At 39.0% G+C, this 103,850-nt stretch overlaps 1 protein-coding gene and 1 pseudogene across 2 annotated transcripts; both read right to left on the reverse strand.

Annotated features, from left to right (window-relative positions):
• Nucleotides 1-24,369: 24,369 nt before the first annotated feature.
• Nucleotides 24,370-33,084, reverse strand: RNF7 (ring finger protein 7). 2 transcript variants are annotated; one of them, XM_043997225.1, is made up of 3 exons: nucleotides 32,719-33,063; nucleotides 27,861-27,908; nucleotides 24,370-25,534 (listed from the first exon to the last, which is right to left on the reverse strand). In XM_043997225.1, exons 1-3 carry the CDS (start codon nucleotides 32,891-32,893, stop codon nucleotides 25,416-25,418), a joined length of 342 nt encoding a protein of 113 aa, XP_043853160.1. In that variant the 5' UTR covers nucleotides 32,894-33,063; the 3' UTR covers nucleotides 24,370-25,415. The 2 variants fall into 2 exon arrangements, with proteins under 2 accessions (XP_043853160.1, XP_043853161.1); XM_043997226.1 differs by having other exon boundaries at nucleotides 25,478-25,534; nucleotides 32,726-33,084.
• A 312-nt stretch (nucleotides 33,085-33,396) lies between these two features.
• Nucleotides 33,397-100,380, reverse strand: LOC122747130 (annotated as a pseudogene).
• Nucleotides 100,381-103,850: the final 3,470 nt, after the last annotated feature.

Consider the following 103,850-nt stretch of genomic DNA (forward strand, 5'->3'; position numbering starts at 1 on the left):
CATCAAACTGAATCCTTAGTTTGTTTGGCTCATCGCCTTCCCCACTGTGAAGTGACTGAACTACTGACCTATCTATCAAAAGGTAGTCTCCTGGTCCCTATCCCTAAAGTTAGGAGGAGCACCTGCTCTTTTAAGAAAGGATAATATAAATATTGATCTGCAGGGAGGTCCATTTGTTTACTCCAGTAGAACACTGGAGAGAAGTGGTCGACAAAGGGTCTGATGAGTGATTAATTTTTTGGAACGTTAACACAAAAATGTATATAACATATGATCTTCTCATTGTTCAAGATTCCTCATGTATGAGAGCATGTGGAAACTATTCCTGTTTGGACATGGCTCTCTCTTTAGGCTAGAAAAGCTTAGATGATAATGTTAAAGTATTAAAGATTATTTCTGGCAGATTTGTGCTTGAAATGAAGAGTACAGTAGTAGTTTATCTTTTTCAAACTTTGAGTGTTCCCCAAGGCTCCACACTGTCCCTCTTCTCTTCTTACACTTTCCCCTTTGCATTTCACGCACTCCACAACTTCAGTGACTAATGCTAACACATGGTTGCTACATCTATGTATCTAGTCTCAGTCTTGCCCTTGAATTCCAGTCCTGTATCTCCGTCTGTTCAGAGTCTCTTCCTAGACATCCCCAGAATATTGCAAATGCAACATATCTAAGAGTGAACTTATCATCTCCCTTTCCAAGCCTTTTCTTACACCTAATTTCTTCCCTGTTCCTGCTGCTGAGATCATCTTCCTTTCAGTCAGATTGGGACATTATGGGCAGCCTTTCTTCCTATGTCCAATCAGTTACAAATCCAGTGAGTTTCCTCTCCCATATGCACCTCCTCTTCTTCTCACACTGCCACCAACTTAGTTCAGGTCCTCAACATCCCATTCTAAGCTTTAGGATTCATCTCCCTACTTCTGTCCCCTGCCTGCTCCAACCATAATCCTTTTTCACACAGCTGCTAAAATAGATTTAAAATGCATTGGTTGGGGGCAGCTAGGTGGTGCAGTGGATAAAGCACCAGCCCTGGATTCAGGAGGATCTGAGTTCAAATCCGACCTCAGACACTTGACACTTACTAGCTGTGTGACCCTGGGCAAGTCACTTAACCCTCATTACCCTGCAAAAACAAAAACAAAAAAATGCATTGGTTGAGCAGTGTCACTCTCCTGCTGAAAACCTTTCAATGGCTCCCTACTGCTCACAGGAAAGAATACAAATGACACAGCCTAGCATTTCAGAGATTCCACAATTTCACTCCAACCTACCTTTGCCAAGAATGTCTACCCTCAACAAAAGGTCTTTCCCAGTGACTTAATCTTTCCCAGACTTTCCCAGGCTTAATTTCAGTGACTCCTCTCTGAAGTTTGTCCCGTATATATCATTTGCACAGTTGTTTGCATTGTTGTCTCCCCCACTCGACTTTGAGCTCCTTGAGGGGAGGGACCATCTTCTGTCCTTCTTGGTATCCCCAGTGCTTGGCACATAGTAGGCACCCAATACTTCCTTGCTGACTGATTTTCTAGCTTTATCCCATGCAATTCCCCTTCATGTCCTTTATGTTCCACACAAATTAAGACTACTGGCTGTCCCCCAATCTTGCCTCACATTCTCCTGCATCTATACCTTTGCATGGACCAGACTCTATCCCTGTAAAGCCATTACCTCTTCATCTCTGCCGTCAAAGGCCAGTTTAGGTGCTTCCTCCTTCATGAAACCTTCCTCATTTCCTCAGCTTAACACAGTCTCTCCCTACTTAAATTTTCCTAGAGCACTTTGTTTCCTTCTCCCCTTTTTTCTGATCACCCCTTGTCTTGTACCATAATTTGTGTAAATGTTGTGTTTCCACACCCAACCACCCCTCATCTTGTCTTACATTTGAAGTTTCTTGAAGCCAGGCTCTAGTTTTCATCTTTGTATCTTCAATGCCCAGCAGAGTACCTTGCATAGAGTAAACGCTTAATGTCTATTGATTCAAACCCAAAGATATGGCACTTAAGAATACCTTTGGAAGCAGGAAAGATGGCAAACAAATGAAAATATTTGTGAGGGAAGGGTGAGGGAAGTCAGGCTGAAATGTGTAACAAAAACAATGGAACCCCTATGTAAGCCTGTTGCCTCAGGGTAATTGTATGGCCTATGCTATAATGCTATGTTCAAGGGTTCATAGACTTAGAGCTGGAAGTGACCGCAGAGGCCATCTCTAGTGATGGAACTCTTAGCCTTCATCTTACAGATGAAGAAACTGAGGCCTAAAGAAGTGACTTGCCTAAGTTCACACAAGGTGGCATGTGTAATCTGGTGTCATGCTTTTAGGAATAAGATTTGATTAGCGGCGTGTATACCTAAATCTGAGGAATAAGGAACCACTGTGTTACAGGACAGTAACGTTTTGAGTTATGATCGACCTAAATTTTCTAATTGTCTACTGGGTATGGTCATTCCACATTCTCCATCCCCTCCCTTTTCTAACTACAAGTTCTCTCAGGAACACGCTACTTTCTGCTGTCACAGACTGCTAGCTACCATTTAGGGAACAGAAATAGGTTTAGGCAAAGATCAAGCTTATCACTGTCATTCCAAAAGCAATGACCCTCATTTTACAAGTAAATGGTCTGTTGGCTTCCTGCCCCCCACCACCTTAGGAAAGGCAAGAACTTCTATTACCTGAACAAAAATGTAGAGACAGTAAAAAGAATAAATACGACTTATTTGTGTACCTAAATGTCCACTTTCTGGTGATTTTCAGCAAAGTAGCATTATCTTTTTTTTTTTTTTGGTGAGGCAATTGGGGTTAAGTGACTTGCCCAGGGTCACACAACTAGTAAGTGTTAAGTGTCTGAGGCCGGATTTGAACTCAGGTACTCCTGAATCCAGGGCCAGTGCTCTATTCACTGTGCCACCTAGCTACCCCAAAGTAGCATTATCTTTAAGGCTATGTCTACATTGGCTAAAGTGGTCAACTTAGAAAAAGTGCACTTTACAGACTTGTCTGCAACATCTGGGGAGAGCCCTCCCTACCTCACCGTTTTTTTTTAAAAGTATATTTTAGTTGGAACACTAATGCATTGTTGGTGGACCCGTGAACTGATCCAACCATTCTGGAGAGCAATTTGGAATTATGCCCAAAGGGCTATAAAGTTGTGCATACCCTTTGATCCAGCAATACCACTATTGATTGGATCTATTTCCCCAAAGAGATCATAAAAAAGGGAAAAGGACCCACATACACAAAAATATTTATAGCTGCTCTTTTTGTGGTGGCAAGAAATTGGAAACTGAGGGGCTGCCTATCAATTGGGGAATGGCTAAACAAGTTGTGGTATATGAATGTAATGGAATTCTATTGTTTTGTGAGAAACAATGAGCAGGCAGATTTCAGAGAAACCTGGAAAGACTTGCATGAATTGATGATAAATGAGCAGAACCAGGAGAACATTGTACATAGTATCATCAACATTATGTGTTGATCAACTGTGATAGCCTTGATTCTTCTCAGCAATACAACAATACCAAGGGACAATACAACAATACCAAGGCTCTCCAAATCCAGGGGAAAAAAATCCATGGAATTTGGATGCAGATTGAACCATACCATTTCTTCTGTTTTTGGCGCTGCTGTTTTTCTTTTTTGAGGTTTTTCCTTTTTGCTCTGATTCTTCTCTTATAACATGACTAATATAGAAATATGTTCAATGTGATTGTACATATATAACCTATATCAGATTACTTGCTGTCTTGGGGAGGGGGGGAGGGAAAAAATTTGAAACTAGAAATCTCATAAAAACAAATGTTGAAAACTATCTCTACATGTAACTGGAAAATAATAAAATACTTTAATAATTTTCTTAAAAAGTATATTTTCGCACTTTAAAAAATTACAGTTAAATCTTTTAATTTCAAAGACATACTAAACATGCTATGCATCAAAGAACCAGATAATGTTATCCTGGAGATGGAGGAGATAAAGAATTCCTGCTTTTCAGACTTGGAAATTTTTTAAGTAATGTTTTAAAAATGAAATGTGATATAATTGGGGGAAATAAAATTCTAAATTAAAAAAACAAGAAACGTGACCCAAACAATTCACCCTGATGCCATCTGTGGGCAAGGGTGATGTTGGTGGAGGTGAGAAAGTTTGGTCTTCATTCTCCTTCTTAGCCACCAACAAAAACCAGCCAACAGACTATGTGTGCCCAGTTCATTCATCACGCTCATAAATGTTACATGAGAACCCAGTAGCAGAGAGAGGCTTAAAATACTCTGCCAGGAAAGAGCTGAAATTCATTTGTGTCATTTCATTACAAAAGAAAACACATTTCTAGATCATTAGCTTTAATTGGTCACAAAAAGCAGAAACAATTGCTTATTATGATGCTGTGACTATTCTGTGGCAGGGAAGTAGACATTTATACTCTACAGGTCTTCTGTTCTTGTGAAAAAATGAGCTTTAAAATGTGAATGTGCATCTTCTTAACTTCAAAATGTTCCACCATTATGGAACATTCAAACCCAAAGGGACCTGGAAAAGACTTGGCTGTTTCTTTAAGGATTTTTAGGATCCTAAGACAAAAGTCTGATGTTGTCACTCCCCTGCTCCAAAACCTTTAGTAGCTCCCTGTTGTCTCCAAGATAAATCAGCATTCAGCCCTTCATTGATGGTGCTCTAGTCTGGCCCTCTAAGTTTTTAGCTCAGCTGTACTCTTATGAGTTGTTTGCTGAACTGGACACTCCAGAGTCAGCTCAGACATCACCTCCTTCACTTATTCCAGGCTGCCCCCCCCCTTTACTGTGTATTTATTTACTTGTATCCTTCTAGAAGAATAAAAGCTCAAGGAGAGAAGAGGCAGATTAGCACAATATTTCAAAAACAGAAAGTGCTTAATAGATATTAAATTTATGAACTATAAAGTGAATGGTACGTATACTTAATTTTCCATTTAAAGAAGCCAAAATGTTTTACTTTAGGAGATATTTTTTTGCTTGTCCACTTAAAAATATTACATTTCCATTGGATTTAGAGCTGTACGGAACAGCTCCTTTATGTTACAGATGAGAAAACTGATACACAAAGAGTGTTATGAGACTTGCCAGTGGTCGCACAGGCTATCTAGTAAGAAAGCAGAACTGGGGCAGCTAGGTGGCACAGTGGATAAAGCACCAGCCCTGGATTCAGGAGGACCTGAGTTCCAATCTGGCCTCAGACACTTGACACTTACTAGCTGTGTGACCCTGGGCAAGTCACTTAACCCTCATCACCCCCCCCCCAAAAAGAAAAAAGAAAGCAGAATCAAGATTTGACTTTGTCTTTTGGCAGCTAGATGGTTCAGAGAGTATAAAGTGCTGGATCTGGAGTCAAACAATTGCTATATAGAAAAACAATTCATTCTTGTTTTGTTTTGGTGGGGCAATGAGGGTTAAGTGACTTGCCCAAGGTCACACAGTTAGTACTTGTCAAGTGTCTGAAGCTGCATTTGAACTCAGGTCCTCCTGAATCCAGGGCCGGTGCTTTATCCACCACGCCACCTAGCTGCCCCAAAACAATTCATTCTTCAACAGGAAATCTGACCTAAAAGCCAAATGATAAATAGGACCTAAGAATCCTGAATGTGACTCTACTTTAAATGTAAAAAATTACAACTTGAAATAATGATGCCTATATTCCATGTCAATGAAAAAAACTTCAATGTTTTCCCCTAGAGTTTCTAATATTTAAAAAATCAAATCAAATCAAATCATTAAGTATTGATCACCAAGACCAATGAGCATAGCATAAAAATCCTTCATTCCAAGGCAACTTTCAAAGAAGTAGCTTTAATCATGATTAGCAATTGTAATAAAAAACAGTGGATACTGTTTATGAATAATAAGACTGATGAGAAAGAAAGCTGAGCAATCTGTATATGTAAAAGAAGAAACTGACTTCAAATATTTACAAAATTAAAAAGAAAATTCAAAGTTCACACAATGAATCTTGAAAGCAAAAATAAATGACTCAAAAGAAAAGGGAAGTTGTTTTAAAAAAATAAACATACAACTAATTAACTTGAAGAAAAATTTAATAAAATTCCACGAAACAAAATATTTAATGGGTTACAATATCTGGGACCTGAATAGTCTGAAAAAGACCTTGGGGTAATTACTAAAAGCAGAATGGGGGTGGGTGGGAGTGGGGAGGAGTCACTGCTATTTTGGACTGAGCACAAAAGATTTTGTATCATGGAATGGGGAAATAATAGGTCCTTGCTACACAATTTTGGCAAAGCTTCCCCTGGAAAACTATTTTCAATTTTCACATTCAATGAAGAATAAAAATAATTAGGAGACCAAAGAAATGTGTGTAAGGATTAAGAACATTAAGTTTGTAGAATTTAGCCAAATGACCTTAAGGGGTAGGGTGGGGTTAATCTGAAAACAGTTTAAAGTAGGTAAACATTGAAAATAGGTGTTTAAAAGAAGGCAGTATCACTCAGACCATTTCTGCAACAGCAAACGAGACAGTGAATCCATACACCAATAAGAGACCATGCCCAGGAATTTGATGAGACAATTGTGCAAAGGCACGACCTGTACTGCTACATACTTGATGCCACCTTGCAGAAAGGGCCTTGAAACCTGAAAAGGCCTGTGACTCAGTGAAAGGGAGGTTTCTTCACTGGATAGATCTGGCACCCATCTTTTGGGGTGATTTCCTGTTGGACATGTGGAGTTTTAGCTCGGAACCCTGCTACTTACAATATAATCATCCTGACTTCTGGCAGAAACGGAAGCTGGGGGAACAGCTGGTGGTCACTTTCTACTCTGTTGCCAAAGAGATAATGTGCAAAGTGTGACTATGAAGGTGGTGGAAGAGAGAACACTGCAATCACAAAATTTACCAAATTCTAGCTGTTCAGGCAAAAGGAAAATTCATGGTACTAGGTGAAACAGGGAAATTAAAAAAAAAAAAAGCAAGATTCAAGCATAACAGAAAATATAAGCATATACTAGGAATTTAAAAGAAAATTCCATCATGGAAAACAATTGTGTTAAGCAACTGCCTTTCTTTAGAAATGGTAGCATATTCAAGACACCGCACATTTGAGATTTGGAATTTTCTAGAAGTAGTTATCCCTTCCATACTGTGACTTTCCCCACCGTGGCTTTGCTATATTGTGGGTTGGCGTAAGAAATTAAATGGGAATTTCGGGGGAGTTTTGCAGAAACAGCACATGACACAGGAAGGCCAGACAACTACAGAGCCTATGACCAAATACTTTTACCCAAATTTTACAGTAAAGTACTATAAACACTCCATAAACAATAGAAAAAAAATTAGACTACTTCTCTGGTACAAAGGGAGGACCAAAAATTTTACATGGATTTTCCAGATTTTGTGGGCACTGCACCTCCAACCCCTGTGATGTGGTAGGGATAGTTTATTAAAATGTGGGTCATGACCCCATATGGGGTCAAGAAAAATTTGGCACCAGTAAAAGGTTATGTACATGTACAAAAATATTTATAGCTGCTCTTTATGTGGTGGCAAGGAATTGGAAGTTGAGGGGATGCCCATCAATTGGGGAATGGCTGGACAAGTTGTGGTATATGAATACAATGGAATACTATTGTGCTGTAAGAAATGATGAGCAGGAGGAGTTCAGAGAAAGCTGGAGGGTCTTACATGAGCTGATAATGAGTGAGATGAGCAGAACCAGAACATTGTACACAGTATCATCAACATTGAGTGTTGATCTACTGTGATGGACTATATTCTTCTCACCAATGCAATGGTACGGAAGAGTTCCAGGGAACTCATGATAGAAGAGGATCTCCAAATCCAGGAAAAAAAAAAAAAAAGAACTGTGGAGTATAGATGCTGAATGAACCGTACTATTTCTTTTGTTTTTGGTGCTGATGTTTTTCTATTTTGAGGTTTTTCGTCATTGCTCTGATTTTTCTCTTATAACATGACTAATGCAGAAATATGTTTAATGTTATTATATGTGTGTTTATGTATGTATATATATACATACATATACATACACATGCATATACATACATACATACACACACACACACACACATATATATATATAAAACCTATATCAGATTACCTGCTGTCTAGGGGACGGGGGAGGGAGGGAGGGAGAAAAATCTGAAATTGGAATGCTTGTATAAACAAAAGTTAAGAACTACCTTTACATGAAATGGGAAAAAATACTTTATTTTTTTAAAAAGGTTATGTACACCCATTTTATATACCTGAAATCATGTAGAAATGTCTCTGGTGAAAAGAGGTCTTGAGTGGAAAAAGTTTAAGTAGCTAGAGTATCTGTGTTGATCTGAAAAGAAACCTAATCTTTCCAACTCAATTCAATCAACATCTCTATCACTCTTCTAAGCTCATTTTGGATCTTAGTAGTTTATTGCATTGAAAATGTTGAGCACAGAACTTTTATGTTTAAAATTGTTGAATGTAGGTGGGAGTCATTTATGACAAAATTTAATTTGAAAATCCTATTCTCACCACAGGGCTACTTTTTCTGTTAAGCATGCAGATGAGCGAGAACTACCAACCAGAGAAACTGCTTACGGTGAGCCCTTTTCAGGCGGTTTCAAAGCCAGTGCTTTGGAGAATGAAGTCTGAGGCTATCTAAAGCCTTTTTCCATGAAGGGTGTGGAGGTCAACAATGATAACTAATGGCAGGGCTGCTCAGTTGTTATTTTGCTTGTCTTCTCTGCCAAAAAGAGTAATCTTTTTTTTAAAGTGAGGCAATTGGGGTTAAGCAACTTGCCCAGGGTCACGCAGCTAGTATTAAGTGTCTGAGGCCGCATTTGAACTCATGTCCTCCTGAATCCAGGGCCAGTGCTCTATCCACTGCGCCATCTAGCTGCCCCAAGAGTAATCTTTGAACTGCCTCTCCTTGTATTTTCCAGTGCTGAGTATGGTGCTTGGTGATTTCACTGGAATGGACAGAATTTAATATAGAGTAGAGACCCAAGATAAGGAAGGTGATAATATCTAGCTGCTCTTGATAAGCTTTGGCCATCAGGCTCATGTCAACTTCATTCTTAGAACTTATGGATGTAAATTCTAATGCACTATCAGTAATATCTAAAAACAGTATCATCTAGTGTTTATATAGCACCAACTGTGCTAAGTACTTTAGAGATATTGTCTTATTTTATCCTCACAATCACCCTGAGAGGTAGGTGCTATTATCATCTATCTTTTACAGTTGAAGAAATCGAGGCAGACAGAGGTTAAATGACTTGCCCAGGAATCACACAAGTACTAAGTATCTCAGGCCATATTTAAGTGCAAATCCTATCCACTGTGCCACCTAGCTATTTCTAGGTAAAAAAAAAATCATGAAAACCGGAAATAGTATCAAAGGTTTAGAGAGGGCAAATGTTTATATATATTTGTTTGTTTTGGTGAGGCAGTTGGGGTTAAGTGACTTGCCCAGGGTCACACAGCTAGTAGGTGTCAAGTGTCTGAGGCAGGATTTGAACTCAGGTCCTCCTGAATCCATGGCCAATGCTCTATCCACTGCGCCACCTAGCTGCCCCGTTTTATATATATATATATATATATATACATACATATATATATATTTTTTTTTTTTTTAAAAGAAGGGGAGAGGTGTGGGGGTAAATGGATTCTCTAACTACAGGCCAATGAATATAATATTTTGGTAGAACTCCCTATTCAATAAATATTGAAAAGTAGCTCGGAAGAAATTTGAGTTAGACCAATATATTACAGTAGAAACTAAAATAAAATAAGCTAAAAATGAACAAACTTATTATAAAAGGTCACATCAGAGAGACATCAAACTCAACAGACAATTCTTGATTTTTCCACAAATTTTCATCCAAATTAGATTAAAATGCAACTAACAAAATAAGTAAAAATACAATACAGCTTGGGTAATGTTAAAGTATATTTTTCTAAGCTAATAAGAAGACATGGGGCTCAATTTCTATTTGAGTTTAACAACACTGGGCCACATCATTAAAAAAAGTTGATATGGGGCAGCTAGGTGGCGCAGTGGATAAAGCACTGGCCCTGGATTCAGGAGGACCTGAGTTCAAATCCGGCCTCAGACACTTGACACTTACTAGCTGTGTGACCCTGGGCAAGTCACTTAACTCCCATTGCCCCACACACAAAAAAAAAAGTTGATAAAAAAAATCAGAGGTAAGAGGGAAGGAAGTGCCTTTTAGATCTATAGTTTTGGAGAAAATTCATGACAAGGTAAAATAGCCAATTTTAATTATACAATTTAAAAGCCTTTGCAAGAATAAAACTGACATAACTGGAATTAGATACTAATGGTTGGGAGCTGGGGTACTGTGCATAAAAAATAACTGAAAAAGGCATGATATCTAACTCATACAAGCAATAAATAACAATATATGACTGATCACTACTACCCAATACATAAGTGGGCACAAATATGAAATTTTCAGAAGAAATGTAAGTGACCAACAACCAGATGAAAAATATACTACAAATCATTACAGAAATGCACATTTAAGTCTGGGTTTTGCCTAAGCCAGAGAATTGGCATGTCTGACAAAGATTATTTTAAAATAGTAGATGTTTCAGAGTAATTTAGAATTTTGAAAAAACGGACTATACTCTATCTCAGTAAGAGCATTATTGGGCACATACTCCAAGAACATGAAAGACAAAAGGTTCTACCTACAACAAGCCTGTTATAACTGCAGATACAACACCATGTTAATAATGGCTACAGAGTAAAGCTCAAATTCAGGAAGACCTAGATTCAAATCTGATACATTAGGCTGTATGATCATGGACAAAACTGGCTTTAGCTGAGATAATGGTGTGGTCTACAGAGGAGTGACTGACCAACTGCACAGAAGTTTCCATACCAAGAATTCCTTAAACAAAGGAAGGTGCAGAGGAGACAAAACCTTGAAGGACTTATGATTGTCTGAGCTATACTTCTTTGTTTGCGGATGACTCCATGGGTACAGGGAGGGGCAGTGGGAGTTTTACTGAGAAATGGTAATATTATTTTCTAAAGGAATCAATAAAATGTTATTTTGAAAACTAATTTTAGGACAATGAATTTGACTTTTATTCTTGGGGGAGAAACTAAAATATGTTCTAGAATGGTTAGTGAACAACCTAGAAGAATGGCAATCCCAAAGAGCCAGCAGCACAGCTTTATCAAGAAAAGGTCATGCGGGGCAGCTAGGTGGCACAGTGGATAGAGCACTGGCCCTGGATTCAGGAGGACCTGAGTTCAAATCTGGCCTCAGACACTTGACACTTATTAGCTGTGTGACCCTGGGCAAGTCACTTAACCCTCATTGCCCCACAAGAAAAAAAAAAAAAGACGGTCATGCCAGACACCCTAACTTCCTTTTCTGTTAAGGTTTCTTTTATTTATTTCTTTTTTTTTTAGTGAGGCAATTGGGGTCAAGTGACTTGCCCAGGGTCACACAGCTAGTAAGTGTTAAGTGTCTGAGGCCGGATTTGAACCCAGGTACTCCTGAATCCAGGGCCGGTGCTCTATCCACTGCACCACCTAGCTGCCCCTCTGTTAAGTTTTCTACATTGGTAGATCAGGGAGATACTATATAGCTTACCTAGATTTTTAACACAATATTGATAAACTCATGCCATTGTCATGGAAACAAGAGACAAGAGGTAGATGACAAAACAGTTAAAGGGGTGAACGGCTGAACCGATTGTTTGAGATCAATTTCAGTCAATGTCTTTAGTGAAGGGCCCCCAAATTTGTGCTTGGACACTTGCTGTTCACCTTTTAATAAATGATATGGATAAGGATAGAGATGCTCTAAGGAACAAATGACACAAAGCTTCAAAGGATACCTAACACACTGGATGACCACCAGTATTTTTAAAGATCAGTTTCACAAATGATATGGCAAGACAGCAGTTTGTCTGAAAAAACTGTACATATGCTACGACAGCCAAGAAAGTGAATGTGTTGTTAGGCTTTAGAAAGGCACCATTTTCAGGATTAAGTGACAGGCTTGTACTCTGCCCTAGTCACACCACATTTGGAATACTATGTTCAGTGCTGAGTACTCCATGCCAGGAAGGACATTTATAAGACTGTCCAGACAAGGGTTCCTCGGGTGAAGGGCCTTGAATCATATGAGGAACTGGAAATATTTTGCTTGAAGAAGACTTTGTAGAATAACAAGTGAATATTTGCTTTACAGGAGAAACTATACTGTATCAAAATGTTTTAAATTGTCTAACTTCTTCACATATAACTTCTCAAATTCTTTGCCTTAGAAACCTTAGCTCCTTTCAAAACCGAGCACAGGCGCCAGGTTCTTTAGAAAATGTTAATGTCTTCTTCTTCAAATTAACCCTCCATTTCCTTATCTGTGAGCACATGGTATTCTTCAGTAGAATGTAAGTTCCCTGAGGGGAACTTTTCATTTTTGTCGTTGTGTCCCCGATGATTTACACATCATAGGCACTTAAATGCTTGTGGGACTGGTGGTGTAGGTTTGAATCTGGGTTTGGCCACTATTTGTGAGACTCTGAGACAATTACTTAAATATCTCCCGGCCTCAGTTTCTTCAGCTATAAAAGAAGTCGAACGAGAAGTCACAGTGGGCCCCTTCCAGCTCCAAACCTATGACCCCAGCTTTTCTTCTGCGTTGTTTAGGACTCGTGAGTTGACCCGTGTGTGTGAATGTCCAGCTGTGTGAGAATCAGTCTGTCAAAGCGGAATGCTGCTCACTTTCCTTGGAAAGTTATTGGATTCCTAATGAAAAAAAAAGGAAAGTGGCCTAGCCACAGCAGATCTAAAACATTACAAAGTGGCAGTCACCAAAACTGTTTGGCGTTAGCTAGGAAAAAGAGCGGGGGATCAGTGGGATAGATCAGGCACAGCAATCTACTCCGATAAACCCAAAGACTCCGGCTTCTGGGGTAAGAACTCACCATTTGACAAAAACTACTGGGAAAACTGGAAGACAGTGAGGCAGAAACTGGGCATGGGCCAACATCTTACACCCCGTACCAAAATAAGGTCAAAATGGGTACGTGATTTAGACATAAAGGGTGATGCCTTAGGCAAGGAAGGTATAGTATACCTGTCAGATCTATGGAGAGGGGAAGAATTGATGAACAAATGTGAGAGAACATTATGAAATGCAAAACTGGATCATTTTGATTATATTAAGTGAAAAAGATTGTGCACAAACAAAACCAATGCAACCAAGACGAGAAGGCAAGCAGAAAGCAGGAAAACAATTTTTATAGCCAGTGCGTCTGATAAAGGCTTCATTTCTCAAATATACAGAGAACTGAATCAAATGTTATAAGAATACGAGTCATTCCCCAATGGAGAAATGCAGAGCAATTTGGAACTATGTCCAAAGGTTTCTAAAACTGCATACCCTTTGACCCAACAATACCACTACTAGGTCTGTATTATAAAAAAGGGAAGGAGCCACATGTGCAAAAATATTTATAGCAGCTCTTTTTCTGGTGGCAAAGAACTGGAAATTATAGGGATGCCCATCAACTGGGGAATGGCTGAAAAAGTTGATGGACATCCCTATATTTTGGGGAACTTATCTGGTAAAAATTAGTGTTTTAAGTGATGCTACACAGAATACTTTAAAAGCAGTTAAAACATGCATATATATATTTATTTAGCATTAATATAGTGCTTTAAGGTTTGCAAAGCATTTAAAAAATATAATCTCCTTTTATTTGAACAATCCTAGGAGGTAGGTACTATTATCTCCATTTTACAGATGAGGAAACTGAACAGACAGCAAGTGACAGGGTTCTACAGCTATTAATTATCTAAGGCTGGATCTGAACTTAGATCTTTCTGATTCTGGGTCCAGCACTATCCACTGTACCACCTAGCTGACTCTAACTTCAGCTGCCTCTCTCTAGCTTAACTAATAAGCTTAAAGATTCAAATAAAAACATTTAAAATGCAAAAATGGGGAAAATACTGAGAATACAAAATCTGATATAACACGTCCACAAGCCTTTCCAAAATGCTGAGATTCCAACTAAAATGACTTTGTATTCTTTTTCCTTCTAGAAGAACCATTTTTTTCTTTGTGCTTTTCCATAATAAAGTATAGAAGGATGGGATTTAATTAGTGGGGTTAGGTAGGTTCATCTATAGTAATATGAATGGGAAGTGAAATAAATTAGGAATACAGCATTTGAAAACAATGATATTCTTAAATTTCCCAAAGCCTGGTGGATTAATTCTTGCAAAGAAGTAACATTCCTTAAAGAAGTAAGGAGGCAGGTTGCAATTTTAATCCTTTAAAGAAGTCTCTCTGCTACCAAATGTCACTGGCTAGTAGGATGATCCTCACTTTTTGGGTGGGGGGGTGGGGGTGTGTGAGACAATTAGGGTTAAGTGACTTGCCCAGGGTCACAGCTAGTAAGTGCCAAGCATCTAACGCTGGATTTGAACTCAGGTGCTCCTGACTCCAGGGCCAGTGCTCTATCCACTGCGCCACCTAGCTGCCCCTGGGCCCCTGAGTTCAAATCCAGCCTCAGACAGGACACTTACTAGCTGTGTGACCCTGGGCAAGTCACTTAACCCCCATTGCCTCACTAAAAAAGAAATAATATTCTTCTAAAATATAATTAGGTTTATCTTATAATACAGAAAAAGCAGGCATTATAGGGGGATTTTGAGAAAATTATTAATAATAGGGTGTTTTGGGGATTCAGAGACCACCCACCCACCCACACGCACGCGCGCGCACACACGAACTTTGGTTGGTTTTGGTTTTGCAGTGCCAACCCAGAGTCAGGAGAACTTCAAAGGAAATATAGATCGACCTTCCTAACTAACTAAAGAAAGTTAACTAACTTAAGACCACCTTCAAGTCTTGTCAATCAATGGACTTGAATGTTACCAGCCCATTAGCTTGGATCAAGGTGGAGTGACCCACCTCTAACTGAGACAGATTAAAAACCTTGGAGTGGGTCTCTCGGCATGCTCTTCCCTCTCCCACACTGTTCTCTTCCCCTCTATCCTATGTATGTAGGGCTTCTCAACTTTTTGAGCCATGTGCTCTATCGCTTTACTAATATTTACTATACTTTAATAAATATATACTAATTAACTAAACAGGCAGCTAGGGGCCTCAGGCAATAATGACAGGCCTGTAGCTAGGAAAACCTGAGTTCAAATATGACCTCAGTCACTTACTAGCTCGGTGATCCTGGGCCAGTCACTCCAACACTGTCTCAGTTTCCTGATCTGTAGAATGGGTATAACATAACTTCCCAGGGTACTTACATGAGATATCTGTAGAGCACTTACTATAGTGTCTGGCACATAGTAAACATTACACAGAAGTTAGCTATATTTATTATTATTATTAAACCGTGAAGAGAATCTTGTTTTAGACTACTTTTTTTTTTTTTAGTGAGGCAATTGGGGTTAAGTGATTTGCCCAGGGTCACACAGCTAGTAAGTATCAAGTGTCTGAGGCCAGATTTGAACTCAGGTCCTCCTGACTCCAGGGCTGGTGCTCTACCCATTGCGCCACCTAGCTGCCCCAAGACTACATATTTTAATAGGAAAGTTATCAGTTAAAATTCAATCTCTGTACTATAACTAAAATTATGGAACAAAGAAAGTTTGGTTTGATCATAGCAGTAGATAACATTAAAGGAAGGTTCTCTTTCCCAACAACTAGCTTTGGAAGAGCAGGTCCCAATAACTGTTTATTTAATGAGGAGAAAGGATGATGTCCAAGCTGTGAATCCTGGTCTTGTTTTTATAACAGCCCAGAGTGGAAATTGAAGAGTACAGGTTGAGAAGAAAATTTCTAAACTATGCAATTAGAACTCTAAAATAAATTCAGCATATACATATATATGCACATACACATATGATATGATACCCTCTATATTCATATTGCAATATACCAATCATATACTACTCTACTGCAAAACTTTAAACTTGAAAAATGTGAATTAATTTATGGTCAGAATAAATGATGTGCAAATCAATTCAGTCCATTTTCCCCACTCACCAAAAAGTGTTGCTTAAATCAACAGAAAATATCTGAGCAATTTTTGGGGTCAGTAATTTTTTTTCTATAAATTACCTATTGAGAATGTTATTTCATGAGTTTTTCAATATTTTTAAAAGTTAGATTTCTAGTAAAGTGATAATGTAATGATTGGAATGACGCCACCTGCTGGATACTTACTGTAGAAGAGTTCTGCCCATGAAGCGAAGGTCTTTGAGGGCAAGACCAGGAGTCTTTTCTTTGGCGGGGAGGAAGTGACGCAGACTAGTGGGAGGAGGAAGGAAGAGACTGGCGCTGAGTCTCGGGCTCTTTCCTTTGGACTCTGGTGGAGAGCGGAGCTAGAAATGTGCTCTCCCTTTAATAGCTAGGAATTTAGGCCTTTTTCTCTCTCTTTACCAAATTCTTATTCTCCTTAATAAATGCTTAAAAGTCTAACTCTTGCTAAAGCTTATAATTTATTGGCGACCACTCATTAGATATTTTAGACAGTTTAGCTAGAATTTTAGCCCTTAACAGATGGCTGACCACGAAGAGGAAAGCTAACCCTCAGTCTTCTTCTGATCTGCTGGTTGGGTAAGAAATTTCCCCTCCCTCTCCCTTTAACTGCTAAGTACTGGTGTACTGGCTGTGTTTTTCCTTTGAATTTTTTCAAATGGACCTTTTAAACTCCCTAATTATCCTATTTTTGATTTTGGTCTGTTTAACCAGACAAATGGGAGATAAGATCATGTTAATGCTTTGTTTTTGTGGATTTTCTATTTTTCTTTTTATTTTTGTTAAAAGAGCCAGCAACTTACTCACACAAGGAAATATCTCTCCCTCTCCCAACCATGCTTTTTCAGAGAAACCTGAAGAGATTCCCGCAGCTTTTCCCAGTTCTAACACTAATTGTTGCTCTAATTTTGCATGCCTGGAAGCAATGACCCACCCTCTAGAAGCTTTTAATCCCCTAGCACCTGGAGGCAAAGTGGGGGAAGAGGAATCCAGGCCTGAGTTCAAAATCAAGTCTGATTCAAATTGCTCTGGTCCCTCCCCTCCTCTCCAGACCCCACCCTCTACTCCTCCTATGGCCAAGCCCTTTGCTTCCCCTGCCCGGGAAGTCCAAAGATCTAATGCGCATGCTCAACTTTCTCTAACTACATTTGCAGCTTCAGGCTCAGCCCTTCCCCAGCCTGGCTGTGCTTCTGAGACAACCTTAGAAAACCCTTTAAATTCCAGATATGCTCGTTTTGTTCATAATTTTGCTAACCTGCTTTTGTCTTTAATTAGTAATCTTATAAAGCATTTGTATGGTGAAAAGACTGACAGACAATATAGAGGGGTTAAAGAAGAAAAACTTAAGCTGAATAAGAATGACAATCAACATAGTTCAAGACTCCGCTTCTTTTGCCATGGAAGGGTACATATTTTACAGAAATGTAGAAGTAAGCAGCAAGGTATTGATATGAGTATTGGGGATTTTAGATATCGGAATCAAAGGTGTTCTGAATTCACTCAGAGTATTAATATCAGTTCAGAGGTTACATAGGATTTCTATGCTATTACATATACATTTTGAAATTAATGGTATGGGTTTATTTTCATAGAGATTTTCATGCTTTTGAGATTGTGTTTTATATTTAGTTTTTAAAACAAGGAGAATATTTGTAAGAGCTTTTTATAGTCATGTGATCAAGTTTATATTTTATAATACTCTTATTAATATTAAGTTCACATTCATTTAGACTTCCTTAGTTTGAATTTCATTGTCTTTTATTGTTCCATGTGTATTTTCTTCTATTCATTTGTCTATCTAATTTTGAAACATTGCAAGATGGTTTTGATTTTATTATACAATGTTAATTCTAGGAGTATTGTGCTCCCATATTCTGAGTTGTTTGTTTTTGTTATTTTTTCTCAACTGATTATTTGATCAAACTCTTTAAAGCATTTCCCTGGCAAATTGGTTGCCATGGCAAGTGTAAATTGATTCTAGAAGTATTATTTTTGATAAGCATATTCCAAAAAAAAAAAAAAAAAAGAGGGGAACATTTGTAAAAGTTGTCTTTGAGATTGTGTTGTGCTTTAACTTGTATTTAAATATGTTCAGATTTTTCACAAAAGTAATTGTATACTAAGTAAAAAAAAAGATATTATTTGAAATTGTTGCATAACTATATATTGTGTTCTGAGTCAAGATGTATTCACATTTTTTGCAATCATTTATTATCCTCAATTTTTAAATCCATATGAGACTTGGATTATGGGAACTTATCATTTAAGACACTAATTACCTTTATTCAGAGTTATCAGATGCCAGTTGGCCAAGATGCCATCCAATCACAAGAGGAATACATGCAAGAGCAGACACTGAACTGTCACATGAGGGGAGACATGCATGAAGTCAAGGTATGGCCGAGGGAACGGCTTTTGACAAATGTTGAGGTTGGATTCTCTTGGTTTAATATTTTATTTTATTTTTCCCCACAATATTGTACAGATGGCTGGAAGTATTGATCCCACCCATCTCACTTCTACACCTGGCTTCTATGCTCCCTCCTATATGCCTGATGCCATGGACATCTCAATCCCATGCATCTGATTAAGTCTGACTCAGTTTCCTCTAATATGTTCGGTGGCATGGACATATATTCCATCCACCTATTTTAAGCCTGGCATACTGCATGGGCAGTACATATTGCTCAAATGTGGGAATGCTCATATCCCATCATTTCTCTGTTCTTTTTTGGTAACCCCCATAATTATCTCAGGTGTCATGATAAATAACAGTGTTGAATTTGGCCTTGACATCTGTTACTAATTATATTAGATTTTAAAATTTCTCATAATGGCATGAGGATAATTAGGCAGATGATGCAAAAAGTGATGAAACAAAGATAAAAATTATTTTTAATAATTAATATCGCAGCAATTGTCTTCTCAATTACCCTCCATAAGGGGGGACTATAGTAAGATTATAATTTTAAAGAATGTTTCAATTTTTGTTTTATTATATGTTTCATGTGTAACAACTAAGATTCTGTATTCCCTTAGACATGTTTTTGAGAACTTTCATTGTTTGATTTGATTATTGACAAAGCTGTTTTAAAGTTGTGTTAAGCTCAATTTTGTAGGAAATTTTCCTGGCTGATTACCAGCATCCACACATCAACCCCTGAAAAGACTTCCATTCCACGACTACACCTAGAGGACATCTGAGAAAAGACTTTCAGAGACTTTAAATGAACAGTTTTGATTTGTTGTTTTTGTTGTTTTTTCTCTTTCTGTTATAATATACACCATCTGTAACATGTATTCTCTGCAGAGGCCCTCCCTTTGCAAGACTAATGTCAAAGCGTCGGTTCATGAGGACAAAAAAAAAAAATCGCCCCTCTGGACAAAACTTTCCTCTCTTCCTTTTCTATATTGTTGTTCACATATTATTAGTTAGCAATAGTTATTATATTGTTTTTACTGTTCCGTCAAGGAAACATTTTGTTTCTTGAGGAACAACAGGGGGGACTGTAATGATTGGAATGACGCCACCTGCTGGATACTTACTGTAGAAGAGTTCTGCCCATGAAGCGAAGGTCTTTGAGGGCAAGACCAGGAGTCTTTTCTTTGGCGGGGAGGAAGTGACGCAGACTAGTGGGAGGAGGAAGGAAGAGACTGGCGCTCGGTCTGGCTCTTCCTTTTGGACTCTGGCGGAGAGCGGAGCGAGAAATGTGCTCTCCCTTTAATAGATAGGAATCTAGGCCTTTCTTTCTCTTTACCAAATTCTTATTCTCCTTAATAAATGCTTAAAAGCCTAACTCTTGCTAAAGCTTATAATTTATTGGCGACCACTCATTAAATAGTTTAGACAGTTTAGCTAGAATTTTAACCCTTAACAATAAGAAACTAAAGATTTCAAAGTGTAGAGCCCAGAATTATTTTTCTAGTAAGATAATTTTTAGTATAAATATGATGACAACTAAAAAAAATATTAAAACCAGTCAAACATGATTGGGTAAACTGGCCCAGAGAGTTTAAGTGTCTTGTCCAGGGCATACAGCTAGATTCAAACCTAAGGTCTTCTGATACTAAGTAGCCTTTCTCTACACCTGGATGCCTCCATTGTGGAAGACAAAATGCTATATGCTAGATAGTCAAGAGAGAACCAAGTTTAAATTTTACCACTGATATTAATTGTGTGATTATGGTAAAATCATTTAACTTCTGAGCCTTAATTTCCTTCTGTAAAAAAAAAAGGGGGGGGGATAATAATGCCTACACCCCACATCATTGTTGTGAAGACCAAATGATGATTTCTTAAACCTTAAAATGCTGTCTTGTCAAAGGATACGAAGAAGTTTTCAAAAGAACAAATCTAAGTCATCAACAGCCATATGAAAAAATGCTCTAAATCATTAATAATTAGGGAACTGAAAATCAAAGCAACCTTGCAACGTTACCTCACACTGTCAGACCAGCAAAAGATGACAAAAGAAAAAAAATGACAAATGTTGAAGGGATTATGGGAAGCAGGAAAACTAGTGCACGGCTGGTGAAGCTGTGAATCAGTCCGGCCACTGTGGAACAATGCTTAGAAAGTTACAAAACTGTGTGCACCCTCTGACCCTGCTGTCCCACAACTTGATCTATATCCTACCCCAAAGAAATTAAACAAAGGAGGAAAAGATCTGTATGTACAAAAATATTAATAGCAGCTCCATTCATGGTAGGAAAAAAGGGAAACTAAAGAGCTGTCCTTTAAGGAAATGGCTAAAGAAATTGTACATGAATGCAATAGAACATCACTGTACTACAAGTAATGATGAAGGCAACTGGGAAGACCTTTATGAACTTATGGAAAGTGAAGTGAGCAGAACTAGAACAATTTCTACCACGAGAACAATATTACTGAGGAAGACAACTCTGAAAGACTTTAGAACTCTGAACAGTACAATGATAAAAGCTCAAGTTACAAAACGATGAAGTCACTCATTTGTTCAAAGAGAATTGATGAACTTTAAACGTAAAGAAACATACATTTTTAGGCATGGCTCATGGCTATGTAGATATGTATTGAGGGATTTATTTTGAATTTGCTTAATGAGATGGGTAGGCAAAAACATCAAATTAATGAAAAATACTTGCTACTTTAAAAGTAAAAAAAATAGTTAAAAGCATTTTTTAAAAAGCGTTATGTCTCCTATTATTGAACCATTTGAACATTCATACAAATTTATTAAAATTTTTCAAAAAACTTACATTTCATTCTAACTTTCCAAATTTGATAAGCACACCTTTACACAGAGGTTTGCAAAAATTGACACTGGGATTTTTTTAAACTTTCATTTTAGAAAGTTCAGAATATCATTTTTTAATGTTTATGAACCACCCCAAACCCTTGAATAATACATCAAAAGCACTTCAATATTTCTTACATATTTCACTTTCTTATAGTTGTATACCCTTAGTAAAGGAATACATTTTAATACTTTTTCTCATTTATATAACTGCTATATTAGGGTCCAATTAAGCTAATACAAGAACTCTTTGTTTTGTTTTGTTTTTGTTTGTTTTCGGGGCAATGGGGGTTAAGTGACTTCGCCTGGGTCACATAGCTAGTAAGTGTCAAGTGCCCGAGGCCAGATTTGAACTCAGGTCCTCCTGAATCCAGGGCTGGTGCTTTATCCACTGCACCACCTAGTTGCCCCTAATACAAGAACTCTTAAGCTGTATATTTTTCAGTTCCAAAAGTATCTCTTTATCAAGCAAGTATTTATTGAATGCCTAAATGCTTAGCAGAATGGAACAAATTTTCAAGTCAATGGTAGTTATCTGCACATAAAAATCACATCTGGCTTTTTCTAAGCATTCAAATGACAATATATGTGCTCTGGACCAAGTGAACAAACTTCTCACTGGGTGCGCTCTAGGGCAGGGCTTGTTAAACTTTTCCCACTCCCAACCCCTTTTAACCCAGGAAATTTTCACTCAACCTTTGGTATATAGGTATATAAAATAGGTACACAAATCAAACATTTACTGTCAAGTTTTACAGGTACACAAATCAAACATTTACTGTCAAGTTTTTCACAACCCCCACATCCAGTTACACGACCTAGAATTTAAGAAACTTTGCTCTAGGGAATTAAAACTGAGAGTTAATACACCTTCAAAGTGCTGTGACAATTGGAGTGACGCCACCTGCTGGAGAGTTACTGTAGGAAAGCTCCGCCATGAGAAGAAAGCGTCTGAGGGCAAACCATGAGGCTTGGAAGGTCAGTTCTTTGGAGTCAGGAAGTGACATTTGCTGGTGGGTACTGTCGATCAAAGCTATCAGCCAATTAACTTGGAGCTGTGTGTGGGTATAGGACGTTTCCAGTTTTCACAGGAGGCTTATGGGACGAAGAAGGGGTGGTTCTCTCTCTTTCCTCAGGACTCTCATGGAGAGTGGAGCAAAAATACTGGCTCCCTGAGATAGGCCTCTTTCTCTCTTCACCAAATTCTTATGCTCCTTAATAAATGCTTAAAAGTCTAAAACTCTTGCTAGAGCTTCTAATTTGATTTTTAGACAGTATAGCTAGATAGCAACTTTACAGTGCTTAATTTAAACCAAGAAAGACTAGCTTACCCACTGGCTTTGTGAGTCATATATCAGAACAGCAACTTTAAAATGAGAATTCCTTTAGGGAAGCATTAAAAGTTATTAATGTAAAACCAATCTTCAATAGAAAATTTTAGATTGTATTAGTTACATGGATACACTAAAAGTTATAACTACAGGAAAAATAATTAAAACTTTTAAAAAAGTTACATGCACATAAAGTTTTAAAAACTAAAGTTGAATTAAAATAACTTTCAAAATATATGATAATAAAATTCAACATTATTTTAACATTACTTTGGTCAGATGGGTGAAAAATATGTTCACTGTTTTACTTTTTGTGTGAGAATCTAACATTACTATCATACTATGTTCTTTTTGATTCAACAGCATGTACTCCACTTCCAGATGACTATGCAGATTGGCTGATATCAACCCAGGATGCATATGATCAATCTTGCTTTGTCTGATCTCCTCTCCTATCCTCAGATGCTCATATATAAATAGTGTATTGTTAGGTGGTTGGACTGCAATATCTTTTGCTATGGTAGTGCCATAGCAGCAGTCAATCAGCCAATTACCATCCTCCTCCACAATTCATTTACATACTGTTACTCCTTTGACTAAACTTAAAATTCTTACTATTTTCTCCCTTATTATAATGCCAAATACTTAGGTCAAATTTTAAGGACACAACCCTTTATGGGGGAAAAAAACCCGCTAAAAGTTTATGGATCAGTGGTTGAAAACACCCAAATTGTTAAAAATTGCCAAAGGATAGGACTGTTGTATTTTGAGCTGGAAGAGACCATACAAGGTTCATACAAACCAAATTCCTCACTCTGCAGAGAGATGACTTGTCTGGAGCCTCACAGGAGACAGATCAAAATAGCAAAGACAGAATACAAACACAGGCTCTCTGCCTCCAGTTTGGGTTCTTTTTGCTATACTGTGATGCTTGAATGTACTTGTATATTGAAAAGATACAGGAGTTACAGAAAGCAACTCTACATACAATAAAGCAGTCTGTTTATAGAGAAACCCGATAAAATCTTGATTGAGAAAATGAAGCCAATACATTAAAAAAAGTCATAGTACTTAATTTTTAAAAACTTTATTACTCAAAAATCCTTTAGGTTTCCTACTTTTTGCACTGTTGAAATGAAGCTCAGGACTACTGACTTCTGAACACAGAGAAGCAAATAGTTTTCTTCTTTGAAATCTACACACACACACACACACACACACACACACACACACACACACACACACACACATATTCTTGAACACTCCCAATCTGTATTTTGGTACTTAGAAAAAAGACAGTAACTTCCACCTGGAGAATTCTGTTACTACTCTGAAATTAATTCTCAGGCAGCCCAAATTTTTCCAGGTTGTCCATCAAGTTCCATAAAACAGCTTCCCCAAATGTAAACAAGTTTCTGTTCACCTACTAAAGCAGTACCTATTTTAATGCTAGCAAGTATTCAAATAATCTATTTCAAAATTTTAATCTCAGTTAAAATAAGGACCATGTATATAGTTTTCTTTCTTTCCTTTTTTTTTTTTTTTGCTGAGGCAATTGGGGCTAAGTGACTTGCCCAGGGTCACACAGCTAGTCAGTGTCAAGTGTCTGAGGCCAGATCTGAACTCAGGTACTCCTGAATCCAGGGCTGGTGCTCTATCCACTGCGCCACCTAGCTGCCCCAATGTGTATACTTTTCTAAAAGAAATATAAATATTCACAAAAGAAATTAGATTAATGTTTATTATGACATAGTTCAAATAATTAAACAATTTAATAGAATCCTCATTTATCAAATAGTTATGTTATTGTAATTTTTTCATTAAAGGTCTAAGAAGTGAATTAAACATATTTTTCTTATAGGTATTCAATATAAATCACCATTAAAGCAATAATATAACATGGTAAAAATCAAAGTATGATCTAGAAATACTTATGTGTCCATAACTCAATGACTTTATGTAGAGTCTGAGTATTTCAATAAAGAATTAAAGATACAGCCTAATAAGACAACCAAGAGTCAATTTCTCAGAAACAAAAAAATATAATTTTTGGTTGCCTTTGGCACTAGTAGTTAGCCATAAAATTTTTGTTTTTGTTTTTAACAAAAGCTTAAAAAAGGCGGCAAAATTCTAACCGAAATGAACGTTGCATAAATTGTTTATTTTCAGGGAAAAAATACTCCTAGTACCAAACCATACCTTTACATGGATTAGATTTGAATGCTCTTTCATTCATGTCAATAACTTTTTTTTTTGAGTGGGGCAGTGAGGATTAAATGACTTGCCCAGGGTCACACAGCTAGTAAGTGTCAAGTGTTTGAGGCCAGATTTTAACTCAGGTCTTCCTGAATCCAGGGCCGGTGCTTTATCCACTGTGCCACCTAGCTGCCCTCTCAATACCTTTTAATGATTAACTATAAACATGCAAAACCCTCATCTGAATGGAACTTACTCTCCTGATTCCCTTTATCCAAGACTTTAAATAAATTAGGAAAGTCATTCACACAGAAGCAATTTTCTCTAACATGGCATTTCTAAGCCACATCTACAATTCACACCAAAGAAAAAGAATGTTATCTGTAACACACTGTTCTTACTTGTAGAGAAGTTCTAAAGAGAGAGGGGGCCAAATGCCACATCCTAACTTCACCAAGTGTCCAACTCATTCCTTTTACCAAGGAAAGACAAGTGAAGTGATGGCATCTTTGGAGGGCTTTATCCCTGTGACACACCCGGGGCCTCTGACCCTGGCACTCAACGATGCCCGGGGCTTTCATTTGCCTATTCTCTGGACCACCCAGTCCTGCTGGCACAGAGGGCATCGATTGTTCTGTTTCACCCACAGGGACATGCAGCAGTTATGGAAGGAATGGTTACACTCTCCCCAGACCACTGAAAGAAAAACAAAAATATACTTAATATGTTTTTCAACTTAAATTACTGATTTCAAAATTAAAGTCATATTATCTAGCCATTGATATTGCATATTATTTGAATTTACTGTTATCTGAAAAGGAAATAAGCATTTCATAGTTTCCCTCAAAATGTTATGAAAAATGTCAACAGCATAGATGGGTTTTTTTGGGGGGGTGGGGCAATGAGGGTTAAGTGACTTGCCCAGGGTCACACAGCTAGTATGCGTTAAGTGTCTGAGGTCAGATTTGAACTCAGGTATTCCTGAATCCAGGGCTGGTGCTTTATCTACTGCGCCACCTAGCGGCCCCAGAATAGATGTTTAATACCACAGTTAGATGACTATGTCCAAAATATGCTAAGCACACACAAACAGGTGATGCTTTAAAAATAACACAGCCTTTGTGTGATTGGGAGCTCCTGTCATTTTATTCAACATACAGTAATATCATATTAGCTAATGCTAAATTTTAATTATATTGGTTACAAAAAATGTCCAGTTTTTAGAAATCATAACTACAAAAACTTTTCAAAAAAATTTAAAAAAAAAACCCTTCTTCTCTCATAGGTTTTTATATACACACTGAAAAACACTCCAAAAGCTGACCCTATTACAAGAGAATGACATGTATTTTTTCAAGGAAAAATCAATTTTAAGTGTAGTTTTTCTATCAGTATATAATTGTCAAGATCCTTTGATTTTTTTGGGGGGGGGGGTGAGGCAACTGGGGTTAAGTGACTTGCCCAAGGTCACACAGCTAGTAAGTGTTAAGTGTCTGAGGCCAGATTTGAACTCAGGTCCCCCTGACTCCAGGGCTGGTGCTCTATCCACTGCGACACCTAGCTGCCCTGATCCTTTGATTTTTTAAAAAAAGGCAACTCTATTAAGGCATTAGTTTTCCTGACTGTTCTAAGGTCATTCCAATTATACCTTGATTTTGGAAATGTCTTAGGTTATATTTTGCTGGAAGTTTCCACAAGACTCCTCATTAAAAATGATAATATAATTTTAATCCTTTCCTTTCTTAGTGAAAGATGATCCCAGTGACCTACCATCAGGAGAACATGCACAGAGTTCTCTTTCCATTAGTGATGGCCTGTGCCAGTCATCCATTTTCTCACACATTTTTTTGGTGTCAAAATGGCATTTATTAATCAATAAAAAATGTGCCGAACATACTGCCTGATTCCAAGCCTCCTGGGCTGTTTTCAACATCAGTTAGGGGGAAGTCTATTTTAGGTATGGTTCCTCCTTTCACCATAGTAACACAAAGGATAAAAAAGACAAGGCTGAAGGGAATGGAGATCATCAGAGAAGGCTCCTTGAAGGAGGTGGCATTTGAAATGCAATTTAAAGGATCCTTTTTGACCATTCAACAAACATTATTTAAGGGCTGAGAAAACATAATGGGAGTAAGGAGCATCGAGCCAAAGGCATTTATATCGTAAACATGGTAGGAAAGAAGTTCTGGGAGGAGTGGGTCAGCACTTCTGTCTGGAAGCACAAAGAGTATAAATAATGGGAATAGGGCTAGAGAGGTGAAGTGTTTCTAGACTATTTTAGCACGAAGTAGAGCCAAGCAAAGATAAAAGGGAGAGAATCCCAGGAATTGAATGTGGGGGACTGGGAAAGAACAGAAAAATGGAGGTGGGGGAAACGATACCAAAGATACCACTAAGAAGTAACTTATAGAAAAGTCACCCTTTCATTTTTTCAGTATTTTAAAATATTTTGCACAATAAATGTGCTAAAAGAGCATTTTTAAAGCTGAGGTATATAAAATGTACTTAAACATTTAGGTTAAGATGCTTGTACTAACGTGATCTCATTACTCATATTTAAGAGTTATTCCATAAAGAATATCTAGCATTATCTCTTTCAGGCCTCTCCAAGCTAAGATCAAATGTGTTATGCATGCGCAAATACCACTAAAATATAACAGTGATCAAATAATAAAACCATAAAAGATTTCTGAAAAAACCTAATCAAAAGTCAGTTAAATTCTACAATAAAGTTAAAAGTTTTTTTTTTAAACAATTCTTTTATTCTTGGTAGAATACATAACTAGTTCCTATTTATACTACTGTCAACAATTTCCACTTCTAATATAGTAATTCTCTGTGGCTATAACAAGATAGTTGCAGATTATGGTAAATACTTTTGAATACAACTGCATTTTACATTAATAATAAATCACTGATTTACAGTATGCTGTTGTATATTGATAAATTTCATCTTAATTGCAAGCATTCCCACTGAGAAAAAGCCTTCAGTTGAAAAACTAAGAACAAAATTACAACATACCAACACAATCTTCTTGTTTGTTTTCAGCTTGACATCTAAGACAGGCATCTAAAAGCAAACAAACAGCAATTCTCAATCTGATGCTCAGAATGCAATTTTTAAAACCCTTATACTTCAAAGACAAATAAAAGCCCTGCAGCTTAATTATGAAGAAAAAAACATTTAATACCCAGTTTTTCATCTGGATTTGAACATTTTAAGATGAATATTTAAAGTACAAAGCACAGTACTTATTAGTTATGACCAGGAGCAGTTTCAGAAAGTGTACTGAACATCCAGCCTCACCCCCCTTTGCACTTTTACAAACTTAGAATGTAGTATATGTGTATGTATGTATATGTATATATAGTATAAGCCATGGGGAAAGTATGCCAAAAATATTTCACCAAATTAAAGTCCAAATAAACAGCATCTATGTGAACAATGAGATATGAGAGCACATTCATGAACACCAACATAAGGAGTAATTTGTTTTTGAAACATATTCCTTTTAGAGAAGTCATTTGCAATCTGTTTGCTTTTCCCCAAAACTCTGATTTTTCCACAAGCACACTTGCTTGAGTTACTCATTCTTTGGTGTAGGAGTCTCCCTTACTCTTAGTCACTTCTTTGTTTTCCTTTATGATGATTCAGAACATGTTTAAAATAAACTTATTTGAATGCCCCTGATCTTCACTTACTATTTCATTCACGTATATCAGCAAAGAGCTTTCTTTCTCTTAAATTTTTTCTCCTCACTAGGTAGATAAAGCAGCAGGGATGTAGGACTGACAAGGTTATTAGCGGTCTTTCTAGTCAAGCTCACTCATTTTACCCAGACCCACTGACATCCAAGGTCACACAGAAAGTAATCCTCTGACTCCAAATGTAGCCCACCCTTCCCACTGGACTATGCCACGTTGTTGTCCTTCCGTGACGTATCTATTGGAAATGTAATTATTCATCTAACCGTGAATAACTTGTAAAAACTGCAGTTATTCTTTAGAGTGGAAAATCTTGGCAACAGGAAAGGGAGGTATTAAACACATTCTGGGCACCATGGAAATGAACTAGCTCCCTGGCTGTGGGAGGATTCCTGGCATGGCCTGATGTGCACAAAGATTCTGACTTAAGGTATTTACCCACTATCACAGATATATTAGGTTACTTCTAAGTAAATAGTTGTCAATAACAACAATTGTTTTTATAATAATAATTGCTAACATTATTTATATAGTGCTTTACAAATATTTCCTCATTTTCCCTCATAACGACCCCGTAGGTAGTTGCTATTATTATCACCCCATTTTACAGATGAGGAAACCGAGGGTGACAGGGATTAAGTGACTTAATCAGGGTCACACAGTAAGTCTCTGAGGATGCATTTGAACTCAGGTCTGCCTGACTCAAGTCCAGTACTCTCTATCCACTAGGCTGTCTAGCTGCCTTTGTTAGAAAGATTAATGACAAGAATGCCACTACGAGGAAAAAGCACTAGATTGGGTGTTAGCAGAACCCGGTTCTGTCCATTAACTCTAGTGGTGTGACTTTTAACCCTTAACCTTTCTGGGCTCCAGGGCCCAGATCTACAAAAGGGGGTGGGTTAGTTCTCAAAGGTCTCTCCAGCTCTAAAATTAGATGGACACTTCAGGCCACGTCCTATCTCCTAATGTTCCTGACAACAAGCCGGAGTCCTCTTTTCTCACCATCGCACCAGGCTCACTGCTAGACCGATCCAACTCCTACAATTCCTCATGGGCTAAGCCAAGGCTCAGTGTTTCCACTCATTTTCCCTGACTAGAATGAGCTCCTATGATCTTTATCAGAGCCCATTCACATTTTATCTCTCTACTAGGACTGTAAGGTCTCCAATGGCTGATTTTGGATCTGGAGTCAGAAAACATGGGCTCAAATACTCTGTCACTTGCTACCTGTGTGACCTGGAGTCCCTTTGCTTCTCTGTTCTCAGTATCTTCACCTGTAAAAGAAAGGGGTTAGAGAGAGGAACATGAAGGTCCTTTCCACCTTCTCAATCTACGATCCTGTTTATATTGTCTAGCACCCAGACCAAAAGAAAAAAAACAACAACAGATACTTAGTAAAATTTATTGACTTAAATGTACATGAAGGAAAAGTGCATGATTTCTGTAGCTTCAGATATTAAGAACATAATCTTTGGAATATATGTTTTTGAACCAGAACTTTATGGGTGCCTAGGACAGATTTCCTCACCTAAGTCCCACAGCACCACCACATCCACAGCTAGCATTTACACAGTGTTTGCGGTTTGCAGATCCCTTTATATTTCATTTGATTCTTTTTTTCTTTTTTGCGGGGCAATGGGGGTTGTGACTTGCCCAGGGTCACACAGCTAGTAAGTATCAAGTGTCTGAGGCCAGATTTGAACTCAGGTCCTCCTGACTCCAGGGCCGGTGCTTTATCCACTGCGCCACCTAGCTGCCCCCTCATTTGATTCTTACTACAACTTTGTGAGGTAGGAACTATCATTATTATCCTATTCCCACTTTACAGATGAGACATGTTAAGCAACTTGCCCAGGGTTTCTGTTATCTCTGAGGCAGGATTTGAACTGAAGTCCAGGGATCTATCTACTATACCACCTAGTTGACTCTCATTTTTATTTGTTCCTGTGCAAAATGGTATGGCTTTTAAAGAAGTCATCGTGAAACAAAAGAGTCTAGGAATATCTATTAAATATAAGAAACATATACCACCTAAATTTCAAGTAAAGTGGGAGGTTATATTAGTGTAAATAAAAATGGACCCTTTCATTTCTCTATTGTAGTTCATTTAAAATATGCATTCCAGAAAATTTCTAGACTAAAAAAGCTAACTGCTCTAAATCTCTAACATCAAAATATGGCAGCTGTGGAATAAATGTTATAACTAAGATGATAGAATTACAGCCATTGGAATTCTTGTATACAGTTGACACCACCTTTCAAGTATTTTTGTTTTAAAATATAATTTGCCATTATAGGTTTCTACATTTCTATTTAGAGTGTGAAAGTAATTAACGTGGTTAAAAGAGAAAACTACTTTTTGAACATTAACCCATCAAAATACAGAATGGATGCTAAAAACGTTTCTACTTTTAAACAAAAGGTAACTTTGGGGATGAAATTTTAGTGAAATCTGCTTTCATTTTAAAGATAAGCTATAAATGAAAATGAAATCAGAACTTTGGCTCATTTGTAGTAAGTTCTTTTACAGCTCTATATAAGAACTGTAACACTAGAAATCTTTTAAATAAAATAACTTGACTTTTTTCCTCTCAACTAAAAAACAGCACCCAAATTTAAAAATTTAGATTGTATTTCTCATGTAGAAGGGAAAATTAAACCATATACCTAACATGAAAAGAATCAACATTAAGTTATAGTGAAATTCTATAGAATAAAAATGATAAATTAAAAAAATATGGATTTTGAAACAGTACTATAAATTATCATTGAAATGAAGGAATAAAAAAGATACAAGATACTGACAATAGTAAAATATGCTTAAAAATCTCATCCCTTAAGGAGAAAATCTTGTATAAAATTTGCTTCCCCTCCTCCAATGATACTAAAGTGCTTATTTTAGTTTCCAAAGTATAAAAACCTTAATTTTTTAACTTGAATTTTTCTTTACCTCAAAAGGAAAAAAACCAAATTTAATATATCAAGAAAATTATTCCTAAGTGCTCCATTCTTTAACATAATTTGTATTTAAATAGTATTCTGCCAAGGAGGTTTGAGAATAAATAACTTCACCTGACTGGGTCTCAGTTTTCCAATCTATAAAAAGTAGAGCTACATCATCTTTCCCCTTCCTCTTACAGATCCTAAAAGACAAACTAGACCCTAAGACAAACTTGTATATACAAACTCTATTAAACGGCTTCATGGATCATATACGTTACATGATTCTTTTATTCTAAGTATAATAAGCATAATTCAAGTTTTAAAAACAAACAATTTTTAGCAAAAGTACCAACTAGACTTCATTTAGCGTACTTTCTGTCCTGAAAACGGTGCTGACCTATCCCTGCTACAGTGAAGTGCAAGTGACAAGGTGAATATCCCGAGCTGAAATCTATTTACTCAGGCCAGAAACTGTGCGCCTCCAGTCTCCCCTTTCCCGTACTCGCTCCCTAAGAAAGCTTATCTTCTCGTCCAATCTGGGCTAAGATCGTGTCACCAAACCAATCTGGATGAATATTGAGAGAGGAAGCGCCCGGGCCAGGAGGTCCTGGGTTCTAGTGATGCCTCTGTTGGCATCCTAGGCATCTCTAGGTAAGGACACGTATGTATGTATGTACGTACGTACGTACGGGGTAAGGGTGTTATACGTGCACACGCATATGCACATACAGACACAGGGATATTGCCTGGGGCTCTCCTTCGGTCCTGCCCCGGTGGGGGTGGGTTCAGCCGGGCTGAGGCCTGAAGCCTCAGTTTCCTCTCTGCAGCCCCCGGGTCGTTCCGGCTGGGGACGCCCCCTTCCCCATGGGCCCGGCCCCTCTTGGCGACAGTCCCGCGGGGGTGCAGGGGGAGCTCCATGGAGTGTGCTGAGGAAGGGGCGTCGCCCCCCGCGAGCCGCCGGGGGTGGGCGGGCTCGTGGACACACGTGTGTGTGTGTGTGTGTGTGTGTGTGTGTGTGTGTGTGTGTGTGTGTGTGTGCGCTCACGCGTGCTTGTTTTACTCGGACGCAGAGCCCCGAAGATCCGGGGTAGAGGCCGGACCCCCGCGGAGGAGGAGGGCGCGTGCGTGACGGGTTGGGGTAGCCCCGCACGGGCCGCGTGGGGGGGGGGGCATCGCGTGGGCCAGGCCGCGGAGGCCGCGCGGCAGCCCCGGGCTCGCGTGGCAGCGCTTACCCATGACCTGGACCCGACAGATGGCGCACGTGTCGCACTCCACGTCCCAGCTCCACATGGCCACCGCGTTCCACTTCTTGAGGGAGAACATCTTGTCGCCGGCGGCCTTGGAGCCCGAGCTGCCCGAGTGCGAGGCCGGCGCGCCGGGCTCCTCTCCGTCCTCCACGTCGGCCATGGCGGCGCGGGCGGGCCCGGCCGGCCGGCGGGGGAGAGGCTTGGGGCGAGCGCGGCGGGGAGCTATGGCGGCGGGGCCGAGCCTCCTCGGGAGAGGCTGCAGCTCCCTCCAGAGGCGGCTGCCGGGAAGAGCCGGCCGACCGTTAGCTACCGAGCCCGCCGCCTACGCCGCCGCCAACGTCGCCCACGTCGCCCACGTCGCCGCGGACGCCGACGTCGCCTCCGCCGGCGCGGCGCCGCAGCCTGGCGATTGGAGGGCTCCGCCTGGGCCTCGGCGTGACGTCACCGCGGCCGGGGCGGACCGGGCCCCGCCCCTCCTCCAGCCTGGCGCGTGCGTGGACGCTAGGACTTAGCCGGCGGTTTGGGGAGATGTGTCTGTTTCCCCCAAAAGTGATACACTCGGCCAGGCCGGCAGTCTGCAACCCCGAGGCCTGATGTGGGCGGGGCCTGAGCCTTGTGCGGAGTCTAAGCCTCGGTGCCGGAAGCCACTGCGTGATAGATGTGTTAGGCACCCGCAGACCCCTCGTGCGCTAGTGCGCAGCCGCGGGGCTGGGAAAATCACACTATAGCTGGAGCTCAGTGGGGTGCAATAGCACCGCTTAGAATCCCCAAACCTCCGCAAGACCCCAGTTCTAATTCGGCCGCCAACACTTAGCTGTGTGACCCTGCGCAAGGCGCTTGGCTGCTGACTGCCTCAATTTCCTCCTCTGTAAAATGAAATCCTGCCGTAGTCAAATGAGCTCATATTTGTAAAGCACTTAGTGCAGTGCCTGGCGCTTAGTAGATGCTCAATAAATGTATTTTCTTCCCGTGCATCAGTTTCCTCAACTGTATAATGAGGGTAATAAAAGCATCTACCTCCCAGAGTCTTTTGTGAGGGTCAAATTAGATAATATCTGCAAATGGGCTGGCACAGTGCCCAACACGAGGTGCCTCATAAATGCTTGTGTAATAAACCCAGCCTTAGTTTCCTCATTTGTGAAGTGGGGAGATAGTAAATACGAGACAGGCTTGTTGTGAGGATCTAGTGAGATAAAGCCCATACAGCTTTTTCAACCTTAAAGTGCTGTAAAAATACCAACTATTATTCTTCCCTCCTCCCTACACTCTCTCTGTGACCTTTTGCCGTCTCCCTGGCAAGCTTGTTTGCCTACCCCATGGCAGCCCTCAGCCTGTTACTATTTTCTTAAGTCAGCAATGGGCAAGGGGGTGGGAGGAAAGGGAAAAGGAACATTCCTCTCGAGGCTATAAATGAGTATAAATATCATTTATACTTAATTATTGGGTACCTGTAAGTGCTAGATAGCTGAGACAGTGGGAAAGGTGAGGATGGCAGTGGGATGACAGAGAATTTGGAGTCAACCAGACTAGTCTAAAAAGGTGGTTGGTTATAAATGAGCAGTTTGAAAAAGGAAGGGATAATAGATTGGTTGAAAGGAGGAAGGCATGTAGTACCCAGCAGAAGGAATGGCATGTGGTGCCATAGTTGGGAGGTCAGAGAAATAATCTTGGAAACATTAAATCTGTCAGACTGTAGTGGAAACAGAAGAGTCTAGGAGGGCTTCATTATACATTAAAAGTTAAGGGAAAGGAGAAATTTGAGGTATAGTGGTGCTGAATGACTACCATCCAGGCTGACTATGGTGGGGTAAGTTTAGTGTAAAGAGGGATTGTGGGGGAAAAAATGAATTAGATTCATTCAGTATCGGGGTTTGGGGGGAATGAACAAAAAGTACAGAATTGGAGAACTTTTGAGAGGTCAGTGCTAAAAATACAGATTGGGAAACCATATTTGAACACAACATAATTATTTGTGGTTGTATGTAATGAGTCAATAAATATTCACCAAGTACTCAAAGATGAGCACAGCCCTCACTATATTTGGAGCTCATTCATAGTATTTGTGGGCAGTAAGTATATTCATAGAACAGTGGGAGGTACTAAGGGAAATCTAAAAAAAAAAATGTGACACAGGGACCTCATGGATAAGAGGGACATTGTGCACAATGACCACCTCCCTGTATTTGCTTCCATGTCTGAGGTTGAGGAGAGGTGCAGTAGCTTGTTTGTAGGGTGTCATAATCAGATGATGGGGACAAAGATCCCTACCATCTACCTTCCATTCTCCTGATTGGCATTAATGAACTTGTGACACTTTGCTGACAGGGTCAGCAATTCGTGTGCCCCGCCCCCCCCCCCCCCAAGGAAGCAATTGGTGTTTGACAGTGCTGAACCAGCAGTGGACCAAAGGCTTGTCAAAGCAGGGAGCTAGATCAGGGTAACAGGAAATGGAGGTGCAATGAGATACAGACCCATTATGTGAACCAGCAAACTGAGACCTTGCCCTTCACTGGTACTGTGAGTCATGTGGACTGTGCAGGTCTGGAAGGTTGACTTAGAAATCATGAGTCACATTAGTAGTACTTTTAAATCAGAAAGACTATGACTTTGGGCTGGGGGATGTGGTCTACCTTTTATGTAATATAATCATTTTCTATATATAATGTTCTCTTTCGATAGAATACTTTCAACAAAGCTGAAGACCCTTTGGGGGAAGCCAGATAGATGCTGAAGTTTCCTTGGGTTAGAGGTATACCTAAAGTGATTCCTGAGTGTTTGTTGACACAGCTAGATACTCTAGCTCTACCTCTGACCCAGCAATGCCACCACTAGGTCTGTAACCCAAAGAATTCAAAGGAAAAGGACCTATGTGTACAAAAAAAAATTCATAGCATCTATTTTTGTGGTAGTATAGAGAATTAGAAATTGAGGGGATGCTCATCAATTGGGGAAATGGCTGAACAAATTGTGGGATATGGTTGTGATGGAATACCGTTGCTATAAGAAATGTTGAGGGGGGGTGGTGGTTTCAGAAAAACGTGACGACTTATATGAACTGATGCAAAGTGAATAAAGAGTCGGGAGATTCTTGTGCCCAGTAACAGCAATGTTGTAATGATGATCAACTGTAAAAGCCTTGGCAATTCTTATCAATACAATAATCCAAGATGATTCCAAAGGACTTGTGATGAAAAAATGCTATCCACATCCAGAGAGACAACTGATGAACTCTAAATGCAAATTGAAGTATAATTTTCTTTATATATTTTTTTGCAACATGGCTAACATGGAAATATGTTCTGAATGATTTCACATGTAAAATTGATATATTCTTTGCTTTCTCAGTGGGTTGGGAAGGGTGGGAGGGAGGGAGAGAATCTGGAACTAAAAATTGAAAAAGAAAAGAATGTTTAAAAATAAATAATACAGTTTAAAAAGGAAACAACAACACTCTGGCTCATGTCATCCCCAGGGGAACCCTGGGAACATCAGGCTATGTCTCTTTTTGCCCTCCCTCAGCCCCTCTGTGAGCATGAGTAGGCTTACAACTCATTGAATATAGAACGAGCTTTGTTTAAACCTGTTCAAAAAATAAAGAAACCCCTCAAATGTCAGGAAAACGACTCCTCTTTCAGGAGGGTAGCAAGCAGCCCTTCTCTCTGGTGGTGAATCTCACCTTTCCTTGCTACCCATATAGTTGACTTGACACAGTGTCAACAAAAGGGTAAATTTGGTGTTTTGTACATGTAGCTTCCAAATGCAATGATCTCTATTATTAGCCAGAGCCAAAATTGAGGGTTTTCCTTCTCCATTGTGGCACTGTTGTCATTTCAGTGTCTCTGGAGTTGGCTTCTCAGAGGATGTTGTATTCTTTAACTTCTGCTTTTATTTATCTCCAATAAACATCTTATCATACTTTTCACAGGGGATTTTGTAAACCTCTCTTCACATCTGGACCCCAAATTTACCCCACTCCCTCTCAGTAAGTGACCTTACTTCCAATTTTATTGAGAAGAATGCGATCATCTATTGGGAATTCTATTTACTTCCATCTTCTATATTTTAACATCATCCATATATTAATATCCTCCAAGACATTGCCCTCTTGCCTTTTCTTCCTTGGTAAGACGATCCATTGTCATGATTTCAGGTATTACTTCTATGCAGATGACTCCTAAATCTATATAACTGTTCCTGATTTTTTTTCTGAGTGTCAGCCCAGTATTTCCTACCACCTGCTACTTTTTTTCCACCTAGATGTCTTGATAGTACCTCAAACTCAGTATGTCCAAACTAAACTTCTTATCATCTCTCCAAAACTGGCTCCACACTGTAAGTGCTGCTTACTATCCATGGGATTTCAGGCAAAGTACTTCATTTCCCTCTACTACCTTTCTAGTTGGTTATATTGTCTCAACTGTTCCTGGCCAGGAGGCAAATAGTTTTATTTATTACTTTACTGTGGTGATTTTTCCTGTTGTATTTCTATTAAGCAAAGTATTTTCATCCCTTTAAAAACTCCTTTCACAAGGTTTGCAGGGAAGTCAATATAGCCATTTTTGCTCATCTTTTTATTTGCTCATCTGTATTCAGTCTTGGTCCTTCCTTTTCCATCATCTCTATAAAAAATATTTTTCTTTTATGGGTAAAAAAACCCGTTTTTTGAGATCTCTTTTCTTTAGAAGGCTGGTATAATTATTTTTTTTTAATTAAGAAATATTTAAACAGTTCTGTTAAATGAATCTAAAACAAATGAATCTCAACAAAATTGTAACTTTAGAGAGGACAGTGACAGTTGATATAAGCTGTGAGACCCTTAGTGTGTTTCTCTGCTGTTCCCCTAAGAGGTGTCAGTAATGTTTGCCCTTTGATCCTGGACTCTGTTATCTTCAGGTTATTGACCTATCAGCACCTGGGCCCTAATTTAGCCTAAATCCTTCTTCCAGGCAGTTTGCTGTTTGGTAAACAGACTCTGCTTTGCAAACAAATTAGCCTCCCTGCTTCTTAAGAACCGTTGATCCCTGGTTGTTTTGACCTGTGGCTCAGTGTACTACTGACAGGCCTTTGGGGCAGTTGATAAACTCTACTACTCCCCTTCCTCTCACCCCACCCTCTCTCCCAAGCTCCCAAGCTCCCCTTCCTCTCACCCCACCCTCTCTCCCAAGCTCCCAAGCTCCCCTTCCTCTCACCCCACCCACTCCCAGCCAACTGGTCCCTTCCTCTTGTATCAGGTCCAGCTTGGTGGGGTGTGATGGGCATCTGCCAAAAGTTAGTTCTTAGCCCTTGACCTTTTTGTCTTTATAATCAGAGAATGATAGATTTGGAACTGGGAAGGGATGTTAAAGCTCAACTAGTTCAAGTCCCTCATTTTAGAGATGAGGAGACTGAGGCACACTGAAGCTAAATAACTTGCCTAAGGTCACACTGGGGCTAACTTACTTAACCTTTCTGGATCTTACTTTCTTATATGTAAAACGAGAGACCAAGAGTCAGCAGACTTCATGAAGAACAGATCATACCAAACTAACCCCATTTTCCCTTTTTGACAGGATTACTATGCCAGTAGGTGAGGGGAATGGTGTGGATATAGTTTGCCTAGCAAAGTTTGGGATAAAGTATCTTATACTATTCTTGGCAAGAAGATGGATATGTATGGATTAGATGATCATATGATCAGAGAGATTCAGAGCTGGTTGATAAAATGTTAACGTTGCAGGAAATTGCCTGCAGTGTACCCCCAGGATTGTGTTTAGGCCTGTGATGTTTAACATTGTTATCACTGACTTGGATAAAGGCTAGGCTCATCAAATATGCAGGTGACACCAAGTGGAGATGCATAACTAACAAAATGGATCATAGTCAGAATCCAGAAGGATTGGGGCAGGCTAGAGAAGTGGATTGAATCTAATAAACTTTATAGGGGTGAATGTAAAGTCTTACCATTGGATATTTTAAAAAATCTACTTCACAAGTTCAAGATGGAAAAAGTCGGGTTAGATAGAAGTTGTTTTAAAGAAGTTCTGGTGGTTTTAGTGGACTACAATCTCAATATGAGTCAGTAGTGTAGCAGCCAAAAAGCTAATGCTGTTTTAATTTATGAATTAAATTACTAATTAATTTGTTTAAAACTATGTTAAGGGCTAAAATTCTAGCTAGTCTGTCTAAAATATCTAATGAGTGGTCGCCAATAAATTATAAGCTTTAGCAAGAGTTAGGCTTTTTAGCATTTATTAAGGAGAATAAGAATTTGGTAAAGAGAGAAGAAAGGCCTAGATTCCTATCTATTAAAGGGAGAGCACATTTCTAGCTCTGCTCTCCACCAGAGTCCAAAAGAAAAAGAGCAAGACAGAGCGCCAGTCTCTTCCTTCTTCCTCCCACTAGCCAACGTCACTTCCTGACGCCAAAGAAAAGATGCATGTTCTTGCCTCCAAAGACCTTCACTTCATGGGTGGAGCTTTTCTACAGTAAGTCTCCAGAAGGTGGCGTCATTCCAATCGCTACAACTAATGCTAACTAAAAACGAAAGTGAGAGACATGGCTTCCAGAAGTAAGGAGGTTATAATTCATTATACTTGACCTCATCAGACTTCATCTGGAGTGTTGTGTCCAGTTCTATGTGACACAATTTAAGAAGGGTACAGATAAACTGGAGAGTGTACAGATGAAAACAAACAGGATGGTGAAAAGCCTTGAGTCCCTGTCATAGGAGGATAGATTAGCCTGGTGTCCCAGAGGGTGTGTAATAGCTGTATTCAAGCATTTGAAGAGCTATCATATAGACGAGGCTTTAGACTTGGTTTGCTTGGCCTTAGCAAGCAGAACCTGGAGCCCTGCGGAAAAGTTACAAAGAGGCTGATTTAGATTTTTTTATCAAGAAGACTTCCCTTCTGTTGAAAAGTAGAATGGGTTACCTTGAGAGCTGGTGAGTTTCTCCCTCTTTGGAGGTCTTCAAACAAAAGCTGGACAACCACTTTTTGAGTATGTTATGGTAGGGGTTCCTTTCTGGTGTGGGTTAGAGTAGATGGTCACTGAAGTCCCTTCCAACCCATACAATCTGCAATTATCAATAAAATTCCCCCACTTTGGGTTCTCTGTGTTTATAAGTATATAATCTTTCTCATAATTATCCTGACTTGAAACCTTGAAATCATATTTTTACTCTTTTTAAAATCATACTTAGACATCAAATCCTGTTGAATGATCATTTTTTTAAATTCAGCTAGGTTAATATCATCATTGCTACTGACCAGTAGAAACTGCACTTGCTCAAGAAAAGGAGAAATCCTAGAGTAAAATTTGATCTGTTTTACTGAGTTTCCCTTGGAAAAGCAACTTTTTATAAAAGTGACAAATGTAATTTAGGAATAAAGTACTCTTGCACATTCATGAAATGACTCTTATTTGGTAACATTGTTTCTCAATGACATTGTCTTGAAATCCATAACAGTTTGTTCCCAGGAATAAATAGAGTTTATAGTCAGGTTTTGGCCAGTGAAATAATGAAAAAGAAATATAATCTTGATATAAAGAAGTTAACTTCCCACAACAGGTAATCAACTTATGAAACTAATTACTATAATAATTCAATTCATAAGGCTAAATCCAAAAGAAAGTTTAGATAAATTCATATAGATCCATAATTGATTTTTGTGAAACTAGAATATTCTGAAGGCATGTTCCTAACCTTTGGAAACCACCATGCCCTTCCAATACAAGACAGAAGAATGCCAACTCCAGAGATGAAATGCAGGACTGGATAGGTCTGACCAATTGTTGTGATTCTTATGATTTGCATATTGACATCTCTCCCCTGTTGTTTTTACCAGCTACACTCCCTAACTTTCATGTGGCCTTCCTGGTGATGATCCACTTACCCAAACAGGGTAGACTAATCATTTCTTACCTTCTTTTTCTTTCGGGTAGAACCAAACTTCTTGCCATTGTTCCAGATGGATCTGAAGGTATCTGACAAAATCTGTGGGGTGACTATAATTTGTAGGTTTGGCAGTTCCCCTGCAGAAAGAAGGATGTTCATTTTCTTTCTTTCTTTCTTTTTGTCTGGTTTGGGTTTTTTTGGTGAGGCAGTTGGGGTTAAGTGACTTGCCCAGGGTCACACAGCTAGTAAGTGTCAAGTGTCTGAGGTCAGATTTGAACTCAGGTCCTCCTGAATTCAGGGCCAGTGCTTTATCCACTGTGCCACCTAGCTGCCCCAAGGATATTCATTTTCAATCTGGCATAACATCTAGTTTTTTTTCTCTCTGATAAGAAAGTGAGGTGTACCCATTTTCTTCCTATATTATTGCTAACTACTTGTTCTTCCTCCCTTTTGTAATCATAGAATTTCAGTGTTGGAAATTTAACCTACAGGCTATGTAGTTTAACCTATAACTTATAGATTCCCCTCTATAAGATAGCTGACAAGTCTTGTTCAAAAACTTACAATGAGGGGGAATCCACACCAAATGGCTAGATAATAAAGTGGATAAAGTCTTAGACCCAGTCTGGAAGAGCTGAGTCCAAATCGTGCCTCAGGCATTATTTGTGTGACCTTGGTCAAGGTACTTAATCTCGTTCAGTCTCCATTTAAAATGGGGATAATAATTGCTTCTACCTGCCAGGTTGTTATGTGGAGTTGATGAGATTACATATATAAAGAATGCATTTTGCAAATGTCAGAGTGCAATATAAATGCTAGCTCTTAAAATTATTCATTTGTAAGGTGCCCAACCCGCCCTACCTTGGACAGCTCCAATTGTGAAGAAGTTTTGCCTTGCATTGATTTGAAACCTGCTTCCCTGTAACCTTCATCCATTGTTCCTAGTTCTACACTCTGGGGTCAACCAGAAGATTTCCAGGTAGTTTCTTCCTCCATATAGTAGCCCTTCTTTTCATATAACTCTCCAGTTTTAGGGAATATGCAATTTCCATCAAGATGAATGATAACACATTTCAAGTTAAAAGTAAAACTTAATTGTTGTTGTTCAGTGTATCCAACTTTTGTGTGACCCCATTTGGGGTTTTCTTGGCAAAGATACTGGAGTTGTTTGCCATGTCTTTATCCAGATCATTTTACAGGAAAGTGAGGCAACAGGTTTAAGTGACTTACCCAGGGTCACACAGCTAGTAAATATCTGAGGCAGGATTTGAACTCAGGAAGATGAGTCTACCCTAAATTTGATACTATCCCCTTATCAATTCAAATAATCATTCAACAAGCATATATTAAGAGCTTCATTTCTGGAAAATAGTCTGGGAGACATCTTGAATTTAACAAGTGCAAACCAAAGTCATCATCTTTTTCTCTAACCCTGCCCCCTATCCAGCCTTCCCTCTGTTGAAGTTATCACCATTCTTCTAATGTGTCAGGTTTGTAACCTTGACTTCTCATTCTCCTTCACTCTACAATCCAATAAATTACTAAATTTTGCCATTTCTACTTCTACAGCTCTCGAATCTTCCCTTCTTCCAATCACATGGCTATTACTTTAGTTCAAGTCCTAGATTATTGCAACAGCCTCCTGATTAGACTTCCTGTCTCAACTGTCTCACCACCTCAGTCCATCCTCCACAGTGGTATCAAAATGATTTTCATACACTTATATGAACTGATGTATAGTGAAGTGAGAAGAACCAGGAGAACATTGTGCACAGAGACAGCAATATTGGGGGTTTTTTATTTAATTTTTTTTGGCAATACTGTTTGATGAAGAATGGTGAATGACTTAACTATTCTCGGCAATACAATAATCCAAGATAATTATAAAGGACTAATGATGAAGCATACTATCAACCTCCAAAGAAAGAACTGATATTGATTGAACACAGACTGAAGCATGCTGTTTTTCACTTCCTTTAATTTTTTTCATTTATTCAAGTTCTCTTATACAAAATGATTAATATGGTAATGTTTTCCATAATTGCATGTGTATAACCTATATCTGATTGCTTGTCACCTCAGGGAGGTGGGAGGGGAGGGAGGAAAGGAAGGATAGAATTTAGAATTCAAAACTTTAAAATGTTTATAATTATTTTAAAAATTATTTTCCTTAAGATGCAATTTAGTTTAAGATTTCTGCATCATTCTCCTACTAATCAATTCTGGCAGTTTCTTATTGCCTCCAGAATAAAATATAAACATCCCTGTTTAGTTTTTAAAGTCCTCCATAACCTTGCCCCAACCTATCTTTCCAGATTAACTGGACCTCTTTCCCTTCCCATATTCTGTAATCTGATTAAACTGCCTTTCTCTGTTCTTTACACATGACACTATTTCCCATTTCTTTCTGTCCCTCTTACCCAGAAAGTGTTGTCTCCTCACCACTATCTTGAAGAATCACTCTCTTTCCTTAAGACTCAGTTCAAGAAGCAGCTTCTACATGAAATCTATCTCGGTCCCTCCAGCTAATAGTGCCCTGCACATCAAACTGCCTTGTATTTGCTGTCCTGCTTTGTGTTTCACTACTTGGTATTTATTCTGAAAACATTTACGTGTGTATATGTCTGTGGGCGTGCTTTTATTGTGTTCCCAAATATAATGTAAGCTACTGGCTGATCAGGATTGTTTCATTCATTGCACTTGTATCCCAGGAGCCCCTGGTTCAGTGCCTGGAACATAGTGACTGATGATGGTTTGATTATGTGTGTGCCAGTCAAGCACTGTCCTAGGTGCTGAGGATACAGAGGAAAATTGAAAACAGTCCCTGCCCTCAATGGGCTTACATTCTTTTTTTTTTTAAATTAATAAAGTATTTTATTTTTTTTCCGTTACATGTAAAGATAGTTCTCATCTTTTGTTTATACAAGCTTTCCAATTTCAGATTTTTCTCCCTCCCTCCCCTCCCTTCCCCCTCCCCTAGACAGCAGGTAACTGATAATATATATATATGTATGTATGTATGTATGTATATGTATATATATATATATATACACACACACACACACACACATAATAACATTAATCCTATTTCTGCATTAGTCATGTTATAAGAGAAAAAATCAGAGCACTGATGAAAAACCTCAAAATAGAAAAAAACAACAGCACCAAAAACAAAAGAAATAGTATGGTTCATTCAGCATCTATACTCCGCAGTTCTTTTTTTTTTTTCCCTTGGATTTGGAGATCCTCTTCCATCATGAGTTCCCTGGAACTCTTCTGTACCATTGCATTGGTGAGAAGAATATAGCCCATCACAGTAGATCAACACTCAATGTTGATGATACTGTGTACAATGTTCTTCTGGTTCTGCTCATCTCACTCATCATCAGCCCACGCAAGACCCTCCAGGTTTCTCTGAACTCCTCCTGCTCATCATTTCTTACAGCACAATAGTATTCCATTGTATTCATATACCATAACTTGTCCAGCCATTCCCCAATTGATGGGCACCCCCTCAAATTCCAATTCCTTGCCACCACGTAAAGAGCAGCTATAAATATTTTTGTACATGTGGGTCCCTTTCCCCCTTCCATGATTTCTTTGGGAAAAAGACCCAAAAGTGGTATTGCTGGGTCAAAGGGTATGCACAGCTTTATCACCCTTTGGGCATAATTCCAAATTGCTCTCCAGAATGGTTGGATCAGTTCACAGCTCCACCAACAATGCATTAGTGCTCTAATTTTCCCACAGCTCCTCCAACATTTATTATTTTCCTTTTTTGTCATATTAGCCAATCTGATAGGTGTTAGGTGGTACCTCAGAGTTGTTTTAATTTGCATCTCTCTAATCATTAGAGATTTAGAGCATTTTTTCATATGGGAATAGATAGCTATGGTTTCTTCATCAGAAAACTGCCTGTTCATATCCTTTGAAATGGACTTACATTCTAATCAAAAAGACAACATGTCCATATATGAGTATATACAAGATATGTTTAAAAATAGATTCAAGGTAACTTTAAAGTGGAAGGCATTACCAGCTGGGGCTTTAACTAGGAAAGGGCTCCTGAAGAGCTGGCACTTGAACTGAATCTTAAAGTAGGCAGAGGTGAGAAGGGAGAGTACCCCAGGCAGGTGAAGGGGGTGGGGTGGGACAGTCATTACAAAGGCACAGAGAGGGGAAATCGAGCAATAGGAACAGCAAGTAGACAAGTATGGTTGTACTATAGAATGCATGGGTAGGAGTAAAATATAAGAAATTGGAAAGATAGGGAAGGCCAAGTTGTGAAAAGCTTTAATTACCAAATAGAGGAATTTGTATTTGATCCAAGAAGTAGTAAGGACCCATTGGAATTGATTAAGTGGGGTGGAGGAGACATAGTCATACCCACACTTTAGGAAAGTCATTTTGGCAGCTATGAGGAAAATGGATTAGAGATGGAAGAGGCTTGAGCCATAAAGGCCAATTAGGAAGTTAATGCAATAATTCAGGCAAGAGTTGAGGAGGGCTGAGTGGTTGACTGAGTAGAGAGAAGGGGATACAAAGGGGAAATGTGGAGATAGAAACAATGAGATTTGGCAAGTGATTGGTTATGTGGGGTGAGTAAAAGGGAAGAATCAAGGATGACTCCTAGGTTCTGAACCTGAGTGGCTGAAAGGGTAGTGGAGCCCCCCCCCCCCATAGTAATGTGGAAGGTCTGAAGAGGAGTGGGTCTATATGTTTGTATAATTTGGGGTTGGAAGGATCCTTCAAGATTGGGGTTTAGGAAGACCTATCCTTTGTACAAGGTGTTTGTGCTTCCTCTTGATGTCTGGTCAATACCTCCTCCCCTTTCCCATCTTTTCCTTTCTTTGGATCTTCTCATATCTGGAAGCTTGCTTGCTGAAAACATCCCATGAATAAATTTGCTAATTGATGTATCTTCCTCTTTCCCAGAGACGGGAAAGCAATCAGATGCATCTGAATAAGATCCCACCCCTCCCTATAAAACCTCTTCATTTCCATATCTTTGTTCTGTGTGGAATAGCAGGAGCCATGGAGAAAATGGCCGGAAGGCATCTCTCCTTTGGATCTCTGATACCCTTCCCCTTCCTGCCCAAGGCTCACACCCTGTATCTCCTATCCTCTCCAGAGATCTGGTTGTGTCTTTGTCTTTTGGTGACAATGATGATGATTTGTCCTTGCTCCCCCTTTCTTGTCTTCCCTCCTCATAGGGCCTTACCTCTTCAAGTTAAGTACTTTCCCTTGAATGAAATCAAGGGCACTCAAATATAAAGTCCTATTGTATTTAGTGTTATTGCTGTTTTGCTTTTTTTCTGGAAATCTCCAAGTACTCTTAAAAAAGATGCAAAAGGACTCCGGGCCAGGACGGTCTAATCCAATCCCTTTACTTTCACTGGTATGAAAACACTAAGCCCTGAAGAAGGCAAGCTCTTCTTGCTCAAGATGATGCAGGTCTGGGATCTCAGCTATTGTCTTCTGATTCCAAATCCGGTGTCCTTTTCACTACACCATACTGTCTGTTATTAACTCCCAAAAGAATGCCGTAAAAACTTAGTTTGCCTAAGTGCTCTGAATGACATGACATTACATAAATGTGTGAGCTATTCCAATTCTCCTTAATGTCCTTCAATTAAGTAAAACCACTCATGATGCTGAAGAACCAGCTTTCTGGTACAGTCTTTCAGTAAAGGCAGGCTATTAAAGAGTACTCACGAGGCAATGAAGTAATTTCATTCTATTAATTTAGACTTTATAATGCATGTTATATTTAGCTTGTTAATTGGTAAATGAAACTGTGCTTATTTCTAAATGGAAAAACAGCAACGCAGACCCTCTTCTCTGAGCAAAACGACTATTTTCAAAGCTGTCACTAATTATTTTGCATTGAAAATGGCACCATTAGACTATATTCTTCTCACCAATGCAATGGTACAGAAGAGTTCCAGGGAACTCATGATAGAAGAGGATCTCCAAATCCAAGAAAAAAAAAGAAAGAAAGAACTGTGGAGTATAGATGCTGATTGAACCATATTATTTCTTTTGTTTTGGGTGCTGTTGGTTTTTTTTTCTATTTTGAGGTTTTGCATCACTGCTCTGATTCTTTCTCTTGTAACAGGATTAATGCAGAAATAGGATTAATGTTATTATGTGTATATATATGTGTGTGTATATATATATCTATATGTATATGTATAGAGATATATAGATATAACCTATATCAGATTACCTGCTGTCTAGGGGAGGGGGGAGGGAGGGGAGGGAGGGAGAAAAATCTGAAATTGTAAAGCATGTATAAACAAAAGTTGAGAACTATCTTTACATGTAACGGAAAAAATAAAATATCTCATAAAAAAAAAAAAGAAAATGGCACCATTAGAAGGAAGAGGCAGCATGGTTTACCCATAAAAATCCATTTAATTAACATCATTTTGATAAGCCAATTCTTCATGTTTATGTCTATAGATTCATTTGACTTCTTAGTGCACCTGAAATGATTTCAGGGTCAGGTAAGGTGTAGACGGAAGATAGAAACTCATTCAACATGATTTCATATTTTGTCACTTGGATGATAAAGCATTTCTCATTGCTTCTTTTTTTTTTTTTGGCAGGGCGAGGGGGGTTAAGTGACTTGCCCAGGGTCACACAGCTAGTAAGTGTCAAGTGTCTGAGGCCGGATTTGAACTCAGGTACTCCTGAATCCAGGGCTGGTGCTCTATCCACTTCGCCACCTAGCCGCCCCCTCCCATTGCTTCTTAAAATGTGCTTTACTTGTTTGTGGTAGCAAAAATGAAAAAAAAAAAAACAGACTAGAAAAAGAATCAGTACCTGTCATCTGGGGCATAACTTTACAAATGATAAGTAAATGGAATGAAATATTATTTAGCCATTTTTAAACAATGAACCTGAGAAATTCAAAGAAACATACAAGGACTAATAATATTATTATTAACTATAATAACATTTTATCTTCACAACAGCTGTGGTAGATTGGTTCTATTATTATTCTCATTTTACATATGAAGAAACTGAGGCAGACAGAGGTTAAGTGACTGACCCAGGGTCATACATACAGCTAGTAAAGTGCCTGAGGTCACATCTGAACTCAGGTCTTCCTGACTCCAAGTCCTGCTCTCTCTCTTCACTGTGCCATTGATAGAGAAGAAAGTAAAAAGAACAGGAGAGCAATATACACCATGATATAGTAAGGTAACAGGGCAGCTGGTGTCATAGTAATCAGGAAGTCAGGAGTCAGGAAGATCTGAGCTCAAATTTGACCTCAGGCATTTACTAGCTGTGTGACCCTGGGCAAGTCACTTAACCCGGTTTATCTCCATTTTCTTATCTGTAAAATGGGCTATAGAAGGAAATGGCAAACTACTCCAGTATCTTTGCCAAGAAAACAAACCCCAAATGGGGTCAGGAAAAGTCCAATGTGACTGATAAATAACAACATAATAATATAAAGAAAACGAACACTAAAAGACAGTTAAACCCAGATTAATCACCAAGGCTAATCTTGGCCATGGAAAACACATAATGAAACACATTTCTTTTCTTTTTTTTTTTTCATCAAAGAAGGGAACTACAAGTGAGGAATATTGATTGTACTAAAGTTGTTTTTCCCCCCAGTCTGTTTTGTTTAACTGTTTTTCTTTATTATAAGGCACCCTGGATTTCTAGTGTAAAAAAAGAACACCTTTACAAATTAAAAAAAAAATGTTTCGAGTCTATTGAATTTGCATTTCCACTTTTTAGGTGAATAGTAATTATTCTCCCCTTGTGTAAATTAAAACACTGAGTCATAAGCATAATACTTTGCAGCTCCAAAGGCTCCCATTACAGTTATTTTCTGTCAACACTAGTGAAACTTTACCCAATTAGCTGACATTATAATGATGTGCCTAATGAAAAAGATCCCTCAGGGCTGAGAAAGGGTGTAAGATTTAAAGACCCCCTTACCTCCTTACTTAACTTAAATGGAGATGGATGTCATAGCTGCCTTCACTACAATTTCATGTCACATAACCTCAGGGGGATGATCCACAGTGCTTGATTTACCTATTTTACCTGCCCACCTACCACACTCACTCCAGATGACCTAGCTTTCCATATTGGGGGGGGGGACAGGGCAATGAGGGTTAAGTGACTTGCCCAGGGTCACACAGCTAGTAAGTGTTCAAGTTTCTGAGGCTGAATTTGAACTCAGATCCTCCTGAATCCAGGGCTGGTGCTTTATCCACTGCACCACCTAGCTGCCTGCCCCGCCCCCCCTCCCCCAGCTTCCCATTTTGTTAAGTAATTGAGACCAGCCTTTATCTCGACACCACCTTAAATCCCCACCACTAATTCTCAACATTTCTCAGCATTATGACTTTCTTTTTTCCATTCTCTTTCTGACAAGGGCAAAAAGATATTCCTCTTCCTTGCTAAGGCTAATCCCTCTTGCCTGAGCACTTCCACATCCATTCCAGCCCAAACCCAATGCCAAGTAAAATAAAATACAGGGCGCAGAATGGCCTCTGGAAAAGAGCCAGGGAACCTGGATTTGAATCCCAGCTCTGGCACTTAACTATCAAGTGGAGCAAGTCATAACATCTTTCACCTGTTTCCTCATCTGTAAAATGAGAAGGTTGGAGTAGATAGTCTCTGAGGCCCCTTCTATCTTAATGATACTTTCTTTCCTCCTTGCCCACCTCCCATCATTGCTTCATTTGCAGCCTTTCTGTCTCACCTAGCAACATAATACAGAGTCCTAGATTATATGCTCTCTAGAAGTGACACAGGAAAGGTAGCTGAGCTAGGATATGTAACCAACCATTCCTGGGAAAGAAAGCTGTATACCAGGAGAGAAAATAAGATTTTTCTAAGCTAACTAAGCGGGAAGATTGGAAAGAAATAGGGGAAGAAAGAGAGAGAGAGAGAGAGAGAGAGAGAGAGAGAGAGAGCTTGAATGATTAGGGGTAAGGGGAAGGAGGAGGTGTAGTATCAGGTCAACATCATGGTGTGAAGATGGTTGAAAAGTCCTAGAAAAATAAAACCAAGACTGACCTTTTAAAACCTGAGATGATCCCAGGGTCAGAAGAAATAAAGAAGGTATATATGTACAATCTGGAGACCTACAGATTACCACCACAAAGATCCCAACTGAGGTGATATTAATGGATATGAGAGGAGTGAACCTCAGAGAAGAAGAGTTTACTTAGTGATGATGGCAAAGGAATGCTTTGGGAGTGGTAATGAAGAGGAAAGAGCATGCCTCTCTTTCTTCTCCTCTTGTCCCTAGAGGGAGGTTGGGAAGTGCTCTAGGGGTATGGCAAAAGAGCAACCAGCCCAATTTTAGAGGGGTCAGAGATACTGTGTTTTCTTCTAGAGAGTAGCCCTGTCTCCATTAGTGACACAGACAGACTGTGAGGGGAAGAAAAGTAGGATGGAGGAGAGCATGTTAACATAATAAATAGTTCCAGAGAAGGATGGTATGATGATTAAGAAGTCTGAGACATATAATTTCTGGGTAATTTAACCATTTTATTAATAAGACCAGTGTGTTTATTAATAAAAGATGGTCATTTTGCCATGTCTCTTAGACCAAAGATCCCTCATGGCAGGGGGCTCACAATTTATATGTTTTTGAAAGGGTAGGTGTGGGGCAGCTAGGTGGCATAGTGGTTAGAGCACTGACCCTGGATTCAGGAGGACCTGAGTTCAAATGTGGCCTTAGACACTTGACACTTACTAGCTGTGTGACCCGGGGCAAGTCACTTAACCCCAATTGCCTCACTAAAAAAAAAAAAAGAAAGAAAGGGTAGGTGTTCCTCAGGGTGCAAATCAACTCTGACTGGTCAATGACCAATGAGAAAATGAATATTACAATGAGAGGGTGGGCTATATTACAATGAGAGTCTTGGGTTATGCGACTTGGGTTACCCAAATCTCAGTCAAAGGGACTTACCAATTTTCATATCACCTGGTTGACAAAAGGGAAAATTAACACTTCCCAGACCTGTCTGAGCAAACACAATGACCAGGAATACACCCATGAGTCCAAACTTAGAATTTCTTTTACTGTTTGATTGGATCTTGGCTTGGGTAAATTTCTGCCTAAGATTTCCCACACTGGTTGATTTCTGGACAAGGAAAGTAGAAAAGGGAGAAAACCTTGGTCCTAATAAAATGATTACTTATTAATACTAGAGAGAAATAATCACTTCTCATATTGGGGATAGTGAATGGCTGAGGAAAATGAGAATTAGAGCTGGGGCAGTGGCAGAAGAGGTTTTCACATCAGTCAACTGTGCCTCTGAATCACAGAGATTAAAAACAGTAGGAGCTGGGAATCTGACAGCATAGGATGTTATGAGAACCCTCTTCACCTTCCAGGGTCCTATGGTGACTGAATTTACATGTTTTTGCCTTTCTTTGCATCCCCAGCACTTAAATGCTCATCGAATAGCTGACTGACTTTCTGTGGTGGGTTTGTTGTGTCAGTTTCCAGTGCTGGTTACTCCAAACATAAGGGAGCTGGGGGTATAGACATCAGGCAGGTGCCAGGCAGTCCTGTTCATGTATTTGGGTCAGTAAATTCCACCTGTAACTTTCAAAGCTGTCCCTTTTGTGCTTCTCTCTTGTCCTTCCTTTTATTTTATTTTTATTTTCTTCTGAGGCCAGTTTTAACATACAGCTTTGGGAGCTAAACATCATGGAATGGGGGCAGCTAGGTGGCACAGTGGATAAAGCACCGGCCCTGGATTCAGGAGGACCTGAGCTCAAATCCAGCCTCAGACACTTGACACTAGCTGTGTGACCCTGGGCAAGTCACTTAACCCTCAATGCCCCACAAAAGGAAAAGAAAACACAAGACAAAATAAACACCATGGAATGTGGTCAGATTCAAAATCTGATAGATTCTAAGCTCAGTATCTTTCAAATCTGACCCACAAATTAGAATCCTCTTCAATTTTATTCCAAATCATATGGGTTTTATATTACTATATTAATATGTATGTATATATAATATATAAATTACAAATGGTTGCTTGATATGTCCCTATATCTTGATGGGCGATGTTTACATCTCCCAAACTGGACTGAACTTATATTCCTTCACAAACTCATGTCAGGAGGGTAGATGGAAGGAGTATGGTACATTCTACCCTTGCACATAGATAAAATAGTTCACTTCAGAGTCCCTGGAAGCAAATGCCCCCCTATGATCTCTGGTGACCCAAATCAACTCTCCAATGGATCTGTTCTCTATCATTGATATGGGTCCCCTTCAGTGCAGACCTTTTACAAGCTCCTTCAAAGCTCAGGTGAATTAACTTCCTTGTAAATACTTCTCTGATTCTCTTTCCTGCCCTCCATTCTTCTCAAATTACCTTGTATTTTGATGCATGTTGTATTCTTCCCAGTATCATGCAGTAAGCTGCATGAGGGCAGGTTCTATTTTTTATTTTTGTTCTAGTGTCAAGCACATACATATATTTTATTTGTTGAATATAAATTTATCAAATCTAAATACTTTTTTATTTTTATTTTTTGCAGGAAATACTTCTTTTTTGCTTTAATTTGGTATAAAATCAATGTAAAAATACTATTATTTTTGTTCCATTTTCATAGAAAAAAACAAGATGAGTGGATCATATGTATTTATCTATTACTTTGTCATCTACATATAGAAATTTGTGAGCCTCTGATGCCATTCCATGGACTGTTTCCCTCCTCCCCAGAAATTGTCCTAAATGTAGACAAAATGGTTCAAAGAACTAAGTAGAGACCAAGTTTTTTCATCTATGGGCCACAATATAAAAAATCCAAAGGAATGCAGGCTGATTTTATTTTTTTTAATATTATTTATTTATTTGTTTGGTTGGTTTTGGTGAGGCAATTGGGGTTTAAGTTACTTGCCCAGGGTCACAGAGCTAGTAAATATTAAGTGTCTGAGTTCGAATTTGAACTCAGGTCCTCCTGAATCCAGGGCCGGTGCTCTATCCACTGCTCCACCTAGCTTCCCCCTGGCTGATTTTATCTTAAAAAAATGATTGTAGTTATAAAACTGACTGCAATAATACCCAGCAGGAGCTGAGATTGTGCAGTGACAGCAGCAGGCAGTCAGGTAGACTTCTATCTATCATCTATCTATCTATCTATCTATCTATCTATCTATCTATCTATCTATCTATCTATCTATCTATCTATCTATTGAGGGGCAGTGAAGGTTAAGTGACTTGCCCAGGGTCACACAGCTAGTAAGTGTCAAGTGTCTGAGGCCGAATTTGAACTCAGGTCCTCCTGAATCCAGGGCCAGTGCTCTATCCACTATTCCACCTAGTTGCCCCGCCAGGTACACTTCGAACATCATGTTTACTAATTAAGTAAACAGTTTTGGGGAGAGGGGTAAATATCTTCAGTGGGAACTCCCTGAGCATTTGGGCTATTTTTGGTCCTCAGGCCTCATATTGGATGCCTGGACTTTAGATGTTGTGCCTTGCAAATTTAATCCTTTGCCCGTGCCTTGCTTTACCCAAGAAAGTAGTGATGTGCCAGTGTTTAGGCAAATACCAGAGTAAGAAAGAGCAATTCTCATTGTGGGGGTGGGTGGAGAAGGGTGGAGTCCTTTAGAAGCTGGGCAAACAGAAACCAAAAAGTCAGGTAGGCTTGCCAGCAAGGTTTTTGGTTTGTTTGTTTGGTTGGTTTTTTTGGAATGCTAAAACCCAAGAAATGGGAAAACCCATTGATGGAGCAGGATTAAGGCTGTTTAGTCATTATTGATCACTCCCGGATCAGGAGAAAAGATATAAGCCCTGATGAAGAAATTGACTATTTAACCCATCTTTTTTCAAAGGAGAGAGACAAGCATTTATCAAGTGCCTATTATTATGTGCAAAGTGCTTTACAGTGTATTTTTTAATTTGATCTTCACAACAACCCTGAGAGGTAGGTGCTATTATCCTTATTTTAAGTCAAGGAAACTGAGGCAGACAAAGATAAAGTGTCACAGATCCAGCAAGTGCCTGAGGCTAGACTTGAATCCCTGTCTTCTTGACTCCAGGCTCAGGGTTCTATCCACTGTGCTATCTTTCAGAGTTTAATAGTAGCCATTTAGATTTCATGTTTAGGTTCCTTGCTCCCACCCTGGACTGGCTAGGGTGATCTCCGACTTTATCTTCTGTGCTACTTTCCTGACTGAGCTGAGCCAAGAAGAATCCTGGGCTCACAAAAATAGCAGTTGTCTCACTCTGTGTGTCCTATCCATGTATAATGTCAGTTTTCAGAGAACTGGAATTCAGTAATAAAATATACTTAACACATTCTAGACTGAACACAACTCGACCCTTCTTTGATGATTCAGAAGGCATTGGAACATCTTAGGGTATTCTGAGCCATAAGAAATGAACCTTGGTTTTCATTTTATGTAATGTGAGAACACTCTAGTTTTTTAAGCTTTTGGGGTGTTTTATGCCTAAGTAAACATGAATTTGCTATATCTCTTCAAGGTATTTGTGAGGAGATTGAGCACAGAATGGGTAGATGCCTTTGAAAATTGAAAGAAAAATAAAACTAACAAATTGTCCAACTTTGCAAATCAAGCAGAATGGGGCCAGTTCATGGTCGTCCTTCTGAACCATCTCATGTCTCAGGCCATTGCTGTATAAACAAAAAAGGTTACAAAACAGTGAATAATATAAAGTTTAAAAAACAGGGGATTAGGGGCAGCTAGGCAGCACAGTGGTTAGAGCACTGGCCCTGGATTCGAGAGGACCTGAGTTCAAATCTGACCTCAGACCCTTGACACTTACTAGCTGTGTGACCCTGGGCAAGTCACTTAACCCCAATTGCCTCACTAAAAAAACCAAAAACCAAAACAAAACAAAAAATAGAGGAATTCAGTAGGGTAAGGAAATGGAACGCTACCTTTCTTTCTCTCCTTTAATGCCTCCAGTATATGAGTAACCACAATTTCTTCCAGAACATTATTGCTAAGATCTATTTCCCTTAAGTGGTCGGAATATTTTATAAGACTGTGTTAAAAATAAAAAATAAAACTTGTAGATCAAATCATAGCTATTCACAGGATATCTAATTTTTTAAAGTATTGTTCTTTCATATTCACCACAGTGGCCTCCTCTACTTCCCCCAGTTGACAAATAGTTCTCTGAGCAGTTTCCTCTTTTCTCTCAAAAAAAAAAAGTTATTTTAAACTTAACAAAGAGTGAATGAAATCGAAATATCCATATACACAGAATCAAATAAAAGGATTGTACATGACACTGTAATTTCTCCTTTACAACTTGCTTTCCTTTTTAATTATGTAACAAATTCTATCTGTGACTTTCAAAGTTGATCTGTTTGTCTGCACTTCTTGATTTCCCCTGAGGGCAAAGTTTTCGAGCGCAACTTCCGGAGCTAAGCATCATGGAATGTGGTTAGATGTACAAATTGATAGATTCTAAATCTGGTGTCTTTCAAATCTGGCCCACAAATTAGAAACCTCCCCAATCCTACTCCCAATTACCTTGTAGTTATTAATGGTTGCTTTATATAACCTTATATATTTCTTCCCAGGTAGAATGGAAGCTTCTCCAGAGATTATTTTACATTTGTCTTTTTATCCTCAGTGCCTAGAAGAATAACTGGCACATAGAAAGTACTTAGGACATGCTTGTTGATTCACAGTTGGATTGGATACAATTCTTATTTTCTTTAAGCTTCTTTTCTGTGGGATCCACTTTAAATTCCTTCCTTCCTTCCTTCCTTCCTTCCTTCCTTCCTTCCTTCCTTCCTTCCTTCCTTCCTTCCTTCCTTCCTTCCTTCCTTCCTTCCTTCCTTCCTTCCTTCCTTCCTTCCTTCCTTCCTTCCTTCCTTCCTTCCTTCCTTCCTTCCTTCCTTCCTTCCTTCCTTCCTCCCTCCCTCCCTCCCTCCCTCCCTCCCTTCCTTCCTTCCTTCCTTCCTTCCTTCCTTCCTTCCTTCCTTCCTTCCTTCCTTCCTTCCTTCCTTCCTTCCTTCCTTCCTTCCTTCCTTCCTTCCTTCCTTCCTTTCTTTCCTCCATCCAGTTTCAGAAGGAGGTGATACCTCTACATGTAGCAAGTTAAAATGGGGATTAGAGTCTGGTCATATTCACTTATAGGTCACTCAATCTCACCCTGTCACTTGACTCATTGCTTTTATATTCTTAAACTGTATATTAATTTTGGAGTATATAATAATGCTTATTTATTATTAATTATTATTATTATTTATTATTAATAAACTCGCCACCTCAATCGGCCAATCAATAAACATTTATTAAGCACCTACTATGTGCCAGGGATTGAGTTAAGCACTGGGGATAGAAAAAGAAGTGAAAAATAGTTCCTACCCCCAAGGAGCTTAAAATCTAGTAGGGAAAACAAGAAACAAACAAATATATACAAACAAGCTATATACAAGTGTGAGAAAAATATGGGCCCCCCTCAAAAGCTGATTGAAGTTGTCTGGGAAATGTCTGGGAGGTGAATTTCAGCTGGGAGAAAGGTGCTTACTAATGGTTCCTTTCCTCCCCCCTCCCCAGCAATCAGGATCACATGATAAGAGAGACTGGGGGAGGCAGGGCAGCTAGGTGGCGCAGTAGATAAAGCATGGGCTCTGGATTCAGGAGGACCTGAGTTCAAATCCAGCCTCAGACAGTTGACACTTACTAACTGTGTGGCCCTGGGCAAGTCACTTGACCCTCATTGCCCTACAAAAAAAAATCTATGAGAGAGACTTAGGGCTGGTCAAGTGGGGGAGGAGTTTAGAGAGCTGCCCCTTTGACCATACCACATCCCAATTGGCTAGTGTTTGGCACCAGTGTCTTGGTGAAAAGATTGTAACTGAGGAAGAAGGGTGGAGCCAGCCCATTAAGAGATAAAAGGGTCGCGAATCCCATACTCCCCTCCATTTCCATTAGGAAGCTGGCCCATTCGAGGGTGAATGTATAAATAAAGGCCTTTGATACTTCTCCAACACTGAGTCCCAGAAATTTTTAAATGGGGTTTCTCACAACAGGATAAATAGGAAATAAATAATATAGGGAAGGCTCTAGAATTAACAGGGTCTGTGAAGTTCTTCCTATAGAAAATGGGATCTTCAGTTGAGTCATAAGGAAGCAGTCACAGCGGAAAATGGTTGGGGGTCCTTAGGTATTCCTGTGTAAAGAATTACACTCTCACATACAGTCCAGTTAGAATTAAAATGGTCCTTTATTGGGCACTAGAGAAAGTGACCAAGAGGGAAATCTAAGACAGCCTCAAGGGGAGGAGATGGCTTAGAAACATCTTCCTTCCAGAACAGAAGAAAGGCAAAAGCTTTTCTAGAAGATAGATAGGGTGACCATCTGAAAATGAAAAGTTCCTTTGGAGGGGGGGAAGATTCCTGAGAGTCAGGGGGATTTTTCTTTTGGAATGATAGTCCTGACCTCTGGAGTTATCTTGGTCTCCTAGCTCAGGTAGTAGCCTCACCTAACAAACTTTCCTGCTGTAGAATTTTATCTCCCCTTACTTCTTAGGTGTGTCTGTCTTGATGTCTAGTTGGCTAAACTTTAATACTCCCTTGACTCCTTGATATGTCTGTCCTATCCTAATGTTAGAAGCCATCAATTAACTAATTAGCTTGAGCCTTCACTTCAATTTATAAATAGTAATTATTTAATTAAATGGAGAAACCTCCTTCAATAGTAATTACTCTTATTTATCTGTAATTAAGGGCAGCTGGGTGGCACACTGGATATAGCAATTTGGAATTAGGAAAACTCAGTTTTATGGGTTCAAATTTAGTCTCAGTCTGAGAAATGAGTATTTTCCCCTAGTACTTAATAACAATTATTGTATTAGAACCAAGGTTTCCCCCCTTTTCTATTTCCTCATCCAGAAATCAATCAGTATGGGAAATCTTTCTAAAACACTTACCCAGCCAGTATGACGGAAGTCTAATCAAAGACAGTAAAAGAAATTTTAAGTTTAGGCTAATGGATGCATTCCTGCTCATTGTGTTTGCTCAGACAGGTCTGGGAAAGTTTTGATTCTCTCTTTTGTCAAACAGGTGATATGGAAATTGCTGTCTTTTTTTACCAAGGTTTGGGTGATCCAATCAGATATCCCTAGACCCTCATTGTAATGTAGCCCAGGCTCTCATTGTAATATTCATTTTCTCATTAATTGTTAACCAATCAGAGTTGATTGCCACCCTCAGGTACATCTGCTTTTCCAAGGGCATATAAACTGTGAACCTGCTTCTATGAGGGGTCTTTGGTATAAGAGAGATGGCCAAATGACCATCCTTTTTATTCATAAACATGCTGGCTTTATTAATAAAATGATTAAATTACTCAGAAACCATGTCTTTCAGATACTAGCTGTGTGATCTTGGGCAAATCACTTCACCTTATTTGCCTCAGTTTCCTTATCTGTAAAATGAGCTGGAGAAGGAAATGGCAAACCACTTCAGTATCTTTGCTAATAAAACCCCAAATAGGGTCATGAAGAGTCAGACATGACTGAACAAACAAAACATCCATAATTGAACATTAAAATTTACTAACAAATGGAATGAGTAATAAAACTATTTTGGCTGCTATAACTAGTCACAGCCTGACCCTTCTCAAACCCTCAATATATGAGCAGTTGACTCCTCTTCACTTGTCTGAAAACTCAAATCATCCAACTTATTCTAAATAATGATTAAAGTCTCTTTTTTTTTTGCGGGGCAATGGGGGTTAAGTGACTTGCCTAGGGTCACACAGCTGGTAAGTATGATTAAAGTCTCTTAAGCATCTTCCCAATGTTTCCATAAGACCAGTCTTTTATCATTATCTTCTCTTCAATAATCACAGTCTTTCAGTTTCTTCAAGCTCTTCATAGAATGCTCTTCTAGGTTCTTAGAACTTATCTTTCTATGTTTTCCTCTTAAAATAATCCTAACTATAGTTATCACAAGAAAGAAAGCCATCCTCTCTGCCTTAGCTTCTTCACGGATCACAGATAAAATACACATAATCTTTTTTTTTTTTTAAAGTGTGGCAATTGGGGTTAAGTGAAGTGCCGAGGGTCACACAGCTAGTAAGTGTTAAGTATCGGAGACCGGATTTGAACTCAGGTACTCCTGACTCCAGGGTCGGTGCTCTATCCACTGCGCCACCTAGCTGCCCCTTAATACACATATTCTTTATCACTCCCTGGGGAAAAATACTTCCTACCAAACCAAAGTCTCATCTGTCAGTTTCACACTCTCCCTCTCTATTCTTCACAAATTCATCAGTAGATCCTCATGGATCAGAAATAAAGCACATACTGTTTATTTCCTGATTTGATAGGGAGAGGCACTTCCGATTAAGCCATTTTCTCAACAGAATTTTATAGTAAAATATTTCTTAACGGACTTTCCCAACTTCTAATACAAAACTATTTTCCTCCCAATATTCTACCTCACTTTTGAAGCTACAGTAATGATACCTGAACTCATATGGATCTCAAAGATAGTAATAGTGTCCATAAGTCTCTGTAAGATAGACAATTGAAACAGGAGCTATTATACTTCTTTTCTTTCTTCCTTCCTCCCCTAGTTGTAAAAGAAAACATCAAAAAAAGACAGTCTATAATGTTCTGTCCAGTCCTATTCTATGCTAGCCTATCCCATCCCATCCCATCCTAAAAGGTAGACAAAAACGGGGGGTGGTCAGAGCTTTCCACAAGGGGAAGTGATTAGTATTAAGTTTACAGGCTGAGAAATGGTAGGTAAAAAGATTGAGACTTAAAAGTAGGGAAAGGAAGAGAAAATTGAGGAAAGAAGATATTGGATTGGTTAGAAAGAGATTGTTAAAAAGATATGAGGTGAGGGAAAGAAAACACCACTTATCCTTCCACCTTGATGGCTTCACTTTTTAAAAAATTTTATTTTTAGGTCACACAAGTAGTAAGTGTCAAGTGTCTGAGGTCGGAGTTGAGCTCAGGTCCTCCTGAATCCAGGGCCAGTGCTTTATTCACTGTGCCACAAAGCTGGATGGCTTCACTTTTAAGCAGCAAGATTCCACCCTGTGCTTTTCACAGAATAGACCTTTAATAAATGTTTGCTAACTTAAGTTGAATTTGCTGGAGATACCTTTAACCATACCCATATCACTAAGGATATCTCTAGTTTTTTGAAAGGAAAGGCCCTCATCTTTTTCTCTGACTGGTCGACCAGGAATAAATAATGAAGGGGATAAAAAGAATGTAGCAATGAAGACAAACAGCTTTGGGATGAAAACAACATCTCAAATTGCTGGAGCTGTTGTAAATTAAACCACAATTCCAAGAACCATCTCTCTGATTCATTGTGACACAGCAAACCCCCTAGAGTGTGTCCTTCCAAAACGGAGGGAGAATGACACCAATGTATGGCTCCTTCCTCTGGGACTGATGTGTCTCTGTATAATCTGCAACGGAACTCAGGAAGATCCATTTTCCTTCACTATTGCCTTAAAGATTAGGACTGTTGTCCATGTAACTGCATTTCTTGCCCTTCTGCATTTCCACCATAAAGTCCCATTTTCAGGCATTTATGACTTTGCTCTAAAAGTGAGCAGAAGGAAGAATTAGGAGTACAACAACTTTGCCCAGATACAATGGTTTAGGAGGACAAACAATGAGAAGAAATTCTCTCTCCCACATCGAAAGTCTTTTCTGCACAAGAGCAGGAAAAAAGGAAGCAACAAAAAATTTGTGTCCCTGTTCTTGAAAAGGCCTCCAGACAATGTTGGCAATAGGTTGATCCTATGAAATATTTTAACTACATTATTAAATTTTTTTTAAAAAGAAAGAAAACAAAGGAGATGTTTTAGAAAGACTCTCCTTATTAGCAAATCTTGCAATTCACATCTGAGAAACAGGATAATAGCTGACAACATAGATATTAGCAAAAACAAGATTTGTGTTCCTAGTCAAAGTTCTTTTTTAAAAAATAAGTTGGGGCAGCTGGGTGGCACAGTGGATAGAGCATTGGCCCTGGATTCAGGAGGACCTGAGTTCAAATCTGGCCTCAAACATTTGACACTTATTAGCTGTGTGACCCTGGTCAAGTCACTTAACCCCAATTGCCTCACCCCCCCCAAAAAAAAAGTTAAGTAAAAAAATGTTTTTGGTTGGTAATTCTCTCCCCTTTCCTCACCCATTGAGAAGGCAAGAAACATGATACTTATACATATAAAGTCATGCAAAACATATTTCCAGATTAGTTATGAATCTACTGGTCAAAGTTACACAGACCTTTCTTAAAGGACCTCAGCAAACACCTATAAGAGAAAAACCTCAAAGAATCAAGGACAAAGCACAGGATGTGTAAAATCCTTATATGGGGTCTAGGGCTTAGCCCTAGCATAGAGTCAGTCCTTAATCAATACTGGTTGACTGCTACCTAGCTATGTTAAGTAAAAATACAGCCTTCGTTTAGCATAATGAGATATGTATTCTTTGGGGGATGCTGGAAAGATGTGAGTCAAATAAAGCTGAGGGTGAACCAAAGTAGAAAGAGAAAGATGCATGGTGGGCATGAATAGGTTATAATATACATGGATCAAAAATCACTTGAGAAGTCATGTAAAGGATAGCATCAGAGACATGTGTGACTAGGAAAGAAGATGGGCCAGCCACACAGCAAGAATGAGGGATGGATAACCTACAGCATGTACACTCCACCAGCATCCACATTAAGCTGAGGGAACCAGAGGAAGGACCCCTAGTACACTGGGTAGACTCCTTATGGGGACTATCAGGGAGGGTATGAACAAGGTTTGCAGAAGATGAGAGGACATGGATGGGCTGTGGTCAGTATACCTGGAGGGAGTATCTGCAATAACAGACCACAGAAAAGACCCATCAAAGAAGGAGATGACTAATGAGCAGTTGAGAAGCTATTGAACTTCAGAAGTTGTCCATAAATCAAATAGGAAAGCATTTTACTGCACTTAATTTTTCTTTCAAAATTGGTTCAAAGGAACTAATATAAAATATTTCCACGAGACTATTTTGTGTGAATTGTTTATATTGCCTATGTATTACTTTAAAAATTACTGTTTGGGTTTCCTTGTCCAATCAGCTAAAAAACTAATTGAAGTAAATGCAAAGATTACATAGGAAAATCCAAAGAAAATCTCATTTTAGACATTTTTTGCATCTCATATTTTAAGAAATTTTCCTCAGAGCTTCTAACATTGGACCAATCTCAATTTCAGGAGCTCTCTTTCCCCTTGATGATGAGAAGCAGAAAAATGACTCAAAAGCAGAAAACAAGGGAGAGATATTAGAAACATAGCAGATCTATTAAAAGCCCTGAATAAACAAAAGTTGACCACATGATAGCTCCTGAGATTTTTCTTCCTCCCTGAACATAACACACAAACTCCCTCCCACCCCTTTTAATCATAGAATCATCACATAGAAATGATTGCAGAACAGAATCTTAAAGCTGGAAAGAAGCTTGAATGAACCTTACCAATAATAACAATGACAATGACAACAACAATTATAACTCCACATTTATATAGTGTCCACTATGGGCCAGGTACTGTGCTAAGTATTTTACAAATATTTGATTTTCACAACCATGCTGGGAGAGAGGTGCTATTATTATCTGAATTTTACAGAAGAGGAGGCTGAGGCAAACAGAGTGACTCATCCAGTGTCACAAAGCTAGTAAGTGTCTGATAACAATTTTGAACTCAGGTCTTCCTGATTCCAAGGATCCACTGTACCACTTAGCTTACTAGGTGTTTATGAGCTGACAGTGGTCTTTGGAGAAGTTTTAAGGAGGTACATGAACTTAGATGGGAAAAAAATTACATCTTTACTTTCTCTAACCTCTAACTCAAATTCAGCATTTCTTTCAATTATTTCAAAACATGATTCTGAGAAGGCATTCATGAACTTTACCAGACTGCAGAAGGGGATCATGACCTAAAAAAGGTTGAGAATCCCCATTCTAGTCATACCATTTTGCAAGTTCAGTCACCCCTGACCCTCTGTACACTCTGATCCCATATATCCATATATCCAGTTGTCAAGTCTTGTTGATTCTACCCCCTACATTTCTCACACCTGTCCCCTTCTTGTCACTTACTACAGCTACTACTTTTGTCCAGGTAAGGGAGTGGGCAACAGCTTCAGCCTAGCAGGCTTTGAAAAATTCTTTTGGTGTTTCCACATGGCTATATGAATTTGAGTTTCCTCTAACTTCATAATACATTCACTATTAACCCCGCCTTCCCCTCCCCTCCGAGACTTCCCCTTAGAAAAGGAGGTGATTATGGAAAAGTTCGTGCTAAAGATGATGGCCACAATGAATTGTGAGCATGAACCTGAACCCGACATAAGAAAGAAATTTCTTAGTGCCCCCTGAATGAAACTTACCGAAGTTGAGTGAATTCCAACACACCCCTTTTTCCTTCTTTCCCTCTTCCATCTAGGCCATTATCAGTCAAATGCATCTTGATTAACCATGGACCAGTTTCAGAAGATCCTTTTTGATTTTTCTTCATTCCTGTAAGGAAAATGAGGTCTTTTGAAGGTGATCATTTCCACATTTATTCACTAGCTTAACTGACTCTATTTTTTGACCTGGTTTTGTCACTTACTAGCTGTGTGTAGCCTTTGGCACTATCTTTAAGGAGGCTGGGATCATTACTAACTGACATTTCTCTGAAATTCACTTTCTTTACCTGTAAAATGAGGATAATACTTCCTGCCTGCCTATCTCATAGGTTCCTTGTAGGGAAAGCACTTTATAAACTTTAAGACAATATATAAATGTGGGTAAATATCGTGGTGCAGATTCATGGCATCTCTAAATGCAATTTGCACAAGAATACTAGCATGCTGTAATTTCTAATATAGCAAATATCAATCAATATAAGCTACATAAACAAAAGAAGTTGGGGTAGGGGTCCGCAATAATTTTTAAGAGTGTAGAGAGGTCCTGAGACCAAAAAAATCTGAGAAATGCAGGTCTAGCTAACGACAAAGATAGGCAAAAATTAAGGGGCCATTGTCCTAATTGCAAGAGATTGTTCAGTCTCTGTGAAATCGAGCCAAGAATTGCTAAGCATTAAAGGAAATCCCTTTTGGTTAGGATTCAGCAGCAGGCCAAGTTCACCTTGGCTGAAGAGAAAAATTAATCTCCATTTACTTCCTTCTGCCAAGAGTTAAGTGTTCACTTTTCACACAACTTTAAGTGACATTTGCTGTAAAAATTCCCTTCTTCCTCCACCCCTCCCAGAAGCAATACAGAGACTGTCTGCAGGGGATTCAAGGCCTGAACTCAGGAAAACCGGCTTTCCTTTGAATAAAAAAAGAAACTTTCCCATGAAAGAAATGAAAACGTTTCCTTTCATCTCAGGAAATGAGACTTTTCTTTTCATTTATCCACCCACCCCCACCAAATCTGGGGAACATATATTTTTTTTAACTTTCTTTAACTGTTTTCTTTGGAGCTGAGTCTAATCTGCTTAAACTCCATTCAGCAAAGGATAGAATTTATTTTTAATTCAATTCACCAAATGGTTACTATATGCAAGTCACTGTGTTAGGCTGGGGTCACAGAGACAAAAATTAAATGGCCGTTGCCCTTAAGGGACTTAAGTCACTAAAATTACATTTTCTTTTCTTTCAAAGTGGAACTGGTAGAGCTCCTAACTTCTTGTCTGTGCCTTGGTTTTCCTATGATAAGTTTAAGTTGACTAATTTTCTTTCTTTTTTAAAAAAATAAACCTTTTTATTTAAAGTTTTGAGTTCCCAATTCTATCCCTCCCTTCCTCTCTTGCCTCCCTGCTCCCGGAGGTGGTAAGCAATCAGATAAAAGTTATATATGTACAATTATGTCATTTATTGCCATATTAGTCATTTTGTATAAGAAAACTCAAATAAAAGAAAAAATGAAAGAACAAAAGTGAAAAATAGAATGCTTCAGTCTGTGTTCAATCAATATCAGTTCTTTCTTTGGAAGTGGATAGTATGCTTCATCATTAGTTCTTTGGGATTGTGAAGTTGACTAATTTTGATGTAACTGCAGTGCATATAAATAATAGAAAGTTATAACAGGAAGCTATAAAATAATATTAGCTAGAGCTGCTTTCTCAAGCTTTGTGGTCTCAGGACCTCTCTACATTCTTTTTTTGTTGTTTTTTTGTCTTTTGCAGGCAAAGGGGGTTAAGTGACTTGCCCAGGGTCACACAGTTAGTAAGTGTTAAGTGTCTGAGGCTGGATTTGAACGCAGGTACTCCTGAATCCAGGGCTGGTACTTTAACCACTGCGCCATCTATCTGCCCACCTCTCTACATTCTTAAAAATTATGGAGGATCCCCCCCCCAAGTGTTTTTATGTGGGTTATATTTATTGATTTTTGCTGCATTGGAAATTAAAACATATTTGTATTATTATGACAATAGTTTTGATACTGCGAACCCCCTAAAAGGGGGTCCTTGGACTGTGTTTTCAAAACTGCTGAGCTACAACTAACCTACAATAATATTAGCACAAAAGAGAGTGCAGAGAGAAAGGGAACAATTAGCAATTGTTCATATCTTCTATCCTTTTTCTTCACAACCTGGAGCTTGGCCACAATGTTTCTGAGTTCAATCTGGGATTTCTTTCAATTCATGTTGTACGAATTCTGTTAAATTATACTTTACCCTCTACTTCCAATACTTCTAGGAAATTTTCTTGTATTACTTCATGAAGTAGTATATTTAGACTTTTTGCTTTATTTGTGTTTTTTTGGGAAACCACTAATTCTTAAGTTGTCTCACTGGATTCTATATTCAAGATAAGTTGCTTTGGTATTAGTGACCTTAGATGTTCTTTGGTTTTTGCTTTCTTTTTGATTTTGTCTTTCTTCTTCCTCTGTGTTTTTGAAGTCCAAATCTGCTAATCTCTTGCTCAGTCAACGTCTCTTTTAGGGAGATGCTCCATGATCTGTTTTAAAGTATTCTCTTGTTGGCTTTTTTGAATTATCCTTTGGGAGTTCCAGTTTCTGATCTCAGTCCTACCTTTATTTCTTCTTTGAATAATTTTACTGATCTTCTAGACCACTCCCAAAAGTCACGCAATTGGTCCATGAGAATTTCTGAGCATTTTGTTATTGTATCAGTATTCTACCTCTATTCTGAAGATTACTTTCTTTTGCTCCAAAATATTTATTTATTTATGTTTACTCTTTTTTTTCCCCAGGGCAATGGAGGTTAAGTGACTTGCCCAGGGTCACACAGCTAGTAAGTGTCAAGTGTCTGAGGCCAGATTTGAACTCAGGTACTCCTGAATCCAGGGCCAGTGCTTTATCCACTGTGCCACCTAGCTGCCCCCTAGATTTACTCTTTATTTATTTTATTGTCCAGTTACATGTAAGGGTACTTTTCAACATTCATTTTGATAAGATTTAGAGTTCCAAATTTTTCTCCCTCCATCCCTTGCTTTCCTCCCCCCTCCACAAGATTGCAACCAGGTTATATATGTACAATCCACAAGTGTTCTATTCATTTTTAAAAAATTTCTTTCTTTTTTTCTTTCTTTCTTTTTTTTTTTTGGTGAGGCAATTGGGGTTAAGTGACTTGCCCAGGGTCACACAGCTAGTAAGTGTCAAGTGTCTGAGGCTGGATTTGAACTCAGGTACTCCTGAATTCAGGGCCAGTGTTCTATCCACTGCAGCACCTAGCTGCCCCATATTTATTCATTTTTATTAAGGTCTCTTTTTGGTTGCTTATTCATTTTTCTTTCAGTTACTCCACTGCTTTTTCTCTCATTTTTCTTGTGATTCATCCATACATCCAACAAGTATTTATTAAATGTCTACTATGTGCCAGAAACTGTGCTAGGAATTAGATTGTGAATTCTGCAAGACAAGGACTGCCTTAACTTTCTTTGTATCCCCATTGTCTGGCACATAGTAGGCATTAATAAATGTTTATTGACGGATTGAAATGAAACAGTTCTTACCCTCAAGGATCTTACATTCTACTGGAGAAATATAACATACATACAGTTAAATAAGTGCAAAATATATACAAAGTAAATACAATGTGAAGAAGGGTTCTTTTGCTTTAGAACATTTTTTTCTCTCACTCCAATGAAAGGAAGCAGGAAACTGAGTTGAGACCCAGTCTTTCACTTAGTCATCTTACTGGATGCTAGGGAGATATTTAGGGGAAAGGGGCTTTTGAAGTGTCCCTCAAATCAAACTGCTTTAGGAGCTATCTTTTCTTGGACCCATAAAGTTATCTATATTATATTAATTTTAAGGGGAACTTGAAAATCATACTTATGTCATACTTAAGTTATCCAAACCTTTACAAAAATAGTTGTTGCTTAAAGTATTCAAACATGGGAATTTTGCTAACACAATTAGCTACAGTACTGCAGTTATTAAGTAGGGAGTCTTAAGTTGTTTATTTCAGGGATTTCCTGCTATGGGGTTTTAACCAAAGTTCAAGCAGAATCAGATAGTTTCCTCAGGATTTAAAACAAATTCCTTGGAGTAAAGAAGAGTACATGCCCAGCTTCTGGCTATAATTAATGATCCCCAGCTGCATTCCTAGCCTCAAACTTGCTTCACCTATTCTCATATTTCTTCATCTCAAAGGAAAAACAAGTTTTACCTTCAATTGGCTTCTCAGGTGCTCTTAAGCTACCTAATGCCTCTCTCCCCACCCAAGAAACTCCAGCTGAAATAAAACCACATATAACACTGTGTGGTCTGTCTCCCTTCCTTCCTTCCTTCCTTCCTTCCTTCCTTCCTTCCTTCCTTCCTTCCTTCCTTCCTTCCTTCCTTCCTTCCTTCCTTCCTTCCTCTCTTTTGTCTTTTAAATTTTATTTTATTTGTGTGACACACAATCCCCCATGATTACCCTATCTGAACTGATTCAATCATAGATATAGTGCATGTGAATGATGGTCAATGACATAATCAAAAGTTAAACTACAAGATAACATCAGATAAAAGATCAAAGGGATGAAGCATGCCTACTTTTCATATGATGCAGTTAGTTGATCAATGTTTTGGGGTTTTGTTTGTTCGTTTGTTGTTTTTGTTTTTCCTGGGGCAAGGGGAGTTAAGTGACTTGCCCAGGGTCACACAGCTAGTGTCAAGTGTCTGAGGCTGCACTTGTACTCAGGTCCTCCTGAATCCAGGGCCAGTGCTTTATCCACTGTGCCACCTAACTTCCCCTTTGATCAGTGTTTTGAATGAGTTCCTATATACAAAAAGATCAAGACTAGAACATTGGGCTGAATTTATTAAGATGGAATTCAATAGGGATAAATGTAAAGTCTCACAATTGGGTTCAAAAAGTCAGCTTCACAAGTACAAAATGGGGGATCTGTGGTTAGACCACAGATTGTTTGAAAAGATTTTGGTGTTTTAGTGGACTGTATGAGTCAACAGTACAGTATGGCAACCGACTAAGAGAACTAACATAATAGTCAGTCACATTAAGAGGTATAGAGCATCTAGGAATTAGGAGGTAATAGTTCCACAGTATTAGTCAGTTAGCCTTTGTTTCCTTAACTGTAAAATGAAGATAATAATATACCTATCTCCCAGAGTTGTGAGGATCAAATGAGATAATATTTGTAAAGTGCTTAACACAGTGTCTGGCATACAGTAGATGCTTAATAAATGCCTGCTCTCTCCCTTCATACCACACCATGGTTAGACGGCATCTGGAGTATTTCGTTCAGCTCTGGGTGCCATATTTTAGGAAGGACATCAGCAAGCTGGAGACTGTCCAGAGAAAGACAATTAGGATGGTGAAGGGCTTCAAATTTATATTCCACTGAGATTGATTGAAGGCATTAGGGATGCTTAGTGAGGCATGATATATGGAAGATGAATCGACTTATTCTGCCCGGCTCCAGAAATCAGAACTAGGAGCAATGAGTCAAAGTCTTTGGTTGTTGTGCAGTTGTTTTTCAGTTGTGTCCCACTCTTTGTGACCCCATTTGTTGTTTTCTTGGCAAAGATACAGGAGTGATTTGTCATTTCCTTCTCCAGCTCATTTTATAGATGAGGAAACTGAGGTAAACAGAATTAAGTGACTTGCTCAGGGCCTTCCTGACTTGAGACCCCAGAGCTCCATCCACTATGGCAAATTTAGGCATGATGTCAGGACAAACTTTTGAATGATGAGGTCTATGTGAAAGCAGAGTGATTTTCCTCAGGGGATAGTGACTCCCCCATTATAGGAGGGGCTCAAAGCCAAGGTTGGGTGGCTATTTGTCAAATATGGAGAGAGTCTTTTTCAGGTATGGATTAGACTAGATAGCCCCAGAGCTCCATTCCAACTCCCAAATTCTCTGATTCTGTAATATATTGGAGAGGCATTACAGGCAGAGAGATTCTTTGACAATGGCTTCCTTCCTTTGAGATGAAGCACATCCTTCTTGTCTTCTGGAGGTGGGTTTTCAAACCAGAGAAGGGGTTTGTGATGTTACAGATTTTAGGGGGACAAGGTGCAGACTGATAGGATGATTCATGATTGGGAGCTTGGAAGTCTGTCCACTCAATTTTCCATTGTTCTGCCCTTATCAAGGATTAAATACCCGGCAAAAGAATCTTAGATTTCAATCCACTTGTTTCCTGTTTTGGAACTACTAAATCTATTTTGAAAAGACACATCTTGACTCTTAAACTTGGTCCTTGCCTTTCTGAATTCCAGTGATATCTGGGGTGGAGTATGGTTCAAGAGAGGCAGTGTGGTGACAAGGATAGACCACTAGTTATGGAGTCAGAAGATTTGGGTTTGAATCCCACTACAGCTTCTGACTAATGGTCTAACCTTTGGCAAGTCACATAACATCATAAAGGCTCAGTTTATCCAACCGTAAAATGAGGGTGTTGGACATACGTCATCTCTAAGGTTGCTTCCAGTTCTGAACCTACATATAATTCTCTGTTGCTTGCTTTGCTAAGGTCAGAGAAATCTCATTTAATAAATACATTTCCCTTTTATGTGACAAAACAATTTGATATTATGGTGTTATAAAACTAGGGTAACCTGTCCTTTGGCACACACATTCAGAATAGTGACCCTTCCAGTCACTACTCTCATGGTTGGGACCAAACATGAATTACAGTAAAATTGTGGTAAACACAAAAGCACTCATATACATCTTATCCTTAAATTTTGTGCCTGTAGAAATTCAATTTGTCTTTCTCTCTGTCTTTATCTGTCTGTCTCTATCTTTCTATCTTTGTGCTTCTCTTTCTCTGTTATTCTATGTGTCTGTCTGTCCTTTCTCCTAAAACTTCAAGACTAAAAACAGTTCTCGAAAGCAAGAAATGGGACTTGAGTTGGGTCACTGGAGAGCAACCCAGTTTGCAGCACCATTTCTCCTTTTTAGCCCAGGTAATCCAGGGAGCTTTCTGGCCTAGAAGTGGCAGGGAAGGTCTCATTACACTGGACCCCTTCATGACCTCTTGGTCACTCCAACTGTATCTTTCCTTCTAAAAATTACCTTCCATCTATATTTTGTATGCATCTAGTATTTATGTTGTCATCATGATAAAAATGTAAGCTCATTGAAGGTGGGGGCTCTTTTTGCTTTTCTTTGTATTCCTATGTGCCATTGTTTGGTTGTTTTCCTTCATGTCTAAAAACCCATTTGGAGTTTTCTTCGCAAAGATACTGGAGTGGTTTGCCATTTCCTTCTCCAGTTTATTTTATAGATAAGGAAACTGAGGCAAACAGGGTGAAGTGACTTGCCCTGGGTCACATAGCTAGTATGTGTCTGAAACCAGAGTTGAACTCAGGAAGACGAATCTTTCTGACTCCAGGCCTGACACTCTATCCACTGTGCAACTTAGCAGTCTCTCTATTTTTATCTTTTTTAAATTTAAGAAGATTCACTCTCCCTATCTTGTCTAGTACAAGTACAGGAGCTATTCTTTAATTGGCCTTGTTTCCAATTTGGGCTAGTTTGTCCCTCTTTAAGCAATCTGGTACCTCCCAACTTGGTGAACCCAGGGGTTTAGCATATTATGCCAAACAGTGTGGCCATCCAAACAGATCAGGCCACCACTGAGACTCAGAATTCATGAGTTTAGAGACCCATCAGCCTTGTCCTTCCTGGTACCAGAGATTGCATGCATGCACCAACGCTCTTGGCTCCAGTAGTAAGTTCTTAATAAACACTATTGACTAACCAAACTCAAGGTTCAACTGAGCCTTTCTTTTTCTATTTTTAGTCCTAAAGGACCTGTTACTACCTCCGAGGTCACAGACAAGTTTCATTGTGATGTGGAGGTGGCCCTAGATTCTTAAAGAATATACCAGCAGTACTAAATATGAAGAATGGGTCACATTTTTAGACACAGACAATATGGGGATTTGTTTTGGTTGACTATGAATATTTGTTACAAGGGTTTTTTTTTTTATTTTGGGGAGAGAATAGAAATAGGAAGGAGAGAAAATATATATTTGCTCATTTTAAAAAAAAGAATATGCCAGCACAACACTAATGTTCTACAAAACCAGAAAGATATTAAGTGTGGGCCCAGCAGCAAAGTGTGTATCTGTCATCCCAGAATCCTTTGTTCATTCATCCATCAAACATATATTAAGTGCTGACAATGGGTGGGACACTGTGCCAGGTGGCAGAGATCAAAAACCAAAACCAAAACTAGCTCCTTCCCTCAAGAAGCTAAATTATATGGGGCATAGAAAACAACCTGTAAACAGGTAAATAAATACAAAATAATATGGGATAGGGGGAACCTTAAAAATTGGGATGGGTCAGGAAAGGCCCAGTTGGTCAGTCAGTAATCCAATAAGCATTTATTAAATGCCTATTATGTTGGCAGTCACTATGCTAAGCGCTAGGGATACAAAGAGACAAAAACCAGGCCCTGCCCTCGAGTTGCTTACAATCTCACCAACTCTTGAGCTGAGTTTTGACGGAAGCTAAGGATTTTTAAGATACGGCAGTGAGGAGACCTTGAAATTTCATACCAAGGGAATAACAGTCTCTCCAAAATCAAGGAGATGGTATGGGGAACAGAGAGTAATTCAGTTTGGCTGGAATGTGGAGTGAGAGAGAGAAGTAATGTGTGATAAGTCTGACAAGGTGGGATGGAGCCAGATGTCCAGGGCTTTAAATGCCAAAGAGGGGAGTTTGTATTTTATGCTAATGTAGAAGTTCTTCATCTTTTTGTGTGTGTCATGGACCCGACTGGCAGCCTGGTGAAGCCTATGGATCCCTTCAAAATAATATTTTTAAATGTGTAGACTAGATAGAGGATTACTAAGGAAATCAATTAAATTGAAATAAATAAAGTTTATGAATTCCAGGTTAGAAACCCCAGTTCTAGAAGGAAGGAAACAAGAATTTATTAAGTGCTTACTAAGTTCCAGGCCCTGTGCCTTAGAGTTGGGGTTTCAAATACAAAGAAAAAAAAAGTCCCTGCCTTCAATGAGCTTACAGTCTAATGAGGGAAGACCACACGAAAAAGGGAATAGAGAAGGGGTGGCTTTTTTGGGGTGGGACCCAGACTTGGAGGCATGAATTTGAAGTCCAGAAAGTCAGGAACAGGGCTTGGAGAGGTATGGAGACAAAGTGGCTTGGGCCCCTTCACAAAATGGAGACAGGAAGAATTCACTCATGGGAGAAGGACAGTGGCCTTCCAGAGGGTTATTCCATGGTTGGCATTAGGGGGCTATTTGAGAAATCTGCAAAACTTCAGCACCAGAAGAGCAGCCACTAGGGGATGAATTATCTTGGCCATGGAAACTCATGAAGACTAGCTGTTGAGACAGAGAGAATTTGTGATCTCCAATCATGGAAGACTACCCATAATGATTGTCATGCTTTGGGTAAGGTAGGCTTTGAATATGTTAGTATAAGAACTTTAGACTAGGTTCAGGCTAGGGTACAAGCTTGAATTGGTCATCTTCTAGGCCTAGCATCACCATCTCAAGAGCCCTGGGACTTTGGGATGGGCCAGCCTGGGTCTGCAAGTGACAGGGAGGCCTTGTAATGATATGTACTGTAATTGTGGCCTAGGCTCTGATCTTCTATTTGATTTCCAATTCAAAGGGAAAACTGCAGGAGTCTTATCCTATCCTCCCATGCCAGTGTCTAATCTATATTCTACAACGTGCTATGAAGAGAAGAGTTGCTTTCAAGTCTAAGGATTATTCAAGTCAAGGGCAATTTGAGGCAGGATCTGAGGCTTCAGCAAACAGATGTTTCATTTCTGTTAGTGTAGAAATGGGATTTTTTTTTCTTATGTCAACTTATAAATAGCTAGTTTATGGAAAATTGTCAAATACAGATAATTAAGAGTTTGGGGGCCAGTAATAAAGACAGAGAGTATCCTGAACAAAGAGGTTTTAACTGGAATGGTAAAACTGTGACAACTTTCCAAGCAGCAAGCCAAAAGCCTATGGTCAACAAAGAATACGGAATAAAAATAGCTTAGCTGTTTCCAGTTGGGACCAAATGGAAAACATCTGGACCTCTAGCTCAGAAGGTTAATGCAAATCACCTCAGTCTGACCCTTTTATTTTGAAACAAGTGGAACTCTTAAGCCTTCAACCAAGGGAGAAGCAAACAACTCAAGTGACTGTAAAAGTCAATTGTTTTAGTCATGTTGGAATAAGGTTTTTTGCTTGTGTGTTTGTGCATTTTTAAACTGTTGTGAGAGTGCTAGCAAGGGCCTAATAAACCATAAGAAAAATTGTCTGCAATGTCACAGGATCACACAGCTGAACTAGAAGCAACCCTCCTGTTTTAAATAAGGGAACTGACACCCAGAAAGGGTAAGAGATTTTTGCTCAACATTATACAGAGCAGTATGAGGCAGGGGTGCAATTCTAACCCAGGTCTGCTGACTTCAAATCCAGCTAGATCATCTTGGGGTCTGTGAATATAACAAAAACAACTTACATTTCTATAGTCCTTTAATGTCTGCAAAATGCTTTCAATTAATTAATTAACTTAATTGATTTTATGTTATTTCAAAATGAAATAACATATGTGTTATTTCAAATGAGAATACATATGTAAAGCGCTCATAACAACCCCATGAGTAGGGTACCCTATTTCATAGAAGAGGAAACTGAGGCTGAGTGGTTAAGTGATTTGCCCAGGGTGACAAAGCTGTCAGTATCTGAGTTATGGTTAGAATTCAGCACTTCCTTGACTCTAAGTCCCGCACTATCCATTGTACTACCTACCTGGGTTTTTTTAGCTTGTTTTTAAAACTGACAACTGCATTTCAGCATAATTGGTTTCTTTTGTCATCTTATGCATTTTATTTTGTGTATTTGAGACATTTTCTTTTTTTTTTTGTCCCCTCTGAAAAATGCTATTTGGGATGGCTCCCTGGGAGGGGGAGGAGAAAGGATACTTGGAATGACTATGATGATCTAAGAAACAAGATTTCAATAAAAACTTTTTTAATAAAAAGAACCTGAGGGAAAGGAGGAGAGAATAGAGGATGATGAGGTCAAAGGGTTTTGACACTGGTGGCAACCAATTCAAAGGGGTGAAGACCAAACTTCCAAAGGGATCCGTGATGCAAAAAATAATTAGACGGGCAAGATGTTTATACAGCTTAAAGGCAAGGGGCTTCCTTTGTCTGAATCACAGACATGGCAGCATCTATGAAGAAGCTGTGTGATTTGTGGTAAAACTAAGGGAACCCTACTGGGCCTCATCTAGAAAATCAGGGTAAAACCTCTAAGGTTGCTGCCAGCCACAACATTCTGGGCTAATGGAAGCCTGAGCATTAGGCCTCCTCCCTCTGCTATCTGTTTACCCTCGGAGCAGAAGACTTTCTTTGGTCTAGAAGAGACTGATTCTTAGGAATAATTTCAATCTTCCTCACTTCCTTCCTAGATTATTGAAACCCTTCCCTGACATACGTCACTGTTCCTCCTCCATCCTGGTACCCAAATCATTGTTAAGGGCTAAAATTCTAGCTAGTCTGTCTAAAATATCTAATGAGTGGTCGCCAATAAATTATAAACTTTAGCAAGAGTTAGACTTTTAAGCATTTATTAAGGAAAAGAAGAATTTGGTAAAGAGAGAGAGAAAGGCCTAGATTCCTATCTATTAAAGGGAGAGCACATTTCTAGCTCCGCTCTCCACCAGAGTCCAAAGGAAAGAGAGCCCGAGACTGAGCGCCAGTCTCTTCCTTCCTCCTCCCACTAGTCCACGTCACTTCCTGACTCCTGGTCTTGCCCTCAAAGACCTTCCCTTCATGGGCAGAACTCTTCTACAGTAAGTATCCAGCAGGTGGCGTTATTCCAATCGTTACAGTCCCCCCTGTTGTTCCTCAAGAAACAAAATGTTTCCTTGATGGAACAGTAAAAAGAATATAATAACTATTGCTAACTAATAATATGTGAACAACAATATAGAAAAGGAAGAGAGGAAAGTTTTGTCCAGAGGGGCGATTTTTTTTTTTTTTTGTCCTCATGAACCGACGCTTTGACATTAGTCTTGCAAAGGGAGGGCCTCTGCAGAGAATACATGTTACAGATGGTGTATATTATAACAGAAAGAGAAAAAAAACAACAAATCAAAACTGTTCATTTAAAGTCTCTGAAAGTCTTTTCTCAGATGTCCTCTAGGTGTAGTCGTGGAATGGAAGTCTTTTCAGGGGTTGATGTGTGGATGCTGGTAATCAGCCAGGAAAATTTCCTACAAAATTGAGCTTAACACAACTTTAAAATAGCTTTGTCAATAATCAAATCAAACAATGAAAGTTCTCAAAAACATGTCTAAGGGAATTCAGAATCTTAGTTGTTACACATGAAACATATAATAAAACAAAAATTGAAACATTCTTTAAAATTATAATATTACTATAGTCCCCCCTTATGGAGGGTAATTGAGAAGACAATTGCTGCGATATTAATTTTTTTTTTTTTTTTTTTTTTTTTTTTTTTAGTGAGGCAATTGGGATTAAGTGACTTGCCCAGGGTCACACAGCTAGTAAGTGTTAAGTGTCTGAGGCCGGATTTGAACTCAGGGAGTCCTGAATCCAGGGCCGGTGCTCTATCCACTGTGCCACCTAGCTGCCCCGATATTAATTTTTAAAAATAATTTTTATCTTTGTTTCATCACTTTTTGCATCATCTGCCTAATTATCCTCATGCCATTATGAGAAATTAGAAAATCTAATATAATTGGTAACAGGTGTCAAGGCCAAATTCAACACTGTTATTTATCATGACACCTGAGTTAATTATGGGGGTTACCATAAAAGAACAGAGAAATGATGGGATATGAGCATTCCCACACTTGAGCAATATGTACTGTCCATGCAGTATACCAGGCTTAAAATAGGTGGATGGAATATATGTCCATGCCACCGAACATATTGGAGGAAACTGAGTCAGACTTAATCAGATGCATGGGATTGAGATGTCCATGGCATCAGGCATATAGGAGGGAGCATAGAAGCCAGGTGTAGAAGTGAGATGGGTGGGATCAATACTTCCAGCCATCTGTACAATATTGTGGGGAAAAAGAGTATAAAATATTAAACCAAGAGAATCCAACCTCAACATTTGTCAAAAGCCGTTCCCTCGGCCATACCTTGACTTCATGCATGTCTCCCCTCATGTGACAGTTCAGTGTCTGCTCCTTGAGCAATATGTATTCCTCTTGTGATTGGATGGCACCTTGGCCAACTGGCATCTGATAACTCAGAATAAAGGCAATTAATGTCTTAAATGATAAGTTCCCATAATCCAAGTCTCATATGGATTTAAAATTGAGGATAATAAATGATTGCAAAAAATGTGAATACATCTTGACTCAAAATATAATATATAATTATGCAACAATTTCAAATAATACCCTTTTTTTTTACTTAGTATACAATTACTTTTGTGAAAAATCAGAACATACTTAAATACAAGTTAAAGCACAACAGAATCTCAAAGAACTTTTTTTTTTTGAAAAAAGAAAACTTTTACAAATGTTCCCCTCTTTTTTTTTTTTGGGAATATGCTTATCAAAAATAATACTTCTAGAATCAATTTACACTTGCCATGGCAACCAATTTGCCAGGGAAATGCTTTAAAGAGTTTGATCAAATAATCAGTTGAGAAAAAATAACAAAAACAAACAACTCAGAATATGGGAGCACAATACTCCTAGAATTAACATTGTATAATAAAATCAAAACCATCTTGTAATGTTTCAAAATTAGAGAGATGAATAAATAGAAAAAAAATACACATGGAACAATAAAAGACAATGAAATTCAAACTAGGGAAATCTAAATGAATGTGAACTTAATATTAATAAGAGTATTATAAAATATAAACTTGATCACATGACTATAAAAAGCTTTTACAAATATTCTCCTTGTTTTAAAAACTATGACACAATCTCAAAAGCATTAAAATCTCTATAAAAATAAACCCATACCATTAATTTCAAAATGTATATTTAATAGCACAGAAATCCTATGTAACCTCTGAACTGACATTAATAATCTGAGTGAATTCAGAACACTCTTGATTCCGATATCTAAAATCCCCAATACTCATATCAATACCTTGCTGCTTACTTCTACATTTCTGTAAAATATATACCCTTCCATGGCAAAAGAAGCGGAGTCTTGAACTATGGTGATGATTGTCATTCTTATTCAGCTTAAGTTTTTCTTCTTTAACCCCTCTATATTGTCTGTCGGGCTTTTCACCATACAAATGCTTTATAAGATTACTAATTAAAGACAAAAGCAGGTTAGCAAAATTATGAACAAAACGAGCATATCTGGAATTTAAAGAGTTTTCTAAGATTGTCTCAGAAGCACAGCCAGGCTGGGGAAGGGCTGAGCCTGAAGCTGCAAATGTAGTTAGAAAAAGGTGAGCATGCGCATCAGATCTCTGGACTTCCCAGGCAGGGGAAGCTATGGGCTTGGCCATAGGAGGAGTAGAGGGTGGGGTCTGGAGAGGAGGGGAGGGACCAGGGCAATTTGAATCAGACTTGATTTTGAACTCAGGCCTGGATTCCTCTTCCCCCACTTTGCCTCCAGGTGCTAGGGGATTAAAAGCTTCTAGAGGGTGGGTCATTGCCTCCAGGCATGCAAAATTAGAGCAACAATTACTGTTAGAACTGGGAAAAGCTGCGGGAATCTCTTCAGGTTTCTCTGAAAAAGCATGGTTGGGAGAGGGAGAGATATTTCCTTGTGTGAGTAAGTTGCTGGCTCTTCTAACAAAAATAAAAAGAAAAATAGAAAATCCACAAAAACAAAGCATTAACATGATCTTATCTCCCATTTGTCTGGTTAAACAGACTAAAATCAAAAATAGGGTAATTAGGGAGTTTAAAAGGTCCATTTGAAAAAATTTAAAGGGAAAACACAGCCAGTGCGCCAGTACTTAGTTAAAGGGAGAGGGAGGGGAAATTTCTTACCCAACCAGAAGATCAGAAGAAGACTGAGGTTTAGCTTTCCTCTTCGTGGTCAGCCATCTGTTAAGGGCTAAAATTCTAGCTAAACTGTCTAAAATATCTAATGAGTGGTCGCCAATAAATTATAAGCTTTAGCAAGAGTTAGACTTTTAAGCATTTATTAAGGAAAAGAAGAATTTGGTAAAGAGAGAGAGAAAGGCCTAGATTCCTATCTATTAAAGGGAGAGCACATTTCTAGCTCCCTTCTCCGCCAGAGTCCAGAGGAAAGAGCCCGAGACTGAGCGCCAGTCTCTTCCTTCCTCCTCCCACTCGTCTGCATCACTTCCTGACTCCTGGTCTTGCCCTCAAAGACCTTCCCTTCATGGGCAGAACTCTTCTACAGTAAGTATCCAGCAGGTGGCGTTATTCCAATCGTTACATCATTTCCCTTAAACTTTGGTCTGACCATGTTATTCTCCTACTCAACCAAGTTCAGAGGTGTCCTTGTGCCTTTAGCTTTTCCAGCTTTATCAGGAATCACTCTCCCTCCCTCCCTCATGCTGAGAACCAGAAGAAAGGGCCTCTCTATTCCTTCTGTTGTCTCTCTTCATGCCTTTGACTTGCTTATCACCAATGTCAGAACCCCTTGATGTCCTTCTCCATTCTTTCTTCCCTTTCCCCAGTTTCTTTTTAGATACAAGCTTTTAATGATATCTTCTGTTTTTTTACATCATCATAGTTATCCCAAATATTTCTCCCCCTTCCCTTCCCAGAGAGGCACCCTATATAACAAATGGTATTTTTTAGAGGAAAAAAAAAAAAGAAATCAGCGCAACTGATCCAGACTAATCTTGGAGTCAGGACTTGGGGTCAAGTCTGACAGATACTAGCCATGTGACTCTGGGAAAGTACCCAAAGCTAGGTCTGGAAGCTACTTGGATAAAATGTTGGGTCTAGAGTCAGAAAGACCTGAGTTCAAATCCTGACACTTATTGGTTGTGCAACGCCTTAGGGCAAGTCACTTAATTGCTGTTTGCCTCAGTTTCTTTCTTTTTTCTTTTTTTTTTTTGTGGGGCAATGAGGGTTAAGTGACTTGCCCAGGGTCACACAGCTAGTAAGTGTCAAGTGTCTGAGGCCGGATTTGAACTCAGGTCCTCCTGAATCCAAGGCCTGTGCTTTATCCATTATGCCACCTAGCTGCCCCTTGCCTCAGTTTCTTAGCTGTAAAATGGAGATAATGATAGCACCTCCTTCCCAGGGTTGTTGTGAGGATCAAATGAGATAATAATAGTAAAGTGCTTAGCATAGTGCCTGGCACATAGTAGGCCCTTAATAAATGCTTATTCCATCCTTCTCACCCCTCTCTCATCTTTCCCTCCTTTATATTTAATTACTTAGTATTTATCTAGATGGATAGAGTGCTGGGTCTGGGAGCCAGGAAGATTCATCTGACTTCAGACACTTACAAGCTGTGTCACCCTGGGAAAGTCACTTAACCCTGTTTGCCTCAGTTTTCTCATCTGTAAAATGAATTACAGAAGGAAATGTCAAACCACTCCAGTATCTTAGCCAAGAAAATCCCAAATGGAGTCACAAAGAGTCAGATACAACTGAAAAATGACCACACAACAACAAAAATCATCTTTATATTTATAAGGTATATACACATACATGTGTGTGTATTTATATGTATATGTGTGTCTCTCTCTATATATTCTAACTGGAAGACATCAAGTATATATACATATACACATATATGAGAGGGAAATGCCATACATAAATACATACATGTACATGTATACATATGAAGGAAATGGCAGACTGCTTCAGTATCTCTGCCAAGAAAACCCTAAATGGGATCATGAATAGTTGGACATAACTAAAACCTATTAAACAAGAAATATGCATATACATACACACTTGTATGTATATATATACTTACATGTAAGTATGCATATTCACATATAGATATACAAGTGGGTGGGTGTATTTATATATTTATGTGTGTGTATATACTTATCTCCCACTTACAATGGAAAGTTCTTGAGAAGAGGGATTGGTTTCCCTCTGTATTTGCATCCCTAACACTTATCACGTTGCCTACCACACAGTAGGTACAAATGCTTGCTGATTGATTGAACAAGAAGACAGCAGCTCAGGTTTCTAGAGAGTATACAACAGAATGTTAGGGCTTTCTGAGATCCTATCCAGCTCACGCTAAAATTTAACACTAGAAAGAAGCTCAGCATTCATCTAGTCCAACCCCGTGAGTTTTACAGATAAGACAACTAAGGCTTGGAGAGTGTAAATCATTAACTGCAGGTCATGGACCAGGGATCATGGGATTGAGAACCAGAAGGGGCCCAAAAGGTCGTCTTGCTCAGGCTCCAGGGAGTAAAAAACAGAGCCAAGATTCTAACCCAGGTTGTCTGATTCCAAATTTCACACACTGCCAGTGGTCCAGTTCTCTCATTTCTTATTTTTGAAAATATGGGCACTTTCAATGGAATAATTATTTCCTTCTCTTCCCTATATTATAAAGCCAAGAACAGGTTCCTCTCTGCTTCTAGACCCGACCTCTTTCCATTCCCTGTTAGGAAATGTCTATAGGTCAGACTAAGTCTTATTCTGGTTTACAGGTCCGCCCCTGCCCCCCACCCTCCTGCCTCTCTCTTCCTATCATCCCCACCATCACTTCTATACTTATAATTCCTTACAGTTCACAAAGTGTCCTTTATTCTTCTTTCCACCAGATATTTACAATAACATTTTGAGACAGGAAGGCCAGGGATCATTGTTCTTATTTGTATAGACTTAGAAACTGAGACGCAGAGAGAAGTGTCTTACTCAAGGTCACACAGCTAATTAGTGGCAGAGAAGGGGCTAGAACTCAGGTCTGCTAATTCCTTGTCCTCATTAGCTGTTCCATATTGTCCTGGATGCTGGGCTGTTCCTCCCTCCAGGTCCTTTCTAGCTTCTCAGAGCAGAATGGAGTAGTGAAAAGAGTTCTGGTTTAGACTCAGTATCTGGGTTCGAATCCCTGTACTTAATCTCTCTGGGTGACTAAAGTGACTAAATCTTTCTTCATCTATAAAATGAGAGGGTTGGCTAGACAGCCTCTAAGCTCCCTTCCAGCCTTAAACTATTCAAATCTTAGATTCTTCTTGCTTGGATTTCCCCCATCCCCACCCCCACTCCATGAATGTTCTTTACCCAGAACCTTCCTCTGACTCCCATCCTGATCCATAGATAGAGGAAAAACTTTTTAAAACATAGTGTATTATTTAATTTTTCGTTGTTTATACAAACTATATGTTTATAGAAACTATATGACATAGAATAATATGCACAAATCAAATAGTCCAGAATTGTAAGTGCACCCATTTTATGTTTTCTATCATCTTGAGATAATTTGTTCTGCCCAGTTATAGAATTTTTTGTTGGGAATCAGGTCAATAAAATGAACAATATGGTTAGATATGCAAAAGAAAGCAGAAATAGCAGCTGTGTCCCAGTCATCTTCATGCAATTCCGGCTTTTGGAATTGTTCTTCTCTTATGTCATCAGCCTAATAGCAGGAGCAAACTCATTGCCAACTTTCTGGATCATTAAGTTGACCCACTTTTCCAATTAATGATGACTTGATCATCTAGGCAAGTATTTTTGGGATATGTTTTATATAGAGCACTATGGGCAATTAATCAGCAGGGACACCTATTCTTTTTTTTTTTTTTTTGGTGAGGCAATTGGGGTTAAGTGACTTGCCCAAGGTCACACAGCTAGTAAGTGTTAAGTGTCTGAAGCCGGATTTGAACTCAGGTACTCCTGACTCCAGGGCCAGTGCTCTATCCACTGCGCCACCTAGCTGCCCCAGGGACACCTATTCTTAATACTTGCAGCTAAGTTGGTGAGTTATTTATCAGTCTTGCTAAGTTGCCCTGTGTTTTTGTTGATAATGGTATTGCAGTACATAAAAAGTGCTCTGAGCACCTTAAAGATGTAAAAATCCTGCCCTTTTTTCCCTACTTCTTCAATAAGTTCTACTACATTAAAAAGTACCCTTTTCCTAAGAATAATAAAATGAGAAGAACCAAGAGAACATTGAATACAGTAACAAAAATATTGTTTTAAGAACAATTTTGAGTGATTAAGTCATTTTGAGTATTATAAATACCCGATTAACTAAAGGACATATGAAGGAAGTTGCTATCTGCATCCAGAGAAAGAACTCTGTGTATACACACACACACACACACACATTTGTGTCTAATGGTGGCCATCTCTAGGGCAGAGGGGGGGAAGGAAAAAAAGGTGGGGGGAAAGAAAGTTACATGATAATTTTATTATATATTTAAAAGGAATAGCAAGTTGTTCATAATAGATTTGCAGTTTCATGTACAGTCATCTTTTTTTCTACTCTACTATGTTATAGAAATGCTTGTTTTATTTCTTAAGTTCAGAATAAAATTTTAAAAAAGAATAATGACCAATAGGCTTTTTTGAGCTCTCCTGGCTGAATATCATAAGCTTGTTGCTACTCACTGCTTGTTGCTGGTTAAGGGTTGCAAAGCCCATTGGCCAATAATTAAGGAACAAAATGAGACTAGTCCCAGATGCAGAAAGTGAAGTAGGAGTCCTATCATGGGGAGTCTCAAGAGGATTCTGCTTCTGCTCAGAGGTCCCTTGCCTTCCCACCTGGGGCTCTCAGGGACTGGGAGAGTAAGCCAGTCTGGAGGGGAAACACTAAATAGTGGTTAGGAAGTAAGCTATGACACAGGTTTGAAGGGTAAGATCATATAATCTTCTTTTCTTTTCTTTTTTTTTAAAGTGAGGCAATTGAGGTTAAGTGACTTGCCCAAGGTCACACAGCTAGTAAGTGTTAAGTGTCTGAGGCCGGATTTGAACTCAGGTCCTCCTGACTCCAGGGCGGGTGCTCTATCCACTGCGCCACCTAGCTGCCCCAAGATCATATAATCTTAAGAGCAAGAAGTGGCAACAAGTGCCTACCCAGTGGAACTCTCTGAGTTTTGATCCTGTTGTCTTCAGGGGCATCCAAGGCAAAACAGAAAGCCTCTCATAGTACATCAGAATGATGACAAACACCTATATACATTGCCAACCATATAGGCACAAATTATATTCCTTGGAAGAACTCCAAAAATATTGCTAATAATTATGAAGTCTTGAGTAAGAAACGGAAGACCAAAGGGTCACAGGATGTATTTTCCTCACTGTTGTCCATTAAGGGCAAGAATGAAGAAGAGAGAAATTAAGTTGGGAAATGAGCACCTGGCTAAGAGAGTGTTATTAGAGAATGGGATGTGGATTTCTTGATCACAGCTTATAGAACAGAGCTGACAGATTCTTGGCAAGAGACAAAGTACACCTAACAAAGGCCAGTAAGAATACTTTTGCCAGGTGTCTTACAAATCTAATTAAAAGGATTTTAAACTAATGAGATTGGGGGAGGAATGCTTCTATGTTGAGAAAATTCAATTGATTCTATTCTGCATCAGCCTCAATATGTTGTAAAATTGCCCAAGCCGTATTTGTCTTCGAGTTAAGTTCAGAAGTTTAGCTTTCCCCTCTGAGCTAAGTTATCCTATAAATCACTTTAATCCGAAGGAACATGTTGTCTCTTCCCATCTTACTGAGCACGTACAATTAAGGGAGAACTGTCATCTCACTAATAAGCCTTGCAAGATGCAGGTGGGCTCCAGGAAGTTTGTTATCTCTGCAGTGCTGGCTGTCCTTCAAGAAAGACTGGACTGCGGGGCAGCTAGATGGCACAGTGGATGGAGCACCGGCCCTGGATTCAGGAGGACCTGAGTTCAAATTCGACCTCAGACACTTAACACTTACTTGCTGTATGACCCTGGGCAAGTCACTTAACCCCAATAGCCTCACCAAAAAATCAACAAGAAAGACTGGACTGTTACCACTGTGACTAACTAACCATGCAGGTGGATGCCACCAATGAGCTTTCTGTAGCAATAAGATGGAAGGAGAGGTTGTTGCTACTCCTGCACTCCTGGCTTCCATCCAAGCATATTGTTTTCCAATATCTATGATATTTCAGATATTGAAACTATCTTGTTGTATGCTTCCTGTTCTTTGTTCTCTTGTACTTCCCAAAACTATATGAAGGCTAGTAAGTCCTGTCTCGTGGTCTTTTGACTGAGGAGTCAAGAGACCCCTTTTATTGGCAGTTGCTAGCCTTACCAATAAATTGAATTTGCTTGGAACTTTGTGCTTCAGCCTACCTTAATTTTCAAACATTACAGTATATACAAGAAGTTAGATATCATGGATCCAGAGCTACTCCATTTTGAGAATCAATCCATTTTGTTCACAGTACTATAGAAAGTACCAAAAAGGCACACCCAGAAATTTATAGGAGATAAAATCCAAGAAAGGGGACAGTAGTAAACCTGAGAGCCTCAAAGACCTATACACAGATGCCCAAAGTTTAGATAATAAACAGGATTTAGGGATATTCATGCAAAAGGCCAAATTTAGCTTCATACATATCATTGAGACTTTAGTTGGATGAAACTCATGGCTCTGGATGGATATGCCTTTTTCAAAAGAAACAAGACAAGTAAAAGGGGGTGGGGAAGGTATAATAAGAAGGTATGATCCTATGAGGAGATCCTAGACTCAAAAGGGAGAAATATCACAGAGGGTATTTGGGTGAAAGTCAGTGGAGGGAGAAACTGAAATCATTTTGTCATTGGAATATACTACATATCACTTGGTTCAGAAAGAAGAAATAGATGAGTTTGGAAACACTACAGTTTCGCACAGAGACATTTTAAAGTGATGATGTTGGACTTCAGTTACTGAAACATCCAATAAAATTCTCTCTCCCTGCCAAAAGTAAGACAACTAGGAAGTTCTTCACTTGATTTAAAAAGTAGAGGAAACAACAAAGGGAATTTCTATTCTGGATCAGATTCTCACAGGGAGGAAACAGCTTCTGGTGATGAAATGATGGGAACCTTGTGGGTAAGTGACCTCTCCATCCTAGCATTTATGAAGAAGAGGAAATATGGGAATAGACAGACATATGACCTAGATTTTAGCAAAGCACATGAACTGATGCTGAGTGAAGTGAGCAGGACTAGGAGAACATTGTGCACAATAACAGCAACATTGTGTGGTGATCAACTGTGATAGACTTTGCTCTTCTCAGCAAAACAATAATCCAAGACATTCTGCTGCTTCTTTCCTAACATGACTGATGTAGAAATAAGTCTTACACGATTGCAAATGTGTAGCATATCAGATTTCTTGCCATCTTGTGGGGAGGGGAGGGAAGGAGGGAGAAAAATTTGGAACTAAAAATCTTTCAAAAAATGAATGATGAAAATCATCTTTAAATGTAATTGGAAAAATATACTATTACTAGAAGAAATTTCTTTTTTGGGGTGCAGGGCAATGAGGGTTAAGTGAGTTGCCCAGGGTCACACAGCTAGTAAGTGTCAAGTGTCTGAGGCTGAATTTGAACTCAGGTCCTCCTGACTCCAGGGCCGGTGCTCTATTCAATGTGCCACCTAACTGCCCTCTAGAAGAAATTTTAGAGATCATCTACTCCAATCCCTTCCTTTAACGGATGAAGAAAATGATGCCTAGAAAGTGAAGGGTGTGTGTGTGGGGGGGGGCGCAGCTAGATGGCTTAATGGTTAAAGCACCAGCACTGGCTTCAGGAGGACCTGAGTTCAAATCCGGCCTCAGAAACTTGACACTTACTAGCTGTGTGACCCTGGGCAAGTCACTTAACCCTCCTTGCCCAGAAAAAAAGAAAAAGAAAAGAAAAGCGAAGAGACCAGTCTCAGGTCATATAGAAGACAATAGAATAGAATACAATAGAACCAGGACTCCTGGAAACCAGTTTTTTGGCTCCCTGGTCACTTTCTGGGACACATTTTAGCAATACAATGGATTCGAAAGTACTAGGACTGATTTAGTTTTAGCTAATCTTAGAGGCAGTAAGATGGACTCTTAAAATTCCTTCTCTAAGACAGTTTTGGATTCCAAGGGACTGTTGTGGAAAGTGGTCCCCAATTCTGTTGTTTGTGCATGGCAATGAGATTCCTGCCCCAAAATGTTCACCACAGTCTCTCTTAGTCTTGTCAGATGTATAGGGATTGCTAGTTTCAGCTGACACAATAGGCTATTTTCTGGATTCAATTTAACAGCACCCACAAGCCACTGAGTTGTCTTTCCCACCACCCTTTTTAGGAATATGGTAATTAATCAGCCTTCAGAAAGAGATCTTTGAAAGGAAGAGTGAATTTGAAGAGAGAGGAATTGAAAAGAGTAGTTTAAAACCAAATACACAGGGGGCAGCTAGGCAGTGCAGTGGATAAAGCACCAGCCCTGGATTCAGGAAGACCTGAGTTCAAATTTGGCCTCAGACACTAGCTGTGTGACCCTGGGCAAGTCACTTAACCCTCATTGCCTCACCAAAACCAAACCAAAACAACACCCAAATACACAGATACTCAAAAATACATTTGGGGGATTTTCTTTCTTTTTTTTCCCCCTGAAGTATTTTTCATCTTTACAGATCCTGGTATTTTTGTAATTGAGTCAAAATCTGACTTTTAGTCTTTGTCCAATTGTGTGGAAACGAAAACAAAGTCCTTTAAGAGTTTCCAGGTTGGGGGGCAGCTAGATGGCGCAGTGGTTAAAGCGCTGGCCCTGGATTCAGGAGGATCCGAGTTCAAATCCAGCCTCAGACACTTAACACTTACTAGCTGTGTGACCCTGGGCAAGTCACTTAACCCCCATTGCCCTGCAAAAAAATAAAAACAAACAAACAAACAAAAAAAGAGTTTCCAGGTTGGATGGGTCTTTACAGGTCCTGCCATCTTCTGTGCCTTGGTCCTGACATGCCCTATCTTAGATACCAGGTATATATTATGCCCTATCCTATCTGAAGTAATTCTGGGAAAAGCTAAATGGAAGTCTGACTTATTTAAAGTCTGAAACATAGAGTGACTCATTTACCAAAGTAATTTCTGAAACCAAATGAAGAATTGGAAATTCCCCCAAATCTCTTCCTACTTTACTTTATTATATATTGTTGTGCATGATTGCGCACAAGACTGAACAGCTGCTGCTTGTGTCAATGTTTCCTGACCTTTGCGGTAGCAGGCATAACATAGAGAGGAGAACATGGGCACTACTTTAATTTTTAAAAAGACTTTCTCCCTATTTTTGTGTGGGCTGAAAGTACAGTGGCTAATCCTAGGGCTGCTTCCCACTACTGATTGGCTAAAAATGTTTCACCTGTTCTGTTTCTTATCTGGGCTGGTTCATCCTTCTTTAGGTAACCTAGAGGACCCTCTACTATATTGATTGTAGACTTAGTGTGGACATCCAATTGGCTTAGCCCACTGAAACTCAGAACTTCTGTATGCAAGAGATCCACCATCCTCAGGCTCCACAGTAGGAGGGATGATGACAGATATACCCAACTGAAGGCACTCACTGTTTTCATGTATATCATTAAAATTTTCAGAATTCGATTACTAAGATTTCACATTATACATTCAAACATTAAGCTAATTAAGCTGAAAATACAAATGGTTTCTAAGAGATAATAATATACAATATGATATTGTTATATATGACATATAAATATAATGCATAATAATAATAATAATAATATAAGAGAGAGTGTAGAAGAAATGTGTCATAGTGGAAAGAGAGAGATAACCTTAGAGTTTAGGAGGACCTAGATTCAAATCTTCTTCTAATACAATGGCTGTGTAACCCTGGGCAAATCACTTTCATTATCCTATTCCCCCCTCCCACCCCTTACCCCCGCAACTCGGTAAGACCATAAATCACAGAACAGATTCAGTTCTGCATTGGTAGAGGGAGTTTCCCCACCAAGAATTCCATATCTCAATGAAATTATAGGTTCAGGCTAAAAAAGTCCTCACCAAAAATGAAGAAATCTCAAGACAAAGGGTACCCTTGGCATATCACAAACTTGTTTTCCCAGTTCTGGCTGGTAATGGGCATCCATTGAACAAATGTTGGCTATATTAATAATAATTTATTCTCATGATAAGTCCTAGTTATTTACATAGATAAAATTTACTTATAAATATGATTATATTTTCATATAGTATTATGTACAGATGACCGAACAATTGAATAATGATAATTACATATCTTCTCAGTTGGTTTTCATGATTTTGTGAAGTAGGTGCTATTATTATCCCCATTTTACAAATGATGAAACTGAGCCTGGCAGAAGGCATAAAGGTAGGATTTGAACTCAGGTCTTTCTGACTCCAAGTCTCGTAAGCTATATAACACACCTGAGGTATCAAACATGCTGCCTATGGCCCATAACACTCCCTCATACAACCCAAACCTGATTAAAATGTAGTTTTGGGGTAATTTTAATGTGATGAATTAATCAATCTATCAATCAATAAACATTTATTAATCACCTACTATGTGCCAGGCACTATGCTAAGCACTGGATATATTAATAAAATGTATTATATGATATACTAATAAAAAAAGAAATGCATAAGCACACTTGCTTTTCTAAATCCCATGGAGATCTTTTTGTACGGTTTAGTGCAAACCATCTGTATTACCTGGAACTAGTATCTTCACCTTCTGGGAATCATTTTCATGACTGAAAATTGCTGCCTTTGCTTTATTTCCAGATTTCCAGGTTGTTTGCAGTAACTAATTGATAGCCCTGAGAGCTGGCTCTAGTCCCAAAAGATGAGCAGAGACCATTCAGTATCAGGGCTATTGCCAAGAATTTAAAGGATTGGATTAAAAAAAAAACACCACCACACCATCATTTAGCTTCAAAGCCATGAAGCCCTCATTCTGTAAAGAGAACTGTGTCCATTTGTGAGATGCAAAACTTCAGCCAAGCCCAAGGAGAAGGAAAATGGCACAAGCATGATGTGTGGAATAATTGCAAAGGGGAGGGAATGATCGTAGAAGACTGCCTTCAATTTCCTTCCCTCTCCTTTAGAGGATTGATTTTGCTATTCCAAATTAACAGAGGCATCTGTCTGGAAGAGATCCCTAGAAACACTTTAGATGGGTCATAAATACTACATTTGCCTGACTCCCTTAGCCCTAGGGATGTTTATAACTTTCCCACAAAGCCTTTACTACAGCTCTTGACTTCTCTTAATCTTCATTTCTCTTGACATTAGAGCAATTGCTTTGAACAAAGAGTTTGGAGACTCTGCTCTCCTGGGAAACTGGGTTAGGTTGTCATTCATTAATTAGAGGGTAAATTGACTAGCTTAACCTGAGGTTAAGCAATATCAATTGCTTAGGAAGTTTTCCTTAGGGTTCTTGTCATTACCAGAAAGAGAAGTCCCCATTTGAAGGATGACTTCTAATCACATATCTGTTATTTATAAGGCACCTGGGTCAGTTTCTTCCTCATATGTCCTTAGGTGGCAGCATGTTATAGAGGAAAGAGCAATGGATGGGAAGACAGAGACCATGGTTTCAAAGTCCCAACTCTTTTGTGAACTTGGGTCAAATTATTCTTCCCCTCTGTGAAGCTCAATTACAACCCTCTATTACTCACACCACCTAGTCACAGAATCATTGGGAAGAAAGCTCTATCTAGTCCAGTTTATTAAGTGCCTACTATATGCAAAGCACAGTGCTAGATGTCAGCGATACAAAGACCATATAAGTGTGAACTATTAACACATGAAACTCACTCATTCTATCACCAATCTCTGTCCCCCATGCCTAGAATATTCTACCACCTCTCCTCTCCTCCCAATTGCTCTGTCTTCCTTCCAGATTCAAGTCAAATCCCATTAATCTAAGAGTCCTTTCCAGGCTCCCCCAGTTGCTAAAGCTTTGCTGCTTTCAAAGTACCTTCTCTCCACACAGAATCTACTTAGCTGTTTATGAGTCATCTCCCTCATTGGAATGTAAGCACCTTGAGGATAGGGACTAGTTTTACCTTTTGGGGTATCCTCAGAGTTTAGCACAGTACCTGGCACATGGTACAAGCTTAATGAGATCTTATCTTGTCTAGATTATTATTAGTGACTTTTCCATAAGCTCTTCTGAGTCACTGGAATAATTTTTTTTTTTTACAAATGAATATACACATTTAATGATAAAAAAATTCTTATCAGAACATTTGTGCCAGAGTGAGCAGGTGTTCCTCCATTTCCAATTTACCTTGAAGCACTTGTTGAGAGGGAATCCTTCTGTCTTCTAAGACCTTTGTTGGTTTGTCTTTTCTCTGGGTTTCTGCAAATTCTGCTATGTGTCTGATGAGAGCCAAGGCCCCAGAACATTGTAAGTAATTGCCACTAAGATAAAGTTCACTAGAGTAAAGAGGAAAAATAAAGGTTTTAAATGGAATTATTTTAACTCTTTCTAAACACAAATATATACAGAAGTATATATATATTTTTTACCAGAGGAGGCATTTAGTAAATGATTATTGAATTGAATTGAATTGAATCTCAAGTAATTCTCTTGTAGTCACGTTGTCACAGAAAAATATTAACACCGTAATTTGCATTTAAGGCAAAAGTCTACCAGAAATAAAAATTAACATTATTCTGAATCCGTCTTTCTAGCTCAGAAAAGAGAAATCCAAGTTGGCAGAGTTTCCCCATGCCCTTGGATAGCTCTCTAACATGAGCTGATTTATACAGATCTTGACCAAGGAAAAGATAACAATTTCATAAAATTCAGTTTGGGGCTAATTAATTTTCCATGTCATCTAATAGAAAACTAGTCACTTAATCTTCTTTTATAAACCCCTCAGTTTCAAAGAGACCTGCCTCCTCCTTGGATCAACACCCTAATCCCTTCGGAATAGAGAAAGAAAGGTTCTGCCTTTATGTGGGGTAGGAAAGGGGTTGGGAAAGGCAAGGATCTTAACTGACAATTATTTCTTTTTCTGAGTTTAGTTTACTATCATTAATCCATCTTCCGGGCCTCAAGTCTCGTTCTTGACCTTTGACACACTTTTCCAAAAGAAAGGGTCAGGCCCAAGAGAAAGGATTTTAGAGCAGGGCATTGTTTGCTGAGAAGTTTAATTAAGTACTGATAAACTCTCCTTCCTTCAAATTAGTCTGAAAAGAAACTCTAGACTGGAGAATTAAGTATGTCTTGAGATTTTCAGTCTGGCTAAAAAGGACGTTTTTAATATACTTTCACATTCCAGAGACTAGCATAGACTCCAGTGGATCTGTGATCTCCACTGGTGCAGAATGCAACCTATCCTTACCTTCTTATCCAGGGCAGATCTTGTCTAAACTAGCTCTCTCTCCTCCTATCTCTGCTAATTAGTTCTTATTTATAGCTTGTTTGCACTTATTTGTTTGCTGGTTTCAAGCTCTTTGACAGCAAGGATTTTCTTTTGCTTTTCTTTGTATCTATAGAACAATGCCTGGCACAGAGTAGGTGCCTAACAGATGTTTATTGACTGGTATCGTTAGTAAGCAAACCATATTGGAAAAGAGGATTATATTAGGGAAGTAACATGGGGCTTAGGATAAACCAGAAGTTTCTCCTGTAAGAAGCAAAATCAAAGATAACCAGATAACAGGACAGACATATCAAGGAATCAAAGGACTAGTAAAGTTTTGATTGACCAACTAGATATCAGGACAGACAAACCTAAGAAGGAAGATAAAATTCTATAGCAGGAAAGTCAGTTGGGCGTGGCTACTACCTGACCAGAGCTAGGACACAGAGATAACACCAAAAGTCAGGACCATCATTTCAAAAAAATCCCCCTCAACTCTCAGGAATATGTCAAGCACCCAAACTTTCCCCACCCCACCCCAAAAGGGAACTTTCCAGTTTTCAAGTAGACATCCCATCTATCTTCTATAAAAGCTTTTGCCTTCTCTCTGTTCATGAAGGAGGATGTTTCTTTTCTTTTTTTATATAATAATAAATTTGTTTTAGAATTTTCCCCAAGTTACATGTAAAAACAAATTTTCGCATTGATTTTTAAAAAAACTTTGTGTTCCAAATTCTCTTCCGCCCTCCCTTCCCATCCCTCCTTGAGAACTCAAGCAATTCAATATAAGTTATACATGTGCAGTCATGCAAAACATCTCTACATTAGTCAGGTTGTGAAAGAAAACATACAAAATAACTTTAGAAAGAGGAACTAACAAAAAAAAATTATACTTCAATCTGTATTCAGATACTATCAGTTTTTTCTCTGTAGGTAGATTGCATTTTTCATAAGTCCTTCTGATAGCATTCTGCTCATCATTTCTTTCACAGTTACTATTGCTAACTGTATTACCCTCCATCCTATTCCCTCCCCATGATATTTACTCTATGAGGAGGATGTTTCTAAGCCACCTTCTCCCTGGGGTAAAGTCTTTGACTTCCCACTCAGTCACTTTCTCTATTGCCAAATAAAAGGCCACTTTAATTCTAATTGGACTGTGTGAGAGAGTAATTATTTATTGAGAAATACCCAAGGATTCCCCGCCCTGCCCCCCCCCCAACCATATGATAAACATACTGCAGGGGCCAGGGAGAACAGGTAGACAGCCAGAATGTTCCATAGGTATTTTCACGTCAGCAGAAAGTGAAGGAGGTCCCCAGCACATTGGATGGGCTTATGGGAGGAAGCAGACAAGAGTTGCATGGGAAGATAGCTCCTGGATGGGTTGCAATCCACCCATTGGCGGGAGTGCTCAAATTGATGAGATCATAGACCCATTTGAGTATATGTGAAATATGATCTTGTTAAAAGGATAAACTTGATTTCAAGACGGGCTGGCCTACATCATTAGTCTAAACCAGGAAATAAGATCATGAAGAAAAATCAGGCAGACTCACAGACGAGCCAGGAAGATACAAAGATTAATGAACATAAGCTTCCCGAGGCTTTAGCTTAGATGGACACACTTACCAAATGGCGCTCTGGCTAACTGCCCAGCCCAGGGTTGATCCGCTTTGGTTTTTTCCCAGGCCAGATGTAAGAATTTCAATTCCCTCATTTCCAAACCTTAAGAGAGAAAGAACAAATTAGCTACTTATTATCGGATTTAGAGCTAAAAAGGACACATTATCTAATCTGATTCCTTCATTTTTGTTGTGCTGTCATGGAATGAATTCTGGATTTCCAGTCTGAGGACCTGGGTTCAAGTGTTTGCTCTGATTCTCACTCTCGGTGTGTGTTTGGGCACCCCAGGGCTCCAGTTCCCTCATTTGCAAAAGGGGAGGGGTGAGGGAACGGGCTAGATGTCCTGGTTCTAAATCTGTGGTCTCATGAAGCTGAAATCTACAGGTTAAGCAGTTTGACCAAAATCACATTAGGTGGCAAGGAACAGAGGCAGGATTTGAATCCAGGTTCTCCAACTGCAAATTCACTTCTGAATTCTACGTTTCCCATTTGGTAACTGCTTTGTCCAGCGTCCTTTGGAATCAATTTCCTCATATGTAAGATGAGAGGTTTGGACCAGGTGACTGTCTCTCCCAATCCCTTTGCACCAAGATATTCAACTGCTTGGTTCTCTATCTCCAGGATTTGAAACTCACTACGAAAACTAATCTCCAATAGGGATTAAGGACTAACAATGCATAAAGCTCTATACCAGGAGGAAAAAAGTCCTGAGTTCAAATACTGCCTCAGATAACTTTCTAGTTATATGTCAGACACTGTGTTAATCATGTGCATTAAGGAGATTTTAGCAGTTATGTGAAGAAGTGATGAGAAGGGAGAACCTGGAATCGAGGAGACCAATTAGGAAGCTGATGCAATCATCTAGGCAAGAGATGATAAGGGCTTGAATTAGGGAGGTGGTCATAAGGGAAGTAATTAGAAACAAGAGATGTTAGGAAGGCAGAACCTATGAGATTAAGTGATTTACCCAGGATCCACTGCCAGGATGTGTCAGAGGAAGGTCTTCCTGACTCCAGAGCGCTATAGACTCTCTTCTAAATCTTAAAGCCTATTATATAGAGAGATACTGGGGGGAGAGGGAGAGGGTAAAAAGCGTTTTTTTCTCCCCTCCCCCCACATCCTTAATCTGTTCTAGAGCACATTCCAGTCAATGCTGAGTCTGCATGCCGGCCACTTGCAGAAAAACATGGATCAGTGATGAAAGGCTCATTAATTTGGAATGACCTAGCAAGTGCAGGATGGACACTTATCTCCCAACCACTAAATCAAGAGGAATGACCCACTCGGTGGACCTTGTAGAGAATGAGCCTGCCCGCTACATGTCTCTCCCTTCCCTTCTGCTGATAGTATCAGGATTCTTCAAACTTCTCCTTGGAAGGGAGAGGAAGGTGCAGGTGTGTCCAGGACCAGGTTCAGCATTCCATGGGATGTGCTTTAGCCAGAGCAGACAAAGGAGCCCCTGCTGCTAAGTTCCCATTACATATGTCACTAACATTATCCAATTGGGAAAACTGGGGCTCATAGAGATTTGCATAAATGACTTGCTCCAAGTTATGCAAGTAATAAGTGATGCAACCAGGATCCAAACCCAAGTCTTTTGGCTTTGATTCCCCTGCCCTTTACATGACTTCAGGCTTCTCTGTTCGGCCAAACAGAATCAGCTGAAATAAGCAAAATGAAAGGAAAGAGAACAGTTCAGCCCTAGAGAAGTCATCCTGCTAAAGCTTTAACATTACTTGCAAATTGTTTCAATGAGGGAAGAAACTGGGCTCTTGACTTGAGATCTAAATGGGTTTTCTGAGATGTCTTGCTTTTTTTTTTTTTGAACTTTTTTTTGGGGGGTGAGGCAATTGGGGTTAAGTGACTTGCCCAGGGTCACACAGCTAGTAAGTGTCAAGTGTCTGAGGCTGGATTTGAACTCAGGTCCTCCTGAATCCAGGGCCAGTGCTTTATTCACTGCGCCACCTAGCTGCCCCGATGCCTTGCTTTTTAGCTTTTCTGGGAGATATTCAGAGCAATTATTTAAAGAGCAAGAGGCTTCCAAGTGCATTGGAAGTCCTATTTGGTGAATGCAAGAAGCCAGATTTCCATGGGTTGTAGTTTTCCCTGTAATGGCTTTGAGTGACAGATTCACTCTCCTAGGACACTGATGATACCTCCCAGCAAAGGTACCTTCCACTTATGACTCTATTTGGCAAGAAGAGCTCATGAAATAAGCCTGATTAGCTCCCAGGATATAGCTTTCACACTCTTTTTTCTTACGTGTTGTAATCCAATACAATTGAAAGCAAATTGCTGGAAAGAAGAGACTTGCCCAGTCTCTCCACAGACCACAGGTCCATTTGGCTGTTAACGATTTCTAGCATAGAAAAAGGGTCCGTGGTATGTTCTCGCAGCTCTAGAAGCATTGCCTAAGAACACAAAATAAGAAATGAATCTTTAGCAGCTGAAATGTAGCTAAGGCTTAAATATGGTGCCCCCAAATAAATTATTTCAACATTATTGTTCCAATTTTTACATAACCTTTAGATGTTTTGATGTCCTGCCCAGAGTCAGAGAGCTCTGTTAAATGGGCTCTTTCCATTTCTTGGTCTAGGATTCTGTGATTTAAAAAAAAATTTAACTTATTCTCAATAACCAAATGAAAAATTCTCCAACTCATTAATACTTAGAAAAAATGCAAATTAAAACAATTCTGAAGTTCTACCTTATACCCCCCAGACTGGCAACCTTGACCAAAAAAGAAAATTATAAATGTTGGAATTACTATAGAAAAATAAGCATATCAGTGCACTGGTGGTGGATGTATGAACTGGTCCAGCCATTCTAGAAAATGATTTGGAACAATGACCCAAAAGTTATTAATCTGTGCATACACTTTGACCCAACAATACCATTAGTAGGCTTATCAAAAAAGAGGAAAAGGCCCTACATGTCCAAAAATATTTATAGCTACTCTTTTTGTAGTAGCAAAGAACTAGAAACTAAGTAGATCCCAATCATTTGGGGAAAAGCTGACCAAATCATGTTATGTGTGGATAGAAATGATGAAATGGGTGATTTTAGAGGAACTGGGAAGACATGTATGAACTGAGGCAAAGTGAAGTGAATAGAACCAGGAGAACAATCTACAATCTAGAACAGCATTAAAAAGACAAACAACTTTGCAAAGCTTAAGAACTCTGATCAATGTGATGACCAACCACAATTCCAGAAGATGTGATGAAAGATGATACCCACCTTCTGACAGAGTAGTGATGGACACAAGATGCAGAATGAGACATATTTCTGGACATGGCCAATGCAGGAATATATTTTGCTTGATTATACAGAACTGCATTTATGACAAGAGTGTTCTTTTTTTTTCCAGTGGGGGTGAGATAGGAGTAAGAAAAAAACCTGAAAATTAAAAAAAAATTAAATTAAATCAAAGAGGTAGGTATCCTCCTTCATTATTGGTCTACTGGAATCATGGTTGGTGGCTGTGTTTATCAGAATTCCTAAGCCTTTCAAGGTTGTTTTCCTTTATAATGTTGTTGTTTGTTGTTGTTGTTTTTTAATCTGGGTGTTTTGAATCATTTAAAAAATTAACCTTTCATGGCAGTGCAATAGTGTGCCTCCCGATCACTGTTTAAAAGTCTTTACTCCATCTGTGGGTCAAGGACATAGGGCAGAGGAAGGTTCTGGGGAAACAGCCTTCATGTAGGTACAAGTAGAAAGGAAATAGGATAACAGATTTGGAACTAGGAGAGACCCGTGTGTAGTCCAACCCCTCATTTTACAAATGGAGAAACTGAGTAGTCATGGAAAAATTTCCACATTAGCTAGTTGTGAGAGAAAACAGTTAAAAAACCCCCAAAACTTCAGATTACGAAATTGTCAAAGAGGAAAAGAAAAAAAAATTTTAATGTGTTTCCATCTGTTTTCAGATACTATCGAGGCCTAGAGAGATGAAATGATTTACCCAAAGTCACACAGATAATAAATGTCAGAGGCAGGTTTCCAGCGGGTTTGGATCTGTACAACTGAGGGGGCATACCCATAGACACATCAAAGTATCATTTATGAACACAAGAAATAGGATGTAGAAGTATGCAAATTGGGCAATGACCAAACAAGTAAATATTGAAACACATCAATGACATTCATGTGATGGAAGAATAGGATCACAGGGTTAGAGTTGGAAGGTCCTCAAGGTGAAGTTACCCAACCCTCCCATTTTACAGATGAGGAGATTGAGGGGTAGAGAGATTAGGCATTTGTCCAAGGTCCAAGGAGCAGGATTCTATTCTAGAGCTAGTATGCTTTCAGTGACACCCTGTTGCCTCAACCTTGTACCACATAGCTTTGTGAGTATTTGTGTGGAGATATTTCCATCTCTTGGGACCAGAACAAAAGGGCAGGATTTGTAAAGAAATACATTGTGGTCACAGAAAATCACCACTGTTAGATCACCACCCTATCCTGATATGGGAGGTTATTTAAAACCATAAATCATAAGAGCAAGTAGACCCTCTCTGAACATCTTAGGGATACAGAAACCCAAAGGCTGTTTCAAGCCAGAAGTTTTGGAAACCAAAAGGAGGTTGTGGCTTTGTGGGGGGAATCAAGGGGTGGGCTTTTTGGGAGAAAATTATATGTGGGTCAGATATAGGCTTTGGAAATATAACTTGGGCAGAAACAAAAAAGGCTCCTGTAACCCCTTAACTATGGAGTGGGTCTTTGATGAAAGGATATCCCCAATTGTTGAGTGCTAAATTGGATTTCTGCAGCTGTGGGGTGATAGAACAGCTGATGTGGCACGCCAGCTCCGGCTGCTAAAAGCCTGCCATGCACAAAAGGTACCCAATGGTGTTCAACAGAGCCTGGTCAGCAAACGGACTAGCCCCAAGTACAGCAAAACCAGGGTGGAGAAGACTGGACAGAAACAGTCCTTAAATCCTTGCCATAGTCTCAGTTTCACAGACTTAGACTTCAGAAATGGACCAGCATTCTTGGCAGCATCTCCACCTGTAAAAGAAGCTGTTTTTCAAATAATATTTATTATTAAGTTATAAGAAATTACTTTGTTACAAAGTCATAGGGCAAAAACCCTAGAGATTTAAAAGAAAACTTTAAAAAGACAATTTTCTTTGTTATGTGGGATGGCTCTTTGAGAAGGGGAACCATTTATGGGGATATTTAAATATAAGGACTATAAAAAGAAGAGATATCAATAAAAATCTATTTAAAAAAACCCAACTCCTTGAAGGCTCCAATGTGTCCAGAGACCCCAGCAGATGATAGAACACCAGATATGGGAAGAACCTCGGAGGTCATCTAGTACAAAATAATCACAAGCAGAAATCTCTTCTACAAAAGACAAGTTATGATTGAAGACCTTCAGTGATGGTGGACTCTACCCAGTCAATTCTACTTTAGAGAGTTTTCATTATTGGGAAATCTTTCCTGTATTTTTTCATTACTTCAAGGGATTGCTAATCTTCTATGTGGATCCTCCTTCTAGCAGTGCAGATCCCAACTCCTATCCTCAAACCTGGTTATTTTAAAATACACATTGAAGCCTGCTTGGATACTTTGGCCTCTCAACTCATTAACCTGCTTGACCGTTGGGACATGCACCATCAATCCACCTCTGCCAAATTCAGTGATGCTCATACCTTTGGTCTCACTGTCACCCTTAACTTTTCTACCTCCATGACCTGGGACATTGAAATTGCTCACACATACTTCTTCTTCTTCTTCTTCTTCTTCTTCTTCTTCTTCTTCTTCTTCTTGGTGAGGCAATTGGGGTTAAGTGACTTGCCCAGCGTCACACAGCTAGTAAGTGTTAAGTGTCTGAGGTCGGATTTGAACTCAGGTCCTCCTGACTCCAGGGCCGGTGCTTTATCCACGGCGCCACCTAGCTGCCCCCTCATACATACTTCTTAAGAGAGAAATGGGGTGTGTGTATATACACATGAATACATATATGTATATATACATACATATACACACACACACAAACCTACTTATACTTCTGTTTCCTCCTAAGTCCCAGAAGTCACATCTTCTATGCCATATCGTAGGCTTAGAGGTCTCTCTCCAAATCAGGAGTGCATGTGTCACAGAGCTGTCCTTCAGGGAACCAGCCAACCTTCTCCAAAGTGGGGTTACACAGGGATCAGACACATTTCTCAGGAGGAGGATTTATAATCTCAAAATAAGACTAAATGGGAGAAGAGCCAGCGATATCTAGGCTCTCTTAGACCTGGACAGAGGCTCATGGGTCAATACTATCCATGTAGCCCTTAAAGGAAAAAAAGGGTTGGCCCAGTGGGTACTGAGGGTCTACTTGAACTTTGGCAAATACCATGAGTCACAGGGAAGGGTTTCTTTTCTTTTTTTTTTTGCGGGGCAATGGGGGTTAAGTGACTTGCTCAGGGTCACACAGCTAGTAAGTATCAAGTGTCTGAGGCCGGATTTGAACTCAGGTACTTCTGAATCCAGGGCCAGTGCTTTATCCATTGTACCACCTAGCTGCCCCAGGGGAGGGTTTCTTGATGCCCTCCAGAAAAGGGAGGTGAGTTTTTCTCTTTGTGGAGAGGTTTCAGGATGAACCCATGTATGTGTTTTAAATAAACCCTGTCCTGCACCCAATGTCTTGTGTAGAGAAGCTGAGACAGCTTAGAGAGGTACAAGTCAAACTATGGTGCTTCCATATGAAGCTCTGAATATAGACATGAGACACAGAGATTGTTATTGAGAGAGGCACCCAAGATGAACCTGTTTCATATTGTTAGTGGTTGCAGCCCCATTGGCATACCAGTTATATAAATATTTTTAAAACCCATAACTTACTAGGCTTGCAACATCTGAATTTTTCAGTTTCATCCCCCAGATGCAAAGTTCTCTTCCCAGCATGTAACATTCATCTCGAATTGTTTTGAGCAAAGGTTCAAGAGAAACTTCTGGGAAGTCTGTTGGGGAGATGGCAGGGCTTCCGAGCATCAACTAAAAGGTGAGAAAAAAAATAAATACTGAAACGACAAAAAAACTTTCCAAGTATATTTTACTATGTGGATGAGGAGTGTTGCAATGAAATAACACAGAAACATGTAGAATCCAATCATTTGTGGCCTTGAATCAGATGTGTGCGTGTGTGTGCGTGTGTGTGTGCGCGCGCGCGTGTGCGTAGGTGAGGTCGGAGACAGGAGACTTGAAGAGGTATCTTTAGTGCAGTGGACTCCAGGAAAATTGATTCAATTCAGAGAGGAAAAAGGCAAGCCAGAACATTTCTTCACCTTCCTGAGAATCTGTTCATTCTCTATGCTGGTTTTCAAGGCCTTCTTGATAGCTGGGCACACAGAAGTCTGAGACTGGACACGGTGTTATTCATATGTTTTCAGGAACTTTGTGAGAATAGGGATGATAGATAAGGAAGCTCCTTTAATTTTTTATTTTTCTTTCCTTGTCCTTGGCATGTCTTAAAATTTCTGTGAGAATCTTCTTGATGGCTGAATGCATTTGCTTATTCTGAAATATGAGTAGCAGACTTACCATTAATGAGAATACTGTATTACCTCCACTAAATTCAATTATACATCCATCAAAGGAAAACAATTGCATCTAGAATCAGATTGTTGTTCTTATTGTTCACTCATGTCCAATTCTTTGTCATTGCATAGGGCGTTTTCTTGGCAAAGATACTGGAGTTGTTTGCCATTTCCTTCTCTAGTTCAATTTACAGATAAGTAAACTGAGGCAAAAAGGGTTAAGTGACTGTCCCAGGTCACACAGCTAGTAAGTGTTTAGACTGTATTTGAACTCATGTCTTCCCAACTCTAGGTGCAGTGCTCTATACACTGCCCCAGGATCAGAAGATGTAAGTTCAATTCTTGTCTCAGTCATTTACTGATTGTGTGGCTTATGAAAGGCAACTTTGCCCCACTGGGTCTCTGTTTCCCCATATGAAAAATGAAGGGATTAGATAACATGACTTCTAAAATTCCTTCTAGCTCCAACTCTATGATCCTATTCTATCCACCATATGAATGTCATTGGTTCGTTTTGATTTTGCCCTGCTTGTTTATAGCCCAGTGTGTATTCTCAAGTCCTGGATTAATCTCCAGATTCTATTTATTTTTGTATTCATAAGTGATACTTGTACCTCAATGTGTCTATGAGTATGCCTTCCACTTATACAAAACTCAACCTGCCTCTGAGACTTATTACCTTACTTGACCTTGGGCAAATCATATAGCTTCTCTGGGCCTCGGTTTTCTCACGGGTAAAATGAGAAAACCAGACTAGATATAGATATAGGCTCTCCTATTCTGCTCTAATTCCTACTCCATGAAGGCTATTTCCCCAGAATTTTCCCCTATCCTCCTTCCATGGTCCAGAGATAGAGGGAGAATATCTAAACAGTGGTTGAGAGATAAGCTATGGTATTGATCTGAAAGATAGGTCAAAAATTCTTTTAGCAGTACTTTCTTTTTATTGTATTTCCTGGGAAAACGTGTATTCTATAGTATCTGTAAACACATCAATATGTTTACAATGATTTGTGAATTCAGTGCCTTTTGGAATGTTAGAATAATCATCAAACACAATGTAATAAACAACAATAGCAAAAGAGAGAGGAATACATTAAATTAGGACATTCTGTGGTTAAAATACTCATGGCAGAAGCTTTTGAAAGATCACTTTATTAAATCAAGTCATTGTACTTAGTCATTTTATTGTTAAAGCAAAGCAAGGCCATTTTATCATTGTAACATCTTTCATTTATGATTTTAACTGATTGTCTTATTCTGCTCATCCACTGTAAGTTTTCATGTGGATAAAATGTTTAAAAATAATCTGGAGCACCTTTCTTTGTGCTACTTGCCTATTTTCATCATCAGAGAAATCTTTTTTGTTTGTTTGTTTTGTTTGTTGTTGTTTTTGTTTTTTTAGTGAGGCAATTGGGGTTAAGTGACTTGCCCAGGATTACACAGCTAGTAAGTATTAAGTGTATGAGGCTGGATTTGAACTCAGGTACTCCTGACTCCGGGGCTGGTGCTCTATCCACTGCGCCACCTAACTGCCCCTAGAGAAATCTTAAAGGGTAATACTTCTAAGTAAAAAAAACATTTATAGACACACCAAATATTTTAAAAATTGGGAGTGTTCACTTCTGATGCCTTTAGGAAGGCAAATGAATATTGCATCAATGTATTACATGTCAAAAACTGTGGAATACTTGTATATGCAGTACATTCTCAGATAATTCAGCATTTTAATGGCCTCTACAGATATCACACAGCTGGAAGGTTAAATTTTTAAAAATCATAGAATCCCAGAGCAAGAATTGGCATCAAGTGCCCACTTAATGGAGGTCTCTGACTCTGCAGGTCCACCGCTAAACATTTGAGACAACTACATGAAAATTGAGGTAATAACGTTGAAATTAGCTCTAGCCCCATATTTAAGCACTAACTCTATTTCAATCACTTAATAGTTGTTTGTATTGATTTTCATTGATGTTTAGTTGTTTGTATTGAAATTAATGTTGTTCCTAATAAAGCACCTAATAAAAAGTAAAACAAAATCCTGAAAATAATAAAGCAATTACATCAATATGAGCTACATATCAATAATTTTCTATTTATCTCTGTAAAAAAAAAAACCCAAACAACAAACTAGCTTTATTTTCTTGACAAGGAAGATTCTCCTGGGTGCCGGAGGTTTTTGCTTTTTAACCTGTTATTCATTAAAGAGGTTTATATATCTTAGAAATCTTATTGGAAAAGATCTGGGGGAAAGGGACCCACATGTACAAAAATATTTATAGCTGCTCTTTACGTGGTAGCAAGGAATTGGAAGTTGAGGGGGTGCCCATCAATTGGGGAATGGCTGGACAAGTTGTGGTATATGAATAGAATGGAATACTATTGTGCTGTAAGAAATGATGAGCAGGAAGAGTTCAGAGAAACCTGGAGGGTCTTACGTGAGCTGATGATGAGTGAGATGAGCCGAACTAGAAGAACATTGTACACAGTATCATTAACATTGAGTGTTGACCTACTGTGATGGACTATATTCTTCTCACCAAAGCAATGGTACAGAAGAGTTCCAGGGAACTCATGATAGAAGAGGATCTCCAAATCCAAGAAAAAAAAAGAAAGAAAGAACTGTGGAGTATAGATGCTGATTGAACCATATTATTTCTTTTGTTTTGGGTGCTGTTGTTTTTTTTTTCTATTTTGAGGTTTTGCATCATTGCTCTGATTCTTTCTCTTGTAACAGGATTAATGCAGAAATAGGATTAATGTTATTATGTGTATATATATGTGTGTGTGTATATATATATATATCTATATGTATATGTATAGAGATATATAGATATAACCTATATCAGATTACCTGCTGTCTAGGGGAGGGGGGAGGGAGGGGAGGGAGGGTGAAAAATCTGAAATTGTAAAGCATGTATAAACAAAAGTTGAGAACTATCTTTACATGTAACGGAAAAAATAAAATACCTCATACATTAAAAAAAAAATTCAGAAGGAAAAGATCTGAACAAACAATACTATGAGGAAAAAGGACCTAGAAGGGTCATTGATTTGACTTTTGCTGCTTCATGGCTAAGGATGCTTATTAATTAAAATAAAGGAGATTCACCAGGTAGAGCAACAGTATGTATCCATTTCTTGGTGGACCACCTCAGGGTACTCGGCAAAGACTTAGGGTGTTCAGGATAGTAAAGAGCTAAAGACTCTTCTGAAAGCTGATGACTTCCTTCCTTCTCTTGATTCCCCCAGGGGCATGCACCTTCTAGTCTAAGAAAGAAGGGCCTCTTTTGCTTTCTGAGTCCTGTTCTAAGAGACTCTTTTTTAACTTCTGTAGCCATAACAAGTGCACTTTGTGACCCCACACTTCAATGAGGTGGGGCGATGTCCAGGCTAGT

This window comes from Dromiciops gliroides, chromosome 3 (assembly GCF_019393635.1).
Source record: "Dromiciops gliroides isolate mDroGli1 chromosome 3, mDroGli1.pri, whole genome shotgun sequence".
Taxonomy (NCBI): domain Eukaryota; kingdom Metazoa; phylum Chordata; class Mammalia; order Microbiotheria; family Microbiotheriidae; genus Dromiciops; species Dromiciops gliroides.

Coding starts and splice junctions, on each gene's coding strand:
- RNF7 (XM_043997225.1), bottom strand. CDS start 32,893: ATGGCCGACGTGGAGGACGGAGAGGAGCCCGGCGCGCCGGCCTCGCAC. Junction 27,909..32,718: donor CTGTCGGGTCCAGGTCATGG/GTAAGCGCTGCC, acceptor GTTTGCTTTTAG/ATGCCTGTCTTAGATGTCAA. Junction 25,535..27,860: donor CAAACAAGAAGATTGTGTTG/GTATGTTGTAAT, acceptor TTTTTCTTTCAG/TGGTCTGGGGAGAGTGTAAC.